At 31.8% G+C, this 144179-nt stretch overlaps 3 protein-coding genes across 4 annotated transcripts in view; all 3 read right to left on the minus strand.

Annotated features, from left to right (window-relative positions):
* Positions 1-14020: 14020 nt before the first annotated feature.
* LOC121123217 (TWiK family of potassium channels protein 7) lies at positions 14021-67588 on the minus strand. The gene is made up of 5 exons (XM_040718348.2): positions 67328-67588; positions 65668-65886; positions 49045-49178; positions 28224-28407; positions 14021-14159 (listed from the first exon to the last, which is right to left on the minus strand). Exons 1-4 carry the CDS (start codon positions 67494-67496, stop codon positions 28249-28251), a joined length of 681 nt encoding a protein of 226 aa, XP_040574282.1. The 5' UTR covers positions 67497-67588; the 3' UTR covers positions 14021-14159; positions 28224-28248.
* A 26385-nt stretch (positions 67589-93973) lies between these two features.
* On the minus strand, positions 93974-96601 carry LOC121123484 (uncharacterized). 2 transcript variants are annotated; one of them, XM_071890614.1, is made up of 5 exons: positions 95970-96601; positions 94839-95583; positions 94534-94776; positions 94311-94469; positions 93974-94251 (listed from the first exon to the last, which is right to left on the minus strand). In XM_071890614.1, exons 1-2 carry the CDS (start codon positions 96448-96450, stop codon positions 95336-95338), a joined length of 729 nt encoding a protein of 242 aa, XP_071746715.1. In that variant the 5' UTR covers positions 96451-96601; the 3' UTR covers positions 93974-94251; positions 94311-94469; positions 94534-94776; positions 94839-95335. Both variants share the same exon structure in this region, with proteins under 2 accessions (XP_071746715.1, XP_040574540.1).
* A 45694-nt stretch (positions 96602-142295) lies between these two features.
* The window catches only part of LOC121123599 (delta(14)-sterol reductase TM7SF2-like), a 7798-nt gene continuing 5914 nt past the window's right edge, over positions 142296-144179 (minus strand). Inside the window, exons 3-7 of the mRNA XM_071890323.1 lie at positions 143926-144179; positions 143325-143868; positions 143131-143261; positions 142952-143074; positions 142296-142893 (exon numbers count right to left, since the gene is read on the minus strand). The exon at positions 143926-144179 is cut by the window's right edge and continues 86 nt beyond it. Of these exons, the coding sequence (XP_071746424.1) occupies positions 142721-142893; positions 142952-143074; positions 143131-143261; positions 143325-143868; positions 143926-144179 (1225 nt within the window). The 3' untranslated portion in view covers positions 142296-142720. The remainder of the gene's footprint in view (positions 142894-142951; positions 143075-143130; positions 143262-143324; positions 143869-143925) is intronic.

The raw sequence follows: 144179 nt of genomic DNA on the forward strand, positions 1-144179 counted from the left end.
AAGAGACATGGAGGAAGAATCATCTTCTTCTCCGACGAGAAGAACTGGACTGTCGACAGAAGCTACAATGTCCAGAATGACAGGTGGCTTGCCAAGGAGAGAAAAGAGGTCCCTGCGGTCTTCACCACAAAGTTCCCAGCCTCCGTGATGACCCTGGATGTCATCTGCAGGACCGGTGAGGTGATGCCTCCTTTTTCTTCAATCCCAAGGAAAGGTTTAACGCGATAAGGTACTGCGAAGTCATGGAGGAGTTCGTCATCCCCTGGATGAAGGATACGACCGCTGGGAGGGAGTTCATATTCCAACAAGACTCAGCGCCCGTACACATCGCCATGAGCACCACTAACCTCTTCAACTCCCACGACATCACTTTCTGGGATCGCAACACCTGGCCCACCAACTCACTCGAACTCAATCCGTATGATTACTACTGGTAGGGGAAGTTGGAGAGGGAGGTGTGTAAGGTCGGCCACAAGAGCATCTTGGCCCAGAAGGGCTCCATCACGAGGGAGTGGAATGCTGTCGATTCCGTGGAAGTCATCAGGGCATGCAAATCCTTTAGGGGTAGGATGGAGAAAATGGTGGCTGCTGAGGGAGGACATGTTGAATAAATTTATTGTTTAATATCATGTCTAACTTTTTCATATTTACAAATACACTCCAAATTGCATTTTTATCAAGCAGGTTGAATTTTAAGATAGTTCCAATTTATCGTGGACACCCTATATTCCTTATTAAAATGATTTAGCTGCTTGTTTGAAAAAAATAATTATTTTATTATCATCAATTAGTTAATAAAGTATATAGATACAATTTTAACAGTAAATAATGGTCACGTTTGGTTTCGATGTCCATAATTAAATATTAGGGAAAGGAATGTAAGAAATAAGGATTGCTAGTTTATTTTTAGAGCTAAATTTATTTAGACTGAAATACACAATAAAATTATTTATTTAAATCTCAATATATTTAGATAATATTAACATTAAAACAAAATTATTTATAAATAAACAAAAATAATATATGGTTTGTTAACAACTATAATTAATTATACGACTATAACATAAATATAAACATATACTTTAGTAATGGAACCTTAACCATAACCAATTATTGTGAATATAAGAGGTAGATAACAAAAACTCCTCAATCAAGAATAATCTTCTTATATAGATTACGACTTATATTTTGTACAAATAATTTTCAAGCACGGTTTTATTTCATATTTTTTTATACAATGTGTGCAATTTCCATATTTTTTAATTTCCTCTTTCAAATGTTTACTTTGCAAATTACATTCAGCTACACTTTTATTTTATTTCTTGTGATTAAAAGACATCATTTTCTTATCCATTTGGAAGTTATTGATCCGGATCAAAAGATGTAAATATATTTGTGCTGTGAAAGTTACATGATGTGCCTTATAATAGAAAATAAGACGATTAAAATCTTAAAAATTAATCAACTTCTTATAAGTTCATAACGTTCAGTTTGGTCACGGAGAAAGTGCTCCTTAATACTTTCATTGATATTCAATGGCCAATCAACCAAAGGTTTAGTTTATAGAAATTCTGAACAACAAGCCCAATTCTCGAGAATGATCATAGAAAGTATGACATACATCGATGTGCATTCCCATTATACCCAACTCAGGACACACAGTAAGGCTCAGTAGGGCAGTTGTAACAAGTGTTGCAACTATCCCCATATTTGATATCCTTCCTTAGTAATTTATATATTTTCTTGCTTTGTATTTCAGTCTGGAAATCCTGAACGGGTCTCAGACAATTATAATTTTAACAAATCCTCTCCAACTTAGATCTGAATCGATCTCGTTGTAAGATTTGGCTTACTAAAAGTATGTCTTATCAAGTCCAACGACATTATTATTATTTAATAAAAGAGAAAAGAAAGTTGTAGGCCTCCTTTTTTATTTATAAAAGGTAATTTCGTTACATCGTTTGAATTGTCCCTCACGTTTGCTTTCTAAATGAAGGCTCACAAATAAATGTTTTATTCAAACTTTGTTGACAATTAACGTTATAATTACGTATTTATCCAAAAAAATTACAATTGTACCTCGAAAAGTTGTTGAGTACTATAAATTTAAACATTTATTACAGTATTTTGGATCCACTATGCACCTTGATCATTTTACTGGGGAGAATAGTCTTTTATTCGATGACGATTTTTTTTTTTCATTATGCAGTATGCGTGAGTTATTTTCTTTAACTTGATATGTGTATGTTCGCGCCCCAGTGATTCCTAGAGAAAGAAATATACTATATGTATTTCACCAAAAGATTTCGAGGTTAGATGGAGTAATTATAATACTATAATGTTTACTTATGCTTCATCAGTGCATCTCCATTTAAACCAATAGAAGAAACATTAAAAAATCAAAAAAAAAAAAAAAAAATCATTTTATGTTAGGTTTTATAAAATAGTGATCAAAATAATCCTTACTTAGTTATTTTTTTTACAAAATAAGAATGCTTCTTTAGTTATAATAATAGTAAAATAACATGAACACACTATCTTAAAGATAGGCAGTTAAACAGATTTTATTCATATTTAGCTTATTTATGTTAAAATTCAAAAGTAAAACAATCTATTATAAACTAAAATTATATGATAGGTGTATTGTAAAACCTTCTTGTATACAACATTTTTTGTTGTTTTCTGTCCTTTTGATGTTAATATTTGTCAAACCTGCACCCCCTTATGACACTCTTAAAAGTACCATATATTCTTTCTTTGGGTTTCGGTCTGGATATCCATGTGAAAATATACAAGTCAAAACACTGATTTTAGAAAATAAAAAGCACTTTTTTCAAATGTTTGACCTTGGGATTTATTTATTGTCATTGGCATTGCTAGCTTGCCATGTTCATTCTTCAAGCATAATAAAGATTGAAGATACATAGAAATATTAACATGCTAATCACCTCTTTCCTTATATGTACGTATTCAGATAATACCTTTAAAAAATTTGAAGACAAGGGGAATCAATCTTCTTTTATGAAAAAAATCAACTTATTAGCGGGAAAAAACTTGCATTCGAGAGCCCAAGAATTTAACTGATCAGAATGAAACATTTTTCTATTTACGTAACACAGAATTTTAAGAAACTTTTATTTTATGTTTAAAATCTGTATTTGTCTCCCTTTTTGAAATAAATGCGTTTTGACACTGTTTTTCTTAGCGACACGTACACACAAAAACAGACATATATTATTTTAATTATATATGATAAATCTTAATATATCTTATAAAATATAGCTATTTATTCCTCAAATAATTTAGTCTAGCCTATTTTTCTTAATTTTTAACTTGAACTATTACAACTGCCCAGGATATGAGTACAGCTGCATCATTTTACGGTTTACATTCAAATACATTTTGTGGAAAACTACTATCTGCTAAAATCTTTAAATATTAGGGAAAAGTAGAAGATATATTTCGATATGTATTGTTAAAATTCGGCGGGTTAAGTCATACAAAATCTGATAAAATGAGCGTGTATTGAAAGTTCCATGGAATTTTTTCCTCCCAGGAAAGTTCACCTAACTATTTTGGTCCAAGACGAGCTCATCCCACAGGAAATTCATGCCGAAGTAAGTTTATCGCTAGGAAAGTTCATGATAAGACAAGTTCAAACACAAGGAATATTCATTCCCAACAATATATATATTTGAAATATATCTTTATAAAAAAAATCAACTAGCATTTCATTTTACTTTTTAATACCAAAATTGAATAATCAAATTCTATACTCATTAGCCTAGGAAATAAGTTCCTAGTTTAAGTTAGAACTCATGTTTAAAAAAACACTTTATTTAACCCTTAACCACTGATTGCAACATATTTTCTATTTAGCAAGTTTGTATTAGTATTCATGGTAAGTGTATAATAAAATAATTCGTACTAAAATATATTATAGGGGTACATCCGAGTCTACTACAATACTATATTATAGTTGTATGTATATAAGTTTGTTTGTTTGTCCACTAATAAAAACGCATAACCAGGATATTTATTTCAAAAACGGAGAAAGATGCAGACTTTCAACGTAATATAAAAGTTGTTTAGAATTCAGAATTACGTACCTAAGGTTATGTATTGTTCTGATCAGAACCGATTCCTGTGCCCTGAAAGGCAAGTTTGTTTTGTCGCTTATAAGATGATTTTTTTTTCTAAAACAAGGTCGATTTCCCTTATCTCAAAGTTTCTTAAGATATAGGTTGTTGATTCGAAAATGCACCAAAAAAATTCAAAATTCAAAAACGAATTATTGTACAAGCTGAAAAGGGGAGAACGTATATTAAATAAGAATTTAAAAAGGGAATTAAGATGAGGATAAGAGAGTTTTTATCTTCATTATTTTCAAAGGAGGAACATAATTCCAATTATTAGGTTGTCTATTGACACGTTTAAAAAAATATGGAGTTATTAGAATCATGAATAAAATAATTCGAAATGAAAATATATGTTACGAGTACGTTCTAGTATTGTTTAAAAATTTAGTTTTTCCTCGGGATGAACTTGCTTCAGCATGAACTTTCCTCGAGATGAACTTGCTTCGGGATGAGTTTGTCTAGGGATGAACTTGCTTTAGTGTGAAAAAAGAGAGGTAAACTTTCTTGTAATCTAAAATTATTCACACTTATAAATTGATAGGTATACATTAAAAACACTCTCCAACAAAATCACACTTTTTTTTATGCACAAAAAGAGCATATGCTAAACTTAGTACAGTTTGATACTCTAATTCTAAATATGGTCTTATTTTTTCTCTCAGAGCCTAGTGGCCTTCAGAAAAAGCCCTTACATCTTTTGTTATTTTAGGCTATTTTTAAGGTTCAAAGCTGTTTTAAGCCCTAGGTGTTGAAGATAGGGATAAATTATGCTCTTTTTTTAAGATAAAGTTCATACTTTTAGCTATCCAATGTAATATTTTTAAACTTTTTGAATCTATTCGTCTTGAAGCTATGAGCCTCTGAATAAAAAGCTCTTTCCAAATTTCACCATGATAAAAATAATCCAGAAAATGCGTTTTTTATTTTTATTTTTTTGGAGGTGTATGAACACTTTTGAAAAAAAACAAAAATTGTTTTCGAGGCATAAAAATATTTTATATAGGAAGTTGATATTTTTATTCAATAGATAGTAATTATTATCAAAAACATTAATAAAAGAAAATTAAAAACAATTGCATAAGATTTCCAATATAGATGTGACAAATACTGAAAGGGTACGAATACTTTGAGGATCAACTATACATATAAATTATTATCTAGTTAGAAAGTGATGTTAGAAACGTGGCTTTGAATAGTTTTTAAAGCTGTTGGGGATTTATCTAAAAATTGAGGGAAAAAGTTATTTGTTTTTAGGGATATTAACAGTTCAACACCTTAATATTTAGTATCATATTCAACTTTCAACGGCCTAAAATATTTTGCTGATCTCAATTTTGGAAAAATTTTTATCATTAGATAGAAGGAGTGTGGCTAGCTCTCATCGTTGGGGGGGGGGATTTAGCCCCAAGAAATATGAACACTATTATATAATTACATATATATGTATCAATAGGCTTATTTTATATATATGTGTGTGTCTGTGTTATCAGAGGGTGCCTCCGTAACAGGGGCTTAATATAGGGGAATATAAACAAAGAATGAAGGTAGAAAAAGAAAAAGAAAGAATAGGAACGTCGTTAATTTTATTATATCACAAAACCTTACCTCAAAAAAAAAATTGTAAACAACCTAAAAATCAATTGGTAGTTAGCCAAAATAAGTCAATCATACCAAATGTTATTTATCTCTTATGTACTTCAAGACTATCACTGTCATATTATTTTTGTACCACTTTTAAAATGAATTATATATAAATATATTTTGTAATATTATAATCCTACATAGTATTTTATTCTATGTACAGTATTTTAATATTTCTTGGTATTATTTTATTAAAAGCGTAGCTATACCTTAGCATTTGTGTATAGCAGTCAAAATTTCTTCACAAAAGTAATAAAAAACCTAATATATATATGTATATATTCATATACAACGACTACGACAGATCAACAAGAAATTAAATTCCTGCCGTTTTGAAAATAGAGCATAAGTATAGAATAACTTATTAATTCGTTTATTTATCACAAACAATAATTTATGGTAAAACCATTAAGTATCAAGTCAATGTGACTATCTATAAAGGTGAGGCAGCAAGGAAATTCTACGCAGGTGTTTTTTTTTATTCTTCATTATCAAGGAAAAATTATTGACGTTACTGTTGATACACATAGCACTCTGTCCTATATAATTGTAAAGCAATCATTTCAAAATCCAGACTTAATTCATTGTAAGGCAACACAAATTAAGTAAATAAATATAATTAAAATTTATTTATAGTACACAATGGTAAACTTAACTCACTGCCAAAAAGTATATAAAGCAAAAATATTTAACTTATATTGATATTATTATCTATAAAAGTAAACTCTTTCCAATACTTATTTCGATTGTTATGAAACTTGACGATTTCCTTGCTTGATACTTTAAAGATTAATCAAATCAATTTCAGAACTAATTATTTAAAAAGACTAACATTAATTTGAATACAGTATATTTTAATAATAATGAACTATCTTTATGTAAGCTTATATTGATATATTTTGTATGTATATTATCGAATTTGCCATTTTATTACATAATACAAGAGTGGTGAATAAAAGAAAAGGCAATAAGTAAAGATTATAGCATTTTTCTACATACATACATGAATAATAAATTTTAATTTGTAAATTTACCTGTCTAAGGTTTCTCATATTTGCACTCGTGTTCTTCAGTTTGAAAATGTTATATTCGAGGGATTTTAGGAATAATGTTACTGAGATACGTGGAAATTTCATAAAAAGGTAGATTTCCTATAATCTTGGGACAAACAAATAGAGATATTTATTATATATTTATGACAGCCGAAAATTTACTGCACAGTATCAAATCTCGGCTGGGTTTATTTCTTATAATGCCCAATCTAATGACAGTGGAAAAACTTTTAACACCTCTATAAACGCTTTAGTAAATTGTTCCAGTATTTGAATTCTAAAAACTTTAGATTGTCTGAAACGTAAAGGGAATGGATGACCCAGAATCAAAATTCACAAAAGTATTGGTTTTGTTTGGGCTTCCAAAATGAAAGGGATCCGTGGAAAAGATGAAGGCGTTGGAATTAGCGTTATTGAGTTCCAAAGCTCTTATTGCAAGCAAAATTACAAATTATGAACCCTTAGGAGTAAAGGCAATAAAAGCTGTTATCATCTCAGCTATTGCAAGATATTCTGCCTTCTTCTTGATGGTTACAGAAACCTCTGGATCTGGATAAAAATATGGTGCGGAGCATTAGGTAATATCCCTCATGTGGGGGAAAAAATATTTGGACTCTTTCAAATTGGATTGTAAGGTCTTACACATCACTTAAAAAGAAATGGTCTTACTAGGGAGACAGATTGTGAATTACTTCTTATATTTTATTCTTGTTTCGGTTTTTGTTATTTGGTTGTATGTGTCTACTGAATTCTGTATGTTGACGGATTATATTTAGTTATTTTTACTTTATGATATGTGTAAAAATGATTAGGTAGATTTGTTAAGAAAAGTGATAATTATAGACTAAAATGTTTATTTATGTTATTTTTTTTACATGATTCTTCTTCCTTCATTTATTTCTTAAAACATTTGTGGACATAAAATAAAAACCCTTATAATAATAATTTAAAAAATTGTTAAATCTTTTTTTTTTAACTTTATTTATTCATTATTATTCTGATAACCATTATATCGATATGAATAAAAATATTGTAGGCTTGTATTACGATTTCTTTCTTTCAGGTAAACTAACAACCCCACCATTAATCATCCTGAAATTTGGAAAGGGAATATTTAAATGCGTTTTTAATAATTTAGTTGAATAAAATTTGTCATTTTTTTTAAATAAATCCTTTTACATTCCCTTTACATTGAAAATAATACTGTGAAGGTTTTTGTTTTTGTCAAACTATGAAATGGGGACTTTTATGTCCTCAAAAATGGACCACAGAGTTTAATAAATTAAATCAACTTTTAAAAAAACGAACAAGTTCTGGTATTTTTTTAATACATAACAAATTAATAAACATTTATCAATCTGTCTAAATTTTTAAGACATGATGTTAAGAAGCGTCACGTTACAATTTAATCAGAACACCTTCATCCATCGATCCAAGATTCATCTCTGAAACATGATTTATCATTTTACATTGACTCTAAAATTCACTAGTTTGAGTTATTCAGCTCATGCATTCTTATTTTAATCTCCATGGAAAACCTAATGACTCGTTGCAGGCCCGTAGTGAGTGAAGGATTCCAAAGATCCGACATTCAAGGAGTCCTCGGAGCAAATCCTCATAAAGTCAAATACTATTGGCCAGTGGCAGTTCTGTGGGGATTTCATTACAAGGGATTCCTTCCCACAAATGTATATCTCTCCATTGATTAATACCGATACCGAATTCGGCATACTACGCTCAAGAGGGATTGATATTTTTTTAGTTCGATTACGTTTTCTCTTTCTCCACTTTTCTTTTCTTCTTTAATTGCTAGCTATGACAAACAAATATAAACACCTTTTTTTTATAAGATTATTTCAAAAAGGAGTTTTACCTTTTGAAATACTGTCAAATCCCTATCTCAAATTGACAATGATAAAGGGAGTTTTTTTTGGGGGGGAAGGGGTTAATTTTTTTAAATTAAAGATCAGAATTTCAACTATCCCCATACAAATAACTTATTTCCAACTTTAAACAATGTTAACTCGAATTTTAAACTTGATACATACATTTTGAAAATGGTTTTAGAATTTTTTAACATTAGGCTTTGAAATAAATACTCATAGTTTAGATGGATCTTCAATACCAAGGGCTTTGAAACTTAAAAACAATCAAAAATAAAAAAGAAACTTTATAGCCTTTTTCTGAAGGCCATGAGACAAATAGAGAAAATATAAGGACATATTTGGAATTAAGGGATCAAATTCCAATAAGTAAAGTATATATATAGTGCTTCAAAAAAAGGTTTGATTTTAGTAGATAGTGTAATCAATTACCGAAATAACTAATTATCACCAATTATAAATAATAGGTTGTAGTTAATTCAATTTTCCATCTTCTTGGTAATAATTAATTAAAATTAATTAGAACAGAAAAAAAAATCCCTGGGAATTAAAACACCTAAGTTTGACTTATTCAACAATTGGGAATATCACCTATCGGTCAAAACTGTATAAAACAAAACTGAAGAGTGTATTTTCCTTATCAAAAAATAAAAATAAAATTTCGCACCTATAAAACTTGTTATATTTACTTTTGAAAAAAAAAAAAATACTGCCCAACCTCTTTCAATCTTGCTGGCCATTTGCATAGTCTTGAGGATATACCGAGCTTAAATCCAATAATTTCATAAACATTGGGAAATATTTAGCGTTGGTACATTCTTATTTTCCATTTGTGTTATTACGCAAAAATAATCATTTTTTCTTTATTTTCTCTACGTCATATTTACTGTCAATAACAAAGGGTTATTAGCAAATATACATATACACTAATAATCAGTTAATATAAAATAAAAACGCGAAATTCTCATCCATAAGAAATTTTAAAAATAAGTTATAACGTAAATAATATATATCTTAAGAGATCGAAATGATCAAAGTATAAAAGTTTTTTGTTTTATTTAGTAAATGTTATACGCCTTAAAGTGGCGAAAAAATGAAACATAAAGCAGCTTTCTATATTAGGAATCAAAGTCCACGTGTTTATCATAAAGCAAGAATACTGACGGTCACTAATTAAAAAACATTAAAAGAAAAGTTATATCCTTCCAACAAAATGAGTACAAAAGTTGTTTTAATATTTAAATTGATAGATAATCAGCTGTTAATAAGGTTTTACATATCCATGAAAATATAAGTAACTATGCAATTTTTTCCCACCAATGACACGGAAATTATGCCAACAGTCTTAAGGGAAAGACGGAAGAAGAAAATAATAATGTTAGCGATGATTTATTGTTGCTAGAAGATATGTATTATAAAACAAATTGTAATTTCCTGGAAATTCCAATCCATTATGCCAGTGTGCACAAGGCACAGGGATGGAAAACTCTTGAAAATCCTAATTGCTTCGAAGAAAGATTGACTGCGCGTGTTTTGGACATAAGAGGAGTAAAATTACTGGGGGTTCCTCCACCACAAAATAAACGACAATTGATTTCCATGGAAAGAGTGTTACAAACACTACTTTTGTTGTATTGAGTGATTGGAAATGTACAGGAAATTTTAGAGGAATTAATTTTGACACAACAATATTAAACACTTGGAAACTATCTACGACTTGCGTATTTATTCAACAGTTATATTAGAGAGAGAAAGTTATTGTGGGTTGCTAGTATACATAAAATTGGAAAAATATGGCTTACACATTCTTGGGATGTATTAAAAGTTACAGTATCAAAAAGTACTAAGCTTTATTTGTTTGGAAGATTTATGAAAAGTTTTTGAATTTTACCACGAAAAAACAGTTCATCTTACAATGCCTAGAATAAAAGGAGAAATGGATACATAAAAAAATATGATAGATTCACTCTGCATGTGAGCTTTAGAGCAAAACAATTGGAGAGAGGACAATACATAATTAGTGCAATTCACAGTATTTTCTCTTGGTGAGCCACTTCTTCAATTCAAATTCTTGTAGCTCTTCACAATGTCAAGTGGATAGCTAAAATACAATATACTGAATTTAAATATACTACTATCAGTTCAAATAAATACATACCTCTAAGGAACAAATTTTACCTATTGTTTCAATTGGAAAAATTAATTTTTTTAGACATTGTTTTCTTTATATCCATATTTCTTGGGGAATATCCGTGCCATCTCCAAATTTAGCTTCAATAAATTGTTTAATTTCCTTTCATACTGTCCTAAAATATAAAAATGAATAGGGTTACCTAGATAAATCCTGACAAAGTTCAATTGATAATAACACTGGTATCCTTGCACTGAGTTCACATCAGAGTGTCTCAATTAAGAGGTTGCAGTCTTGTGTATAATATATTTCAGATTTTTTTAATGAAAAGAAACAATTAGAGTCACAGAGCGAACCAAAAGAACCACTATCATCAAGCTCACGGAATACGCCAGTAACACTGTCTACGACATCTACACCAGGTTCAAAAATAAGGAAAAGGACGAACACTGGCCCGGAGGAAGGGTTGGCTCGTGGCACCATCCAAAAGGCATTGGGGAGCTTGGTATGACCTTGTTGACTGAGAAACAGAAGGTGGTTAGGTAGGCCCACTGCAAGACTCTGCTCTCTAGACTCAAGACGTCCAACCCAAGTCACACCATTATTTTCTCAGATGAGAAAATATTCACTATTGAACGCAAAAGGAACTCTCAAAATGAGAGAAAGCTCTCCAAGGACAATGTCCCCTGTGTGTACAAGTCCTATAGCTCCAGCTCCATCATGTTCTTTGGCGGCATTACCTGTACAGGGAAGGTCATGCCACCATTATTCTTCAAGAAGGGAGAAAAGGTCAATTCTACGGTGTATGTGGAATGCTTGAGGTCCACTGGGCGTCTGTGGATACAAGAAAACGTCCTTGAGCCCTAAGTGTGGCAACAGGACTGTTCTCCCTGCCACACGTCCAGTCAAGATCAGTCAAGAGTTCATCAGGACCAACTTTTACTATTTCTGGTCCCCCGAACCCTGGCACTCCAACTATCCCAATCGCAATCCGCTGGAATACTTTTTCTAGGGAAAGTTTGAGAGGGACGTTTGCTCAAAGCACCACAACAGCGTGTACAGCCTGAAGGCAATCATTAATAAGGAGTGGGCGAAGATCTTGGCTGCAGATGTGTAGAATGCCTGCAAGAGCTTTAGGCCCAGGATCGAGAAAGTGATTGCCGCAACAATTATTCCTCCAATTAATATTGATGCTTTATTGCTTACATCTCTATCTAGTCTACAATTTTAGACAGACACTCTTGAATTTTGTCCAGATTTATCTTGGCAACCCTGTACATCATATTTACCAGGAGCCGCGATCATAGTAATTGAGTTGCATATGTGGTGTTTGACAGAAGAATTGGTTCCATTAGCACCGTTAAAATTTTGATGAGGTGCCAAAAAATTGAAAATACTTTAATACACATGGAACTGTATATGAAAAATCAAAATTTCCACTTGTAAGTAAAGAAAATACAACTGATTTGTTAAAATTCATAAGACCATATACTGGGACGGGGATCAAATTGTCGCCAAAATATTTTTCAACAAAAAACAACACAAAATATACATTTTTTAACTTTTTTATTGAAAATCAAAATTATGACGAGCATATAGGTATAAAGTAGCCATTCATTCGATATAATCACCGTTGGCATCAATAACAGCCTCAATACGGCATCTGAACCGGCCGCAGGTTCTTCTGACCATCTCATTGTCCATGTTGCCGAATACCTCCTTGATGGAATCCATCAGGCTGGCCTTGGTGCTATGGGGATGTCTGTTGGTATGTCTCTCGACATAGCCCCAGACATAATAGTCCAAAGGATTAAGGTCAGGAGAGTTAGGAGGCCACAAATCCTTGGTTACGACGTCATAACAGTTCTCGGTTAACCACTGCATGGAGATTTTGGACACATGGCAGGGTGCTGAGTCCTGTTGCCACACCCAGGGCCTGTCATGCCCTTCATGGACCTGGTAGGATCATCCTCAACCATCTTCTTCACCTTGTCGACAAAGTCGGTGTCCCTGACCTTCCTGTCAGTGCCCTCCTCCTTGGGTGCCCTCTTTATGGTGGCATCAACATCCCAGGTGTCCTCTAGCTTCTTACGGATACGTTGAATAGTCCGTAAATTCACTCCTAAGGTTGAAGCAATCGTTGAATTGGAGATTTCACCTCCATTATTAACCAATGCCATGACTACGGCGGACCTCAAAAGCTCCTTGTTCCACTTATAGCTCTTTATCTCTTCATATGATGACGGTATGATGCTAACTGAACTACGTATCGTCAGCTGACAAGAATAGCTTTCCTATTTGGTAACCGGTTTTTTATTTGATAATGTCGTCTTCAAGTTATTAAGGTTTAAAGTAGGCGACAATTTGATCCCCGCTCCCTGTAGTTGGGGGTTATTTTGGATATTAAATATCCGTTCTCACTTTTTAAAGACATCTCTATCTAAATGGAAATCAAACAGTACCTGTGTTAATATAAAATCAGTCGTGAAAAACCTATCTGTTGTAGATGATGCCGCAGAGAAGGGAGTGAAGCTAAGCAAGACCTATGTAGACACATAAAACAACATCAAAAACTATCAAACATATTACAAGTAGTCGATATTTGTCGTGGTCCCTTACGAAACCAGCAAAAAAATCAATCGGATAATATAAGATGACATTTAAATCTATGTGATTAAAACTTGTAATGAAAGAAAATAGAAATTATTCAGAATTGTTAAACAATATATGTATTCTTTATATTACAACATAAAATGAAAAAAAAAAAAATATCCGATATATTTAATCCAAATGTGCCAACATAAGATTTTGTCCAATGCGCACCAAATTTTGAAGAGTTGTTCAGAAGGTTAAGTCTCAAGTCCAGAACATAAGCCAATCACATGGGGCAGAGCGATCATCTAAATGTGAAGATATCTACACGAAAAAAAGTTTCTACATAGCCCAATCAAACAGAGAAATTTTAATCAAAAGTCATATACAAAACTAATGAATTCTGTATTATAAAAAGTCATATTTTCAAATATTTATTAAATTATAACATTTAGTTCATCAAACAATTTAATATTAATAACTATAAAAACTGGAGGATCAAAAGTTTTATAATGATAAAAAATTTATGTTTCATGTTATTTTATTAAAAAAGAAACTCTACAAGATTTAGTATCTCATCCATAGCCCTTATATCAAAAAGAACCTTTGATAAAATTTAATGCTCCTTATTTCCGTTCTTGGCTTCAAGCTTTGTAGAACCATCTATTGAATATAAGTTGTACTTTTTGAATAGACCATCTAAGAATGCTTTTACATGAACCTAAAAAGTAGGAAATTATATATGGACATTTTTTTTAAATATATGCCCTACTTTCACAAAAAAAAAAAAAAAAAAAAGTACAGGGTGGTCCAGATAAATTAGGAAAATCTTTAAGGTCTTATAAAGAACGAACTACCTATGGTAGATACATACATTTTCTATTATTTGAAAGTTACATAATGACATTCAATTATTTTAAATGATATCTACATTTCTTGGTAACCTCGACCACACAGCCCCGGAAGCTTTGGTAGGCCCAGGCGGGTACAAAGGGTACTGGTTCTAAGTTGGAATTTTTAATTTACATTCTCTGGATGAATAGAGTATCCCAAAGAAGAAATAACACCGTCCCACAAGTCCAAAAAAGTGTAAAATATCTTAGACATAAAATATCCTCACTTTTGGAGCCCGGATTTATGACCTTCAAACAGCCCGGAACTGAACCTATAAATGATTAAATGTCTTTCAATGTAGCTTTCAAATGATATAAAAATATGGTTATATTCGTTATAAGCCCTTAAATAACTTCGGAATTAATCTGAACTACCTTGTACTTTCTTTTAGATAAATAGTTTGAAAGATAATGGCATTATAGCTAAGTAGCAATTGGATAAAAATGAGGAAAAAGTCAGCCATGATATTAATCTTGAATTATTGATATTCAGGTACTTTCTAATTAATAAAAAAGAAATAGGATGCCTTCAAAAATTACTTTTACCTTTAATTAATGGCTGTTATCCAATATCTCAACGAAAGGTCGACAAATAATTGTCTGCATTATAGGATAAAAGTGTGATGTAAATATTTCCAAACTACAGTATCTTTTTATCTGGTCAAGAAAATGATCTTGCAACAATTGTCCCTGATCTCTTCTACTCTTGTTTTATAACGGTCCTTACCATACTGTATATAGATATGTAAATAAAAACTCAATCCCGGTGCATTTAATATAATAATTATATCAGTTAGCTGCCTTCTTATTTTAGAGGAATATTATAACTATCCGAGTGTTAAGATATAATTTACTAATTAACAATAGAATTTCAACAAAAATAATACCAAAAATATAGATGTGTGTTTGAGCTCTCTTAATTATTAATTTACCCCCCCCCCCCAAGCCACAATTATAGGTTCCAGGTGGCAACAGACGGTCTGGCACAAGCACAGAGATGTAGTTATCTGTCACGGCGTCCCATTGCTCTCTGACAGGGGATTTGAGGGGATCTGTGTTTGGATAACGGTCACTGCAGGCCTTGTCTCGAAATGCACCCAAAAGTTGTAGTCGAGGGAGTTGACATGAGGGCTGGTGAGGGGCTCAGATTTGCTCTTTTGTATTAAAACTAATTGTTTATGCTTGTATATATCGGAATATTAATTAATTTATTTATTATTGAATTTGTAAGTATTTAGATTTCAATGAACCACCACGTACTTTCTTTTTATCTGTTATTTCTTTCATACAATTGTTCAACTTTCAGCCAATAAGAGAAGTAAAAGATATTTATATGTAGTCAAAGAAGTGAGCACTCTAAAGTAGTACCCATTGTACTTATGAGTATGGATTGAAACAGAGGGTATGAAAGCCAGGAGGCTCAAGAGGTGCAAGGAAATCCTCACTTGGATCAAGGCAAATGGGTCAATTGGGAAAATTCTCTCAGACAGAAGATTTTCACAATTGATCAATTTGACAAAAACCAGAACGACCGCTGTGTTGCAGAAACAAAAGAAGAGGTCGAAAGGGTATACCACACCAAATATCCGGACCAAATAATGGTCATCGGCATTGGGGCCTCTGATGGGAAGAAGATGCATCCGTTCTTTTTCAAGGCTGGACAGATAATAGACCAGAAGGCAAACTATAAAGTGTTTAGGTACACCTTTTTGCCATGGCTGAAGACCAACTATCTGGAGGTTAACTACGTGTGGAGTGGGGCCGGGGCCTCATCTCACACGTCCGCCAAGTACCAAAAGTGATGTGCATATAACATGGTTAGATTCTGGTTCAACTACATATTGCCCCTTCCTCACCAGATTTGAGCCAAATGATTTTTTCTGTATAGAGCACATTGGAGAGGGAAACCTACAGATCCTCACACCCAAATATGAACTCACTGAAGTCCTCCATAGTGGCTGTATGAGACAGCTTGTCAGAGGAGTTTTTCCTTAACTCCTTCATGGCCTTCAGGCAACGTGTAAAGGCTGTGATTGATAATGAAGGTGGCCATATTTTTTGGAAAAAGTTTTGCAAAAATTTGCTTCATACTTTGTTAACATTCTTTCTTTTTTTTTTTTTTCCTATTATTGAAAATATAAAATCATTGATGTATTTCTAAATCCATCTCTCGAGTCCACGTTTTGTAGCCCTACCCCGTATTAAAAAATATGCTCATCCGTTTTATAAGACGTTAAAGAAGGAAAATGACGTCATAAATACAAATTTATGATATTGAGTGAGGGAGTAATGCAGATTTACAATTAAAATTTCATTATTATTTTACACACAGCGGGAGAAAAGTTTTATTTACATCACTAATTCTATACATAGACTGCGTGCACTCACTTTTTTTTTTTTTTGAGAAAAACCAAATGCATTTTTATTGTTAAAGTAAAATAGAAAAATTACCATTAGTTGGTCAAGAAAAAAGGGGAAATAAATAATGCATGTTCAATATATTGAATAATGCGCATGAACATGATTTAGAATCATCCTTACCTGAGCTGAAATTAGAAATAAGTTAAAAATGGCTATTGACAGTATGATGAAACCACTTGTGAAAAAAATGACGTAGGCTTCCTGCAAATTAAATAAAGATTTAGAACAAATATAAGTAGATATTTAATATAAACATATATGTCACAATACATCTACATATAATCTTGAAATATTTATGTTAATAAAGCAAAGTTTGTTTGTATGTATGTGCCTTTGTACTACGTATAGCCGTTTTTGAGTGTCGATACTTGAACTTAGAAATAACAATACAATCGAGCGTGGGTGTCATACTTTCAAAGAGAGGAATATAATAGAAAAGCACCTAAATCTGTATAGAGTTGTGTAAAAAAGTATGTAGAAATGAACGAATTCTCACAGGTGTTTAGGTCATCTCATTTTTTATACCAGTCTATAGAGGGATACAGTGTGAGAGATAAAATCGTGGACTTGACTTTAAATCAATCTGGATGACTCAAGGGTTCATAATTTAAAATTAAAAGTAAGGACTATTCCGGTTAATAAAAAATAATAACAAAATCTTTCAAAAATCAACAGTTGTCAGCTTTGAGGAGAAAAGGCAGAAGTTGTCTGATTTTATCCGCACATCTGTGAGTATCAAACAAATCTAGAAGGTCCAAAGGGCTCCTGGAGTTTTATTGACAAGCTTAAAAGTATGATGGCTTCGAGTCAGGCCCTTAAGAGGTTCCCGGGCATCGTTAGACGACAGAAATCGGGATCATGGAGGACACCGACATCACAAGAAGCCCGACCAAGTCGATGAGGCAGCGTGCCAAGGCTCTCAATGTCAGGGATTGTACTGTGAGGATGTACGTGAAGGATTTGGTAAATATATTACGAAATTATATACGACGAAATCGGCAACTGCTTTTAACAGCAACCAAGGCTAACAGGGTCAAGATAGGAGATAAGTTATTGAATTGGTCAAAGTATAATAGGTTAAGGGTCATCGGTTGAGTCCCCCTCGTCCCCAGACGTTTCCTCCCTCGACAATGTTATTTGGGGCATAGTTGAAACAGACCCTACACTACCTCTCATCGAAATTTGGATGACTTCAAGGTCTCCGTCGAGCAGGAGTGGGTGGCCATGTGCGAGGCCTTCACCAAGAAGTGACATTTTGCCTTCCGGTTAGAAGGTTTTCGGTATGTAATTATATGAATTATGTCATGCCTATCGTCATTATAAAATAACTTCTCATTGGCCTTAATCAAGTGAAAGAAGCTACTAAACTTAACATTAGACACAATGGAATTCACGTGCAATATATTCAATTATTGGTAAATTACGCTGAATAATTTATTTAAGTGATAAATCACGAACTGAAAATCTTGTGTATTTTTGGGATGTTAAAAAAAGAAACCGAAAATCAACATGGACACCCAGACAAGTTGAATAATTTTTTTTTTTTGGGGGGAGCAGCTTAGCTGTCATGACGTTTCATTAAATCAACTATGAAAAGGGGGAAGGATATAAACAAGGACATTGGATAGAATTACTCCGATGTTGACCCTCAATTATACTTTGAGTCCAACAAGGACTTAAAATTATAACTCTGCGACAAATTTACTGGGTAACTCTCCATCGTTTATGAGCATACACGAATATTCAATCAGGTTTTGAATATAACTGAATGTAGTAGGAAAAAAAAGTTCACTTCTCCACAGATAAATAATAATGACAGCATCTAAGGAAAAGAAAATTCCAAAGAAACGAGCCTGCTAAAAGATTCACACGATTTAAATCACTTGTTATGTCCACTAAATAGAATTTATCCAATATTTTTGAAGTAGGAATTTATGTCACCTCACAATTTTAACCCAATTAGAAACGGGAAAAAAATATTCTCCTTTTCTGCTAAGTACCCACCTATTTCCTTTGAGACCTTCAATGATAATTTATCGATAGTCCAAGATTAGAGAGTTAACGGACTCTTCAGCCTTCTTTGCATTTTTTTTTGTTCTTCTTGTCTTTTTATACTTAGAGACATGGGATAAAAATAAAATTGGTTTATTTTTGTTTCAACTGTCTTTTGTTTGTGTATTAAAACCTTTTAATTAAAAATAAAGGTGATAAAATCGTAATTAAATTGCACTATAAGTTCCTGGTAGCCACTCAGCATACCCATAAATGAAAGCCTTTTGTGTCAAATCAATACTATTTTTTTCCCCCAATTTATTTTTTTAGTCAAAAAGCGAAGAAAAAATTTTATGAGCTATTAAATCATAACTGGACATATTTTTGTAGAACGTTTATAATAACGAAGAGGAGGACAGAGGAAATATGAGCTTACATAGATAGTATTTATTAGACGTGACATTTTCGTACATTAAGTACTTCATTTAAATAGAATAATGTGTGTACTTTTAAAGAATAGATTCTTATCATCATCTTCAATAATTGTCCTTCTTTATCAAAACGCAAATGGGGACGTTTCTGGATGAGGGCTGGTCAGTGGCATAACAAAGATTGAGGAGTTGGGAATATATTAACCATACTTTTACAACTTTCCATGTTGTTTGTTAAAAGCATTTTTTTAATTGGACAATAACGAACGTAAAATGATAATTTCAAACTATGACAAAAAAAAATTTAACAACATTTTTTTTTTGATTAAAAATTCCTGCCTTTTCGACAAATTTGACAACAAGATTCGTTACCAAAACATTCTGAACTGTCTCTCATCAAGCTGCCTCAATAATCTGCCATGATATGTTAGTACCAACGACCTTGACACCGTTCTTCTATTTATTTTATGTCATGATGAAAATGATCCCCTTGAGGCTGGCTCAAATCCTCATGGTTTCCAGGAAAATTTTCCAAATGTCTCTGTAAATAGTGAAACTGGATCCTCCTTCTCCATCTATGATCTTGCAGTGGCTTTTCCACAGTATCTGCTTTCTTATTCCCTACAAAATACTTCCCCAAATTAAAAAATGCATTTCAAACTCTATCTTTTGTCTCATTCATTGATGAGATAAAATTAGTAGTGTTCTTATTTGAAATCCATCAAACATTCCAACCTTTTTCTTAACTATACAAAGACTTGGAAAAGTTGATTGTCAAAAGCTTTGACAAACTGCTTCATCAATCCAAACTTTATGTGCAAGGTAGGAAAGACGATGTTATTCTTATTCAATAAAGGATCATTGATAACATTCGCCAAAACAATAACGGGATTTATAACTGTTTTTTTAAAAAAGGATATAGATATTACTTTGGTATCAAAATTTGGTATTAATTCATTTAAATGAGTTCGTATTAAGCTCGTCAATTCGTATTCGAAGCAAACAAAAAAAGACATCAAAAACGTGGCTCGTGTATCTAAAATCCGAGTACTTAGTCGTAACTCGTTAAAAACTTGGGTTCCCCACTCTTTTTCATCGGAAACATATCATGTAAATCTTCTTAGACTTACTTCTTTTCGCTATGAAATTCAGAATTGATGATTTGCAAAATGTTAAATTTTTAGAGGTATCCTTACTATTGTGCAATGTGAAGTGACGATTTTTCTTCCTTTTAATTAATTTTAATATAATTTAATTACAATAATAATAATAAAAAAGGATATTCTGTGAACCCACCATGCAAATAATTAAGTATCTCATGGGAATCTTATTAATATATAATATAGAAAAATTTCCTGTGATTATTTTAGCAGGCCCGTTTTTTTTTTTTTTTTTTTAATTGGTAATCTGATGAATGAATTTTCTTTTCCTTAGTAGTTGTCATTATTAGTTGATTCCGAAGTAGTGAACATCCTTTCTTAAATAGATTCAATTCCTTGAGTTCCCGGCCTAGTGGGGGTCGACAGAAAGACAAATTTTACTTTAATACTATAGAAGATAATTACCCAAAAAATCTTGAGTATTAATCTCAAGATTTCATGAGCACACTCAAACGTAGTTACTCAATACTCAGATGTTCTCTCTCCAGGAATGAAGGAACAATGATAACAGCTTGAGACAAAAAAAATTGATGAGCCAGAGGGTACTTAAGTCTCTAGAACACTACGTGAATGACCCTCATCTACATGTACTCGATGCTACATACAGAATGAAAGATTTAAAAAATACTTTTTTTTTATACACAAGGGTATCATTTTTGATACCATTTTGACTTTGCCGTAAAATATTGACTCATCTTCGAACTATAGCCTTTCAACATAATTGTGTTTACTTAGAATGTATACACTACGTATAGACGAAGTTTAAGAGCCATATACTTATTAATGCTCCTTAAAACAGTTTATTACCCCCTAAACGGACTGTGGAATCATTTTTGTATCCATCGATTTTGGCTTGCTCAAACAATACTTAGACGTATGGTTGTATTATTCCTCATTTAGGACTGAAGACTGTAGTTCTGTCGAGCTCGGTCCAGTCCAGCTCCTCAGTTCTGGATGGGAGTTCTAAAACTGATAAAGTTCGTTCCTTTGATGACGTCACTCAACTTTAGCCCGAAGAATGGATTGGATCGAATAAATACATACTGATTGTCTAATCAGGATCCTCCCTTCAGTCTTTTTTTTTTAATAATCTTAAGGACCGATAACTAGGTTCTTCATTCCAGCTGCCCTAGCTATTTTTCACTCATAATTAGGATTGAATAATTTAAAAATGAAAATAATAAATAACTGTTCAAACGTATAATAATATATTCTAGCCACATACCTCCTACTATAAACTTAAGATGTTTTGTCTCTTGAAAGAGGTTACGATGAACAACTGAAAGGATACACTTAGTCACTACGTCATTTCAGCTGTTTTGGGTTGTAATTGTATTAGTCAGAACACATCCATTATTACTTTGTTCAGCAGCATAGTTTTTGTAGATAAAAAGAATAAATAGATTTGCTTAAAAGCAGGGGAATTCCTTTTTGATATCAAGGGACCGAAAAGGGAGGTAACCATCGTTCTAATGCTATATGGATAGTTTTGAAATTGTATGAAGAAAGGTTAAATGGAATGTTTGATGAAAGATTTGGTTCCGGTAGGTTATTTCAAGTAAAATAACATAATGAATTATTTATTTCCTTTAGTATATCTTTATTTAGTTTATATTTGGTTAAATTTTCGTTAGGGCCCACATCTTTTGTAAAAGCACATATTAATGAAGCACAGTTTGTCTGTATGAATAAATAACATTCATTTTTGATCAAAAGAAATAAGAATTTAGTCATATTAATTAAATCAAACAGGCATTTGCATGTAGTATCGAACATATATACAGGGTGCATTCTTTATAGTTCTCCCTGATGTATATTATTTACACATTTTTGATCTAAAAAATAACTATTTAGTCATATTGATGAAATATTGCAGGCATTCTGGATGTAGCGTTGAGTGCTTGTAGATAAGGCTCAGACGGGTAGCGTTCTAGAGACTGACGCACTTCTTAGCTCATCAGTCATAAAGAATGTATATATATATTTATTTTTTTTCAAACTGTTATTATTGTCCCTTCATTCCTGAGGAGAGAAAAACGGCGAGTGATGCTGAAGATTTCTTTGGTAGTTATTTGCGATATTATGAAAGCAAAATTTGTCTTTTTATTAATGCCAGATACTATTACTAATATAATATAAATTGAGGATAAAATTAATCTATAAAAAAAAGAAGGAGGGAAAAAAAAACATATTTTAATGATAATTTTAAGAGACTATTTCCATTTGTTTATACTGTCAAAAAAATAGAATGAAAAAAATATTAGTAAAAAGATTTTTGGCATTCATTCCAAAAAAAAGTTAAAAGCTATTCCTTTGTTTATTCTCATCTATTCAACAAAAAAAAACCTTTTCATGGATTTGATATTTAGTCATTTGCATGTAGATGACGTTCTTCATAAATTTACAAAGAATTAAAAAAAAACATAATTAAAAACCTCTTCTTTAAAATAACCAACGAGGAATATGGAAATTACTTCAAAGAGAAATTCCTTTCTCAACGGACAAAAGAGGCTCATTTTTTTTTCTTTTATAGAGGAATGGATTTAAATTTGTTGACTCATTTGTCAAAGAACTTCATACTTGATCTATGGATGCAAGGTATTCACGGTATGATAGTGGTATACACGGTATGAGATTCACGAAGGTAGATCGCTCTTATATATTAAAATACCCTGTATGGCGGTATTGACATCATCATCATCATTTAAATCTTCGATGACATCATTGAAGAGCAGAAATTATTCGTAAGGAGTCTTTATGGATGTACTAAGGCAGGGATTCTCAAAACAGCCGGCCTGCGGGCCCAGTTCAGCCTGTGAGTGCATTTCATACGGCCCGTGAAAATGATTGAATAAAAATAATAAATGCAAATAAAAATATATTTTAAATAAGGTATAATTAACCCAAAATTATGTTATTATCACTAGACTGAGATGCGCTACCCAATATTTCCGGAGGAGGTGAATCATTGTCCATGAATTGTATCAACAGATTGTCCATTATTTTTAATGGATTTTCCTTGCAATTGGAGGAAAATCAACATTTTCGACAGTTGGGGTTCCACAGCTTGTGTATCTTACCATCATAATTAACAGAACAGAATCGACGAAACCAAAATTACCCAATTATATTTTCAGGCCGCCTGTTGAGCATTTTCGCCTTTATTGAAAAACATTGAAAATTATGGGGTATTTTCTCATAGCTGGAGTCCATCATTGACGTGCGCTCAAACAATCACAAAACTATTTAGTACAAAATCTTATCTTTCTAACGCCATCTAGCGTAAACTGATTGCACTTTCTCAACGCAAGATACACATTACTCAAGGCATCTATTAGAAAAATAATTGATTTATTTGTACTGCATATGCTATCTAAAAATATTTGCTCATGTTGACATCATTTACTGTCCCAATAAAATTAAAGCCAATGATTCATTAGTGTGTTCCCCAAGATGTTCTCTTTGCCTTAGTTCGGCTAACACCCAATAAACTTTTGAGAACCTTTGTACTAGGGTTCTCTTCTGAGATTTCTTGATGTATTTACACAGCCAATAAACTTCCAATAAAAAAATAATCTCATTTAGCTATTTCATAATACTAGTAACCATTATGTAATCCGTGCAATGAAAAGTTGACTACATGATATTGATGATTCACTTGAGATATCAACGATTTATATAAAAGCGCTAAATATATATATACATCGGCAAAACAAGGATATCCAACGAAGCACTTTTAACAAGACAACAAATGAATAAATAATTATAACTTTACCTTCAAACATGAATCTTTCAAGACTAGATTAAAATTTATTTTCTTTTCAAAAATTTAAATAAATTTCCCAGTACTTAATATTTAACTATTGGTTTCCCAAAGTCTTTCTGAAAGCCAATTTCCCAGAAAATAAGAAACCTAATATCTACTATCCAATAAATAATTACTGGTAAGTTTTAAAAAACAATGGAGAGTAAAAAGATTATACATATATTATATACCAAAGTAAAAAATATCCTGTTTTTTGGAATTTTGAATCAAGTTGAACATTTCTACTTCATTCTGATGTACTTTTACAAAAAAAAACACTTTGTTTTTGTATTTTAGTCCCCTTAAAATATTCAATAATATATATGTGTGGTGATAATATAAAAGCAAGTTGGGATTTTTTGATGAAACAGAGAAAACCGCATCTTAAGTTTTTTACTTCAATGAAGAACCGAAGAGTACAATATTCTCTTTTCGGACTCTCTGTAAAGGAAAAAAAGGTTCCCTCTTGAGAGAATCCTATTATTTTTATTTTTAGAAGGATCACTCCAAGTGAAATAAAGAAGATCAGGGATAGTTTGTAATCAAACAACTCAATCGTGGACATGTTATTTTTAGAAGACGTTCTCTAAATATGTCATTCTTATTGGTTCTTGAGAGATCCTTTTTAAAAGTTATACTATCGTTTTTTTTTTTTTTATTGATAATTAAATATATAAACAAGTGTCTACAGATATCTATAATATTAAACCACTGAAAAGCTATCCAACAAGTTATTAATATTATCGATATGACGTCTCAGTATCTTTTATGATAAGTGTTACCAAATAGCAGATTTTTATCAGGTTTACTCAACCTTTAAATCTGCAGCTTATAAGCACTTTATCACTTTTTTAAATTAATATAAATTATAGTTCTCATATCAACAGATATGTTTATCATACTCGGTCAATATTGAGAAAAAGTATCCCAGCTTGCTATTATGTTATCACCACACATATATATTTAGACTATTACTGCAGTAAAAAATATCCTGCTTTAGGAATTTGAGATCTAGTAGAACATCTTCAACTTCATTTTGTAGCTATTTGGCATAAAACCACTATGGTTTACAATTTTAGTCCCTTAAAAATATTCGATAATAAATACCACAATATATTAATACTGTTACCACTGTAAAAAAAAAAAAAAAAAACCGTGTAAGGAATTTTGGATCATTCAGCACTTATTTGACATAAAAACACTATGCCTTGCCATTTTAGTCTCTTTAAACTTATATTAGTTCCTTGGGGTGTTTATCAATTCCAAAAGACTGAAATCTTTTTATAAAATCTTAAGTGTGTCATTATTTTCCTTCACTATATCAATATATCATATATACTTCTGATACTACATTGAATCAAGAGTTATTTCTATATTCTGGAAATAATTATTGAGGTTTCAAAGAAAGGTCTTATTGTGCATTTACTGAACGTTGAATAATAAAAAGGAGAATGTTTTACTCTGTAAAGGACACGTTTTGATTTATTATAACTTATAAATCATCCACAGTCTACCAAACTACTATTTTGAATTACGTATTCAAAAAGTATTCCATTTGTTTACTGATGCTTACAGTATCATAAGTAACAACTAGAAAATTATTGTTTAATATTGTCAAAATATCCATTTTAATTTAGGGATGGCACAATAGCCAAGGAAAGAATTTATAATAGTGTAAAATATTCATAATATTATAAACAGTTTTCTATTTTGTTTGTAATTTCTTCATTTACAATATTAATCAAGTATTTACGAGGATGTGATAATGAATGATTATATTTAAGGTGCATGTTTTTTGATTCACTATTGTTTTAATTTGCATATCGTCTCTTTCTTTTGTTTCTCAATGGTCTTACATATATATTCTAAATCATTAGTATTCTTTTTTATCATTATTAGGGATGCGAATATTACTTAATTGAAGTGTGTGTTAACTTTTTTTAAAAGGTATATGTTAGTAAGAGCAAAATATGAACGCTTCTATTATTTATGCCTCTCAAATTCAGCTGCTCAAAATGTCATTGTGGTAAATGATGGTGCAAATTTCCCATACACAGAATCCAACTCATCTTTGATTGACATAAGCGTAATGCCTTTCAAAAACACAATAATTAATTGAAACACTTAAACGACAGTTACGTAAAAACTATCAGCCCAAAATGGCTGAAACCTTGGTGAGTAACTGTCAAACGATGCTAGATAGATGTGACTAGCTTTTATTTATGAGTTCTTCACGTTGAGGTAAAAAACTTTTCACACTGCCCTTGTATTTGTTAAATTTTAAGTGAATAGAATTTAATTATAACACCCTTGGAGTAGATGTGCCTTGCAAACACCCCCAAATGACTGCTAAAAAATTAAGTCATAACTAACTAAATTGATGCATATATTGTTTACATAAAATGTTCCATCTATAATATCATTCATTAAGAAAATGAAATATTTTCACTGAGCACTAATATTTAGTTATTCTTAAATCAATATTTGCACATTATTCTAGAAAGAGAGATGATTTATTTTGTTATTTTGTATACGCTTTATTCTTGTGCTAAAACAAACTTTATTATTTGTTTTTGAGTACTACCCTTCAGACAAACGTTTTATCATACAAATGAGTCAAATTTCTGTATTCATGCATATATAATTCATTTGTTGATAAAAAAGATTTAACAAACAAATTATCCCTGATCACAAATCAATTTTTTTGCCCTTCGATTGAAATGATGTGTCTGTGAATCCGATATTACTACTTTTGTGGTCCACAGATGTTTAATCGAATTTTTTATTCCAAATTCCAAATCTTGCTGAATTGTTGTTAAAATTATTTTAAAATTTGGATTTACTTCTTCAGTTATGTCTTACATTTATACAAGTATTTTTAGCATTTTAATTCATATTGACATTTCCCAAATATATGAAACAGTTAAAATTACTGATACAAACTTAAAATGATGAAATTATAATGAGTGTTGAACTGTTAATCATGATATTGAATAGATTTATTTTTGGGGTTACTGTATTACTCAGTTCACTAACTGCATTATGAAAATATGTTTACGATTGTAGGGGTAAGCAATCGAGCTTTGTTGATGAAATAGTGCACTCTGTAGGCCACAAAACTAGAAATTTCGGATAACAAAGGACATTTCTATACTTCTCGAAGTTAAAGTAATCAGTCTTAATTCAAGGTTAAATATTTTTTAATTCATCTAATGTAAGATTCTTTTTCAACAAATAAGAAATCAAAGGAATGAAACATGGAGTACATTTATCTACAATAAAAGCCATAATAAAAACGAAGAGTTTCATTTTCTACATATATTAAGAAAAAAAGTGTGTGTGTTAATTTTCATTTTTGAGTGTGCGCTTAATATCTTAGATCTGCGTAACTACTTGATTTAACCAATAACAATGAAGCAACGAGCGTGTGTAAATACATCTCAGTCCGTCATATTAGGTTCAGCAGAAATTTTTGATCGTTCTTCGCTAGATATCTTTAGTCAGCTTTATCTCACAATTAATACATTGCATTAAAAAAAAGACTTACAGTATGTTTAATGTCTACACTTTTAAAAAAGTGCATTAACAATTGCGTGTATGCGTTCCAAAATAGGAGTAAAAAAGGAAAAAAGTTGATACATTCTTCAGTATGACTACAACTAAGATGAAAAGGCAGACCATGCAGCCGAAAAAAAGTGTGCTATTTATGGACCCAATACAGTATCGAATCCAACAGCAATGCGGTGGTTCCAAAGATTTTGTTCTGGTAATATGGACGTCGAAAATGTGGATATAATAATGGAAGCCGTAGGGTTGGACGGGTATGTGAGTACTTATTCCGTGGCCAAGAACTGAAGATTAGTCAGAAAACCGGTTGGAAGTATCTAAATAGGATAATCCTAACTATGTTAATTTTATTATCAAAATATAGTGGGGAGAAAAATTATTAAAAAAAGGGGGAATATATATCTATACTATTAAAACAGAGTTTGTCTGATTGTTGACGCCTAATAACTTCGAGCAATCCCGAGTACTGTGCTAGAGATTTAATAATATAAAACATCTTTTTGTATATTTACTCACCTGTGGTAAAATATCCGTATATCCATTAGTAGAAATGATCCCTACCACCATATAAAAAGAATCCAGGGGGATTTATGAAGCAGAGGAACGTATATAAGACTCCTAATGAGACCATAGTATATCCAAGGAGACAGGTTAATGATTCAACTGGTTGAATCAAGGATGTTGTTTCTTTTTTTGTGACCTAGTAAATAAATGTAAGAATTTATATGTAAATGTTTATGGTTAGGTATATAGAGTAGAGAAAATAAATATTTGGCTAGGTTTATTTTAACAGTGAGAGACATTATATGAACAAAAACAAGTATTTGAAGGAAGAAGCATTTACGTATAAGGACATTTCGTATAAAAACAATTTCGTATAAATCTATGAGGAAAACAGGCATAAACTTTATGGATTGTCTTTTTATAACACCAATGTTGTGGAGTTTTTCGAGAACCACCGATATTTAAGTTCTTTGTATCCTGTTTTGGGACTTGGTGGTACCCAAAAACACCGTCAACATTCGGGGTACAAAGTTGTGGAGGGCTCTAACTAACGGCAGTAAGTTGTATTCCGTGTTGGGAACTGGCAATACCCTAAAATACCCCCAACATTTGGGGTACAATGGGAAGGGGGGTTGTGAGGGACTCTTAGTAGTTACTTCCAGTATCGGTGGTGAGTTGCATCCTATTTTGGAATCCGGTGGTACTCAAAAACACCCCCAAACATTCGGGGTATAATTGGAGGGGGTTTGAGGGCCTCTTAATAGTTTTTTCAAGTATCGGAGGTGGGTTGTATCCTGTATTGGGAGCCGGCAGTACCCCCAACATTAGGGGTTAATTGGAAGGTTCTGACGGGCTCTTAGTGGTTAATTAAGTATGGGTGATACCCGAAAGCATCCCCAACATTTGGTGTACAAAATGACAATTCATAAAGTCTACACCCGTTTTTTTTTTGTTGTTATAGATTATGGCCTTACAATTTTATACGAAGTTACCATACACTGGTAGAAACATTATATTTTTGGTGTGCTTCTCTGCTAAAGGGAAAGGGAGACTTTATATTCCAGGAAATCTTAAGTGACAACCTCTTTTATTCTCAGAGCGGTATACTGAAAATACGTCGTCTTATGGGTACCCAGTACGAAAATGACCCATAACATAAATGAATGGCAACAAAAATGTAGCTCAAGAAGAATCACATTAAGTTCATGGAGTTGCCTAGCACGTCTACGGCCCTCAACCCCATAAAAATACTTTAAAAGGGGGCAAAATTACAAAATCGGTGAGGGACCAAATACCTATTTCATCCACTGTATTTGCTCAAGTTAGGAATATGAGCCATTCTGAGCATAATTGTGATATAACAGATACAATATATTAACGTTATCATATTATTAATGCAGTAATCTTTGATTACTTCTGTTTTAACGTTTTAGCTAATAGAGTTGTAAATTCTAAGCATTTACCTGTGGGTTTGTAATTGGCAATATGAACATTACTTGTTATTTTTTAAAACAATATCATGATTCTTTAATTAAGTAGGAGAGAACATCTAGGTAAAAGAAACTTGGTTAGCAACCTTTCTTGTATCACACGGTCTTTCCTTCAAAGTTAAGCAAAAACAAAAAACAATGGCCTCAAATCATCTGGTAGTAAACCCAATAAGTCAATCATAAGAATTGTTAATTATGCCTTAAGTACTATTTATTTTATTGCTCCCACATTTTTAATGCATACGAGACATTGTAAATTGTCTCTTAAAAGTTCATGTTAACCTCTCAAAATTTGCATAGTAGGGATGAGTAAATATAAACAGTTGGTCCGGTCTGTATTTCAAAATATTATTATAATTTTTTTTTTCTATTTATTCGATCCTATATTATAATGTTACTCAGTAGTATTTCATTATAAGCGTAGTTTTACATTTGTAGAAGATAGCCAAAAAAATCATATAAATAATAAAAGGTCCAATACACGACAAAGGATCAACAAAAAATTGTATTCTTGTCCTCTTAAAAACAGATCATCAGTATAAATTATTACTTTGTTTATTTATCAAAAGAATAAATTATGAAATAGTCATGACGTATGAAGTGAGAGACAGGAATCGACAGCTGATAGCAAAATATATAGGGTATTTTTGTTTTAATGAGGTAGCGCCGTGAACTCTATGTCTGCTCATCAAGGATGAGAACTAACACTGATGATTTGTTAGGGATTTTTAAGTTTAAGATCCTTGCCCCCTCAACCTTTATATAATCACCGAAATTTCCCCCTCGGATCTTATCACTTTTATGTATTCGGAGAGATCTAGGACAGTTTGTGCAAGGAACGGTTACAACTTTCCCTTTTTATCGAAGAACAATATTTGACAAGTTGTATTCAAATGAAATTTGTGAAAAAAACTATTGACTAGCATAATTTTTAAATATATTTAAACAATAGTAGACATCTTTTGTTTATAACCTTAAAAAGTAAAAGTCAAATAAACTTGGAGTAATTGAGAGAAATATAAAAGACCTGTTAATAGCCCCGGTAATGTATTGTTCTGCCCAGATTAAGAATCCTAACTGCGCTCCTGATGTAAGGCCTTGTTACACTCAGAGCTGAATTGTGAATCGATGTCGGAAGGATTTATATCTAGCTGTTTAATACGGAGTTAGGCTTGTCTTAATTTCCTTCCTACCACGGTTGCTTCAGCTGATCAAGTAAAACGTCATGACAACGAATCAGCTGTCCTCTTAAAGATTCTTTAAATTATCAGGGCTATTATGTCAATTTCTTGAAGATTTATTAATCCATGTATACCAGTAGACTCTTAAAAAATGAGTCCAACTCATCAGTAGGCAACAGTTCGTTTCCTTGTAAAAAAAAAATATGAGCAATATCAATTTGTTCTATTCAAATGATTAATTCATTACAAATATAAATTATTAATGCTTAAATTGAATAAAAATATTGTAAAATCAATTTTTTATCAACATTTATGGCCTGAAAATTGTCTGAATTGAGCGTGAAGATGACCATACTTAATTATTATCAAGAAAAATTAAGAAAGCATTTACGGTTCTTTCAAAAAATATTCAGCAAAGTTTCAAGCATTTGAGAACTTTATAATTGTTTTTCGAAAATGAAAGAAATACTGTTGTGGTGTATATGTAATAAATATCACTTTTACTACCAATTCACTTTTGTATATGAAATTTGGATCCACTATAATGTCCAAGAAACATTAATTTGGATTGTGTCAATCTGTCATACATAACAATGGACATGGGACCTGAAGTCAATTTATTTCGTATTCATAAAAAAATATCTTCACTTAATCAAATAACACCAAATGGTAAATGGTTTTTGTGAGTACCTTTCAAAAGATGAATAAACACTTTCCTTAGTTTTCATTGACAAAGTGCTGTCAACTTTATGCTGTACTCAAAAGCTTAACAAACAATACTCATATATATATAAATTATATTCATTTTTGAAAAGGTTATTTAAAAAAATAATCATTTTTTGGGTCAAAATTACTTCATTTCAACGCATTCTTGAACTTTTTTAAAAGCAATAAACCAAATTTTTATTACCAGTATTTTCTATATTCTAAAAAAATTATAGCAAAATTGGTATGCTTATGATGTCTAATGTAAAGTTGAAGATTTAAAAGAGCCAAATATATTTTAAAAATAAGTGTTTTCTGGAGCGAAATATAAAAGCCAGAAAGAGTAAAACTGTAATTCTAACAGAATATAACAATGGGGAATACGCTTTGACTTCTTATATTAGTTTGTTTACTAAAAGATTCAGAGTGGCGCCGTCTAGCGGGAAAATAATGAAACTCCTTGCACGATGGTATTAATTGAAATATTTATTATGTGTGAATTCAAATTCAAAATTGTATTTCAAGTACAAGAAAAAAATGTTATTACTTTTTAATTTATTTTTCTTCCCCCCAACAACTAAATATTATCACCCAACCTCGCGAATATATATATTATTTTTTTTGTAGTTTGTTTAAGCCTTACTAGCTTCATCACTCCATAATTATGGGTATCCTTATTTTTACGAATGCTTAGATAAATAAATAATGGATACCACCGAAGAGAAAAAAATGTATATTTTTGAGTTTTTCTACGATAAAGGTCAAAAGGTAAGACTGGCGGCTGAAAATGCGAATAGTGTTTATTGTTTTGATGATGTAACATCTAATTTCGGTTCCGATAATTTTGATATCAAAAAGATGTACCACCTTCTGTAAGGCCAATTGAGGAAAATGGGGATAAAAGGATGAAAATCTTCGATTCCGACCATCATTAGGATATAGATAATTAAAATTAGTGGATAAAAATCAATTAATAGAGAAAACAAGTAATTGTTGACGGCAGTTTAGCATTGCAAAGTAGGCGTTTTTTTAATATAAAGTTAGAGTAGAAAAAATCAACTGTTATTAAAAGAAAATCCTGTAAGGATGTTCTTAGTAACATCCCTAGTTTTCTACTAAATCCCTCTTTGTTAACAGCTGAAATTTAGATCAAGATATTCCCAACTTGTCACTTATATATATATATACATTTTTCTATTAACAATACACAGTAGGACTGTGTTTAGAGCAATGAAAAAAAGTACTATATGAAAAAATGAACAGTCTAATGTACTATACAAATAATTGCAAGAGCCATTTTTTTTTAAATTGTTATTATGTTGCTTAATATAATTACAAAATTTTATTGTTCTACGATGTATTTAAGAGGCGCAATAATTCTGAAAAAATGCCTTATGTATAAAATTATTTGATAGACATTCTTCTAAAATATGAATAAGTTTTTTTTATATATATAAAGGCATCCTCTGTAGCAAAACGAGAGGATAACATAAAGAAATTTTGATGATCCGAATATAGAACTATACATTTTTACAATTTTGGGTAAGAAAAAATCAAAATATGTTCAAAATTTCCTAATGTTATTTTCTTCTTTTTTCCAGCAATGCTAGGAACAGCGAATTAAGACAAGTGAATATTAACATTCTTCTAGAAAAAACAAGCTACCAACTGATATTATTATTATTTTACTTGCACATGGAGACAGTTTTTATTTACAGCTTTATCTATATCAAAAAAATTATGTCAGTCTGTTTCTTGACACAGATTAAATCCGGTAATCTATATTAATAAAGCCAATTTTATCTTTATGCATATATGTTTGGATTAAAATATATATTTGATGGAGGAAATGAAAATATAATCATATTAATGAAATATCAATGGAGTTTTGTATATAGTGTCAAACATTTATTCAGGGTTCACTGTATAGTATAGTATAGTGTATAGGGATCGGATTGTATTAGCTCGGAATAGGGAATCCGAATCCGAGCCAGGAGCGACAACATAGCAATTGCTCGAACTCTAGGACTCGGTGAGTCGTTCGTGGGCAAAGTTATGAGGGAATTTGAGGCACCTAAATGTGATTTTGAGACTAAGCAACGTGGTCTTAGTCTCAAATGGCTCCAAGATAATTTTGACGAAGATATATCCCCGGATTTTTGTGCTCCAAACTTGTCAAGTCTTAATTAGATGGTTTTTTTTTATATGGGACGCAATCGAACGAAAAACCAACCAAACCCTGGCAATACCAAAGACGATCCTTTCAGTTGGGTCAAAAAGTAATTCTTGGATTTTCCAAGGGACCAAGTGGTGAATCCTTCAAGCTTTCAGAATTTGGTTTATTTTTTAATTTGACAACTGGTTGGAGATTCAATTACGTTTAAAAAAAATCATTTTCGGGCACAGACATCTTGTGCATTATGTTTAAACCATATCCATATATATATTTGATCTAATAAATAACAATGTAGTTATTATAATTAAAACATGCAGGTGTCTTGAATGTAGGATGAGTGTTTATACAGGGTGCACTGTATATAGTGCTCCCAGATGTATATCAAAGATTTTTTGATCTAAGAAATAACAATGTAGTCATATTTATGAAATCTGGCATTTGCTTTGCATATCACATCAAGCGTATGTTGTTAAGCATAATCCAGGTAGTCTTATAAATACTATAGTACTCACTGGCTCCTCAGTCATAACGTTATATTATTATTATTTTATCAAGCTGTTATTATTATCATTCTTGAGGACAGAACACACATGATTTTATAAAAGTATTGAGTAACTACGTGTCACTGTGTGTGCTCATGAAAAAAGGCGAGTACCATTGATGCATTCCAGGGTAGTTATCTTCTACACTTTTTAGGTGTAGAATGTATGTTCAACGACGGCTAATAACTCTTTCCAATGCCTGATACACCCGCTAGTATCTGATAAAGTAAAGCTAAAATTTAGTTATAATAATGACTTTCCAGCTCCCTTATCCCCACACAACTATACATTACTTTTTCACCAACAGTCATATTTTAAGTTAGGTATAAGTAAAAATGTAATATGTTTGATGTAATAAAAGAATAAATGTGTAATGAAACTTTTAATCAAATATCCATCTTAGTAAAACAAAAGTTGCAATAGCTCAAAGATAAAAGTTTTATTCTCAATTTTTTATAAATAAAATAATTGAGTTTTTTTAAATAATATAAACAGACATGAGTATGAATGTACATATGTAAATAAAATTCACTTTACTCTTTAAATTATATGCAAGAAGTTTTGTTTTTTTCGTGATTGCAATTTGATCAATAAATTCAATCTATTTCATAATAACAACAATACTTTATTAATTTTTACAGTTTTAACTGTATGGTTTTTCCCATAGGGAAATCAATCTATAAAAACAATAATATTACACATTTTCAGGGCAGCTGTCCTTTAGTACGAGGTTGTATTTTCTTCACAATTTTGAAGTAGTCAACTCATTTTGTTGGCCTTTGCAATGATCATTATGGCAGCAAGTACAGCCTGGCTTAAACTCAGCTAGCCAAAACTTTACTTCTGTAAACAAAGGAGCAGACTCACCCAGACTAAAAATTTAGTTCAGCGTTTATATTAGTTGGCCTGAGGCCTTTCAAATAAAAGTATTGTATCACATAAAGATAAACGATTTTTTCCAGCTTCACAAATTAAAAGCCAACTTTCAACATTGATATCTGCCAAAACGCGAAGCGTCTTCAAAATTAAAACATATCTTTAAAGACTGTGTACTTTCTAATACAGTTATTTCATAAACAACTAACGCCATCACTTAGGCAGACCGAAAACATCAGGAACAGCCTTCATATATATTGACATAAATTAGCTAGGACATGAAATCCAAATTGTGTACGAAGCCATCTGACCACGAACTCCTTTGTGGTTTTTGTGGAATCTAGCAATCTCAACGGAGTAGCCTCAAAGATCCAAATTTCAGGGGCTTTCCGCTCAAAGTAGATATAAATATATTTTTATGACATTGAATAGATGTGTCAATTAAGCCTAAGTATACACATTACTCAAAAATATTTATTATCGGCTCAACCTAATGGTAGGTAAAAATATTTATAGTTAAGCTTTGTCATTCTTTACGACTTGAATATTTTAAGTGTATGTTTGTCAATATATATATTCATAAAACATAAATACTTATTTTTAATCAAAATATCGACAACTTCCTCTAAAATTCAAATTTTGTAAATACCCAAGGAACATGCTATTTCTACTTTTTTTTGTTTTTTGAAAACTTTTTTCTTTCCATTTATCAAAAGTGTCACAAAAAGTATTATTCCCATTCTCCAGGTACTCGAATACCATTTTGTTTCACAAAACTTTCTCCTTAATCTACTTTTACATGTTACATTGATTCAGGGCCATTTTTAGGTATGATACTTGCCCCAAGCTCAACTTTCGACTTGGGATTCAACGTTACAAATTTTTTTAAGAATTTAAATAAATAAACAAAAAAGAAATTTTGATACTGTCATTTAAAAAAAAACAAAGATTAACCTCTTATTTTTTGTTAATATCAAAAGACTATGGTTTTAATATATGCTTATATCAACATCTACCATACTCATGAGTCTGCAGGGTTATATATATTTTGTTATTTTAATTTTTCTGAAAAGAAACCTGAAATTATATTTTATATTTTACAAAGTTATTCCCAAAAATTTAAAAAAATTAATTTTAAAAGTATAATTTCAAAACAATAAAATAAAAATCCATAGTTATTCACGAAAATTAAAGTTTTTGCAAAAAAATTTAAAAATCTACAGCTATTTGCAAAAAATTCCGAAAAATAAATTTTTCGGAAAAAAAACAAAGATCCATATCTATTTACAAAAAATTGAACTTTTGAAAATTTAATTTCAAATATTAAATTTTATGAAATTTTGTTATAAAAATATATAATTACACATAGTAAATTATTTTTTTTGGAAAAAAAATTCAAAATCCACAGCTGTTCACAAGAAATTATTAATTTTTTTTTTTTAAATAAAAATTTATAATTTTTTAGAAAAAAATTGTTTGAAATTCGAATTAAATTTTTTGCTGAGCTTCATAATTAGCCTGGATGACCTTTTTTATGCAAATAAATCTTTTAAAAAAATATTACCCTATTTAAATTTTTCTATCCTGACCCAAAAATTTCAACTAAAAAATAAAAATTCATTTAATTAGGAGGGTTACAGCCCCTTCAGCCTACCTGCTGTAGTCGCTCCTGATCTATTTACAGTGGACAAGCAAAACAAAACAAAACTTCTCTTTATATTGAGAAATAGATAAATTTGCCAATAAAAAAATAATAATTCATAGTTGATAAAAATTCAAACAATAATTAAAAATCCAAGGTGATGATTAAGGATCTCATGCTAGGAACATTTAAAGAATGTGAGTTTCCTTCAATCTCGTTTACTATCGAGATGCCGTGTTTTGTCGGCATAAAGCAGTATTTGTGATTGTTGGGGTCAGAATAAGATAGAGACATTAACCTCGGAAGTGAGTAATCAAAAAAGAAGTAATAGTGGGTTTTTTCTTCCAAGAGTAATAGAAAACATCATCCAAAGATCATAGTAAAGGTAAAGGATATAACAAAGACAAAAAAAAAAAAAAAAACGACGAAGGCCCTCGTCATCAAGGACCTTTTCTGAGAGTTCCTCCAAAAGTGCTGATAAAAAGAGCAAACGAAATAGTCAAAGCCCTTGTTCCTCACTACAAATCCAGGAAATTTATGTCGAAATAAGTTTTTAAACCAGAGACACATTTACTTGATGCTAAAGTAAAACCCTCCTCCTATGGAAATTGGGTAATCGAAATTCTTAAAGACTGCAATACAGAAATTGTGTTGTTTCAGGTTTGAAAGAATAAAAACTTGAAACGGTCCTGTGAAAGATAATGTGATTCAAGTCAAAAATGGAATTGGTGCAGCTATTGAGGGCATACAAGAGCCACTTTACGATTTGGTGATGGAAATTTTCATAAAAAGGGTATGGTCTTGTATGTGTTGGTGTGGCGTCCATTTGGCTGATATTATATGTTTAACTAGCACTTCTTACCTACTTTGCAGAGCTAGATAGAAGGGAATATAAACAAAGAATGAAGGTAGATGAAAAGAGAGGGTGATATACAAAGAGACAGAGGGAGAAACAGAAAGAAGGAGAAACATATAGAAAGCTAGAAAGGAAAGGAGGTTTTAATTCGGTCAAAAAACAGCTTTTTAATGAACTCAGAGGCCAAAAAATGCATATTTTATACGTCTACTTAATAAATTTCAGACTGATTTGTTCGACTGTTTTTAATTCCATGCATGATAACACCAGGAACAGACTTATAAATATATATAAGCATAACAATAATTTTAGTTGAAATTATCATTGGATCAAGGTCAGTTTAAAATTAAATCAATGTTTAAAAATCTCAAAAATCTTACGAATAATTTATTGAAAGTACTATATTTTATAAAAAGGTTTTTATGAAATAAACGTTTATATATTTGTTATATATAGGGATGAAGTTTTTGTATAACAAAAGAAGAGGGATAGTATGTGACTTATTGCACAACCTAATTTTAGGTATTTGGCTACATCAGCGGCCTAATTTATGATTTTAAAGAGATAAAATATATTACTACTTTAGGGTGATGAACTTACTAGACTAAAAATAGCCTTAGTGCAGGAAGAATTTAAATTAAGTATATTATAATTTTATAATGGATTTTTAACATAATTTACAAGAATTTTATATTAAAACTACTCAATTCTTCTCAGCAAGGAAGATGTTATCATCACGACGACAATCTAAGAAAGAATTAATATAATTTCAAAAAAAAAAAAAAATTGTACAAAAAAATCATTTTATAACCATACAACTCTAATTTTATTTTCTATATACGATTCTGTACAACAGTCGCATTGATTTTATAAATAATTATTTCTTAGAAAGTCAATATATTAATATATTATGCTTTCTCGTGATAAGCCGTGTGTCATTTTCAACTGGTTATATTAATCTATTTTATTAAATATGCTTCATTTTGTTAAAGCTATGGGGCTGAAAGTTGAGAAATGGTTAAGCCCAGCATATTAAAGTATACATTCAATTGTTTGGAGAATCATAATTTCTTTAAATAATTGGTTCATATTATTGAAATTAGTAATTAAGAGTCATAAATTTTGTAAAAAATGCCAATTTTCCAATAATAAATATTGAAAAACTTCATTCCAAATTTTAATTCATTCTATAATTTTGTATATGCGCTTTGAACTCCTTTTGGAGAGTTCATTGTTATCACGTCTTTTGATTACGATTCATTTAATATAATTTAATAGATTCAACGTTTCGGACAAGGTTATGTATTTTTCGTTAGATTTAACTATAAAAATAAACTATTAATTATAAATTATAAAAGTTATTATTAAAAAAAATACATAGAACTAAGCATCAACGAAGGGTATTTATAATATCTATTTTTTGATCGAGGTTACGTGAATCCTGAACATATTATTCATATAAATATTTATATATTTTTATTCAACTATCTTCTCTCTCTTTCCATTTTAGTCTCTTTAGTTTACACTAGTTGTTTAAAAAGAAATCCTGCATACTGCGAATAATTTTCACAGTGCTCTCTATGGGAGTAACATGCACCCATTTTTAATAAATAATATTATCCTTCAGGTAGTTACATTGTTGTCCCGCAAGGTGGTGTCACTCTCTGTCGCTTTGTCTACAAACTAATGTAAGTAAACAACGCTCATGACCTATTATTAGCATATAGTTGCTAATTTTTTTGTTCCAACTAGGTTTCAAAGGCTAGGCATAAGTTTACTTAGTTATGTGCTAGTGTTCATCATTGAATTATTTGTAGGGCTTTCGCATATTATTTTACCAGTGGGAATACCCGACATTACGCAGAGTTATTACGTGTCGATACTTGACAGACATTTAAACTTTGCTTTATGAATGCCGATATGTACAGTCCTTTTTTCTTTTTAATATAACGGGCATAGATTTAGCTATAACCAAGGTCAATACAAATACAAGGTTATACCATCATGTAATGGAACTTGCTAGAATTTTCAACTTGATGTACCGTACTGAGTGCTCGGCAAAACAAGCAGATATGAACAGAGTATAACAGCGGTACTCCAATAGTAACAGTCAAGGAAGACGGTATCCATATAACAACTCATGGTAACAGTTATACTCTTTACTATTAAAAAGAGTGGTGGAAGTCAGACATTTGTAATAAAAGTGTTATAGTATAACCTTATATTTTTATTAACCTTGGCTACATCCACTGTTTGTCTAAAATGAGTCATCCACAGACATATTTTGTTCTATAAATATAAGATAAACTAACTGATGAGGAAAGTTATTTATTGATATATAAGTGTGCGAATAAAGAATAGTCAGGATACTAATATTTTAGTACCAATTTCAGAAGAAAAAGATTTTGGAGAAGAACTACTTAACTGGCATGGCATTTCATTAGATTAGTTGTAACCAGCCACAATAATAAAGTCTTAAACATAAATCCTACTCCATATTAAGCAATAACATAGGTAGGAATTACTTCGATATGGATCTTCAATTCTAGTCTGAGTTCTATTATGATTTATAATTATCAACCCCTAAAAATCCTTAATATTAATATCTTTAATTTATGAGGATACGAGCATTTTATATTTTGATGCTCTCTCCTGAAGAACAATGATAACAGCTCAATACAAATAAAAATAAAAAACACCCTTCTGGCTAACAATAAAATCAAAACTTGCATACTAAAATTTTTTAGGATTGACAGTGATGACCAAGAGGCTATAAACAAGGTGCAACTTCTATTTAAGAACCCATCTGGCTTTTTGTAGAATGGATTTGCTCATAAAATAATCATCGGGCGTTACAATGTCAAATCAACGAAAATAAATAAAAAATGTCACTTGACCCCTCAGATTTGAATGATTTTCGGTACAAAAGCTTAAATTAATGAGTAAATTAAGTGTGTCCAATTTCAGTACATAATTTTGAGTCTTTTCTTGGATACAGATTCGTCTCAGATCAAAATTTTCAACTTCACTTTAATGTATTTTTACCTGACGTTTCTTGTGTATTTTTTTATGTAAAAGAGAACCTCTTGAAATTTGGTACTTAACTATTTTGAAGTGTGAGGATTCCTAAAATTAAGTCAAAACTAGAATATTTAAATTCATCATGACCACAGTTTTTTTATTTATTTATTGAATCTGAAATACACTAGCAAGTACTTGATCAAAAATAAAAAAAATACGAGATTCCTCTGGGATCCTGGATATCTGCTAGGATTTGGACTTTTCTTTTAGAAGTTAAGATCTTCGCATCTCCTATAACTTTTATTGCAAATTATCTGCCACACACTTCCTGATCAACCTTTTTAGAACAGTTGAGATCCCTGTCAATGGCTCTCATCCATCTGGATGGCTCATACTGTACTATTTCTTGCAAATTTACTGTGAAATGTGAATATGACATCATCTTGTTATCATCACGATTTACTATTGATTTATAATTACCTCCAGACTCTTCCAGTTCCTTCCTGAATCTACAGACAAAGGATATTTCCAGATTTTGGAAGTTTACAATCTCAACTTTGTTTTTTTCGGCACGGATTGCCATAAGGACACTCAGCCTTTTTCATAATTGTGGAATAAATACTTTGTTGATCGATGCCATTTTTTTAAAAACTAAGACCAAGCACTTCTGACTAGCCGCCAAAAAATGAAGTCCTACTTGTGCATCCACAACTGTCCCAGGTGCTCAAAGTTCGTTGTTAAGCAACAGCTGTACACTCTATATATAAATGAGTGTATCAGTGTTGCATATAGGTATTTAATTAAGTACTTAATACAGCCCATTAAAATACATAGTAGGTACATAAATCAACGTCTACACTTTTATTATTAATAAAATAAACTTTTGCAAAGATTTTCATAAGCGTTCTATTGAATTTTCATAAATCAACAAAGAAAGCAACATATAAATGGAGATACGTACCTGCATATAAAATAATGAGTTATAGGTAAAGTTGACTTTGTATATATTACATATTAAGGGAAAGGCGAGAAATTCATGTATATCTTCCTGTTTACTAATAAATATCCGTTATAATCCGATAAAATGTCTCATAACTAAAATTAATAGAAACTAAAATTGGCACTGTATAGAATGCAAAACCTCCGAGATAAAATTAAATTGGATATGTGTCACAATTTGTTGCAAATTTATGGTGAATTATGTATTTTATACTGTTTGTTTTTACCTTGACCTCTCAAAATTAAATGGCCTTTTACTCTGAACAAATAAAATCTTCGTACCAAGTTTGATTAAAATCGATCAGTAACTTTTGATGTAATCCTGGTGACTAACAAACTAACTAACTAAACCAAAAAATTATCTCTGTTCGACTGAATGAATTTATGACTCCTCTTCAGTCATTGATGGAAGGAGAGATAGGGGACAGTTGGAATAGCCTTTTTTTAAACATGAAAAAGATACAACCACAAAATTTACGTGAGTAATTTTTGAGGAGCATTTCTTAATTTTTAGAAAGGTTTCAATATTGCTGCAGGGGATCAAACTTCCATGAAAATACCGTACCAAGTATTTTTTATATTCATTATGTATATTTTTAGATTGATGAAGTTATGTATAAATTCATTATTAGATAGCATCTAGATTAATTACACTGTTCAACAGCAAAAATGATAGAAACACAATATATGCTCCATTTTATAAAATTTGATCCCCTGATTTCAAATATGTCCTTATTTTTTCTCTTTGAGCCTTGGGACCTCCAGAAAGAGACCATACATTTTTTTTTTTTTTTTTTAAGGTTCAAAGCTGTTAATGGACTCTATTCCTTTTACATTGCAATCTCTTTTAGAAAAAAAAAATAGCTTATCAATTATGGCAGTTGACTTTGCTAAGGCTTTCGATACACTGTCACAAGAATTCATAGTTAGGAAACTGTATCGAAAGTGATTTGGAGACACCATCATTCGAATGGTTGGAGAGTAACCTTATCAAGATCAAAAACAATGATACACTACAGACAACACAGTACATTTTTTGGAATAAAAAAGATGCCCGCCAAGGGCATCCGTTGTCAGCCACACTATTTATTATATGCTTGGACAAATTAATTCAAAATATACATGAGGAAAATATGATAAAGGATGTTCAATTACAGAGTAGGACTTTAAAATATATCAGCTACGCTGATGACATGACAATAATAGTAGTCTTAGGGCTTTTATGACAAATCACATGGATCAAATTTTAGAACCTTTTATAATAATATCAGTTATTTTAGGATCTTGGAGTCTGGACTTTTCATCAATGAGGAAACAACAGAAATGTTGTCTCCATATAGTAGCCTTGGGATAAAATATGTGCATGGAATAGGTATTGCAAGTAACTCCATTCTGCGGGAAAATGTCTTCTGAAATAAGCACCGTTCAGGAGTCTTTTTACAATATTCATATCTTCAAAGGATCTTGGTTTGAATATATCTTTTTTATTACTAAGTTTTTTTTTATTGATAATTTTAATTGTTTTCCAAGTCTATTGTGTCTTTGAATTGTTTAATGTTAAATAAAATCGCATCCCTTATGGCCAAGAAAAAATAAAGGTTCAAAACTGTTTTAAGACCTTGGTGTTGAAGATAAGAATAAAATATGTCAATATATTGAACTTAAAAAAATGCCAAAAATATTAAAAAGTATGGCCTTTTCTGAAGACCACAAGGCTCTGAGAGAAAAAATAAGGTTATATTACGAATCAAGATATCAAACTCTACTTAGTTTTGCATATTCTGTACTAGATTTAAAATTAAGAACTAGTGTTTAAAAAAGTATAATTTTGTTAAATAGTGTTATTAGTGAAGGTGTACTATGTACATAGGCAGTCAGAACCCCCTTCTATAGTATTAAACAATTAATTTCTCATTCTATAGTAACAATCTTATAAAACTAAGGGAAAAATTCTGATTATTTATTGCTTCCAGCTGATTTATATTCAACTCTCCATGTCCAGGAGAAAGATAGTATTAAACAAAAGTTGGAATTTCATAATGGTTTCGACTTTGTATTATATCGCCATCAACTCCATCAGGGGGAAAAAAAAACAAAAAAACTGATTTTGAAGTGTAAAAGTGTTGGTTAGAGGAACAATACTTTTTGAGACAGTTCAAACAGTTTTGCAAATGAATTATTGATTCTTTTGCAATCAGTTCATTTAATTATGTCAAAATTTAATTGCCAGTCACTGAAGAGAAATTTGTGATATTATAATGTTCAGTAGAAAGAGGTCAATTGCAACAAGATTTGCAATTTTCATCATGGTATTTATTCGTCGATATTATTTCATATATTTATTCTGTTAAATGTTATATATATATATATATTTAAGTTGTAACTTGTATAAACAAATTGTACAAGTTGCAATCATAAAATGGGATGACTAATTTTAAATGAAGGACTTACTTTAAAAGGAAAGTACTTGGGATAAGGATAATTGAATATTTATAGGATGATCGATATATATATAAGTTTGTGCTTGTGTCCTTTATAAATTGAACCTAAAAAGCTGAAATTTTGCATGGGTGCCTCTTTTGAGCCTGGTCAGGCTAAGGCGGGGGTGGCAATTTTCGGAAAAGGAGCTTCTGATGTACCAAAAACACAAATACCATTTTTTTTAGCTGAATGAGACTAGATAAGGGATTGAGTTATAAATAAAAAAGTTTGAGATTGGCGTCTCCAAAAACAAAACGAAAACTATGTTTATCTAATTTTATTCAAAATCAAAAAAGTTATTTGGAGAAAAAGAAATAGGGGAAAATTGCAATTTCTTTTTTTTTTTTCAGGTGTAAAAAAATAAAATTTCAATGAAATACGGGGTTCGTAATTGAAGTAAAGTTTGTAAAAATTTGTCTGGAGATTCGTTTGTATATAAATTTGACACATAAAAACAGAAATATCTGTCATTTTCTGAATTATTTTACATTTTTTGTTGGTTTTATTTCACCAAACGTCAATTTTCAATTTGTAAGAAGCAATGCCAAAAACAATACTTTTTGTACAAAAAAAATTAACATTACAAAAAAGTATTTTGAATTTCCGTAATAATTTTTGGAGTAATTGTAAAAATGAACCAGTTATTGCCGGGTTTTTTTCTCGAGTAAGAAAAAAATATAATTGGTTCTGTGTTTTTCGTTATAATGGCAATAAATACTATTAACTATTTTTTTGCAAAATTTGTACTAAAAATTTTTTTCGACTTCTTTGCGATTAAGTAATTTTTTTACAAAATAAAAAATAGACTTAAATATTTAAACAATTTTTTTATGCATATATGTTGATATGTTATTTGAAGTTTATATCAAAATATACTTTTTTTCTAAATTCATAATAATAGTACTAAGGTTATAAGAGCCAATAACAGCATTGGGGAGGGTGCTCTGATGAGACTTAGTGGATTACCTTACTTCAATTTGGTGAATACCAAATGCAATTAGTTATGTAGTATACAAAAAAGTATTTTTTTGTGAATAATTTAAAAATCCCATTGCCGGGTTTTTTTTTTCAATTATTATTTTGGCCATTGTTATAATGCCAATTACTATTAACTATTTTTTTGCAAAATTTTACTAAAATATTTGTCGACATATATATTGGATATAATAATTTTTTTACAAAATATTAATTGACTGTAAATATTTAACACTTTCAAATGTATTTTTATTTATTCATAATCATCATTTATTTAGTCTTCTTTTATTAATTGATTAATAAATTTTAGCTCTTGCATTTGACTCGGTAGTCGTTTAAGGATCGTAAGCAAATGTAATTTGTGCTATAACTAAAGACTGGTAGGTGTATCTCTAAATATATTCAATTAATAAGGAAAATATGTTGGTATGTTGTACTAGATTTCGGCGTGTCTGGTGAGTCTCTGAGTATTAGAGGTAAAAATCAAAAAGTGGAGCAACTGTCCCCAGTACATATGAGCAAGATTGAAGACAGAAAAATAATACTTATACCCCTACACTTTTTGATTGACAGAGAAAACGTTGGTTATTAATATTTTATTTAACTGGAAAATTACTAATTTAGAAATATATCAAGAATTTGGCAAAGGAAATATATTTTTAGGTAGATATATGAATATGTAATATTTGCAAACCTATACTGTACAATCATTTTCATAGTACATAGAATTAAAAAAATATTTTTTTATAACTTTCTAGCTGATTATTCTACTAATTAACATACTATTATAAAATAATATTTTTCTAACAAAGTAAATTAAATTAAGTATCAAATTATCTTAACTATTTTCTTAACAACTGTGTCGATAAAGGAAAAATGAATATCGATTTAATCAACTACTATTTAAGAATGTTCTTATATATAGATAGATTCTATTAAAATAACTTATCTAGATGAAAGCTTTCAATATTTTAAAAGAAAAACACACACACAGCAAAAATGATAGTTAAGGGCTATGCATAAATATATACGCAAGTTTTTACCATTTTTCCCCCCCTCCCTCCTTCTTCAAAAATGTTTGCATTTGGTACACATAATATATAAATTTAGAGTGAAGCTTACTTTTTTACATAATCGAAATAAGAGGTCCTTCAAATCTAAAAATGTTTATTTTAATCTAGATAACATTGGCTACTTTTTAGCAATTTTAAAAAATATTTAGAGGTAGCTCAAATTCCTTAAAGTTTTGAAATTGTACACCTTTTAGAAAAAAAAAGGACCTTGACCGGGGTTATTTTTTTATTACTTAATAACACAATTCACCAGATATATATACAAAACATTTAATGTAATTCTAAATACACATTTCCTTGAATATTATACCACTGTTATTTCTCCAAGGGGGACGTTACTTAGAAATTGTGTATGTATTGTTGATGTTCGTCGGAGCTCTGCTCGTTTGTGACAAACATAGCATTTCAATCTCCAAGCCATCCACCTCCCGAACCCTTTACCTCCCATCCTCTTTAGCATTATTATTGAGAAGTACAGCTAGTAAAAAATAGAGGCCCAAAGTAATAAATGAATGTTATGGTTGTTAGGAACGGTTGTTGGGTAATTTTACTTTTGAATTTGAATTAGAAAGTAAAAGGATTATAAAATATTTTCATGTCAAGGGGAAATTATATAAAGGAGATGCTCGACGCGCTCCGGAGAAATTATTCTCTTGAACATTGAGTTCTTGCCCCGATCGTTCCTGAAGAAGGAAATATACTTTATGTATATGGACTTCAAAGACAATTCCTAAGTCAAATGGAGTAAATGTGATATTAAAATGTTTACTAATATTTAATAGATGCAACTCCATCTGACCAATTAAAGGAACATTAAAAAAATGGGTTTGAATCCTTGAGCCTTGGGTAATCTAATTTCTATTAAGACCTATGTAAAAATACTAAGTGGGCATTTCTACTTAATTAAGTCATCAACAGCCGAGGCTTAGGGGAAAAATTAAATCTAACTGACTATTTACGGCTTATTTATACAAAATGAGAGACTATATTAACTTTACCTAAATCTCTGGGTAACTCTGAGCCTTCACCGAAAACGAAATAGATTAAAATATACTTAACTCTTCAATGTTTTTGATATTTTTTGGCATCAAAATAGTTCTATCAAGTAAACATGTTTCATAGAGTAAAAGTAGCCGTGGAAAAAGTAATTTCCCACTTTATTTCAATGCTATATAAAAAGTGTTACAATCATCCAATATAATCCAAGTATACACCGTTCTATTTGATAACTTGTTGCCAAGAAGACCTTCTCGTAAAAGCCTTTGTCCCTATTCGCAAAATACTCGGACAAACAATTTTCTCAGGCCTCTATTGAACTACATAAGAACTTCCTATCCGAGATCCCGGAGCTTCTTGTGCGTCATCAAAGATGTATGCGGCCTAGTGTCGTCTTGATACCTTGTTGTCTCCTATTCACCAATGCTGTCCTCTTCTGTTCAATCGACATATTCAAACGGTCGAGTTGTTCACAGTAGAGGGCAGATTGAGTGGGAAAGAAATCTCTCGAACCACTGTTGTGCAACAACAACCGAATGAGTATCGGCCCTTTATACACTGAAAATTTGCTTATTCGCTTTCGATGCGTTTTTCTCTTTCAAATAGTAAAACTGTAAAATTTCTTTCTATGAGACCTTCATAATCGACTTACGATAATTCACCGCTGAACCGCACAAGGGAAATACCATTCCAAAGGGTTTGTAGTACACACTCATCACCTTTACAACGTATTATCGTATGATCCAATATGTCCAATACTGAACAGGATATACTTAGCTTTAAAAAAAAGGGTTGGAAATACGAAATTACTTTTCCCCAGCCTAATAAGGAAGATAAACTGATTTTTGAAAAGAAAAAAATAATAATTACTCGTAGCAGGAATTGGATTGGAGTTTTCCAGATCCCAGATGAAGTAATAATAAAGTTTAAATAAATTGCTGTGACAAGTGATGAAGTCTAGAGTAGTCCGATACATCACTATTACCTACGTCATGACTCGGCATTAAGTTAAATTAATAGTTAAGTTACACGACATTAGACATAAGTAGAGTTGAGTAGTTTGTAAGGAAAAAGAGCACAAGGAGAAGCCCCTTATTAATATCAGCTGCCTGTTATATTCTTTTCCGTGGGAGAAAGTGAAGTACTGTTATAAAGAGGATAACTTTCTTCATTTAAAATAGCATTAGCACAGGTAAAATGATATTTAAATTCATATATATTTATTTTACTATGAATTTTAAACAAGTTACACCAAAGATCGGCGAGAATACTCACTTCAGAGGAAGACCTTAACACCACAACAACCGATTAAATCATGAACAAAAATGAAGAAAGATCATACGCAACTACCGTTTTTCCTTTTCTTATTTTTAAAGGCAGTTGTTTCATAACAAACTACTCAACTTTAGTTAGGATTCATTATTGTAAAAAAAAAATAAACAAGAGGAGAAGGCAGGAGCGAGTGTATATATGTCATATAATTGGCAGCTGAAGTTAAAATACCCCTTAATCCCACTTCTCCTTGCACTCTCAGAAATCCCACCCCTAGTCATAAGACACTGATTCATAAAAAAATCATTTGACGTCATAAATGTGAAAGCTATTTTTTTTAGGTCAATATTTCACCAATTCTGGCAAATCCTTTAAACAACATTACTACTATACATATTAATTATATAAATACGTTATTTACTTTAGCAACGACTAATTTTTATAGTAATCATACGAATATATTCATGCATTTAAGGTACATATAAATGTTTATACGTACATGGGTTATTAAAGTACATGGTTTACTCATATTTATTAATATTACTTACGTATAGGTTATACAACAAAATACTCAACGTTGCCAGCTCTGTGATGAATAAATAGAAGAGAGGTGTTCCAATGATTACAAACACGTAGGTGAAAATCCTACAAAGCCTTGTTGAGCAGGAAAGAGGACCAAATCCTTGGAAAATTCAAAAATATTTCATCAAACATTATATTCATAAATCAATGTACATCTATTAATAAAGCCTTTTCACTGATGTGATATATTGTATTTTAATTGAAGGCAACGGCATCTTGGAGGTTCATAGTTAATATATTTATTTAAAAAAATAAATTTATGAACCATGAATACCACTTGATGTCAATTTTAAACAATGATCTTTGAAATAAATCAAAGTAAAAGTTACTGAAAATCTTTATGATTGGCTAAAGGTATGATAACTTTTTTTTAAATCTTATCGTTATAAATGTAATGATTAATTTATTGCTTACACTAAGCAAATAAGAATTTGAATGTTGCTCTTAAGTTGTTCCAAGCATCTATTTAATTGGACAAATTGTGTCTGTACCGGGAGTATTTCAACACTGGAGCCGAATTTTCAAAAAATCTTAAGGAAACTTCATTACAAGATTTAAGAATAAAAAAGACTTAACACCTGCATTGAATACTACTTGATATCATTGTTGAACGATGATATTTGAATTAAATCAAAGTAAAAGTTACTGAAAATCTCGATGATTGACTAAAGTATGATAAGTAGAAAAAAAAATATTACATATACATATTTAATAACTAATTTATGCCTTCAATATGATTTTTTTAAATTTGAAGATTGATTTACAATTCGAGTGCTCCTCTAAATTTGGTACAAACATATTTGAACAAAAGGAGATAGAACATCAAATATAATCATAGTGTAGTCGTAACAAGTGACCCGTTCTCCCTCCACGTGTTTCAATATTGCAGACTAATTTTCAAAAAAAATATTAAAGAAACTTCTTCATTTGCTTTAAAAATGACAAAGGACGAAGCAAAGATATTGAATACTATTTAATGTCAAAGAAAAAAACATGGATTTTTGAAAAAATAAATTTAATATTAGATATCCCTATAGAACAACTGGAATTTTAGATTTAATTTTGTTTGGGATAGATTAGCAACTATAAATGTAGAATAATGGTGCATTCATGATTGTTTGTCAATCCATGACTACTTTTCCCTTTTTAATAACTCGTCATGTCTAATGATAATTAATTCATAAGGTAGAAATGATTAGCACTTTTTCCATTCTTCTTCTTATTATAGAAAAAATTAATTTCTCTAGTTTACCTCTGTTTAGAATTCATTACATCGTAAAATTTTGATTTTGGTATGAATACATTAAAATTTTGAGGCATAATTCCATCATTTTTCTAATAGAAACAACCATTAAAAGGTTTCTTAAAGTAATAAACATTGTATATTTTTGTAAAAATTCAAAGAGAACATCAATTTCAAACAAAAGTACACACCGATGTCTAAGCATCATTTATTTATTTCTTGAAGGCAACATATCCTTGAGGCAAAATACTTTAAGAGGAAAGTACTTTGAACCATTTTTCTTACTCCCTCAATACAATTTTGAATTTCAATTTAGAAGTAATATATATAAATAAAATTATCATTCCAAGAGTTGTATTATATTACCAAATTACGGCGCCACTCTCGATCTTTTTGTAAACAAACTAACATAAGTAAACAAGCTCTTTCCCAATATAAAAAAATACTTGATCCCATTGGATGCAATAGTTTTTTTATTCTACACTATGTATGGACTAGAGATAGAAAAATATATTTTTGTAATCAATGCAGGCTTAAATCCTTCTTTTATTGTCAATCCCATTTTTGCATATATATTTGAATACACAACACCATTTTAACATTTTCTTTCATCTTAATGGATAAGAGGTTTTTACTCTTATAACACTTGCTTGTTTTGTTATTCAAGATGGCCGATATCAATAATATTTATAATATTCGAGTGTAAGAATAATATATGAAAGATATTTAATTTATTGCTACAAAATATCTACATAGATATTTCTTTTTTAAATAATAAACCTCTTGACCATGAAATGTTCTTATAAAAAAAAAGAAAATTGATTTATGTCATTCTTTTTCTACTTGATTTAATTAAACAAAGATGTACGATGATGAAAAGGACACATGGAATGGCCTTTAAGACAATCTAAGTTCCATTCCTTGATTAATTTTGTACATTTTTTTTTTGTTTCATATGAATAAATAAAGAAATACTGTCAAATAATTCCATATTTTAACACGTTCATTACATGTTAGGATTCTTTTTGAAATATCCTTTTATTTTAAGTAATGTAAAAATTACATGTTAAAATAATACATTTCTCATCTTATATTAGAGTTACATTGCATATATATCAGGACTGAAACTGTCTCGAAATACAAGATTGTCTCCTTATCGTTCTACAAGTACCGGTTCTTGAAATGCTAGAACCGAAACCAATATAGTGGAACCTAGACTGCAATATATTGCTTATCAGTTCATGTGCTTTTGCTTTGTATGCACACTCTGTGTATAAGGTAACTGCAGTCATGTTTGTATCTAACATCGTTTCCTCAGACCGAATTTTCTAGCAACACCCCTTGTTATAAGTGTCTGTTACCAAACTATACCTGTATAAAAAAAGAACTGAGACAAGACTGGAACCGAGGCCTGGCACCCATACCGATAAAGCGGAACCAAAACCGTTGAAATGAAAGAATGTGGACCGATAGAAAAGCTGAACCTGAGTAGGGTACAACCTTATTGAACAGTGATTTGGTACTAATATTGATTCTCGGTCCTATACCAATTTTTTTTGGTTTGGTCTTAAACAATGTTTCCCTAAACGATCTGAACCACGTGGAACCAGATCACGTACATATTTTGTTGACTGCATTTTACTGCAAGAGCATTCGGATAAAGTTGGAAGGAATTAGTTAAAATTATACTTGTCTCAGACCAACCTAAGATTTTCATTTCGAAAACCAACACTATTTCGTATATTAAGGTAGTCTCAAAATAAGAAAGGGATATATAGGAAGACAATTGAGCATACGTTCAGGTTAGGTTCATTTCTCTAGGTTCAATAACAGCAATACTAGATTAAAGGAACCTAGGGGGTGTCGGCATATTTTTAATGTTCTTCTCAAGGAATCAAGAAAAATAAACATATATCCAATTGTATTCCGTACTGTCTATTAATGCTGCATTAAAAATCCCATAAACTATCTAAGGAAGGGAGTTGAAGCTCTTTGAAATGACAAAAGGACGCCATTACAAATTCAGAGAAGCCTAAGTAGCTGAATAAACTTTACTACCATGGAATATAAACTGTGGAAACTTCAAAAGACTATTAGTTGTGATGAGAATCTAAGAAGTGACGTACAAAGTAAGCAAGGACCCGGAAGAACATCGAAAAAGTCCAAGATAAAATTTATTGGAAGCAAAAACAATCAAAGCCCAAAATGGTGAAGGAAAGGGGAATTTTGAAGCTATCAATGCTTGGGCAGGTCCGGAATTATTAGAGGATAAAGCCTATAAATTATGTTACGGTCAGAACCTCAAAGAGAACGTATGAACCAACATATGGTAAAATCCAAACAATTATCTGAAGTTTCGACTATGTGATAGCTTTATAGAATAAAAAAAGATTTGTATCAAAAAATTAGATGCCTTAATGACCGAATCTTTACTAAAACTTTCCAATAAGTCCCCTTTTATAAAAAAGTGATATCATGTCTAATCAAGAGCCTATCCTTGATGGCCTGGACGGGAGCTTTTATTTCAATTACCTAGGGGCGTTTGTACCTTTTTAGCCTTCGTAAGAAGAAGGACTAATTCATTTCAAAAAATCTGGAACTTTTGATCATTTCTTAAACTACTTTACAATGAGATAAACCGTCTCCTTTAAGTACTTTGAGAGATTAACAGTCTCATTTGTTGGGGGTCCTGCGTAACATAATTCAGATATAGTGTTCCTCCAAACGCCCACCATCTTCAACTGAATATTGATAAACAAAACAAACAAAAAAATGTATATATTTTTTATCAATCTTTAATTTTAGCTCTCTAGCTTTTCAAATAAGCGAGATACATACCCCTGAAGTTAGTCTCAATTTATCTTCAAAACCTGATGTATATACATTATAAGCATTTTCCAAAAGTATGATTAATGGGGTATTCCTACTTCATAATTATAGTCCATCAGGTGTATATACTGCTTATGAAAATATGTTATTATTCACATGATAATGGGATAGGTACATATTTATTGATATTATGAGAAAAATTGGTATTGATGTATATTTAATAAGCAAATAGTATCATCCAAACTGGTGTGTTGATATCAACAGAAATACAAATGTCAATTGATTTATTTCATGTTCCTAAGGCGTGAAAATAGAGGAAATCAAGGGGATTGCTTAATGGTTTATTATGAGTGTGTTTTAAGTATTTAGAGTTAATAATATATTTTTTTATGTTCCTGTTAATGGCGGATGGAGTTGGAGTTCCTCATCATGAGCAAGCAACAAGCAAAAAGGCAATGCAACTTAGATCTTCTAGATTCTAGAGTTGATGTGATGAAGATTACGTACATTCTTAAGTGTTCTAGGAGCCTGGTTTTTATGTTGGCCAAGATGAAAAAAATGGAGAATAACTTTCCCGGATATTGAGAAGTGTAGGGTATAATTTAAAGAGGGATACAAAGTTTTTGTTAAGTTTAGAGAAGAATATAAAGGAGGATCCCACTAAGTAAATGACTCGCCTCGCCACCGATTTCTCTGTGGCTCCTAGGACCACCAGGAGGGCTAAACAATTTGATATTTTTTTTCCCCAATGACCTCACGCCACCTTCAGAAAAGCCAAAAAGTTCGAGAGGTCCAAGAAAATCATCAAATAAATCAAGGCAAATGGGTCAATTGTGAAGTTTTTCTTAAACAAGAAGATTTTCATAGTTGATCATCTCCACAACCTCTGGAACGACCACTGACTTGTGGAAACAAAAGAAGAGGTCAAATAAATTTATCACACTAAATATCTGGCCTAAAGAATGGTCCTCGGCGTTCTGGCCTCTGATGGAGAAAAAAATACCTCCTCTTTTTTTAGGCTGGACAGGAAATTGGACATGTGTCCCACTATAAGGTTCTTAGTTACACTATCGTGCCATGGCTGAAGAATAACTATCCAAGTGTAACTACGTGTGAACTTAGGACGGCCCCCCACTCATACGTCCGCCAAGCGCCAAAAGTTCTGCGCAGATAACATGGCTCGATTCTGGTCCAAGGAGATATGTCCCCTTCCTCACCAGATTTGAACCCACAGGACTTTTCTATATTGGGCACTTTGGAGATGAAAACCAACTGGACCTCACATCCGGATATAGACTCACTGAAGTCCTCCATAGGGGCTGCATGGTACAACTTATCAGAGGATACACTAAGACTTACATGCACGAAAGATGATTACAACAATTTTTTCTTGACTATGGGTATAATTATGATTATCTTTGAGGATGCTAAAATAATATTAATATCTATTGAATAATTTGATTTTGTGGGTACAATTATCAATCACTGAGTAATTGTAATTGCATTAATTTAATTGAATGTGGAGAGTAATAAAAAATAATAAAAACATTTCAGCATTCGAAAGATAAATAATTTATTCTACTGTCTAGAATAAAGTTCCTACAAAATGTGTCTAATCATACCAAAAAACAAGTAAAATATTAGCATCATATTTGGATACTAATATTGTTCGCATATTTTCATGCAAATCTATATTATATTATTGTTTTTTTTAATTCGAAATATGACTTTGAATCAAAATTGTACACAAAAACGCAATATATTTAAAATTGCTTTAAGGGACAACCCTACTGTACTTAAAGGCTTCAATTGTCATTTTTTGTGTTTTATGGCTTAAGTAATAATAATACATGGGGTTATTAGCTGGCAACTAAACTTGATGTTACATCAATAATACACGGTAATTGATAATTGTACACACAAAATAAGATCCAAAAAATTTCAATATATATTCATTTTCAAGAAAATGAACGACGTCCTTTACAATGGAACTTTTTATTATTTCATCATTTATTCGTTTAAAAAAAACAGGAAATGTAAACTCCTTTCCATTTTTCAGTTCTCTCTACAAGTCAGATGAATCTTAGGTCAGACGAGAGAACGTACAAGAATCAGGAAATTACTCGTGTGTACTATAAATGACTACGAATAACAACGAGGAGCTGCTGGGGAATTATACGTGTATGTCCATTTGGAACTCAGAGTAGAGGTGAGGATTGACATCAGAGTAATTCATGCCTATGCATTTAGTAGATAAGGATAAATTATATCTAAGTTTCCATACCTTCATAGCTGCTCGAAGCTAATCTAATAAAACGCTATGACAACTGAGGTACTCTCCCTCAAAAAATTCTTAAAATTGTCAGAGCTACCACGTTAATTTCACTTTGTTCCAAAATTAAGGTATTGGAACACACGCCGACTAAAATTCACATGTGTTACTGTTACTTAACCCATAGAACAAGAAAATGACAATTTGTCAATTTTCAATCCCAGTAGGTTTGGTCTTTAAAGCTGTTTTTTAATCGCTTTTTTTTTGTTTGTTTAAATCTTTCTTTAGACAGGAAATAATTTACATAAATATAATTAAACATAATACTATAAAATTTCTTCACCAGATTAAGACTTACATATACAAAATACTGATATATCAAACCTAATAATATTAGCATCTAAAATCAAGAAAATACAAACAATTAACATTTAGAGCTAATTTGCTTTTAAACTAAAAAACAAACTCGGTTTTTTTTTTTGTTTTTTTTTGCTGTTTCCTAAAAGTTTCAGTATCTTCGACAAAGTCCAAAAATGCCTTGATGCGTTTGATAAAGGATATTTAATAAATACACGGCCCAGTTCCAAGTACCCTTCATCGTCCTAGGGATCTATTATTCAAACACTACCTATCCAACCACCACTGAAATTAAAATAGCACGAATATCCTACGCAACCACAAGTAATACTACAGTTATATTCCTTGCTAGGTAGCTCTTGACATTTAATAATGCATTCACTATGCATTTTAGCTTTAGGAGTACTTTCTTTATTTTTTGATGACACGCCGAATAGAATTATCCCCGTAATTATATTAATTTTTAAATGTTATTGTCCTCCAGGCCCCTCAGGCTTAAACTAATAAATGATCTGAGAATATGTAATAGTGGGTATTCCGCATAAGCATGTCTAATAGTTTTGAATAATTTACCAGAATCTTTAGATGGAGTGCTGAAAAACAAAATTCCTGTGGCTATTTGAAATTGAGCCTTGAATTTTCTTCCATCTGCTATTCGGGAAGTCGAAGACATAATCCTATGCATGCAATTACTTGATAGACTTAATTCTTTAATCCATCCATCACACCTTCACAACGCGAAGTCCTCTTTTGAATTAGAAAAAATCATTTTAAAATGCCAAGGAACGGGCACATTGTGTAGCTTGGCATGTCTAATCAGAAGAAAAGTTAACTTCCCGTTAAAGAACCGTGAACACCAATATCATGTATTGTTAGCTGATTTTTTGTGAGCGCTTCCCCTTCAAAAAAAAAGGTTCTGTAAATTATTGAAAAAAGATTTCTTCCCATGAGTCTTATCAATAATATCGACGATCGTTCCACAATCGTACGCGTTTTAGAGTATAATTTCGATTTAGAGCCATATTTCAAAATGAAATAATTATCAATAAAATGTTAAAAAACATTCCAACATTTGAAAATTAAAATATTTATGAAGTTAACGTCAATACATTTACTACAAAGGGGGTATTATTATATTAAAAATCAAGTAAAATGAAGGCTCTTATTTGGAAACTAATATTTTTTTCAATTGCATAATATTACTATTATAGTAAACACTAAATAATATACCTTGTATTACAGGTTAAAAAGTTTTCCCGTCATAAAAAAAAGTTTGATTTTGAATGATTTTTTCAGTTGCACTATAAATTTTCTTATGGAGTATTTAATAAATATGCAAGGTAAAGTTGTGTCAAATTGTTTCAAAATTAAATATAATTAAGTCAATTATTTAACTATTTGTAAGAAGTAATTCTCGTAAATATTAAATACAACAAGTCCATTAGATTAATTAATAATCAAATACATTGGATATGAAAAAAAAATTAAATTATTTTACCCTTGCTATGTCTAAAATGTTAATTTATTATTACAAGTTGTCAAATAATCTATTTAATTTCAAATTATATAGGTAACCTCACATTGCTTATTTATTAAACATTCTATAAGAAAATTAAATGTTAAACTGAAAAAATCCATCAAAATTGAACTTTTTTTGACAGCAAATATTTTTAATTTGTAATAGAAGTGTTATTCTTTCATTTTAGCTATAATATAATATAATTCAGAAAAATATCAGCTTCTCCATATGAGACTTCATTTACTGGATTTTTGTATGATTGACCACATTTCGTAGGAATGGAATTCAAGATAGCTTAATAAATAATATATATTTTGAATGCTGGACTGTTTTTTGTTTTGTTTTTTTCAATTGTAATTCCCTTAAATTTTCATCTACAGTATGTACAAAAATTGATGGTGGTTTTGAAAAAAAATCATGAAATAACCTAAACAAGTTGTGTTTTTTTTTTGGCAAAAACTTCATTTACTTCCCAATATCGTCATATATCTTAATGCTTAATACATTTTTTATGCGTTTTGACATATAGATTATTCAAAGTATTTGGAGAATTTATTTTAATTCATCCTCTGAAGTTGCTGTCGCATTTTCATTGAGTTCCCTCTGGACCAAGGCTCACAAATTTTCAATGAGAGACAAATCAGGAATGTTGGCAAGCCATGTACATTTGCCCCAGAAAGAATTCAAGTTGTCTGAACAACACTTTTGTGACTTTTTGGAGGGGTGAGCACGGGCAGTATCCTGCTGTAAAATGGTTTTTGATGTGTCAAATAACATTTTCCTCTTCAAAGGAGGTCAAGTTTCTTCAGTACGAGACAAAGCTGACATCAGAGACTTGCTGAGGATCTCCGTTACGTGGTACTCGGCCGTCACAGTTTGGTTTCGTGGAATCAGGTGAAGTTCTGACACTGCCTGGTGGCTGATAACGATCCAAACCTGAATTTTCAGAGGAAATTTCACAGTTGGAGTGGGTTCCACATCTCCCTTATCTCTTGCCCAACCCCGATCTGTTTGGAATTTGGGACATGAAAAAGCTCAAATGGACTTTCATCACTGAAGAGGATACATTTCCAGTCATCTACAGTCCAGTGTTTCCGCTCACGACAGAATTGAAGCCGGGCCTTCCTTTGGTTTTCTCAAAGTTTGGGGTACAGACGAGGTTTGTATGGCAACCATTCAAAGAGTGCCTCAGGTAGTTTGGAAAGATGAATTGAATATTGAATAGCCCTTTGAAGTCAATCTTGCTGCAAGTTTACTTGTGGATTGCCTCTTTTTGGTCAAAGATATTGAAATCACCAGTTTGGGAACTTTGCTAATTTCTTTCTTCCTTCCTCGACCCTTCTGATTTGCAAGGGTTTGTCCATCCTTCCTTTTCTCTATGGTCCTGAGAGGAATCTGTAACCTTTGTGCAACGTCTCTCTAGCTTGACCCACCCTCTATTATACCAACAGCCTTGGCCCTGGTCTCCAAAATGTGCTCTCTCACTATTTCGGATATTGGATTTCAACTAAGATCTTGTTGTATTTTCTGAGCCCTTTTATACTGATGTATGATGCAATCATCGAAAAATTTTGCATCAGAAAAATTTAATATTGCCTAATGATTGTATCATCCAAATTTCATTTTATAAAAATAATTTTTTCTGTACTATAAAACAGACGGCATAGTGTTTTAGGATTGTGTTTTTTAGCATAGTGGAAGTTCATATTTTTTACAATAATACTAATATCGGGATATTCTACAAAAGTGTTGAAGCACAACAGGTATAAACTTCCTAAAAAATTAATGTTTGACAACTCAATATTATATAAATATATAGCACATTTTCCTATCCAGCTGTTTTTAAAGTATTTTATATCTTTTTATAATTAATACTTTCGACATAGAAAGTTAATCATCAAAAAACAAGAAAGATGGACTAAAAATAACCTTATTTTTTCTTTTAATTTTGCTTGATTATTTGAAAAGGGCAACTCTTAATCCAGTTTTCGATTGTAATAGCAATGTCAATTTTACCGATAACTCGATATTGTAGGAAATATACATTTAGCCTATAATAAGTATAGATAAACTTTTTTGTTATTTATTGAAGAGAACTTTTTTTGGCTATCTTTTAAAAAGAAACGATTATTTATGTTTGTTTATTTATTTGATAGCTATTATATAATATATGATATTGTACATAATTTGTTTTTTTACGTGAAAAAAGTTTACTATTTTTATCAAAGCACATTACATTAATTATTCATAATCCCAAAAAAAAAAAAACTCAAAACAAACCAGAGAATACATGAAAGGTTATTTCTCATAAATAAATACTATATAAAGTAGGATAACATATTTATATCAGGAGTGAAAATTTGGATATGATTGCTTCCCTTGCATATATGAGGCTGTCAATACAAAAGCAAGCTGTAATATTTTTTAGTCAAAATTGAGTGTAGACTATATTTGTGTTTTTCGACTAATTGTCATCAATTTCTAAGTACTTATTACTCTTATTCCCCCTTAGAATGTGTTGCGAATTGTGCTTTAAGTAGCCAAAATTGATTCTCATGGTAAAAGAATGAGATATCAACAATTATTTAATCTTTAAGGGTCATATGAAGATCAATACTGGGTCAAACGTTATTATTTTTTCATCTCTAATAAGCAAATTTTGAGACGTTAACAGTCATTTTTTGACAATTTTCCTATAATTAATGTTATAGAACACATAATTATCTATCAATTGCTAAGAAAAACATTGTCCTAGTCGCCACCATAAGCATACAGTGCGATAAGAGATAGAAGCGCCCCTCAGAAGGCCATCGAGGAAGACGATTAACAATTTATTCCATTCAAGGAGACATTATAAATAGTCCCACAAATTTGAATGCAAAGCCTATAATTGGTTCAAATATATCAATAAATTATTTGCCTGTACTTTACTGTAGTGACAAAGGTTGGGAACTTGGTATCGACGGATATTTTTTATTTTGCATTTTATTCCTTCAAAAGAAAATAACCATCAAACGTTCAAATAATTTTTTTTAAATGAAAATTGTCATTGTTTCACATACAATATGTCTTGTAATGGCAAGTAGTTTCGTACGACTCTGCATCTCAAAGCATGGTTTGGTTGGAGAAAAAATACAAAAGTTGTGTGTTATTGTCGAGTTCATTATAAATTTGTATTGAAAGGTGCGTGGCATGTTCACTTTGAACAGGTTCTACTATCTTTACTATCAACCTCTAAACAAGAAGATAGACAGTTTAGAATATCAAAAATATGAAAAATAAGAGATTGAAGGATTTGGCATATTTCAATGAACAGTCATAATACTCACCCAAACTAATTGGGATACTACTTCAATGATTAATATCCAGGATTAGAACAACCCTACTAAGCCTTTTATCATCATTTCAAAAAGTCAACTGATTTGTTTTTTCGAAAAAAAAAGAAATTTAAATGTTTTTTTTTAATGTTCCTTCAATTGGTTAGATGGAGTTGCACTGATTAGTTATAAGTAAACATTATAGTATTAAAATTACTCCATCTAACCTAGGAATCTTTTAGTGAAATCCATATACATAAAATATATTTTTTTCTCTAGGAATCACCGGGGCACGAACATACACACTTCAAGTTCAAGAGAATAAGTCCCGAGCGTGCTGTCCAAAAAATAGAAATATCCTTACATAAAAACAAATCAGTCCTAGGAATTAGAGAATACTAAATAGAAGGTCGTATTTTCAAAAATTTAATAGACAGTTTTTCGTTGTCCAAAATTATAAATTAGTAAAATGTCTTATTTGAAAAAAATGAACAACGAAAATATATTTTATAATACTATATTATGCACTTGGTATCAAAAATTAGATTTGAGTAATAAAAATGAAGAGATAATCAAAAAAATGAGCATAAGAGAATATTTATTTATTGAATATTTGGAATTAAAATATTATTGCAATAATTATCTGTTTTGTCTATCATACTTAATAAAATAAAAGTCCTGGCTATTAACAAAAATTAAATTTTTATGAAAAATTTTTTTAGAATACAATATTAAAAAATTTCAAAAAAAAACTTTCACAAATCCAGAAAAAATTTATAAAGTTAAATTTCTAATATAAATTTTTTACAAAAAATTTATAGAACTAAATAACAAATATAACATTTTTTGGAATAAAATTTCTAAAATTAAATGACAAATATAAAATCTTTCTGAAAAAAATTTCAAAAATTAAATTTGGGTCATTAAATTTTTTGAAAAAAAAACTCTGAAATTAAATTTGGAGTATAAAATTTCTAAAAAAATTTCAAAAATTCTGAAAAAAGATTAAAATTGAATTTTCTGAGAAAAATTTTGTGTATTTACAGACAAGAAATTTTTTTTTTTTTTAATTTGAAAAATTAAAATAAATTTCAAATTTTTAGTAAAAAAAGATCAAATATTAAATTTTCTTGTAAGAATAAAAAAATCATTTTTGGGTTGTGGGTCTACAGCCCCTCCAGTAGTCTCCCTCCCTGCGGACCCCACTGTTTATACGTATAATCTATAAATGCATACCCATTTAATATTTTGATGCCATCCCTCAATTTTTCTCTGACTTCAACACGTACATAGACTTATAATCCCCTGACAGCACATCAGTGTTACTCTTAGTAAGTCATAAGCACGGGCTACTTATTGATTTCTATATACATAGATGTTCTCCCTTTCAGAATGAAATAATGAAGAAAACATCTTTAGAAAATAAAAACCTGTTCTGGGAGAAACTATTAACAAAAAGTCTAGTAGGCGTTCTTAGTAATACTTTTATTCAACTTTTCCTATAAGTGTTGCTTAAGCCACGGCTCTTTGAGAGTGGCAAAAACATAAGCTGTGACATATTATCTAAATTTACACTCACGCTGAAATTTTTTTAACAAAACTTTGAGACACGACCTTTGTGAACATGTTCACTCAATATGGCCGCCCTCAGCAGCAATTACAGCCTCCATACAGTGGCGGAAAACCTTGCAGGAGTTGATTATGAACTTCTTGGACAAGTTGTTCCACTCCTTCACAATGCCGGCCTTCAGGAAATCCACGTTTGGGGAGATGTCTGGTTAGTCTTCCTCTCCAAAGTGCACCACACAGCCAAATACAACGGGTAAAAATTCAGCGAAAATGTCCTTTGGCCAAAAATCTGCCATGTTGTCGGCGCAGAACTTCTGGCATTTGGCCGATGTGTATGAGGGTGCACCATCTTGAGTCCACACATAGTTGTCCTCTCACTTGGGTCTTGAGCCATGACAGTATGGTGAACCTCTACACCTTGTAGTAGGCCTCCTGGCCGATTTTCTCCCCAGCCTTAAAAAAGAAGGGAGGCATCTTTTTGCTGTCGGACGCCACGACACACAGAATCATTGTTTGGGACGGATGTTTTGTACAGAACACCCCCTTGACCTCCTCTGGTGATCCCCCAAGCCAACCGTCGTTCCGACAGTTGTAGACCTGGTCCACAGTAAAAATCTTATCGTCAGAGAAAACTTTTACTGTGGATACATTTGCCTTGATCCACACACGAACTTTCTTGCACCTCTGCAGTCTCCTTTCATTCAGAGTGTCCGTCAACACGTGGCGTGGGGTCCTTGTGTAAGAGGAAACCCCCAAGTCCTCTTTCACAGCCCTCCCGATTGTCCCTCGTCCACGACAAACTCGTTAAACAGGCGATTTTGTGGGATCCTCCTTGATATTTTTCATCTTGGCCACTTTGAAAATGAGGCTCCTGGAGCACTTCACAATCTCCATAATCTCTGCCACCCTTTGGCATCCAGAAAGTCTGAGATCTTCTGCCTTTTTGCTGCTTGCTCACTCATGATGGAAGATTTGTTTATTTTTGTTTACTTATGCAGAATGGATAGAAGATTCGGAATATGCAGGGGAAATCCACACAACCTCTCTATTCTAATTACATAATTAGCATTTATTAACAGTCCACATTTGGCTTCATAACCCTGTATATAGTGATCCCTAATATATATATAAATATATGCACCTTATAATTCTGTGCATTTTCAGTATATGTGAAGATTTCATAAACTATTAACGTTGGTATGTAAAAATGAATTAACTCTCATTACATTTTGTATTTAGCGTACAGAGAACCCTGTTTTTTCGGGGGTTTTAGTGAGCACTCAAGGGACTAAAGTACTCGTCTGTCACACCATCATATTATTATTTTTTTGTCAAAATCTAATTATTATTCTTTTATTCTTGAGGAAAGCACAGATATGAATTGATATGAGTATTGAATAATTTCATGTGAGTTTGTTCGTTAAAAATAAAAAGTAACAAACAGGATTTTTCAGAGAGTTATCTTCTGTACACAAAATTACTCTGGGTAATGCCGGGTACTATCGTTAGTATTAATAAGAGAGAGGAAAAGGAAGAATATATTCATTTTTTAATGTGTTGTGAGTAACTAGAGAAGACCAGAGCCTTAAATATTGAAATAGTTAGAAATTATAAATGGATCAGGAATTAAATCATGTCTATATTTTTGGTGAAATTGAATTTTGTTTTAACTAATGTCGAATATAGCTTCAGTACTTAACTTTTAAGTTTATTTGACTTGCATTAAATATATATTTATTATTTAAGGCTTTTATATTGAGTTTGAGTCTCAAAGAACTACTCAACAGAAAATATATTCTAAATTTTTTCCCATATTAATGAATCAAAGTATGTTTGTTTATTTGAATGTTGCGTAATGACTCATTTTTAAAAACGAGGTCAAAGATTTAAAAATAGAAAAGAAAAAGCAAGTACACGTACGAAATAATGAAAATGACTTTAGAGATGGGGTTTAGCAACGAGCGTGCGCTAAAGTAAAGTGCATTCAGAGAGCGCTTTAGAGACATTTTCATATTTTAAAGAATATATCCAGCTGTTATTATTATCCCTTCATTATTAAGGAGAGAACATCTACGTTTTGAGTAGCTACGTATGAGTGTAATGAAGAAAAATGGGGAGCTACAATGAAGATTTGTTAGAGAGTTATCTTTTGCATATATTATAAGAGCATAGTTTGTCTGTTAGTCGACACATTATTGCTCCGGACAATGCCGATTAGTACAAGTACAAGTGTTTTTGTACTCAAAGTAGAATGGAGGATCAACAGTGAGTTAATTCCTGGTAGCAGATGTCCTTGATAGATACAAAGTTAGAATTAAGTTTATTTTCTTCCTGGCGTAGCTGATAGTAGCTTATATCACAGCTTATGAAGAGCAACATTCCAGAGTTTCGTCATTTTTTGGTTTCTTTTGATATATACTGACAGTACTTAGAATTTACAGCTCTAAATAAGGTTTGAATTAGAGTCTTTGCTATTTTGTAAAGATTACCAAATCAAAATTATTATGGATCACGAGATGTGTTTAGGTGTTGATAATCACCTCCCTTTTTTTTTTTCTATGCCATCAAAAACTGTTAACCTCAATCCGGTCAACGTTCCGGTATACCGGAGGTATCTCAAAATAAAGTCAAATTAAAAAAGAAAAAAATCTTATTAAAATTAAGGCATAAGAGAAGAAAAAAATTATTCTATAATTTTTTTTTAATTTGTTATTAATTTTTTTGAATTTATTATGTAGTTGGTTTTGTAAGTTGAAACTTATGAAGTAACTATTGACGGCATAAAAATATAGCTAAATAATTATGGATTTTCTATTTATTCCACAATTTATATTATTAAACTGTTTCATGAACAAGATACAAATGTCAATAAATAGAAAATCGACTATATAATCATAAAAAAATAACAATTTCAAAAAATTATAAAATAATTTTTTCTATTCTTATGCCTTAATTATAATAAGATATTTTTCTTTTTTTAATTTGACTTCATTTTGAAGTACCTCCGGTATACTGAAACTTTGACAAGATATAGAGTAACGGTTTTTGATGGCACAGAAAAAAAAAGAGGAGGTCCTCACGCGCACCTAAACACTTCTCGTGATCCATAATAATTTTGATTTGGTCAACAATGCAATATAGTAAACACTTTTATATGTATTAAAGAGACTATAAGGTAAAGAGGCTTCATGTGTATCAATCAATAGTTGATAGTATTTGAATTATAATTATGCTCTAAAAAATTATAAAAGTTATTGTAAAGGAAAATACATAACTTGAATCATCTACGAAGAGTATTTATATTTCATATTTTTTGATTGAGATTAAGTGAATCCTAAACATAATTCAAATACATAGTTTTGTTTACTTCTTATTTCAACCATCTTGTATCCTCTTTTTTTTGTCTCGTTATTATGTATGTAATGAGTAAGTAAAGTGGATGCAACACTACAAACGAAAAAAAATAATAATTGTATTCCTTACCCATGGTACTTATCACAGAAAATGTATATAAAATAGAATTGGCTAGAGTCCATGATTTTTGTCCCGAATATGAATAAACACCGGCTTCAACAGCTTCATGCAACTCATTTTCAAAGTTCATCAACTTATTGCGAGCAGAGCTCTTCCAATCTATTTCATCTAATGAGGTTGTTTCGTTCCAGAGATTATCTATGAAATCTCTATGAACACGTTTGACACCTAAAAAAAATAAAAAAATTGATGTAATAACTGAGATTTTGTACTAATTTGTAAAGGGTACAACAGGTTATTAGTATTATGTGCTTAGAGGGCAACTGTCCCAATTAGTTATTATAATCTCAGATTCAAATACTATGATAATTGTTTGCATATGTATTTGACAAATAATGTAGAGGAATATTTTCAATATCTTATGTGAAATCTGAGGCACAAACATGAAAGGTATTTAGGGTTTTTCAATATTATTTTGATTTAAAAAAAATTTAATCGCCGAGATCTCAAAACAATTATGTTAGAATATGATGTAGTGTTGTTCGATAAACCGGTACCATAGTTAAAACAGGCTCCTTAGCTTTACAAAATTTATCATATAGAATGTGGACACAAAACTTGCAGTAGCATGACTTAAGTAGGAAAAATATGATTCTTAGGGAATCAAGAAAAGCAACTCAAAATCAATTTGTGATATATTTAAATATTATATTTAGCAATATTTTTATTCAATATGTTCTCCTCCTAACCTACATATACCAGCCTCAACACTCCAGTGAACAAACTGACAGTCCTTGACTATGAAGGAAGTGTCCTAGGCGTGCATTGCGGTCATGATGACAGCTCGGAGCGAATCCAAATTTGGATGAGAAATGCAGCAGACATTCTTATCCAAGACACTCAAACTGCAAAGTCCAGGGAATTGAGATCAGGTCTGTAGTGGTGTCATATAGAAGCAGTTCAAAAGTCAGCCATATTGTTCCTGTATAATTTTTGGTTCTTCTTGGCTGTATAGCTAGGGGGAGCTATCTTACCCCAGACATAATTTTCCTCAGGATAGGTGTTCTTTAGCCACGGCAAGATTGTGTACCTCAAAACTTCAGCCTTGAAAAAATACAGCTGTATCTTCTTCCAGTTACTGTCGATGACGTACTGAACCATCTCTTATGCCGGGATGCAAACGCATTGCAATTTTTTATTGATGATACAAAAAAAAAATCATTTGATGAAAACAAAACTCGGATGTCATTTTGTCTGCATTATGCATTATTGACCTTGTAGTCAAAATAACTGGTATAAAATCGTAATCAAATGCTACCTCAAGTTGTCTGTCCTCACTCTGTTCAAAATTAATATTGAAAAACGAATTTGCAGCGTTATAATCAAATAACAATGATGAACTTATGATTAGGTAACTTCAAATTTTAAGTAAGAAAATAAACATACAAACGTTGATATCGAAACCGGTACGAAAATATTGTTAACACTTTGACCTATGTTATACTCAATTAATGTATCATTATAAAAAAGGCTAAAAAATGCATAATTTCTAATAATATATGTGAGTAACTGGTTAATTATAATTTGCAATTGCAAAAAGTAATAACATGGCAACTAAATACTTCAATTATTGACTGTGACGTTAGAATCAGCAGAATAAATTCCTTACCACACTTATAAGCCAACTCGTAGGATCCCTCAATGCATTGAAATAAAAGTCCACCAAAAAGCACCAAAGTAATATTTATGAAGCAAAGGACTAAGCATCGTACTAGAATTACTTTGGCATTGGATGTGCTACAGTTGATCGTAGTTGAAAGCCCCATAAATGGATTCATATTTACTCCCCCACTCAAGATTTTTTCATCGGATTTTATCAACTTTTATTGGAAAGAAACGGCATAGTTATTATATGAACTAAAAAAATAATGAAATCCATAGGAATGTTCATATAACTTTATTATTATTTCTTGGAAAGCTTCCAAAATTATCCTTAGCCCATCCTATATACTCTAGCTTTCAGTTAATGACTTTCTCATATTATAGATACACATTTTCAGTATCTTAATATCATTCAGCGTCCAAAATAAATAATTAGGATTCAATATGGTTTAGGTTATAGGTTATTAATGTGCTTACATTAATTCAACATATAATAAGGAGAGGCCGGGGAGAATTGCAACACTTTATCTGTTTGGTTCAATTCCTCTTGGGATGTTTGACATAGAGATGCCAATAATGCGGGGGGAAAACGTAACAACATCTGTTTACTATTGTTTTAATCTAGGGATGTCCAACTTTTTAATATAATCAGCCGCATTGCCACTTGAAATATATTGTAATGGGCCTTAGAAACTATTAAATTAAATTTCATGAAAAATGGGTTAATATAACAAAACTATTAAATATACATTTATTTTAAATTTAGGTCAAATCTAGTTTTATCAAAGGCAATATGGCAACCCTGCTCAAGAGGTTCCACAGGATTAAATTTAAAAAAAATTGTATTCTCTGTTTTCTTATTATATTTTTCTTTTATAGAGCGATATTTTATTTTAAAATACTACTTGAAGTGTGAATGAGATGTGTGCCGCATTTAAACATTTAGCAGGCCACTATGCGGCCGAGGCCCATGTGTTGGACATCCTTGTTTTAATCTATGTAGAGTTTAAAGCAATTGCATTAAAATGCGGTCAGTCAAGTGTTGTTACTCTCCTAATAGCTACGGACAGTTCAAATAGTTAAAAAATCGAATTTGAGCTAGAAATTAATATAATTAAACTTCAAGATATATTTTGAAGAATAAATAAACTGACCTTGTCAGGTATTGAATTATTAATTTTTGATTTATTCCATTGATTATAACTGTATTGGGGTTAGTTAACTCATTCTTCACTTTTAGCATGTAACTCAGCTTATTTTGTGTGTCCCAGAGCATTTTGAATGAAACTTTCAGAAGGTTTCATTCACTCACTAAAACAATTGCGAAATTGTTGTCAGCGTTTCTGGGGGGGGGGAGTTAACAACAAGACCTTAGAACAACAAGACCTTAGAGAGGAAGTCTGGAAGCCACAAGGACAAAAATAATCAAGAATAGAGTGAAGACAAATTGGTGAATTGCTTGCTTTGGTCATGTGACTTCCGTCCTTACAAGACTACAACATTCTTGACTATGGTATCTGGTGCGTCATCCAGAGGAATGTGGATGCCCATAAATACTGCCGCTGAGAAGGAATGGACTGACATGTCGAGGAATAAATGAAGAAGACCTGCAAGGCCTTTCAGGCCTAGGATCAAGGCCATAGTAGAGTCCCAGGGAAGCCACTTTGAGATTTAATTATCCATACCAAATAAAATAATATATCATTGTGTTACTACGTGTACTTTTTGAGAGTCTTGATAAAATTGAGCTCGGGATAATTCTTTTACTATTCCCAGAGACACACTTGTAGAAGAGATAAGATTTATTTCTGCGTAGATACAATTTCAAAACAATATAATATGCAACTTTTGGCGCCAATTTCATAACATAATTAATAGTAGAGGAAGACTGGGGACAGTTGCAACACTTTTTCGTATTTGGTTCAATTTCTCTGAGAGTGTTTGACAGATGTTCAATAGAACTTCCAATATAAAAGAGATCATCAATAACAATCATATATTTATTTTCTTTTTCGGTGGTGCTCTTAATTAGGTAAACTAGATATATTTGTGTGAAGTATGTCAATTTATTTCATCAAACCTAGTAGGATTTATCATTTTCAAGAAATTATCTTTGAGCAGGATCCCAGGAAGCAAATTTTAAATTGCGGGATCTCTTTAATACATAAATGCGAAAATGTAAGTATTTCATTTTATACGTTTAGAAGAAAGGATACATATATTTTCAATTATCTTATTTTTCAATTTATTATTACCACTAATAGTGCAAAGGTTGTTTTTAGAGCCTGCGGGTTACACTTTTTGGAATTATGTAAGCCGATCCGACCCATAAAAAAGTGAGTAAATAGTTAGGGATAAACAAGTTAATTTTATGTGGATTATATATAATTCAATGCAGGATATACCATGAATTTTTCGAAGGTGTAAACCCCACGAACCCCCTAGATCCCGAAAGAAAAACCCTAGTACCTTTGTCATACATAACATCAGTGATACCAATTTGAGGATTACATAATGATATTTACTTTAGAGTGGTTTGATACTCAACTTTTTTCAAATCTTGATTGCAGCTAGTACGGAAAAGTTGTCATATACTTTGAAAATGACCAATGTAAAATTTAATTGTCCAACAAGTTCATATTTAATTGGCACATGAAAAAGGCACTAACTCGTTACTTAGGCGATATAGATACTAAACATAGATTATTTGTTAATTTCTTTAAAATAATTTTGATATTCATGGATCATGTTTTTTTAAATGCTCCTTTGGAACAAAAAAAAGAGAAAAAGTTAGGAAAATTGGATCATCCGCGTATAGTACGTATCATAGTTAATAAATGCAAAATAATGATTAATGCTGTATTTTAATCTTAATTTATTGATCAAATAAATAACTTTTGGGTCCTTTTAAACTTTGAACTAGATATCTGGCCTAAAGATGATACTGTAGGTCAATGAAAAGAAAATTAGATAATTTGTTTTATTAGATGAAAACTTTCTGAACTAGTTGTAATCGAAATCCAAAAAATTTTAAAAACAAAACTCCCTAATTTAAATGTCTAGAGTGCTTCTAGGATATGCTTCAGGTTCCCAATTATTATGTTACTCCTTGTAAATGAATCTACATAATACCCAATGTAAATGCTACTATTTTTATTCAAAATGTGGAAGTTCTTTCTTTTTTTTAAATTCCTTTGATTAAAATGACTACTGTCCTTGAAAATATAGAGCAACTTCCAACAAAATGATTCATTTTGGAGTCAGTGCTTTGATTCGACCTCTTCATAATTGTATGTATGTATAAGAATTTTTCATTTACCAGGAAATAAATTTCAGGTTTAGTAAATATCCAAAACTGTCACATTAAGTATTTATTTAAATTATATTTAACAACGAATAACCCCATTTTATTTGGACGGTAAACGCAGGTTTGCTGTCCAAATGAAATATTGCCAAAAATGGGTTCATTGAATATTTAATTAAATTCCACTAAATGCAATTTAGCTGCTGATTTTATATTGGTGCCATTTAGGAAAATCTGTTAATTGATTCAATTTCTATTACTGGTGGGGCGAAAAATCTTTACATCTTCAATCTAGAACTTTATCAAGACGTATTTCATGTATTTCTTGGCTACCCTAATCATCGATGTAGCCCCTTGGCAGGAATGATGGATTCCAGGCAGCCACAAAAGGTCTTGCATCCATTGCAGATATGGTCCTCAGACATGGCATCCCAGTGTTGGTTGACGGTGTCCTTTGTCTTCCAACCCCTTCTGGGCCTTTTGGGACGTGTTTGTAGGCGCACCATCCTGCTGGAACACCACGTCCATGTCCAGGGAGCTGGTTTGAACCCATACTAACACCTTCTCCTACGTTGGTTTCTTGCCAGCTTCCAAAAGTGTGCAGAACGAAATTCGTTGGCCAAGTTCAGATGGTATTTTCTTGGCCTATAGGATACTTTCATTTTATGTTTATTTTTAGTATTTGACTGAAACAATTTTACGGGTACAAGTGACACTGAACGTTATGGACGCCATGCTGAGGTTACTACTTCAGGAATCATTGATAAAATCTATGATATGGTGAGTGGTGATGGATGATAGAAGAATGAAGGTGCTTGAGACTGCTAGTACTAGGGGTATCTTGAATTTGAACCCTATTTCCTTAATTTCGCGACCACAACTGCTTATTTATTAGCTAGTGCATTGTCGTGATGAAGAAGGACTTTTTGTGGGTCAATCGTGAACGTTTTTCTTGCATCTCGGTTTCCAAACTGTCCAATAATGATGAATAATATGCACTTGTAATAGTTTTACCCTTTTCCAAATAGTCGACGAGGATTATTCCTTGCTAATTCAAAAAACAATCCCATTACCTTTCCGGCCGATTTCTAGATTCAACCGACTGCCAAAAAAAAAAAAATAGACCGATCTGGCAGAAAGTTGGTGTGTGTTCCTACAAAAGATGCTACTAACACAACCTCGATACGCACCAGTAGTTACTATCTGTCGGACTTTGCACTAACTTTTCAAACAATCCTCATATGTATAAATATTGTTATTAATTATTTAAAGAAAAAAAAATATAAGTATATATATTATATGAAATATAATTTATGTTTATATCATAGAAAGAGGGGTATCAATTTTTGGACAACGCCAGACAGGGTGAGAAGGGTTTTGTACTTTTTCGGACGTCTTACATGTATGACAGCTAGTTTGTAATGCAAAAGCTGTACATTTTTATATCTACTACCAAATGGTCCCATAACAATTTATTTTTGATTGGATAAAAGTATGTTTAATGTTTATACTGTATTGAAGAAATAAGAAGCCATTTACTTCACTGTAATACTTCTAGCACTTCTGTAGTTACCAATCTTTCAATACCAATAGCGTAAAAAAATGATATTGAACGAAATGTTTTTTTTTGCTAAAGTTAAATCCCTTACTTCTACAGCGAGATAAACGTTGCACGCCCCCGGATTTAGTGCGAAAATAGACGAAAAAGATAAAAATTACTTTTGAAAAGGAGAAAAGTCTGTCAATATATTTTTTTTTTTTTTATTCTACATAAGTTAGTATATAATAATGTGGATAGTATAAATGCTCAATGTTTGTAAAGTACTTTGTACATTTGGAACAAAGAAATTAAAATTTAACATTCTTTATTATTACCTCTTTCTATTATCAAAAATAGACTTATTAACATATTTCTTTTATAAAACAACTTCAAATTGAACCATTGTTCAAGAATACTTAATTATAAATACGATGACAGTGATTTTTCACAAAGTAGTATTCAAACAGAAACAACAATGGCTACAAGAAGTTTAACTTTGCATTTCCTTTTAGGTCAGCCCAGTGATCTAAATCCAGCAATTCTCCCATCTATAAATCCCTTTTAATTGTAAAGCAAGACTTAAACCAACCTCGTCCATGTAAATGGGTTAAAAGAGAGGCTTATTTAATAACTGCTGATTTAGTTTTGTCAATATGGGAGCAATTCAGCATTCCTGCAAGGATCAAATACTTTGTTGCTGGTAAAATTAAAAAAATAGACAAAAAAGTTGACAGGATTTCTAAAAATGGGATGAAAACTGATAAGCCTTTGGTCAAAAAGGGAAAGTAATGAATGTGAGTAAATGTTTGATATGGCTTCATGTCAATGCTATGATAATAAAATTCCAAGAGATAAATGCAAATGTCAAAGAAAGATCCCCTTCAAGAGTGACATGCATATATTGATAAAAAAAATAGGGTGGGGAGGTTAGTACCTATTGATTGTATTACTATCAGAAATAATTTGGATACTGCCAGCAGAAGAGAATGTCAAATTGAGCGTGAAAATAACGAAGAGAAACGGCTAATGGACCAAAATTCTTATAATCAGTCCTTAGCGAATGTTTCAGATGTGGAAGGTTTCCATGTGCCTGAAAATGCTGATGAGAACTTGGACTTTGAAGAAGAATCTGTGAGGGAATTCAAAAAATCGGACCATAATAAGGGGAGTTACCCTAATCTTGCAATAATGGCGGACAGATTTCGGTCGTCATATACAGCAGTATATAATTCTCTTTTAGAATATATGGCCTTCAAATATACTAGATAAGCAAAAAGTTAAAAGGGAAAGGCAGAAGTACAGGAAAATTCATGCAAAATCTTCAAAAGAAGAATCAATGAAAATCAAATGCATTGGTTTTGATGGCAAGATTGACCGTACCAAAATGGTTAAAATTGTTGAACATCAAGAGAGAAGCAATGGCAGCTTCCTATCAAAAACATATTTCTTACAGAAAAAGAGGAGCATATAGTCATTATTAAAGGTACTCTAACATGAAATTGTTTTAATTTTTCTTTGTACAAAATATATAGGGATGGGGAATTGTAACTTTCATGGTTTGAAACTAAAAATTTAAATTAACAGGAATAAACTTTCTCATTCTTTTTTGAAATTTAAAATTATACAAACAAATTAATGTTGGTCTTGCCTCCATTTTAGAACCCCAATATGAATACATTGACCATGTTTTACCAAGAAGTGGGAAAGCGGAGGATCAAGCTTGAGAAATACTATCGGTTCTAGAAGATCATGAAAGCTTAGAATCCATAGTCGCTATCATATGTGATGGTTCCAACACAAATGTAGGAATTTGGTCTGGCATTGTAAGAAGGCTTGAACTTTCCCTCCAAAGACCCCATCAATGGCTGGTGTGTCCACTTCACATGAATGTATTGACATTGAGGAGGCATTCAAAAAATTGATAGTGGTCTGTAAGACCCAAGTATTTATAGGGGATTAATCGAAAAATCAAGAAATGAAGATTTACAAAAACTGTCAGTCGTAAATTTCAGGCCTGTTGTAGGAAAAAATAAAATAATTAATGAGGATATTTTGGCCAGCTTTAGTAATGACTAACGCTACATTTACAACATTGTTTTCGTAATTCCTCCTGGTTCCCAATTACCTTTTAAGTCTCCAAGAACCTTGCACGGGTCTAGATGGCTTACCAAAGCTAATCCTATTTTGCGATATTATATAACGAATAAAAAGCCTAACAAAAACTTCTTAAAATTGGTAGCATTTATCTTACACTATTACGCTCCAATGTGGTTTGCGATTAAATGTCAACCGAATTTTCAGTTTGCAATTTCACTATGAAGAGGTATTGATCAAGATCTGCCCCTATTGTACAAAAAATTATATCCGAAATTCTTTCTTCGCTCATTATGAAAATATATATAGATTCAGAAGTTTGTAAATTTGCATTAAACAAAGTCTTGAATGCAAAAATTTCATATGACCCCCATAGGCAATCCATAATTCCAAATAAAATAAACTATGAATCAAATTATTTCATGAATATGATTGGTTGGTCTAAGATAGTAATTTTAGTTCCTCTAATCTTACAATATTGGTCAGTTAAAGAACTTATGAAAGCAAAGAAGGAGCCTTTGAAAGTAGAGAAATATCCAAGTCATTCCCAATCTGTAGAAAGGGAAGTGAAACTAGTTTCAGAGGCTTCCTGTAAGGTTTACGGATATAACCAAAGACACGGACACATTTTGTCAACTTTTAAATCAAGAGATATACTAAGGAAATTTAAAACTAAGTGTCAGTACCCAGTTTGATATATTAACATATAATATGTTCAAAAATAGCATTCAGCAAAGATTAAGGAGAATTCTCCCCATTATTATATACTAACTTATATAGAATTAAAAAAATAAGATATTGGCAGAATTTTCTCTTTTTCATAATAATTTTAACTTTTTCGTCTATTATCGCACTAAATCCGGGGGTGCCCCACGTTTATTTCGCTGTAGAAGTAAGGGGTTTGACTTTATCAAAATCATTTTTTAAAGCACATAAAGCTTTTTGATAAATAAGATAAAAAAAGTTTATTTCATAAATTTTATTTTACTTCATACAGAAACCTTTCCGGACAAAAGGGGGGGGGTTAATTTTTTTCTCCGGGATGTTTTTTAGTAAAACGGATTTTTATTTACCATTTGCAACTTTTGAGGGTCAGAATACATGATAGCTAAATTTTGGGCTCCCGTGATACCCCCTAGTGTCCATGATTATGTTCCATATCATAGGTGAAAGCACACCTCCTTGGGGACTACACCGTGTTAGGTTCATGCTAACTTTTTTTCCCTTAAGTTCAGCTGTCACTGTTTGCCTTTTAAGGAGTTCTCTGTGCCAAGAATTTTTAGGATTTTGTGGTGAACCAAATATAACTTCACCCACCATTTCAAAGAACGTGTCTATTTCTATCTGATTTTTGGAAGTTATCTTCGATTTAGCGTCTTTTTCAGCCAGGCTTGATGTCCCAGATGCAAGATTTGGTGTTTTATTTTCGTTTCTCTTTTCCGTATCTTTTGGATAGGATTCTTTTGTTATTGAGGTTCTATTATGATCTTGTTTGTCCTCTTTGTCTCTACTGATTCCACAATATTCTTGTCGACCTCATCAGTATTTTCAGAAGTAGTATTTTCATCATTGATGACATCATCCTCCCCAGGAACAATCGTTGTTGTTTCAAGTTATCCGTTGTTGTTCATTACTTTTTGTCTCTTGCTCGATATCTTTTTCTGCTTCTTCTTCCTCTTCCTCGATAATAGGTGCACTTCGAGGATCTTGGAACTGCGCCCTGCCAGCTGAGGCCATTCAAAAAGTGAAACTGTGTGGTTGCAGATTTTTAAACGCCAAAGGATCAGCACTGATGTGTAGTACTTTGCCTAATTTGTTTAACTTGGACCTTACTATATCTCAACTTTCCCTCTATACTAAGGTGCCTTATTGATGTTTTATTATTTTATCAAGTATTTCGTCCCCGATGTCACCTATGCCTCCGCGGATAAATCCAGTGCCTTTTCTTTCTTCTCTTTTTCTCTCTGCCTCTGCCCATAAGGTTGGCCAGAGAGGTGGGCATGATGAAATGATTTTTCGAACATAGTTACCCGAAAAATCATCGTTGAGATAGATCACTGCTCTCTTGTTAGTATATCTACGTCCTTCGTAGTTAGGGGCGCTGTCCCCTCCTGGAATAGATAAACGACCAACGTAATCCGTGTCAAAAAAATTATTACCTTATTCACTTTCTACGAGGGAAATGTGGTTGCCGTTCCTTCGAACGATTATGACTTTATTCGAGTCTTTCGGAATATCTACATATAAAAAATTTCTTTTCTGTTTGTCCTTTATACCTTTTTCAGGTTCTTGGGGATTTTGAGATCTCTTCGACGAAGGAGCCTCTTTGGAGTGACCCTCTCTCTCTCGTTTTGCGCCTCGAGGCGTTTCATGTTGCTCATCGACTACCTTAGCTTGCATTGAGAGTGTTTTTCTTTTTTCATTTTTGGAGGGTTTTTCACCTTCCATTTTGGGGTTCTTTTTAAGTTAATTAGTGTTTAGTTTAGGAGAGTCTTAATTTAGCTCTAACTCTTTTACCCCATTTGTTATATGTTACAGTTTCCCATTTCATAACTGTAGGGGGGTTCCTCTTTATAGAGTTTGGGATCCTAGTTTGATCGGTCTCCCATATTCATCGAAAGCAATTTTCTCAGATCTCAACACAATCAAAAAAGCGTGAGGTTAAGCGACTTTAATAAAAAAAAGTTCCGCTAAATTATCTTGATGATGAAATACTCTTTACAAGGTGAAGAGGAGGGACAAAATAAAAATACAAAGGACCTATCTTTAGTGAGTATTCAGTTTTCAATCCCTGAAAAGTCGACCCCACGACGACTGAAGAAAGATCCTTGTACTGAAGAAGATGCTGAAACACTCTTACAACACTCTTTAATTGAATAAACAGGTCAAAAAGCGCTATAACCTCTTAAAAGAATTAAATTCCTAGCACATTTACGTATGTTCACTGTACAAAAGTAAAAAGGTGATTCCTTATCTGTTGATATAATGTATAAAATAATTATGGAAAGTCTTCAATTCAATATTCCGGTTGATATATGAGGTAGGGAAATTGATCTGTAATTTTTACTATCATACTTTGACTTGTTCTTCTTTAGGACTAAAGTTAAGGATCCAGTGCTCATGAAGTCAGGAACTTATGTATATTCTTGAATATTTGCTTAAAAACTTTGATAATTGGAGAAAGTAATTTTTAAACGGTCCAGGTCTCTTAAATTTTTTGTCATAACCTCGGATCAACTTCATAATTTATTTTTCAGCGATGAACAAGTCTATATATAAGAATATATCACAATTTAGATCATTTTTATCAGTTTTTCCAGGATTCCAAGTTTTAAAACAACAAAGATTTCCATTTTCTTTAATCTTTCAAAATCCTCCAATTCAAATAGGAGTCACATAGTCTGTTAAACTTGCAGACCTTAAAACAATATATTTTGGAAGAAAATCTTAATGTTTCTGCGACTACTTTCCCCCAATTCTCCGATCTTTCGCATGAGGAAAGTTTTATGGAATTTTCCACCGGGAAGGAACTTCTCCAGATGTTTGAAGGAAGATTTTCTTTTTAATTCAACTCCACTATTTTATCCATTTTTCTTATCAGTGTTTCCATATTTTCATATTATATAGGCCTCTTGGTTTTTCTTTTCTTTTTAAGACAACCTCTTTTCTTTCATGCCTGAATATTTTCCATGGCGAATTTTCCATATTTCTTAGGCAATCCTATAAAGAGATTATTCATCATCTACTAATAAATGTTCCTTTTAATTATTGCAGATATCTCGTTACAAATTCCTTCTGCTTCTAGAAGAGACACATTCAGATCTAGAAAGATATTCAAGGCTGGAGAATTGTCAGAAATGAACATAGGGACCACCATAAACTCTCCCAAAAGATTCGTTAATCTAAATGAAGACAAAACATAATCATGTCGACCTAATATTTTGTTACCAGATCTTGTAATCCCTGTTGAGGTCACCTATTATTAGACACTCATTCTTCGAATTAGGGTGAAACTTTTTCATTATGTTAGAGAAATAATGCTTGGATTCCAAGTCTGGTCCATACAACGCATACAATAATGATTTTCTTCCTAGAAAGTCCATTTCGATTACTAAATAATTTCCTTCAGTGTCTGAATCTCTCATCTGAGGACTAAGCGACTTTTTTATATGAACAATTATTCCTACAGAAAGGATGGCAGTCTAGCTGTTAAGATGTCTCATTAAATCATCTACAATCAGTCGTGACTAGAAAGGCGTGGGAGAAGGAAATAAACAAGGTCATTAGTAAGAACTATCGGTTGATCCTCAAAAAAATCGGTTGTCGATCCTCAATTATATTCTAAGTCCAACAAGGATTTACAATTATAACTCCGCAATAAATCAACCCAGTCTGAAGTTAAGCAAGTAGGCTGATAAAATAACTAAGCATGTTCCTATGATACTTTTTGGGCTTCGGAGTTGATTAAGAAGCTTCTTTTGACCGAAATACAACCTCATTTCCCTTCTCTCTTTCTATATCTTTGTCTCTCCCCTCTTCTCTTCTTCCTTTTTTTTCTTTTCTTCTGTCTTCATTCTTGTAGAAACCTATTTCCCTCAATGTGACGTGGACTCCCTCTGCTTGTATACATTATAAATAAAAGGCGAGAAATGTGAGCCCCAATATGAAAACACTTCCTGCACGCCTGATTTTTATAATTCGATGGAAAAACTTAAGGTATTATTAAAAAGGTTGTTTGATTTTAAAAGCAAATTGTATATCCAGTTGATAAGTAATCCATGGCTTACTTAAGAAAAGGAAATAGAGAGTGATGCATGTAGGCCCCTACTTTTTAAAGCATAAGTTTACCCTGAAAGAATTAATATTATTGCATGTAATATTGTACATATACTTATTCTGATTATATAATCAATGCAAAAATAAGGAAAAGCAAGCAATTATTTTAACTCGAATGTGAATTTCGTTACAGTTTGTTGATTAGGACATGCATATTATGTACCTATGCCTTACCTTTTTTTTAACATGTAGTACGCTCTTATATACACTCCTCTTTGATAGTTTCTTTTGAGTTAAAATCCATTGAATTCCTGTTAGTACGCTAGCTTTCTTTGTTATTAATTCAAAAAACATACTTTATCTACAGGGCTCTGCACCACACTTTGGCACAAAATTTGACTTCCTCTAGATCCTGAAGAAATGCATTGTTTTGATCTTATTTAATAGCATGTTAATTTTCAATATGACCTCCATGGGCCTCAATCCTCCACGGAGCAACAATTTTACTACATAAAGAAAAATATTAATCTTGCATAAATGGTCTCAGAGTTGGGGAAATATAAGGAATAGACTCTTACTGAAAAAAATTCAAATCTGTATTAATCCGTATGTTATTGGTATTACTGATGAGTTATCCTATTTTAACTCTTACATATCAATATTTACATCTTTATGAATTTATGAAGTAAACACGATCGTAATCATTTTACTTCAAAAATAAAAAATTAATATTCCATCAATGGTCCTAGAGTGCTTCTAATTACCTGATCTGAACTAATTGCACCAATTTGGAATTCCTAAATGATGGAAGATCAAATTTCATCCATTCTTGTTCTTTAGCAAAATTTACTCAGAAGTTATTTGGGCTCAAATAATTTTTAAAGTTTCAAAATTAGAAAAACACTAACTGATGAGTGATCCTGTTTCTCCATCTTGACAAATGACTAAGAAGGAAAACAAACGAAAATTATTTTATGAGTTACATTACTCTATATACGAGAAAAGGAGAAACTTGACCGTCATGCAGTCAAAGTCGATTCCAATTGTAGCGTACGACCCTGTAGTATATTTATATATGTTTTCTATTTTAATATAAGAGGGTATTTGGGATAAATCATTATTTATTTAATATTTTACTATATAAATGCAACTATGGATTTTACAAATCACACAATTACTTTTAATTCCATTATTTTACAACTCTACACTTATTTATTTAAAGATTTATAAGTATTCCATTTTTAAAGCTATTAAATTACAGTTTAATCAAACTTTAAAATATTTAAGATCAAAAACTAAGGTACTTTTTTATAAGGCTATCTCTTCCACAAAACACGACTCTCCACTCACAATACCATCTACGTACCAAAAACGAAAGATTGGCATCTTTAAACATAGTTTTTATTACAGATCGACAAGTCTTTGGAATACAATACCTTGTCACTTTTGCCAGGGAAGTGAGGCTGACCTCAAGGAATTTTTGGTTAATTCTTTTTTTGTGTGACACGTATATATATATTCTTTACATATGTGTCTTACTGAATTATTTTTTTCTTCTTCTTTGCGCTGTCACGTTATTTTAAAAGATTTTCGTTATTTGTACTTCAAATGATTCACCTTTATTAAGAATCATATTTTTTATTTTATATAAGCATTAAATATTAGTCGACCTTTAAATGTTTTGTTTATCGTCGCTGGTCAAAATGAATTTTAAAAAAGTTAAAGAATGTTTTGTACATTAAATCATAAGTTTTTCTGCTATTGAGTAGCTTGTCAACAATGCATTAAACTTGCCTATCATTCGCGTGGGCTTATGATAAATCACTAGAGAAAAAATCATCAAAAATCTAAATTCTTCATATTGAAGACCTCAAAACTCAAAATTGGATTGAGTTAGAGATCCAATATTTCATTTCTGAGTAATACTACTTTCAAAAATACAACCTTCTATCTTTGATACAACTCCGTTTACTCTTAAAAATTTTCGTGTTATGACATATATATTTATATATACTCGTATTTCTCTCAACTTTTTGCTTAAAAAAGGCAACGTTAAAGTCAAAATTTTATGTTTGAGATCAGATTCATCTGTTTTTAGTTATTTGTTATGGGAAAAACGGATTCAGATCCTGAATACATCGCCTTAACGCTCTTTCCGAATCGTCAACTAAATGTGTAAAAAATCAATGCATTTTATGATTGAGTATTGCTTCATTTAACCTAAAAGATATTTTATTGAAGGGTAATTTGAAACAGTAAAGTACACCAGTCACTTTTTGTAATAAACAAAGATTCAATGAATTTTCCGTTCAGGTGTTTTTTTCAGTAGACACTTGTGTGGTTTAAACTTTGACTTGTATATTAATTTATATAGAATAAGGACAACGCGCCAGTTTTTAATTGTAATATCTTGTATTTCGAAATATTTTATTAATACTCAAGAATTTAGTAAAATTTATCCATAGACGGCATTTGAAGTTCTTCCATTCCAATAGCATTACAATTAGAATAATTATAAATATGTTCCTCCTTCAACCATAATGGAAATACTTTCAAAGACTAACCTGCTTATCTTATTCTTCCTTCATATACCTCATTCCCTTTTTTAATTCGTATTCAATATACGTTCTCCCTTTTTCCGTATGTGCAATAATTCAATTTTTAGACTACCAATTCCAAAAAAAACGGGCCAACTAAAAGATACACAGGATTTTCGTTAGGTATAAATAAAGGTTGGAGGATACTTATGCACTATATACACTATTGTATGCCTCTGTATTCTGTACATAAATAATACCACACCCTATCTATCTTAATTAAATTATTGATGTCCAAATTTTGAGCATCATTTATTTTCTTGCTCTTTACGAAAAATACTTTTTAGTTTTGTTCCAAATGAGCTAGGAAAAATATTCTCTTACATAAAATAGATTTTTCATTTGGTCATCACAAACTCAAAGTATTGAGAGTTGAAACAATGAAAGTTAGTGATTAGCGTTTGTACAATTTTGGTATTCATCTAATCACTAATCTGCTTCTTTTTTTTGTTTCATTAATATTACATTATATTGTATAGTTTACAAGTATTTGAAGGGATGGGTTAATCCATTTAAGATAATGGGCTGAAGTATCCAAACATTATCTTTAAGAAAGTTTAAATAATAGTAGATGGAGTTTTAAGACAAAATTTATAACTTATAAAATTTAAATTGAACAATAAGCTCTTTTATCATTTAATATGATCACCCTCGGCATTGATCACCTACTTTAAACGAGACATAAAGGCTCATCAGGCCCTTATTACATTTTTGTTTGTGGAAGTTTGACATGTTACTCCTCACAAAGGGATTAGGGGATCTCAAAGAGCTATGGAGATGTTCGTTTTCCTTCCTTCTCAGCACAGATCACAACTACAAATCACACGGGTTAAGGTCAGGACTGTTGTAAGATCATCTTTGATGGAACTGACATGACAGTTTTGGTAACATGACATGGCACTGGGTCTTGAATCTACATGATCATTGTATCTGGAGGATATGTGGCTTCCAACCGTGGCATCACAATATTCTTAATAAGGTCTAAGTATGCTGAGCAGGACAACTTGATACTGATTCCAAAAATGTGAGCCGGGATGACATTTTCATCACTGGTGATCAAGCCAAACACCATTATTTCTGACGGGAACTTGGTGTTCATCACAGGAAGAACATTATTATTGTCCCCTGCCAGCCAGTGGTCATTCTTTGGATTGTAGGTTGCATCCAATGAGAAGTTTGGCTCATCACTGAATATTTGTACAATGTCTAGATTTGATTTACATATTTGGCGAAGTTTCTTATCTATTTGCAACCTGATGTCCTTCATCTCTGTGGTAAGAAAGTGACGCCTTCAAGTCAATGTAGTCATTAATAGCAATGGGCTCCTCCAGGATTTGCTTTGATGGATCTCTAAATCCCAGCCAGGAAGTGACCAGTCCGCTTTTGGCCTTTTTGTGAACGACACGAGGAATGGAAAATCCCCTTATATCCCTCCATTTATTTACAAACGTCATAGATAGTACTCCTGACATATTTTGTTACTTTTATGATTGCCTTAGCGTCGTTGCCGGCCTCAAACAATTCTGCAATGACTTTAGGTTTGTCCTTTTGCACATTCATGGTGAAACTGAACAGATTAAGTATAAAAACAAAAGTTATTGTCTACAGAAAGTACTTTAAGGTAAAGTTATGACTTATCAAGATAAACACAATAAATTGGCCACCCTGTATCTCACTTATGGGTCCTTTTATTCAAATTAATATTGATTTGAGTACCTTTTATTATTCTTTTTCATTGGTTCTTAAACATATATAATGAGATTATATCCTTTTATTTTTTATTATTATATCTCGGACACATTAGTTTTTGACCATTAGATTTTTGTAGAATATGTGAAAGGCATGAAAAAATTAAATTGTCAAACGAGGTGGATACAAACGTCAAGATTTCGAGCATATCTAAAAATGTGTTATATATTTGTAAATTGAAAACATATAAAACATATATGCAATAAATTCAAAAGTTAACAGGGCCCTTTTATTAAGTTTATATATTTAATAATAAAGCCAAGTTCATCTGTTTGCATTTATTTATGAATTTATGTCTAGTATACAATCATTTTTTTAAGCGTCAAGCGTGTTGCTTAATTCTGTATGACATTATTTTTAGATGATTATGTAATAATTACAGCTATTAATTTTTAATGTTTATTGAATAGTTAAAAAAAAAAAGTCGAAAGAAGTTTTGTAGTTTGTAATCTCCTTTGAGTGAGTAAATTACCCTTATTTTACTTTTTTGGGGTATTTTTATAAGGATCATCGATAATAACTTCTAAAATATTCAAGGAAAACTTCATATATAAAAATGAAGATAAATCGGGAATTTCCATTTCAAAAAGGAGCAAAAAAATTTGTCTGTTAAGAAAATGAACATTTTTTCTAAATATAAATAATGACACATCAAAAGAAATTTTCAGCAAGATCTTGTTCCAAAACATCACTTTCAGACTGTTCTTAAGCTTTACACAATTCAAACGAGTAAAAAAAATGTTCGGAGGTGCTGTAAAAAGTCATGAGGATCTTAAAAAAACTCATGGAAAATTTTGTTGATTAGTATTTTGCAGATTTTTCACTTTAGGTATAATCAAATACTTTGAAGGAAAATGATATAGTTAAAGAAGAGAGAAGGAAAAAATATTGCTACTCTAAATAGTCTGAGATATAAGAAACTGAAGCAAATTATAGAAATTGATCTTTGAAGATACTTAAATTATAATTCACAATGATAAAACTTTTACAGTACCCGAAGACAATTTAATATGTTTCCAGAAAGATATTCAATCTACGATCAAAGGACAGAGGCCTAATTGTTCTAAGAAATATTATGATTCTATTGTTTCACTCATATAGTTCAAAGATGTCAAATGGAATCGCTGTAGCTCATGGACAATGCGCTCGGGAAAAGTTATTCCTTTGAATTCAATGTGTTTACGTTTGCGCCCCGGTGATTCCTAGAGAAAGAAATATACTTTATCTACCATATGCGTCATAAGTCCTTGTACACTTTTTACAGATAAAAACGCGTAAATTTTACGCCATGCACGTATTCGTGATTTTATTGAGTAGAAACCGGTTTATACTTCGATGCAAGGGTCTTGACTAGTTATAAACAAAACTCCAGCAAAATCTAAATAGCAACAGTGAAACAACAGCCGATAATATGGAGAGACGTCGAATTGCAATTTTGGAACTTTCCACGCAAGGAAAAACTCCCACTGAAATTGCTAAGGTTCTGAAATGCAACCGCACCACCGTTTACAGCGTGGTAGCTAAAGGGACTCCTGAGGCGACCACAAGATCTAAGTCAAGGCCTCAAAGGTTGGACGAAATGGTTGCTGCCATGAAAAAGTCTGTCGAGGACAAGAGAGGTAAGGTCACCGTCAGCGGCCTCTCCAGGGAGTTCAAAGTCAGCAGAAGGACCATGGACCTGCTAGATAAGAAAGATCTTGGCCTTAAGGTCTACAAGGTATCCCTGGACAAGCCCTCCAGCCATAAAATTTAAAGGAGGTTTCAGTTTTAGACGCACACACCTGTAAAACGGAATAATCTTACAAATTAATACACCCTTCATAACGTCATGAGGATCGATTTTATCTTCTTTAAGGACCAAAAAGTGGAACGGAACTGGACTATGGTACTCGGTCCTAAATAAGGATCGACGCAATACTAGTTTTAATTGTACGTTCTCGTAATTAAGGCATACAAGAAGGAATCAGAACTGGAGTTAATATCCAGAAAACAAAAGTTCTCACAAACCTGCCGTGTACCAAGAAGGTGGAAAAGATTGAAGTGGTTCCAGAAATAAAAATACTGAGGACCCGTATATCTATCAAAGTGGACATTATGTCTAATAGCATGAAAGAAATTGAGGAAACAATTTGAAAAAAACACATCCAGATATACGTACTTTATAGAGACGACCCTAGCGAGCCGCATACATGTATGTAATTCTTCCCAAGACAGTTCACTTGTTGAAAATCTAACCATTCAATGAGGGACTCGCAAACAGAATAGACGAAATATGTATCAAATTTCTGAGAACAGGAGAGAAAGATAGAAAGATAATCTGGAAGAGAACTACTTGTCCGACGAGGAATTACAGAGGATCGGGACTGCTTCTGATCCAATACTTTAGGAAATCATTGCTTTTTTCATGGTAGAGAACACTGTTTGACAGATGCTTCTTTCGGAAAATGATAATGAAATATAACCTAGTGGAAAAAATGGGAAGTTAAATTGATTTAATGAGAGGAGAAGGTCCCAATGAAATTATTGAAACGCTGAAGACGATTAATCCGTTCTGGGCTAACGTTGTTACCATAAGCAAAGGCATATCTTCGAAAGTCCTCCCACTTATGAATTGACAAGAACCTGTGCAGAAAAATCGAAGGTTTATTTAATTGGCTGGTACGTCCATCAAAGGGAATCTAGAGCTCGTTGGAGAGATCTTAAATAGTGGGATTAATCTAACTGAATGTCAAAAAATGGAAAGGCGAAGAATTATAAAAAATATTAAGTTTCACAGGTGTCAAATAGGTCTCAGAGACACCTCAACAGATTAATCGTAAGATAAACTTTTTCTCTAACATGACGGGATTCATAGTGAAGTCAATTACTCAAAGAAACCACCTCCGGCTTCAACTGTGGGGACTTACTTCTGTATATGTATGTTATATATTACTTGTTATTTTATTTTTACTAGTTCAGTCTTTGAACAATAGGGAAAGATAATACAGACAATACGTTACACGTTTACTAAAAATTTGCCTTCCTCCTTACAATAATTAATACATCTATTTATTCATCAATTATTGAACCTGAATACGCCTTCGTAGTTTATCAGCATAATTAAGTAATCCTTTATTGGTGGTAGCCTCATTTTTCAATTGTGTCGGGATTGCATCAATATCGGTGGATATACATCTCTTTTCTTAATAATGGCAACTGTACCCTTTCATAGTGAACAGAGACAAAAAATATGCAGGCCTTACTTTTCTTTGGAAGAAATGCAAAATATCGCAAACTGTGCTGTCACTTTCCATATAACTCTGGCATCGACATTCAAATATCATCACGTTCCTTGTCACGTCTTCGCTCTTCTTTAACTACTAATATCAGTAACCTTAAACCTAACAGTCATTCGGGAAACTAGATAGGCAGGTTAATTGGACGGCGTCTAGCTCACTCTCTTATCGTTCCTTCACCTCTAAAGCTAACATCAGCAAATGACAGCCCATCAAAATCCACCTTGGCGGTACCTATTCATTTTGTTGAAAAAAAGAAGTCTACAGAGTGGAGAATGGTAGGTGATTTTCGGCCACTGAATTCTAAAACTATCCCTCATAAATATCAACTTCAATTAATACAAGTAACTTCTTACAAACTACATAACATGAAAAGTATTTACGAAAATTGATTTGTGCCGAGTGTATTATAATAATCTCGTCAGAAATGATCACAAACATAAGACGGCTGTTACAACTCCTTTCGGACTCTTTGAATTCCGTGCCATGCCTTTGTGCCTGCAAAATATCGGTACAACTTTTCAACGATTCATTATTTCGTGACTGTCCATTAGTATTCGTTATTTGGACATTTTTAGTCCATCTGAATCTGAGCACAACCATCACGTTGATCAAGTTATAGAACATTTAGCCAAGTATAACCTCAGATTTGTAACTGAGAAATATGAATTTAATTGGGTCGAAATTGAATTTCTAGGCATTAAAATTTCCCATGAAAGAATCAAACCTCCTCATTCAAAAATATCTACAATCGGAAATTAAACCAGAGGACCCCAAAACTCTTCCTAGATTCCTTGAAATGGTTGGTTATTATCGAAATCTTTTCCCCAACTTTGCTCAAATCATTTTTCCTTTTGCCAAAATGATGAGGTTAACATGAAGACAAAATTAACTTGGTCCGAAGACCAAGATAAATCCTTTTATAGAATCAAACTTTCCTTAAAAAATAGTCGGGCACTTTTTTTTCTTAAATCTATCATCTATTATTTGCATTTAATGACAGACGCTTTGCAGGATGGTGCCAGAGCAGCTCCTCATCAAATGGTGGATGGATCACCTATTGCGTTTGCATTCGTCTCAAAGAAATTCAATGGATCGCAACAACGATATTCTACGTTTGATCATGAGCTATTGGTGGCTTATTTGTCTTTCATATACTTTAAGCACTTACTTGAGGGTCAATCTGTCACGAATTTTACCGATCACAAGCCTTTGGAGTCTGCATTTCACAGTGGTAAGATATCAAAGTCTGATCCTGATCAGTGCCATATTGGACTTATAACTGAATTTGTCTAAGATGATCAGTACATACGAGGCAAGATAAGATTGTAGCTGACTGTTCATCTTGCTCTGTATCTTCAGTAAACTCAATACTGTTAGACCTCCCAGCTATTACAGAAACACAAAAGTGTGATTAGGATGAGGATAGCAGTTTCAAAGATTATTTCAACGATCATAACAACAATTTCAGGTATGTTAAGTTATTATAAGATCTTCAACTTCTTTGTGAGATGTCCCATCCCCCCTTCATCTCAACCTTATGTAGCAAAATCTTCACGCAATGATTTTTTCTTTATGTTTTACTCATTATCTTATCCTGGTATTATCTTTGATTAACATAATTTAGTCTTGTTATTTTTGCCCAGACTTGGAAAAATACCTCAAAAACTAATTCAACGTTGTGTTGGTTGTCAAAGAGCGAAGGTAAATCGACATACAAAGACGGAAATCGAAACTTTTTACTCAGGTGGCCGTTTTCAAACTGTTCATATAGACATTGTAGGATCTTTGCCTCCTGTAGATATACTCGGTCAAGCCTCATCAGAACCATGTTGATACATTTTAACATGCATCAATAGAGCTATCTATTGGAGCGAAGCAGCCCCAATTACAAATATTTCCTCCGTGACTTGCTCATACGTTTGTGAGTATATGGATTTGGCGTTTTGGTGTACCCCTATATAGTATTATGGGTCGAGGCTCTCAATTTGAATCAGAGTTATTTTATAATTTATCTCCGTTTGTTGGTTTTCGCTGACTTCGTCAACATCCTCCCATCCTGACAAAGTGACTGGTTGAAAGATCTCACCGTGTGATAATACCTGCTCTACGTGTCCGTGGACAAGAGTGTTATTCTTCTCTTCCCTTGTTCTTCTATGAATTACATTATCACCTAACGATAATAAAATCTCTCCTTTCACTACTTTAACAGGGACTGAAATGACGGTACCCCATGTAGTGGTTACATAAGATAAATTTGATTATCTCAGTACCCAATCCGAGTATATTACCCACCTAGCGGAGCATTTTAAAAATATTTAATTTCTTTCACTCTCTGGGGAGTTCTCTAAAACTCTAAAATGATAAATTCTTTATTAAATTCGGACTTTGTGTGGGCTTAGATCGACAGAGGAAGAATAATGAATGCTATTTTCTACCCAATATTAAGAATAAAAATACTTGAACTATGTCAATTATACGGAATTTGAATATGTAATGATACATTCATCCCTTTTTAAGTATTCTCGTTGACGGTCTTGATTTTTTCAACTGATTTACATGTGCTATATTTTCACAGTAATAGGATACATAGTGGAAGGGCCGATGTTTTTCAAAATTATTTATTTTTCATGTATGTATATATAAAAAAATATTCATCAGCAGTACCGGTCTTATAAGTAGTGTTTTATCTTATAAGCACATTTTTGTTATAAGAAATAGGGGCCCTTCAAAATGCCTTTCTTAAAAGAAAGTCATTGGAGAAAAACTTTATTTATATAGGTTATTGATAAAGTCACTCAAAATATAAATGTAATCTTGACATTAAAAAATATAACATTAAAAATAGAAAAAATTTGAAATTATTTTTTTTCAAACACATACAAGTTCTTAAATTTATGTATTAAAAGACAGTTTTTTTTTCTTTATTTCCTTGTTTTTAATGAGGGTCATAAATTTTTCTAAATCTGAACAGTAACTATCTTAATACACAAAATGTATTCAATATTTACGTCTAAATATCCTAACTGACCCGGATCTGAGAAAATGTTGATCCATCTTATCATTTAATCTTATGTTCCTAACTACATAAGTGTATTTTAGTCTAAATATTATTGATTAGAAATGGAGTACATGGAGTGAAGTCATTTCCCCCACTGCAAGTAGGTAGATAATTTCATTACAAACAATACGTATGTACGAGGATTTATCTCTCGGGATCCCCATACTTTTTTGGTTTTATACCGACGGTAAATAAAGAACATAAGAATTGAGCATATTTTATGGTTATTTAGTGTTGTCCTAATCTCTATTTAGGACTGAAGACTGGTGTCCCGTCCAGTTCAGACCGACACATAAGTCCTAAAACTTATAAAGTTATTTCCTTTTTGACGTCATTCAGCTAAATATCTTCTTTTTTTAATCAGTTTTACTACGGACAGTCTGAATACCAGACCTTAAGGACTTATGGGACCAATCCTAATAATGTACTGGACCAAATAATAAAAGATTGACAAAACAATAGCTAAGGACACGCTTAAAATTTGTTTTTCCTTCTGTAAATATAATCAGAAATATTATAAGTTACTTTCGTTTATTATGACCATAACTTTTGAAACGTTACCGAACTTACCGTAAACATAGTCACATCTATTTAGCACCATTCTGTTGATAGTTACTCACTCAAGTTTCAGTCATTTTGGACTTTCAGTTTTTATGTAAACAGCGGATTGAGTGATTTGATGTGAGTGTTTTTGTGAAAATTGACAAAATTGAGAATTCAGCTCTCATTAAATATATATATTTATTTGAGTGTAACCTTTAAATAGATTCAACCAATAGCTGACATATAGCATCTTGTTTTTTATTTTATATGCACAAATTACATAAGAAATAAATGAAGGAAGAAGGATCACGTAAAAAGATTAGATAAATAAACATTTTAGTTTAAAAGTATCCCTTTCAAAAAAAAAAAAAAACCTACCTAAACACTACCTATATACATATTACCAATCAAAAACACCTAAATAAAACCCCTCAACATACAGAATTTAGAAATCACATACAAGCATATAACTAATACCAAAAAAGGAGCAAATAAGAATTATATAAGAATCAATCTACCATTAAAAATACAAACAGACTCCATAGTTAGACTATTTCTCTTTAAAAGCTTTGTAAGATCTTACAATCATCTTTAAAGAGTCTCAATATTTTGCGGTCATCGAGGGGTAATGCCTAATATCATCGCCTCCATATTTCCATCCAGATCCAGAGGTATCCAGGAACCATCAATAAGAATGGAGCATACCTTGCAATAGCTGAGATGATTACAGGTCATATCTCTCCAGCAGCTAAGGCTTCATAATTTGTAATTTTGCAGGCAATAGGAACTTTGGAATTCAATACTGCTAATTCCAACGCCTTTGTCTTTCCCGCGGATCCCTTTCGTTTTGGAAGCCCAAACAAAACCACTGCTTGTGTGAATTTTGATTCTTAGTCATCTAGTGCCTTTATATTTAAGGAAATAAATACTTTTAGAATTCGAACACTGGGACAATCTACGAAAGCGTGTATGGAGGAGTTAAAAGTTGTTCCACAGTCTTTACATGGAGCATTATAAAAAATAAGGCTAGCCGGGATTAGATACTGTGTAGTAAATGTTTTGTCGTCATAAATATGTAGTATCTCTATTTTTTGTATCCCAAGATTTCGTGAGATCTAAAGCTTTTTATAAAAATTCACATATCATAGTAACATTACTCTTAAAACATCTCCAAAATAACATTTTCAAATACCGTGGTGTTGGAGGAATGTGGTTCTTAGTTGTTTTAAAAATCGGAAAACAAAATTATTCTTCACAAATACCGAATCAAGTTGTTTTGGAAGATCATGAACAGTCAAAATAGATGTATGTATAGCCATACTTCTTAGGCAGCTTGGATTCTCTGTATTGTTGAAAAAAGAAAGTTTTTTTGCTAGGTCTTGATGAACTATATCCATGGTAGTGTTCGACTCATATGTTGGAATTCCATACCATAAAAAACGCTGAGCAGTACCCCATGAAAATGAGATTTTCTCCACTAATTTGTTTGATAAAATAGTACCCATCATCAGAAGAATGTATAGAGGAGTAACTGCTACAGTATCTCTCCATTCCAAGAGGGGATTTTTCGTTATGTCAATCAAAATCTTCTGGTATATCTTGGGGATAATAGAAGATAGTAGAGTTAGTCCACAAATAATGTGACATCATCTGCATAAGTACCAAGTAAATGTTTAGAATTGCCTGATGAAATTCCACAAGCCGTATATTTCCTTAGCACAGATATACAAAATTCGTTAATTGTGGCAATAAATAAAAAAGGTGGTGCAATACTCCTTTTGAGAAGAAAAGGTTCACTTACACAACCATCGATATCGATCGTAGATGATCCATTATACGGCAAGGCTCTTATAGGATTGAAAAAAAAACCGCTTAGGCAATAGCTTTTTAACACCCCAAAGTATATGGCTGTATTTAATAGAATCAAATGCCTTGTGGAAATCCACCACAATGATTGCCTCAATTTTTTTATTCTCCTTCTAAGAGTGAACAAATGCTTTAATATTTCTAAATATATCCGTTATTTTCCTATTTCTTAGAAATCCTTTTCGATGGTTCCCTATCTTTTGGTTCAGGATAGGCTCAATTTGTTTTGAAATTACTCCTTCTAGGATTCTATATGTTTCGTTCAAAAATGGTATTGGCCTCCAATGACCAAACTAAGTACTATATCCTTTCTTAGTCTTACAAGGAGGTAATTTTCATACTTCTCCATCGAAACTCCAAACTTTAAAAGAAACGGAACAAAAACATCGGCGAGAATGGTAAATATTTTAGGCTCTAAAATTTTGTGTTAAAATTTGACACGTCTAAGTCAATCCAACTCGAAGTAATTGAGCCAAAAACAAATATTTTCTTGAGAAAAAAGACGAGTACTAATTGGCTGGCTTGTATCCGTCCACCCTTTTACCTTTCAATCGTTCATTTTGTAAAAACATTCTGTTCGCCGTTCATTCCTTCATTTTTTTCTCGTTCATTTTTGAATTATTTATTTATTCATTTAATATTTATTAAATATAAAAGTTCAACCTACGAAATTATCATTAATATAAAGGCCTTTTTGTTTCTCAATACATAAAAATGAGCCTCAAGGGCGTAGCTTACTAAAAACAAAAAAAGAAAACCCAAGGATCCTCAAATGTACAGGGCTCCAATAAAGGGAAACGAAAAGTGTATAGAGGCATTGTTTTCATTCAATGCAGTTTATATCAATATTAAGTGTATCTTGGCAGATCTTATTTTATAAGTAGATTTGAGTAGATTGTAATGGAAAAAAAACTACCTTTAAAAATTAGATTAGGAAAAAAGGTTGAAAGAAGAAATCTCGTATTACCCTTAAATGTAATAATAGGGCCACGTACCCTCAAGATTTAGAATATTATAATAGTAAATTTCATAAATAAACAGGCATCGCTTATTTAAAAAGCAGGATCTGATTGCTATTGGTTGGATATAATGTGATTATGTTTAAATTATTTTTAAATTAGCTCTGAAAATATTCCTATTTCTAATATTTTTTCACGAATTTAAAATATAATTATAACTTAAGATTTTTCTTATATAGATTATAAGTATAATGTGCATATGTGGTGAGTCAAAATAAAAACAATCTTGAACATAAATCAAGAAATTGAGAAATTATCAATTTATAATTTACTACATTTGTGCATTTTACGATGCTAGGTAATTTCATTCCCTATAAAATTCATCACGGGATATTTCATTCCAACTTTGAAGAGGGATATTTAGTGGCATCGTACAGTTAATGTTTCTACACATGTTAAAACTTATTGTAGAGTGTGACCTGGGCTATGGGCAGTCGGCCAGGGAGATGATTGATGACGGATATTTATGGACTTGTTTGATTATTATAAGTAGTTTTAATTTACCAAACTTAATTAATAAATATAACAAATATATTTCAAAAATATTAATTTCTCCAATCCACAAAAAATATATATATATAATTTATAAATTAATAAAGAGGAGTTATATAATTTATCAATGAGGGGAAAAATATAAGTTGGTTGAACAGTTGAAAACGAAAGGGGAATAATTTAGGTAAATACTCGTACTTGTTATTAATAAAGATGGGAAAATGGGCATTTTTTAAGTGTGCGAGGATACTACTTAGATATAATAATTTGTATATGCAAATTGAACCATTGGACAAGAGAGTGGCGCCATCTTGCAGCAAAATAATACAACTCTCTGAATGATTGTATTATTTAATATGAAATAACATTGTATGTTTCTCATATAGAGAACTCTGTTAAAATGTATGTTTACAGTATGTTTAAGCTTAAAAATGCGCACATTTTCACATCTCTGATTGTGTACCACTTACAGCTACTTGATCCAATTTAATTTTTATCTAATTTTTTGAGAAGCTCCTGTATACTCATCAATATTGACTCTTCTTTCAAGTAGTTGAATTGAAATCCGTGTATTCGAAAAAGGATATATGCGATAATGATCGATACCGAAAAAATCTGTGTTAAGCAAAAATGGGTCAAATGGCTTTATTTGTGTGATTTATATGAGTACTTACCACTAACAAAGATCTTTGTCCAAGTGGGAAATAATCCCCGCATGAAAGAGTGGGTTGATTGTAGTACATTTGTGAGGTCATTTTGACGAGAAGTCGTTCTAATTTTGGACTTCCATCAACAGATGTTATTTGGCAAACTCCAGCTAATGGCTTTCGCGACTAAAAGGAAAGAAATGGGTAGCAAAATCGATTTGAATGAAAAAGAAGGTGTACGACTTTTTACCTCATGTTTGAGATTTTGTGCATGACAGCAAACTAAGAAAATTCTTATAAAAGCTAAAACACAAAGGCCAATAAATGTATAAACTATTTCAAAATGTTTGATGGCGAAGAGGTTTAAGTAGGCCCATACGATGAAGGAGATAGAAAGAGCAATTAAATGTGAGAACAGAGCTGTTGAAAACATGTTATTCATCTCTTGAATGATATCTCCCAAGTCAACATATGCGCATCTCAATGATTCAAGCTGAAATACAACATTGGTTGCTTATATATACCTATATTAAATATGAAAGAGGAAAGTTATACTTGAGCAATTAGGCTCTGTTCTTCTTCTTTGGTTGGCTTTGACTCTACCCCATCCATCATTTTATAATTAGGCCCTGGCTCATCTTTTAACCAAAGGTCCATGGGTACATTTTGTTTGTCTATATCTGTTTTCATTAAGTCTTCCTGTTTTGGCTCGAATATTTGGTCGAACCGATACTGGAGTATGTTCTGTAGAACATTAATATTCCCGCTGGGTTTTACAGGAAGTCTCCAAATCTTTGTTTTTGTACAGAGTTGTTTGTTCAGGGTTCTGTATCGTTTTCTTAGAGACAGACACAAAAAAATATACTGCAAATCATATGCAATGGGTATGCCGTAGGACGCCACATCAGAGAAGAAATAGAGCAAATGCCAAAATTTAGACTGTTCCAGCAAATAATAAACAGTTACTCCATGGCCAGCCCAGAGGAAAATATAAAAAATACACCACCATATAATCTTTCGATTAAGTTTGGAGTATTGCTTTTCTTTTAAATCTAAGAGGAATCCACGCCGGATAAGGAGTAGAATACATCAGCCAATGAACGGGAGTTTAATATTCCACAACTAACAATCAGTATAGCAGAGATCCATTGTCCACCCAAGTTAGCTTGGAACGTTGCACTGGACAGAACTACGCATCCATTGTTTGTTTTGTTCATATAGTGTTGAAATGCTGTATCACTTGGCCATTCAGTGCTGACATTTAATTTGATAAATGTTAGGACAAATAGTGCCACCCAACCTAGGAAAAGAAAAAAAAAGAAGACATTAAGCACAAATTTTTATTCCTGACACTCAAAATCATAAGCTTGTAAGAAAAATACCATTTCTACATTACCATCGCACAGTGTTTATAACCAAAAATCCAGACTCTCACAAATTATTTCTGAAAATTACTTATTATAAAATGAATTACGATAAAACTTGAAAGGATATCACAAATTTTTACTATAGTTATCCAAAACTATATGTAATATTAAAGATTCAAATTATTCACTATCTAGGATCACACATGCCTCAAGATGAGAAAAGTTTTTTTTTTTTTTAAATGCTGAATATCAACATATTTGACCTCCCTAGGCACTTGACTTTTTACCTATTTGAATATGGACTGGAGAAAGCACTTACAAATATAAAGTATAAATGTGTAAAAGTTCAAGTAGGTTTTGCATTCCCCTTCCAAATCCTCTTCCGTCCATATTACGGGGAGTAGCCCAAGTGTTTTCGACATGAAAATCATGGAACTTCCACTCTTATGAATCCGATCTTCAAAATAATCCTCAAATTCCTTATCAAATATGATTTTAGTATCCGGAACACTTTCATCATCATCGTCATCATCATAGAACTCATTGCCCTCAACTGGATCTTTCTCATCTTCAATCGTGCTTCTATCATCATCCATTACAGTCGATGTTGTGAGTCTAGAGGGATTCTTGGTTCCATTTGATACTGTCCAAATAGACCCAGATAGGGAATTTTTATCGATTTCATTCGAAGCTAGGTTGGATGGCACTTCATCAAACAATAACACACTATTTGATGCAGGGTTAGGGGGTTGAGACTTTGGTATTTTTACACCATCAGCTAGTTCAGATGGATTTAACATGATTTTTTTCCTTCACACTATATCCGAATTTCTTTGATACTTTTTTTGAAGATGTTGAACAAAATATAACCAATAAATCTAGGGATATTTCACTCAATCATGAATACAAACACCTAGTGAGTCTTTGGCCTCAAAAAACTCAATAAACAATGATTACTTAGAACTTTTTTTAAATGTTATTTTGTTCCTACAATTAAGAGCGCTTACGAAGTGGATTAAATATTAATAGAATGGTTGCATAGGAACCAAAAATGGTTATACTCAAAAAAGAAAAAAAAAGAAATAATACTTGACTATATATGTGGTACATCAAAACAAAAACAATCTTGAAAAAAAAATCAAGAAAAGGAGAAAATGTCCAAGTTATATACATACTAGGGTTTCCATGATCACATTATTCCAAGATTTCCCCATAGTTTTACACCTACGGAAAATACATAGGAAAATACTAAATTAATTATTCTAGTGATGGGCATGTTGAATTTTAACCCATGGTATGGGCTGTGTATTGAAAATAAAACAACCCCTAGCTCCACTTAAATTTAGCTCGTTCATCACTTAATCAAAATCTCAAGAATCAATAATTTTAACTTGAGCCAAATATATTTCCGTATCTACTAGACATGTACAAAAATGTTTAGAGACCATCTGAGGCTCTAATTTGTGTCCTCTAATCATTGGTATAACACCTCTAGTGTTCATGATGCCCCAAGACGCCTTCTGAAGGATTTGTACTTCTTTCTTATGTATTCTATGGATATATCTGCACAGTGTTCGTTTATGGTCGCTTTCAAGTGCATGATGTTTTTGCGTCTAAGGGTACAGTCACTGGACTCTCTATGCAACCAGAAGGCGTGGTTCAAAGGTGTGGTGTAATACGGGTGGCATATTTCTTTTGGTCAGAAAATGATTTTACTGCTCAACCCTCTTTGAGCAGCATTGGCAGTGTAGGTAGGAGCCCTGTCTTGCTGCAGGACCAAATTATCATCTAGGATGTTAGCCAAAACCCCACAAAAACAAGTCAGCCTCCATATTTTATTTCCTGGGCACGAGTGTTTTGTTCAGATGCAATTTTCTTGATAACTTAAATATGATAAATAAATATTTCTACACAGTGTTATAAAATGTTCAACGTTCCTGACTTTATGTATGTCCGTCTCTGAAAAACTCACCAGAACCACTCAATTCAACCATAGCGTAGAGGTCAAATTTCAGTGTCGCCCCGGTATATTTCAGTTTTTTGTAGCAAATTGAATCAGGTTACGGAATTTTAAAAAAACTGGATCCACGAGCTCTTAAAATAAGAGAACCCTTGCATTATTAGTGAAAATGATAAAAATGAAGAACTTGAGAATAATAGGACACGCTAGAAATGAATTATTTCTACTTAAAATATACAAATAAATACTTCAATTTCATGGTAATTCTTATTTACATAGAGTATATATACAGCTCAATATATTTCTAAAACATATTTTGTTCAATTATAGGCTTTGTATTCAAGCATTGGGATGAGTTAAGAGAGAGTTGGGATGTTTACTATAATTTAAAACCTTCAATTGATTTATGAAACTAAATGTATTTAGTATATTCAATAAAATGACCCCTTTCAAAAAGAATCTATCAATTACTAATTCTTCCATTGTGACCATGAATTTTAGATACTTCATGTACCATTTGAATGTGTCTTCAAAGGATTACTATTAGTCGAGAAAGTATAAAAATTATCGTGGAAATATGTTTGATACCTGTGTGGTTACGATACCAATATTTTGGACTGGTTTCATTATCAAAAATGAGTATCAGTATTTCAATATTTTCGATTGAAAGTACAAAAGAAAAATGTCATAAAGTGTATTTGACATGAGCTGAAAGGGGTTTCAGTACATTGTAGCAGAATACAGAGTGGGACCTGCATGTTTTTCTAGAATGTGTGGGAAGGGTCTTTTGTAGGCAGTCCACATGGAGATGCCAACATTTGTACCAGCCTTGTCTGCACTAACAATGATGCAGATGAGATTGCACCCACAACACATTGTAGCTCTTACATTTGTATAGTTAGAAACATGAGATAAAGATAATACTTGTGTATTTGGTGTTTCAGCTGTCGTTCGGTTGTGTAACGAAACCTCATGATTAAAATTAGTTAGAATAAAATTTCCAGGGATTACGTCATCAGTTTTTCTATGAGATTGTGGGGCTGCATGTACCGATTATAATATCAACCTTTTCAACAAGGTTGTTCAGGTAAATCCTGAACAATAATGAGAGCACTATTTTTTTAAATCTTCATTTATTGCAAACCAAGTACCCAAGGTTACTAAAAATACAAGGTTATACCCTAACGCGTGTACAACTGATGTTTGACATCCACCACGCTTTTAATATTGACGTCATAGTAGATAAGTGGCTGTGTGATTGGTCAATATCTGTTTTTCTTTCCCAACAGTCGGTACGATACATTAAATTGAAAATATTAGCTATAGTGACGTCATAGATTGTGAGGGATTGGGCGTTTTGTCAAAATTTGCCTGTCTTGCCCAGCAGTCGGTATAATACATCAGATTGTAGCAAGCCCGATTACATGATGGTCTAACCTTGTATTTCTATTAACCTTGCCAGTACCCAAAGGACTCGAGGAAAAGAGTGGACAAACAAAAAAATCTACAATAACAAAAATATCAGGGGAAGAAATAAGGTCTTCATCTACAACTATTGCACCAAAATATTTATTTTTTTATAAAGTAGTTGTTAATATTTTGTTTTATTATCTTTATGAAAGAATGCAATTAAAAATTTAATTTTTATATTTTAAAATATAAAGTTAAAATAGAACTGAATTTACTTTTTAAATATTAAAAACTTTAGAAAATTTTATCCTAAAAACATGAATAATATTAAAAAATAATACATTTAAATAATTAATTATAATTAAATATGGCAAATAATCAAGACATGTGTTGCACAATTTCATTTTTACTAGCCCGAACATTGTTCTTCATTCCTCCTTTCTCGGATGGTCTCTTTCGAGAAAATTTTGCGCGCATCTTAACACGAACATAGTAATATTTTGTAATAACATTTGCCTTAATATTATGACAATCAGTTAAGGATATATTTGTTGTATCTTTTTAATCTAGATATTACAGAATTTTGCTTACTTTTTTAAAATTTTTGAATTTCCATAAGGTTGCAAAATCGCTTCTCGGCTTTAATTAATATATTTTCGAAGACTTCCTTGATACCATAAAAATTGACTGGTATAAACTTTTAAATGAAGGAGTTTTGTATATGGGCCAATATCACTTGTGTCTAAAATAGCAAACTAAGACAGTCCCAACAAACAGACCGATAGGTCTTCATTTGGTTTAAAATATACCCAGAATATAATATAAAGTATCAGGTTGTTGTTCAAACGACAGAGTATATTTATATAGCCGAGGAGATAGATCTTCATCCTATAGCCTCTAATGATGTTGGAGTTGGGCTATTGTACTGAATAATTTTCCTGCGGCATCTTAAGTAAATCTTCGAGTTAAAATGAATGAAAATCTTTTATATATTTGGTGGATGTCTTTTGGAGAATTAAACATTTTCATAGGTGATAAGACTGGATAATTTTTACACGAAATTGATATATTATTAAGTACATTGCAATAAATAAGTGTTGGCTAATTATGATAAATGATTAAATTAAGCCCACAATGTAGTACATAAATTGCTTTCTATACCTTTCAAATAGACATTATGGCAGTGGACAATTTTAAGCCAATCAGTAAAGAGGAGGAAAACCCATACTTTTTATTTACTGAGCGTTTAGGGTTGTTGGAATCGTTGAAAAAGAACGAATTTGATTGGTTGAAAGAGATTATATAAAAAAAAGGAATAAAACACGTTGGTATCCTTGCATCTTCTAAACAACTTTTCCTCAGTATGGGGCTAATCATCAGCATGGCAACTTTTCCTCACATTATGATGGGAAAATAAAATTATATTTTGCCGTTTTTGCGTTTTCTCGTGCCCATCTCGTTCTTTATGGCAAGTAATCCACCACTCCAAAACCCCTCATCACATCATCAACTTAAAAGTCTTCAAGAAACACGAAATTCAAGGAGACGAAGAAGAATTAAACGGTTCATCATTCAATTTGGACGTAGCCGAGTTCTTTGTGACGTGTAACATCCTCTTAAATGTTCTGGATCATCCCAATTTCTCCTTTAATTTATCATTTAATTGTCAACACGTAAATATTAACAATATTTTTTAAATAATTTGTTACTTTATTGCCTCATTTGTATTCTTTAGATTTCATACCAAAGTTATCTATTCATCCTTTATGTTCAGTGGTCACTAAGAAGTTATGACTACACTTCCTGTAATGATGGGTTTGATGTTATCAAACTAACAAAATATTTTGTCTTCCATAAATTTACAGAATATAATATACATTTATAAAGTTATTTATAGGGAAGTTATATATTAATAATATACAACAATCCCTCTTCCTTCATGTCTAAATAAATAAATAATTTAAGTTAATGATATAATCTAAACGATACTCTTTTAATTGGGTTGGAATCGATATTTACTTTGAACTCTTGATCCAGCGACAGATACAATTGCGCAACTATTACATTTTTGAAGTAATATCCATGGGCATCCAATGCATCGATGGTTAATTTATTCAGTTCAAATTTTAGAATAGAATTGATGATCGAAATAGAGTTTTCTTTTAGACACCTGCATACTCTTGCATTGTGGCCTCTCTTACCACGAAGTAACTTCCTCGCGAAGTATTAGTATTTCGACCAAATTTAAGACTATTTCTCCCTTAGACTTAGATTCTCGAGACAGATTTTTCTTTATCTCTATGGTTTTACGTCAACATGTAAGAAATGAACAACTACAGGGTCATACAAAAATTAATATAGTTGACATTTAATTTACACACATGCAATTTACGATTTGGTATATCCCCCTTGTATATTGATATTCGTAACCAAAGTTTTGTATTTTGACAATTAATATTTAATATTAATTGTATCATACAATAAATTATAACTAACATTAACACATTTTCTTGATAATATTATTTTGATTATATAGTACCAAGTAAAGCTATATTTTGGTGAAGGAAAGCTTCTATGTGTAGTGAATTTTCAGATAAGTTGTATTGTTAAAAAAATCATAATTGAGATATCTTATAAGTATGTTCGAAATTATCCATCGGCCATAAAGTATGATTTATGAATAAAGGTTTGTTTATTTCCGAAAGAAAACAGAGGAACCAGATAGTTGAAGTTGTATTTGCGGGCGCACTTGCGCAAAGTCCTGATTCTCACAACCCTATGAGTGTCCACTCTTTCCCTTGAGCCCTTCAGTAGTACCATGTGCATTATGCAGTATACGGCAATACATATATGGCGATAACATTAAAGCAAGCCGGTATTTTTTGATGAAACGGAGAAAAACGCATTATAAGTTTTTTACTTCAATGAAAAGCCAAAGAGGATTTTTTAAAGAGTCAAATACAGTATTAAGCCACAGGAAAGCTCTCCAACAAGTTATTCATATGATGGATATTTGTTTCAATTTTTACATGAACATATTATATACAAGTTCAGTCAATTTGATCGTCCGGTATTTGAACTTTAAATCGAATTTTGATATCATTAATATAATCAATTTGAGGTGATGAGGGATGTTCTTAACCAACAGCTAATCCCTGTCTTCTTTTTATTATTATCACAACGTGAATACTAATAAACTTTTCTTTAAATATAATTTTCACGTCATGACGTCTCAGTATCATTTATGATCTATGTTACCAAATAATCAATTTTTATCCGGTTCATCTACATTAAAAACTGCGGCTCCTAAGGACTTTATTCCTTTTTAAATCAATATAAGTTATAGTACTCAAATCAACAGATATGTTTATCATATTGTTGCAAAAAAAAAAAAGTATATCAGCTTGCTTTTATGTTATCGCCAGACACATTTAATAGATTTGAGGTTTCATTGATTTATAAAATTGTTCCGAAGGATTAATTTTTATATTAATTGTAAATTGTTTATGGTGTCATTGTTATAAAAAGAAAAAAGGAGGCAAAAAAAAAACATTAGCAAAGCATTTTCCTTGACTTTCTATTGTCCAAAAGCTAATAAGGATCTACCTCTCATATTAAAATGTAAATAAGCAAGTTATAACCATTCCTTATAGATCAGAATGTAGTTAAAGGTGGTATTAAATGTACATACGTACTAGCTATGAAATGTTACATTTCGTATTTTGAGAGATACACAAAGCGTGTAGATATTGTAATATTCTGCAAAATTAAGGGATCATTAATCAGGGATTTTAATTTCCATCTGTCATAGAATGTACATATACTCGTATACAGTATCGTATGCTTTTAATTATTACAGTATGGCTGGGTACAAGACGTTATAATATAATATTATATGTATGGAGAGTGGAATGTTGGATCTTTGTAGTTCTAAATATATTACATATATTCGCGGAGAAAATTAATTAATTTTATGTTTTGTGGATAAACGTCATGGAAACAAAGACAAATATTATTTAATTAGAACAAATTTTTCGTGACAAGGCATATTACGCATGTATAATTCTACTAGTGGTTTAAATAAAGAGTTTTATTATCCTTTATTTCATTATTAAATAGGTACAAAAGTATTACTAATTTATTCAACAGGTAGGCGGCAGAGACTTGGTGAGCCACAATAATATAATTATTAAGATATTACTATTATTATTTAATTTAATTTATTTAGGGAGTTGATCTACCAATCGGTATTTAGTCTCCCAAATGAAGATGGTCAATAGCATGTTTTTTTCACTTTGATAAATAAAAAATTGTGTCATCGATATAATTAATAATTTCATATCAATATGAAAACGATTGATATATTGCTAGTTCCAAAGCTAAAATCATGGCTCAACAAAAATAATAATAATCAGCTCATGTCATGGTGCTCCAAGTTATATACGAAATTGGGATTTTTGATGCCTCATCACCTCTTCAACCACAAAGAAAATGTGAATACCCAGGTCTATGGTCAAGTTTCGCAATCCAAAGTTATTCCCGAGATGAAGTATAAGCCTCAGGGGAAGCCTTTCGTCATTCAACAGGATTCAGCACATTGTCATACCAAGTGGTCCATTAAAAACTGAAAATTTTGAATTTTAAATTTCAACAAGATAGAAGTTATTTTTGAACGATAGAATTTCTACGAAATTAATACTATAAATAGATTTGTGAGCTGTCTAAATTATTAATATAGCCACCCTTAGCGGCAATGATGATTTCCAGGTGGCGGAGGAAGGCCTGGCACCCCTTCTGATGTAGTCCTCTGGTTTGGCGTCCCAGTTCTAACTGATAGTGACTTTGAGGCCTTTGGTGTTTGGATGACAGACACTGCAGGCCTCATGCACCACACAAAAGGTATGGTCGAAGGGGTTGTCATCAGGGCTGTAGGGGGCCAAAAGGGTCGAAAAAGAGTTCAAAGGAGATGGGTTTCTTTCATTGCTCGTGTCAAAAGTGGACTCCCCAACTCACAATGCTCTTTCCAACCCCTTTTTTTATAGCTCTCTAGATAGTATTGTATGAAACCCCGAGATCTTTTGCATGGTCCCTCATGCGCTTGAGGGGCTTGGACTAAGCTGTTTTCTTTAAATTTTCCTGGGTCCAGTTTGGCCTTTATGAAAGATCCATTCTTCCTCTTCAACGTTTCCAACTTGCTGACAGCGTAGACGGTGGTCCTGTACACAGCCAACCGCTTGGAGTGTACAAAAGGAAATTCATTTATCACGATTAAGTGTCATTTTCTTTACATGTATGCAAGCTAGAGAACTCAGGTTTGTTTGTATTTTTGTAACTAATTGTTTATTCATTAATATAGAGAAATATAAATTAATTTCAAATTTCAATTAATTTGCAAAGATAGGAAAGATCTATTGAATATTGCCAAATAAAATGACTAACGTTGTAATTAAATATAGCTTAATTAAACATAGAAATTGTAACTTGTACAGTCAGCTTATACAAGTTACAACTTGCACAGAAATTACAACTAAACACAGGTCATACCTATGTCTTCAGGGTAGGGCAGCAAAACGTGGGCTGTTAATTAATGTTTATTTTCTCATTACAATGAAAAGGTTTAGTGATTATTTTTTGATATTCTGTTTCAGCCATCTTTTTTGCATAAACCAACTATACTAATTATTTAGTTATTTCATCATAATGGGCGAGCAATAAGAAAAAAAGCAGCGGATCTCAGAACCCCTGCGTGCTGGAGTTGATGTTATGAAGATTACGAACATTGGTAAGTGTTCTAGGAGCCTGGTTTTTAAGTTGGCCAAGATGAATAAGAAAAAAGATGTAGAAGACCTCTCCAGGATGTCAGGAAGTGGAGGGTATAATATAAAGAGAGATACTAAGTTTTTCATAACTTTGGAGAAGATGATCAAGGATCATCCCCGCCAAATCGATGAATTGCCTCGCCAACGACTTCTCTGTGGCTCCTAGGACCATCAGAAGGGGGATAAATGCATAATTTGGGATTAATTTCTTTCACAAGGACTCCACACAACCTTCTGACAGAGGCTATGAAATCCAGGAGGCTCGAGAGGTGCAAATAAATCCTCATATGGATCGAGGCAAATACGTAAATTGAGAAAATTTTCTTGAACAGAAGATTTTCAGTGTTGCTCAATTTCACAAACGCCAGAACGACCGCTGGCATGCAGCAACAAAAAAAGAGATCCAAGGGGTTTACCACACCAAATACCCGCCCCAAACAATGGTCCTGGTTGTTGTGGCCTCTGATGGAAAGAAATGCCTCCATTCATTTTTAAGGCTGGACAGAAAATCACCCAGGAGGCCTACTATAAGGTGCTAAGGTACAATATCTTGCCATGGCTAAAGAAATTTCTAGTAAATAAATATACTCTTTTGGGATCGCCTATTACGCACACATATTTTGATCTTTCTCTTCATTTTTACTACTGAAATCTCGATGCTGATTATATAATATATTATGAAATATACTTCTGAAGTTCATTTATGCGAAATAAGAAATCCTAATATTACTATTTACCATTTAATAGCCTTTTAAATTCTTAAAATAGGACATTTTATTTATCCTTCATTTCTAGGGTTGATTAGTTTAACAAAACATATATTTTTATTTTATAATCTTTCGAAAAAGAATTATGGATTTATAACACGAATCAACCAAAAAAATTATTTGCAACTCGATATTTAATTATAGCCATACTACCTCACGAGCGGATCACAAATCTGTAATTAATTATTTTGTATAAAATCTGGGATTCGAGAGTTTTCGCTTTCGTATATCATTTTTGTATATTTGAGCCTACTTTTGAACATGAAAAAAAATCAATAATCCACGTAAAAGTCAAAATAAATAAAATTCCATAGTTTACCTATTAATATTAGTATAAATTATATCAAACTAATTCTCAAATATGAGTCAATTGGATCCAAATGCCCATAAAGAACTAAAAGGTTTAGGCTCAACATATAAATATAATCAAATAGAAAAATTAATCAATAAGAATTAATTGAAAGAATGAAGAGTTTTTGAATTAATTATTCATTTACTTCTTAAAGTGTAGTTACTGGTTTTTAATTATGACAGTTGTGATTTTTTTATTACGTTAAAAAATTAATTAAGCAAGAATTAATTAAACAAATTGACAAAGACGGAATGGTATATGTGCAAGGTACATTTTCCTTATTTATAATAAATTTGTAGTGTAACCTGTATTAAACGGTCAGACAAGGGAGACTGAAAAAATGACTGCTTAGTACAGGTGACATTCATTTTAAAAGCAAGTATCTTAATTTGGAAAAAGTTAAAGTTAAAAATAGTAGATAAAAGAATTGAATATGGGATAAAATTTACGTCTAGGTAGTAATGGCCAATGGGATGGCCTTCATTCTCAAATAGAGAGGGAGAGAAAGATAGAAATGTCGGGAAAAACGTTCACTTATGTGCCTGCATGCATGTATTATTTATTCACTGGTCAAAAGAGTGTCTCTAATCTTTCTTGTCTTGCGATCAACAGCCTATGTATGTTTTAAAAAGTCATAGTTAAAATCAGATTAATTTATCAACCTATGTAGTAGCTAGAGTTGACTAAAAATAAAAAAAAACCTTTAAAAAAAAAGAGACGGTTGGCCCGTGTGCTCTTTCTTAATTTTGTTTTTTTGTTCTTTATTTAATCGATCGTCGTGGTGTTAACTTTTCCCTCTGAGGTATGCATTATTGCTAATATTTGGTGTTAATTATTTTAAAAATACATTTAATATAATAAATATGAATTGAAATATAATTAAAGTATTTGTCCTGCGCAAATACTATTTTAAATGTAGAAGGTTCTCCTCTTTATAAAAGAAATTCATTTTCTCCCTTTAAATCATATTACAGGCCGCTTATATTGAGGAAGGTCTTAATTTAGGTGTACCATATGTCTAAGGTTAATAATTTTGGTAAGGATACAAAAGCGTGCGAGGAGAAGAGAAGAAATACTTATGGCATTATTGATTAAATAATAAACATCTTTTATCAAGAACGTTATCAATTCCCGCCTTTATTATTCAATATTAATATAATATTAGATGCTGATAGTCGATAGAGAACTGAATAAAATGCCTAAAATAACGTCGCCTTCTGTCTGGATTTCTGAAAATGGAGGCCCAGGAATTTGAAAAATACTTACCAGATGAAAAACAGATGGATTGGCGGATTTATTGATCAATTGTCCCTTTGGTCCCCTGTCTAGAATTACACGCCCCTCATTATCCTCATCTCATAACAAGAGCATGGATATTCATCTATAAAATCAAGTTAACGATGAATACATCAAGTCAGACTTTAACTTTGATCTCACAAAGATGCTTATTGCATGTAATATACCCTTATTCATTGCTAATCACCCTACGTTCAAAAAATTTATGGAGAAATACAAGGGTAAATTCTTCCCTTCCCGAGGAACCATCATTAAATTAATGGAGGATGTTGGTAATGATGTCATTTATAGAAATACCCCATTGTAAATTGTGAAGTTAAGATGATTTTCAGCATGTTTAAAGTCATCCACACCAAATTACGAAATAGAACTCTGAACTTTGTACCATCTAAAAGTAAGTATTCATTTTTTTTTAAATCTAATCATAAAATATGATTCTATTTTAGTTAAAATTATCAAGAATTATTATACACAACTCATTCAATGCCAAAAAAAAGTGCTTAAATGGTCACAACAACAGGGGTAGTAGCTATGGATGGTTCGCAACTAGTTTGTCTGACATTAGTTCCTTCACTTAAAGAGTTGGGTATGATCATTAGGTTTTCCAGTATTACATAGTCAATAAATATTACTTTTTATCACTTAAGGATTAGCTATTGTTGATAAGCTCCAAGAAAAGGGGTTCAGAAAACTCATAAAAGGAAAAACAACAGCTTAAATGGTCACAACAACGGGGGTAGTTACATTGGGTGTAGTGTTATAATTAGCAATTGTGTGAATCCTTCATGATAATAGTATGCCGTTATACAAGCATAAATAACCTAAATCTTTTTTGATGCCCTTAATAAGGAGTAATATCGCCAGGCATTACTACATAATTAGCTTGAGTACTAAATCTTTACAATGGATTTAGTTCTAAAAAAATTTTATTAGTTTATTTATTGTCTAATTTTATGATTTTGACATTTACTTTCTTATTAATAATCATTTAGATTGTATCGGTAGAGATATATATATCCTGTGCGCAATTGTATATAGCAACTTCCACATGAAGAAAAAGGATTGATGATCTTTTTGGTTAAACTCCATGTCTGGCTTGTATTTTGCAACCTAAAGTTATGACATATTTAACCGGATTTCGATGTCAGAACAAGAAAATATTATATGGATCAATCTATTATTTCAATATTCTGTATTTATAATTTATTGTAATTACTAGTTATCTGATTCTAATTCTTAAATTTTGTATATTTAACATATACATATACATCCGGTGATTTTTATAGCAGGTTTGAAAGTTTTGTTTGTTTTTTTCTATCTAACAAATTCAAATTTTTAAATATTCTGTTTTTATAAATTATGTTTTTGGTGAATGCTTACTAATTATGGAAAAAATTAACAAGAGCATTATTCCACATTATTTTGATGTACATTTTTCCAATTGCAATTGATACTCATAAGAAAAAATGCATAACTTTTGGTTTTTACGTGTAAAAGGAAAAAACCGATATATACATATCTATATATATATATTTTTTTTTTTTTAATTATGCAATTTACTATTTTATTAAGACTATGTCAATTATAAAAATATATTACTAGTGGGAGTAGTCCGTGTTGCTCTGAGTTATTAGGTCATTACAGATAGAAAAAAAGACAGTCATATTTTGCATTAATTATAATATACATATATATTCCCTTTTTCTTTTCTAATATTACACACGCTCGTTGCTACATTTTATTCTCTTAATAAAGTAGTCACGTAGTTCTAAGATATTAAGAGCACACTCAAAAATAAAGCGTCCATAAAAAGACATACAAACTTTAATGTATTTATAAATATTATAGTTAAAATTATTATTCCTTAACTTCTGTCAATTGTAAGGATTTTTTTAAAATATTAGATTGATGATTAGATTCGTAAATAATATCTAGTGAATGGCAGATAAATTAGTTATACTATTATTTAATCGTATGGTGATCTCAGACAGAGATCTCCCCCCCTTATTCCCCCTCTCAAAAAAAACCTGTGGATACCCTTGGTGTTTGTTAATCATTGTAAGATCCTGCAGTTCGTTTCAAAACCGTTGTTCTGTCTAGTCTGTCTTCTCTCAGATTAGAAGAATCACATTAGAAATTACGATTGAGAGTATAGACCAATGGCGCCTAATGTATTTTCAAGTGGGGAGTGGTTATACAGTGGTGACGTCATTAGGGGTGTATGCACGTTTGGGGGGGAGGGGCATGGCAATTAGATTTTTTTGTAGATATTTTTTTTAATACATAAATCCCAAATAATATTTTTAGAAGAGACTAAATACATATTTCTTATTTTAAAATAATTTTTTCAAAATTTTAAACTAATGGCATTTTTAAATTATTCCTCAAAATTATGATAATTTTTTTATTATTGAGTTTTCCTCCTAATTGGAGAGATAGAGTTTAACAGATTAGTTATAAGAAAACATTATGGAATTAAATTCACACAACCCGACTGACAAATTATCTTTAATTAGTCCCATTGATTATATTTTTTTTTTCTCTAGGAACGAACGAGTATCGAACGTCAGGAAATTGAAAAATTTCGAGTATATTTTTTTATCGTGATAACTATAAAAAATTTTAAACAGTAGGGGGGCAATGGACTTAGACTCTCAAAGACAATGTGAACCTCTATTCTTGATATCTTCAAATTAAATTTATTCTCTTATTATTTTCACATATAATTTAAACAAATTCAAATGATTTAAGACATAAATTCATTTCACTAAGTAATTTTGTGCCAAATTAAATATATTTATGTGACCCTGATCTGGATGGTCTATCGTGGAAATATGAAGGGGGATCTTATTCACTACTACCCTTCAAGTTTGAATAACAGTAGGAAGTGTTTCTTCGTCGCCTAATACGCATCCATAGACTGTTTAAGAAGTTCTGCGCCTCAAAAGTTTATATTTATATTGGCATTAAAGTTTAGCCTTTGTTTCTCTTTTTTTGTATTGTTAATATCTAAATATGAATTCTTAGGATTATTTTAATGTTGTCTTTATACCTATGGACATATTTTAGACAAAATACATATAATAATGAACATTATCTGTTTATCATGTTTATTTATAGTAATCACGTCTTTTTAGTTTACGGATTTAATTATAAACTATAATGTGTATTTATATATTTTTTGCGTATGTAACTTCCCTAGACCAATAAAGAGAGAAAAAACTATCTGATGCATATAGATAGAAATATTTTTATTGCCTTACTCCCTTCCAATATGACCTCTTGGCTCAATTTTTGACAACCTAATATGCATGTATATGTAGGTAACTTTCCTTATTATTGATATAAAATATTCATGGTGTTAGTTACAATTACTTAAGTATACTTACGATAATGATCATATATACAATTACTTAATTAGCGCAATAACCTTTAATTAATTATTTAAATCGATCAATGCTAATTGCCGAATGGTAGTTTATACAGGGTCGTTCAGGTAAATCAGGACCACCATCTTTTAATGCATCCAGAACAATAAGGAAAGCATTTAACTTGGTTATTTCAATTGTAAAGTGAGCGGTAGAGACTTAGCATTAAGATAGTTTCAAATTTTTAATTCAAAACTAGTATGTAGGATATAGAAGACCTGGAGGAATACCATCATTGAATTGGCTTGTGTAGTACACAGTACATCAAGAAGATACTTCGATATCCAAAGAGGATACTTTACGACATCTACAACCAATGGAAGGAGGAGGGCGTATAAAAGGAAAGCCCAAATGTCCTGTAGTGATAAAAAAAAAGAGCTCCCATATTCCTCCTAGGCCAAAAACGTTCCTTGAAGTCCTCTCCTGGGACTCCTACTAACACTCCTACCAAAAAGCCCTTAGTAAGCCGTGCAACAGTCTCCAACGCCATAAACACAGACATTAGGATAAAGTCATACCCCCTCTACAAAAGAAATATTCTTAAAGACAAACAAAAGGTACCCACGGAAGTAAATTGCTGAAAGATTTGAAGTACCTTAGTAACCAAATCATCTTTTATTCGAATAAAAAACAAAGGACTGTCGACGGATCCCACGACATCTAGAACAACAGATGGCTAGCCACAGAGACAGCTTATGTCATTTACGTCTTTACAGCCAAGTTTCCGCCTAGCATCCTGACTGTGGGGCTCATTTTGAGCAACAGAAGTGTCATTCCCTTACCCCATCTTCTTAGAGCCAAAGGAGGGGGTGGGTGCCTGCAGGTACTTTGAAGTCCTGACAGACCAAGTGATACCTTGGATGAAAGCTGAGGCAACCGGTGTCGATTTCCTGTTTCAACAAGGCTTGACCCCCTCTCCCAAGGCCTACAAGACTTAAAACTTATTTAAAGAAGAGAATGTGTAATTTCGGGACTCCGCACCTTGCCTTCGAATTCCCCCGATATGAATCCCACGAATAACTTCTTTTAGGTATAGTTAGAGAGGAAGGTCTCTGCTAATTCAACCAGCAGCAACAACTCTTTAAACCCTCAATCATCAAGTACTGGAACAAAGTGGCCGCCCGTGGACGTGGTCAAGAACTGCAAATCCTTTAGGCCTCGATTCGAGCAAATGATGAGCGAAAATATCAAATACATTCAATTATTTTTTTCTTTTGAATTATTAAAACTTCTCAATAAAATTTCAAAGCTTTACTTGCTTCCCATATTGATGAGGATGCAGTTAAAGGTAGTCTGGATTTACCTGAACGACACTATATTTTACATATATTGAACTTTGCTTTCCAAATGTTAAAATTGCTCTTAACAAAAGTTATGATATGTTACGTTTAAAATAGTTTTAAAAGTATATATTATCCGAGACAGTTACAATGGCCCTATTTTCTGATGGAGCCAAAAAATTTAAATTAGAAACAGTATAATGTGTTGCAAAATCAATCTTTTTTTGTCAACTTGTCCTCGAAGTATAGGATAAAGATTGATTTTGAGTGGTAAAAGTAATTTTTTAAAGGAGCATAATTTTTGTAATAATTTTTGCAGTCAGTTTTACATTGTTTTTGTCGTAAAATGTATCTTTTGAATTATTGGTTCGATTTACATGAGTCAATATAATGTGTAGTGATGGGACAATTAATAGGAATCCGAGCATTGGGTGCTTTTTCTTGAATTGGCATAGGAAAAATAAGGTGTAATTTATCATTCTTCAATTCCGATTATAATGTATTATTATTTACTACTATTCTAAGTTATGAAAAAAATATGCAATATTTCTGTCAAGGTATAACAAAAGCTCATATAAATTTATGACTTTAGTCTTATAATTTTATAAATTATTGTAATATAATCATTTATAATCAAAAAATGATCGAACACTGAGAAGAAACAAATTGAAAACAAACGTGTTCTAAACACATATGGTCGGTGAAGTAATTCTTATATTATTTTAGATCATTGTATTTTACCGGCTTTCTTGTTAAACTCACGAGTAGGTCTGTAATATTGGTTGACCTACAAGTGCGCATGTGTACTTATTACGCTCTAACCAGATGAATCGGATGCCAAATCGATATTGGAATCAGGAAATTTTGCAAGAATTAAAAACGGAATTTGTATTACAATTTTTTTTTTAATAGTCGGATCCAAATAATTTTATATTATTCGGAAATCCCTCATTGAGGATAAATTTGAGATATTGTAATGTTCATTGCAATGGGGTCAGTTGCAGAAACTGGTGCAGTTTTCTTTGTATTAATCTATCATATTTTGTTTATAAACGCTTCACAGCAATTATATTTGTTAGTGCAAAGAGGTTTGTGAGAGGGAATTTCTCCGATTTATGATACAACGGGCACCTAAATAATTTCTTTTTTTATAATGCGTGGAAATCAGGCTGTAAAAGTAGTAGCAAAGTGGGAAATTTTTTGAACACAAATAACTCCTCGAATAAGAATTTTAGAGAGCTTAAGTTGAAACTGTAAGATCCAGTGCTATCCAAGAATTTTAAATTTTGGTAATTTGTATAAATCAGGTAATTGATACTAGATTTATTTTGGAAAACTCGACATTTCGAATACCTTTACAAAATCCCCAATAACTAATTATTTAATCAATTAATCATCCACATTTATAAAATAAAATATGTTGAAATAGAAATTGCTTTTTTTTTTTTTTTGTATAATATCCATATAAAATATATTTATGAAAATTTATTTAAAAAGACACACAAAATAAATATAATTGGCTGTTGAAATACTGATAATTCATTTTAATCAGAATATGGACAATGGAAAACGTCATGTGATTTTTAACATTGTGTATGTAAAACAAAACTTTAAATGTGCTCAATCATTATGAAACGAAAATAAAATTTTCTTGACTTATAAAACTTGTTTTATTTCCTTTCGAAAAAGGAGGTTATGTTGTCGGGCACCTGTATATTTGTGAGCAAGGAAAGAGATCGGAAATGTTTAACACTGCTCAGTATATATAATATAAATATTGTCATATCTTAATCTCTCATAGTATATTTGAAAGTTAATAGTTCAACACCTTCAAAAATATAGTTAATTATTCCTTAAAAAATATTTTTTAGTCTAATTTTCTAACTCTAATTGTTAAATACGGCTACGGAAACGGACACAATATTTCGTACTCAAATGCAATTTTTGGAAAAACTACTGACTAATATAAGTTCTAAATAGACTCAAACAATATCAGTATATTGTTGTAACTTTTGCCATATATTTACATATAAAGGATGAAGAACAAATTATAATTATTTTTTATAAGTTCGATCCTGTAGATGGCTTTGTAGATTGGAGCGCTTATTTCCTTTAAATCGGATTTTTTAAGTGTTTTCTCAGAGATAATTTTGTCAAAAAAATTAGAATGCAATTAATGTATCAAATACAAGTAAACAATTGTTACAAAAAAAAATGAAATTTTAACAAGTGTAAATATATTTTTTTGTACCTTAACCTCAAATGATATGCAACAAAAAACTAAATAATTGTCGAACATAATCAGTAAAAGACAAAAAAATCTGTTTAATTGCAGTAATCTACATAAGTGTCAAAATATAGTCGAAAATATTAAATACAATGTTTAAAAAAAATGTTTGTAGGCTCTCTTCACGGGATATGACTGAATCATTAATATTCAATCTTTTAAGGTTTCTCCTCCGTTTGGATTTTTCCGGATATTGAAATATTCAAAGGATAATGATCTACAATTATTTTTACCCTTTTGAAGGGTTAACTGACAAAAATAACTGAAGAGAAAATACATTGTATATTTATTTATTCTATAAAGTAAGCTGTGTAAACCATTTTGATTAATATGAAGTATGATTAAAGGTTAAGCGTACACTTGAAAAAGTTCATTTGCAGTTCTGTTTTTGATGAAGGTAGTTTTGTATTACAGAGTTCCAATATAGAAGTAAAAAACGAGAAAATTCGATACATTCTTCAGTATCTCTACGACCAAGGTGAAACGGCTGCACAGGCGGCCAAAAATAAAATTTCGTGAATGGAACTAATACATTATCGAATGTAACAGCAAAGCAGTGGCACCAACGATTCTGATCGGAGATGAGGTACGCTATAGTACGCCAATCATCAAAAATGTCGATAAAATAATAGAAGTCATTGTGTTGGACCGGCATGAAAGCGTTTATTCCATTGTCCAGGACCTGAAGGTAAGCCAGAAAATCATTTGGAACCATTTACATAAGGATGGTATTGAGAAGAAGCTCGCTGTATGGATGCCACACAAATTGACGCAAAAGAAAACTTTTGATCGAATTGATGTTTGCGACTCTTTGCTGAAACGTAACGAAATAAATCCATTTTTGGAGCCTATGGTGACTGTTGATAAAAAAAATAGGTCACATACAAGAATCTTACAAGACATTGATTGTGTTCAAAGTACGATGAAGTAGCTCAAATGATCACCCAGCACGAATTAACGGCCAAGACGGTTATACTTTGTGTTTGGTGCGATTGGGAGGGACTCATTTACTATGAACCGCTCCCATCGGGCAAAACACTCAATTCGGACCAACAACTACCAGATTGAAGCAGGCGATTGGCCAGAATTGGTCGATAAAAGGGGGTTGTTTTCCATCAAAACAAGGCCAGGCAACACCGTGCCATTCTACTGTGTCCGCCGTATAGTCCATACCTGGTAACAAGTGATTATTATCTTTTCAAGCATTTGCAAAAAAAATTTGATGGTACAAAACTGATCTCAAGAGAGTCTTGTGAAAATGAGCTGGTCAAGTTTTTTTACCAATAGAGACAAAGACTGTTTCAATCGCGGAATTATGAAATTGCCGTCAAAATGGACAAAAATTAATCAAAAAAAGCGTGCCTATTTGATCTAAATCGGATAATCCTAACTATGTTAATATTATTGTCAAAATCAATCGAAAAACGCTCAAAACTTTTTACTTTACCTATTATATTTTAAAACAACAATCTAAATGTTGCTCTTTGATTAGTTAAGTGCTAAAATTATATAGGTGTGCCTTATTATAAGAGACAATTTCCAATGTCTAATAATTTGAAACTGATACTAAAGTTAACTTTAAATGGTTTTTATCCAACATTTGCTCTTTCAATTTATGTCAACACAAATATACACAAGTAAAAAGCATTTAAAAAGCATGGATTCTTTGTAATAAAGGTATGAAATCCATTACAAATGTTGCTCCTTGATTATTGCTAGTGGATTATCTCTCTTATTTGTCCTATATGTCAAGGACGCGTCCGAATCGAACGTAAAAGTCGTACCCTTAAACTAATCTTTTGCTAAATGCCAGTGACTTAATTATAAATAAATCTGGACCTTGAAGGATCCAAGTTATATGCATAATAAATACTTTCATATGTTCAAAATTGTCAAGGACAATGTCAACGTGAGGAGAAGCTGGCTTTCATTATTTGAAGTTAATTATAAGGATATCAAGGCTAAAGAGTAAATTTTTCACTGAGTTATGGTAAATATCAAAAATCATTCGGGTCATCCCAAGGGGGTGCGTCGCTTAGATTCTGCATTCTGATTTACTGAACTAAGTGATGTCACAAATGTACTAGTCACTCAGAAATGAAAAAAAATATTATAAGAATGTAAGTTGATAGTTTATAAACCCTTTTCATTCAACAAAATCAAAACACAGTTAGGCCTATAACATGGGAAAGTCATCCGTGTATTAATCAGTACCCTAATATGCAGTGTCTTCTCTATCCACTTTTATGACCTCCTTTGCTGCTTCTACAGTTTTGTCTGCATCGATGTCCTCATCCGTGCCGTCATCTACTCTTACAATTTACTTCTTGTCTGAAACTCCATTTTCGGCAAACAATGGGCTAATTCCGTAGGTTAACTAATGCCACAAAAATGGCTTTTCACCAACAAGGTGTTTAGATTTATTCATAAGACTTAATATATTAAGTTTTTATATATTCCACAGTAAGTTATTTCTATTATTTTTGTCAGGAAATTGAATTTTTTGGTCAAAGAAACGACATCTTAGTAGTCCTTCATGGCTCACCATATAATAAATTATATCACAATTTTTCAAAGGATCCTTCATGGCTCAAAATTGGGTGAAGCCCTGCAAAAGAAAAGACAAGTTCAAGCCAAAACCATCTTACATCTACAGCAACCATTTCAGCCAAGACTGTTATGAAAGAGATCTCCGTAATGAGTTATTTGGACTAATATTACGAAAGATATAAAAAAATTTATATACCTCCAGCATTTTAAGCTTAACTATACATTCTGAGCGAACAAAGAGGTCTTGGAAAAGGGAGATCTACCAAACTATTCAATCTTTATTGGCAGTGGAGCATCTATTTTTTCTAGTGAAATAATCCCTCAAGTTGTATAAATTCTTCAAGTTTAAGTCCTAAATGTCAGTGTGTGTGTTGAATGTGACATGTTCTACGAGAAAAAAGAAGCACTAGCCCTGAAAGAAAAAATTAGCACATTACAGGAAGAACTAAAATTTTCAAAGGTGGAGACTTCAAATCTGAAGAAAGAGGTAAAACGTTTGCAGTTGAAAAAATATTGCCTTTGATATTTCCTGCAGCTCAAACTCCAGGTCAAGACAAAAAACTTCTCAGTTTTCATTATGATAAAGAGGATGTTATAAAAGCTTTAGTTTTGAAGACTATAAACAGTAAAACTTTTGAGTACTTGAGAAGAACTCAAATTGTTCTTGTACATTTTTGATGTATGGACCACAGGTGTAAATGTACTCCATAAAATTCAAAAAGGCTGCTTGCAAATTATTCAAAGAATGTGTCTTAATTTTGAAATGAAGATGACGGCATTGGAGCTATCTCTTTTGATGAGGTTACTATCAAGAATTTTTTTAAATTACAACTAAAACTTTAACCATTTATTGTGACTACAAGACAATTCTAACTGAAAGGGTTCAAGGTATTTTCAAGTCTTGGAAACAGCTTGTATATTTCAATTTTCAAGCACCAATGACAAAAGAGAGACTATTCAAGATAATCCATGAAATTGAAGTATGTGGCATCTAGATCATTGTCATCATTTTTTATCTCGGAAATAAGACTATTACTCAGTCAGCTGAGGCACCTCAAATATGGTCCGTTTGCTTTTCCAAGCACACATGACCCAAGTCGGACAAATTTTGTATTTCCAGATGTCCTACACTTGTTAAACTAGCCCAAATCCAAACTTTTAACAAGGAATATCCCATTCCAAATTGTAACGGGAAATCAATGAGATTTGGATAAGAACATTTTGAAGAACTCATGCATATTGATTGTAGTGAATTTAAAGTTGCTTCGAGATCGACTGAACATCATATTGAGTGCAAAGGGATTGCTAGCCAAAGGGTTAGGCTAGCTGGACAGATACTCTCCGAGACAAACTTCAATAGCTTTCACCTTCATTTTCGGGGAAGAAAATGAACAACCCAAAATGGTTGAAAAGACTTTGCTTTTGTTTAACCGGGTTTTGACGTCATAAATTTATGAATCCCTATTGTTTCTAAAAAAAAAATCCCTTCATCCTTTATATCTCCCCTATAAATTCTCACATGCTATACAAAAAGCATACAGGAATTAGAATCCCTACTCTGAACATAAAATTGATGAGCAAGAAAGGAATTGGGAGTTTGGATAATTATCAAATTTATCAAAAACTCTGATAAAATACATAAATAAAAGCATACATGTATGATTCGTCTGGGATTGCTGCAATTAAAATAAATACTTATGAGAGTCCAATATGTCCATTAATTTTTCAAGTAGGAACATGAAAGGGAGATTACATTATCCAGTTAATTTGTCTTGGATTGCAGCAATTCAAATGAACACTTATAAGAATTTAATCTGTTCAAATAAAGCCAAATAAGTGACATTATATAACTAATTTGACATATTACTTTGGTCATATTTTGAAGTACCTATAGCCCATAAGTATTATATTGAAGCATTGGATATTATGCAGGATAAAATTTTAAGCGATCTTCACTTTAGCCAAGTTAGGAGTTGGTCAGTTTATTGACATGGGGGTGAAAAGGGTTAATTTACAAAGGGTATTATAATAAAAAATTTATTTGTGATAAAAAAAAACATATACAAAAAATATAAAAAAATTATGAATCATAAATTTGTTTTAGCTACATACTGCGAGTATCGTTACGTAGAGATCTGTTAATAGTTTACTGTTTGTGATTTGCCGAACTTTAGCAATTGGTATCTTTAAAATTTGTTTGTTTTTTCTTCAAAGCAGGCCTAACTGTGGGAGTATCACTCCCCGCAATACTCCTTGAGGAGTAATTCTGACAAACTTCAACTTTTTTATATCAAACCCAGGAGGCTACCTCCAAAAAATTTTAACTTGGATTTGCTTATTTTATTGATAAATATATTTGGGTTTTTTAATCATTTTTCTAGAATAAATTAGGTACTTTTACATTCGATTTAAATGGATAAATATAAGTTATACATAACATTATTTATTTGAATTTTTAAATTATTTAATAGAGAAGAATATACGCTACCAGGATTTTGTGTCCAAATGCGACCCCCCATTTGTCCGTGGAACGGTCAGGCAGATACTAGTATTTATGTACATAAGTAAGTAAAAATTTGATTAAGGAGTATGCATTGCTGCATCATCTCAAAAGCAATCTTGAACAATAATCAAGAAAGATATGTATAAACTTCATAAATTTAAAGGACCCCATATTAAGCTTAGTTTTTTTTTTTTTTTAATATACCGGTGGATAGTATATTTGTCCTCTATGGTCATTACAGCTAAGCGGCTCTCCTTCCAAACAAATTTTAGAACGTCAGGATTACCACGTTACTTTTCGGTTTATTTTTGACATACAAACTGAACATATATATTCACTTCTAGCTTTAGTTGTAGGAGTATATGTTGGTAGGCATAATTTAAATTCTACATAAATAGGCATTATTTCCAGGTATATATAATGCGCTTATGTCCATTTTGATCTATTTTTATTAGTTTAAACAACAAGTTAAATTATTTTTTATCGTTAATCCATTTTCATAAGTCGTCTTAATAGATATATACATGAACAGTCATCAATATTTCAAATATATTATGGATATATCGATAATATTTATGGAAACATTTGATTCTGGCAGAACAACAGGGCCGTCCACAGGATTATATATTATTATTATTTATTTATTTTTGAAGAGGAGGGGGGAAGGGAGTTTTTGGAATTAAAAAAAGAAAAAAATTTGGAAACAAAATTAGAAAAATTAAATTTCAAATATTACATTTTTGGAAAAAAAAAATTCAAAAATTCACAGCTACTAATAAAAATAAATTGTTTGCTAAAGAATTTCAAATATTACATTTTTGGAAAAAAAAATTCAAAAATTCACAGCTACTAATAAAAATAAATTGTTTGCTAAAGAATTTCAAATATTACATTTTAGAAAAAGAAAATTCAAAAATTCACAGCTACTAATAAAAATAAATTGTTTGCTAAAGAATTTAAAAAATTCATAGCTAGGGTGAAAAAGTTAAATTTTTTGGGAAAAAATTTCAAAAATCCACAGCTGTTCACAATAAAATTAATTTTTTGTTAAGCAGGCTAAAATGATACATTTCAAAACTTAAGCTTTTAAAAAAAAATTCACAGCTGTTCTAAAAAATTAAAATTAATATTCCAATATAACATTTTTAGGAAAAAAATAATTAAATTTATAATTCAAAAATCCATAACCATTCACAGAATATTTGATTTTTTTCCAAAAAATTTGAAAAATTTAAAAATCAAATATTAAAGTACCTATTCAAAAGAAAAAATTCATAAATTTTGGGGGAGGGGCTGCAGCCCCTCCAGCCCACACCGTGGGGACTCCACTGAAGACTTTTTTTTTATTTTAAATAGTGGAACGAAGTTGCTCAATGGATAACACGATAGGAATATGATTTTCTCTATTTGCGCTCGGTCGTTCCTAGAGAAGTAAAATACTCTTTGTGATTGGACTTCATAGACATTTCATTTGTCAGATGGTGTAAATGTAATACTATACTGTTTACTTTTACTTAATCAGGAGTTTTAATTGCAAATCCTTGCTGTACTCTGGGTAGACTTGGTAATCGACATCGTAGTAATTATTGCCATTGTCCTTGCGTATTTCCTTCTCTCCTCCTCACGTTGTTACCCTTATTGCACCACGCAACGTTCCATCAACAAAGAAACAGGAAAAAAAGCAAGAAATTATCAGGTAGTTAGCCAAATAAGTCAATCATACCAACTGCTATTTATTTCTTAAGTACTCCCAGACTATAACTGTTGTATTAAATGAATTACATACACGGATATATATTCCCTAACATTAAAATCTTACATAGTATTTTATTTGAAAATATATTATAAATAATATTGTTTGCTAATATTTGATTAAAAATGCAGCTATACCTTAGCATTTGTGTATGATAGCAAAAATTTCTTCATAGAATAACTAGGTTCGGGCAGCAAAACAGGTACTGTTAATTAATGTTTATATTCTCATTACTATGAAAAGATTTAGTGATTATTTTTTGATATTCTGTTTTAGACGTCATAAACAAACTATACTAATCATTTAGTCATCATGAGCAAGCAAGTTCTCAGTTCTCCTAGATGCTGGAGTTGATATTATGAAGATTAAGGACATTGTTAAGTGTTCTGGGAGCCTGCATTTTAAGTAGGCCAAGAGGGAAAAAAAATGGAGAAGACATCTCCAGGATACACAATGACAATTGACTGTGATTGATAATTAAGGGTGCCATATTGAGTGAAAAAAGTTTTGCCAAAACTTTGTTTACATCTTTTGTTAACAGTATTATTTTTGCTTATAATTGAAAATATAAAACTATTGATGTATTTTTAAATCCATTTCTTGAGTCCACGCTTTGCTACCCTACCCAAAATATTACATAAACGACGAGGGATCAAGAAAAAATGTAATTCCTGTCCTTTTTGAAATGGAGCATATGTATGGAATAACATATTACTTTGTTTATTTATAAAAAAGAATAAATTATGAAATAGCCATGACGTATCAAGCGAGACGAGGGAATAGACAGCTGACAAAAAAATTATTTATGTGTTAGTGAATTAAGGCTGTGTCTTCCCCTATTAATGCTAATTATAGCTTATTTCTTCCAGACATTCCTCAAATTGTCAGGGTTACCATGTTGATTTTCGGTTTCTTTTTTTAACATGCACATTATACACAAGCTCACTGGTGTCATCAATGTATGTGCAAGACCATCTCTAGAATTTGAGGGGAAGGGGGGAAGGTTTGTTGTTGATAATTATAACAGAATGTTAGCAACCAAATTTTGACAAAAATATTCCTTTTTTGCCGAAAACGAGGTCTTTTAGACAATTTGAAAACGACATTTTAGTCAATTTGGGCTTAGTCTTAGGACTGGTTTGATCAGATCTCGGGACCAGTCCTTTGAACGGTCAGTACATGAACTGATGAAAAGAAGAAGAAATAAAGTTCAGTGACGTCATGAAGGAACACACTTTATAAGTTTTAGGACTAATATGATATGCAAGACTGAACTTTACTGAACCCAGACTGAACTGGACGGGACTGTAGTCTTCAGTCCTAAATAAGGACCGACACAACACTGGTTGAGAATACATTTGTACAGGATATTACCAAATATTTTTAACTCCCTACATCCTAACAAATACAAATCCCCTTAATTCAAATCATCCGCATTTCAAAACCATTCAATATTTGTATTCAAAAGTAAACAAATACATTTAAAAATAAATTGTTAATAGAAAAAGGATTCGATCAAAGTAGAAACTTCATTGAAAGAAAAACTAACTAATTATTTTAACTATGAAACTATATTGCATGATAGATACTGTATGTAATAATTTGTATTTGCATTGAGCACAAATAAATAATTTAAAGGCATAAACGGAGTTTAAGGTAGAGCAAACTCTTGTGCCTCTCAAGGTTTATGATATAGAGTGGTCCAAAATGAGAGTGCCATCCAAAAAAAAAAAATTACTCAAAAATTAAGGTTTTTAATAAAAATAGGTACAGTAAAAAAAATCCATTATTTTTTATTGATTTTTTTTATTGTATTCATTTTAATCTCCTTGACAATCAAAATAATGCTTACGTGACGTTTTGACTATAAGGACAAATGATTACTTCTTTCTATAGACAGGAGATCAGCTGAATGAAAGAACTCATATTGGTCCTGTAGAACTCACAAAAACAATAAAGACTTTAGACTCCTTGTAGGCCGAAAGGGTGCTCTCTTGGAATTCCACTTTCCCGTCGGTCCTTCCTTTATTAGGCTCATACGAGCCCGTTAAATAATAATATAAGGTTACGTAGTAATGAAGAACCTTAAAAATCTGATCACTTCACCTCATTCGGACAACTAGAGGTTAGGAAACCCTCCTTAATTATCCACAACTTCTTGGTAAGAGGTCGTGCAATCAAGCAACGGCAAAAATCACATCCCAGGGCTACATTGAACATGATCTTGGAAGAATCCAGGAGCCATACATCCCAGATGTGTAATTTGGTAATATCCTGTACAAATTCTCTTCTAAATAATGCAGGAAGCATTCTGCAAGACCCCTACACAAACTCGAAACAAAAGTAGTTTCGCTTTAAATTAGCATCAGGGTCCTTATTTATAAATAATAAGACCTCAAACCCACTTGAGAAATAAAATCCAAGTAGAGTCATCTCGCCGTCTATTCTGTGATATACTTGCCCTAGGGTAGGCCCTCTCTGTTAGGCAGCAGAATGCTTAGTGTTCAGCACTTTTGGAGTGCGACTGGCTCATAATGATGGTGTATCATATTTGACTTCCTACTATTAATTTCTGAACATAAACAGAGAAGTAACTGTTCCACGCTACTCTTAGTAAAAATATTAGAAAATTATATTAACATGATGATCCTTCTTTGATACACAGCGTCTGTTTTATTATCTGATTAATTTTATATTATTTATTTTACATACACACGATAGCTTGGTCGTGCTTTCCCTCTTGTTTCTTTGATATACATATATATATTCTTAATATTTCACATAGGAGTTTTTGAAGTTTGAAAAAAAGTTGTACCTTTATAAATTGTAGTAAAAAAAACCCAAAAAAACCTGTTAAATGTGGGGTATTTTCTTATTGTTGGTGTCCATCTTTGACGACCGCCAAAATTAATAATGATTCCAAATTTTTTAATCGAAAATCTTATCTTTTTAACACCATCTAGCTTAGACTGACTGTACTTATACAACGCGGGATACACATTACAAAAGTCATCCATTGGAAAAATAATGTATTCCTTTTTACTATACCTATTATGTATCAATACTTTTTTTACAGGTTAAATATTGTCCAACAATTGGCCAATATCCCATTCAATGTGAATGTCCTTGTTCTAAACAACATGGTGGAGATGTTTTGTCTCTGACTTACAGCTAGTACGCACAACTTCTACCGGAATTTTTGTCCCACGAAATAAGTTGTTTTCTATAGACTTGCACAACCTTTCATACGAAAATTAGTCACAAAACAAGTTGTTTGGTAGCCCATTCTTCCTAACTATGGAGTGACAAAAGTCAAGAAAACTAAGATTAGGTGTTGAAACGTCCTCGAAATTGTCTTTACACTATTCTCATACCTTTATTTGGTTAACAAAATCTCTGAACAAAGTACTTTCAGTTTAATTGCGTTAATGTTAATGGGCCACTAATTCTGGTCCACGCAGTATAATATAATATATACCCAGTAAATAAATAATAACAAATAGGCTCGGACTCTTGTACAAATTTCAAACTCTTTCCTCCTCTACAGCACACATTTTAAATTCGACCTGTACATTACCTAACAAGTTTCCTTAGTCAATATTTTTTGCTCTCCTGTATTTGAATATGTATCTATAAGCTGATAACATTCAGTCATGGAATTATAGATAAATGAAAGTATATTAGAGTCATTTCTGGTTTCCTTTTGTTCCTAATTGAGTTATAGATCCTTCTTCTTTAAAACAAAACAACAAAAAAGTGCTTAGTACATCATTTGTATTTAAATAAATTTTTATTTGCAATCCTAAGGAAATAAACATATTTAACGATATTCGAGGTAAATAATTAGTTATTTTTTAGCCTATGTAGTGATACGAATAGATGGACCCAATTCTGTAGGACTTGCGTCCATTTGACGCCTTTGTTTACATGATTAAATAAAAGCCACATTAATATTGTATTTGTTACGGGCAATCTGCAAAAAGCTTTCATTCTAGGGTGTATTATAATATATTAAAAGGGGTCCTTGATGCACAGGATAGTGGTAATGATAAGTTTTGATCCCCCTTAGGGACCAGTTGTCTACCTGCACAACCTGATGGCTGAGGTATATTTTGCAAATAAAATAGAGTATCTCGTGACAATTTTTTATCATTCAATAGTTTGATTTTCTGAATACAATATAAATTGGAGTGAAAATGCACAAGATTATCAAATTGCTTGCAAGGAAATTGTATCATATTCAAATCCTTAATGATCAAATTGCTAGCATTGAATTGTTGAATAATCGAATAAGCCATAATTATGTTACCTGACATTGTAAATGAACGTAAAATGACCACTCTATTGGAAATTGAGTGTAAATTGACTGGACATGTAGCACATTGCCGGAGTCTTTTTCAAAATGCCCGATTTTCCACATTGCCGTAACATTTATACAGTCAAATCCAAATAGGTATAATAAATTCGGATACAAGCAAATTAGGCTTATTAGTTTCAATAAGATTCAAATTGCATAAATTACTTTGCATAGAAGAAATATGAAGTTGAAAGTCTGCATAATGTCAACTTTTCCCCCCTTTTTTGGTATTAATGCACATAGGACTTCATGCGGATGACGAAATCCCATGTGGATTTATCCTTTTTATAGGTACAAATCGTAAGCTGGGGTCGACATTTTTGCTATGTATATTTATTTTTAAATACATTTGGCATTGCCTTTTAATCAATACGGATACATACGATGAGTGCCCCCAAAAAACTCAATCACTGAAAGATAAGCTAAAAGTTATCGATACTCTCTTAATAATAGGATCTAATCAAACAAGGATTGTCTCGAAATAAGAACTTTCAAAATTACTTATTTACATAATTATCCGAAGTATTTTTGATTTTTTATATGTATTTCGAATAAATGAAAAATCTGGATATAGTCAACTTTTCATCTGGAAAATAACAGTTTCCAGCAATAAGTCCTAAGATGCTTCAAGAACAAATTAAAAAGTTAAGGTGATAAAATGTAGTTTTAACAGAATTAGGAAAGAGTTTCACATAATTTTGGGTTCAGTAAATCCCACTTCACTTAGGAACAAAAAAGAAAAATTGACTCATTTGGGAAAAAGAAAAATGCCGTACTTTTTCCAAATATCTAGATTCCATGACTCAGTTATTGCTTAGAAAATCGGGCCTTTTTAAATTAAAATTGGATAAATAGTGAAGTATTTTTTCCCCTTCACTATATTCATGCCGGTGACAAAATATATATATAAATTTGAACCTAGGTTAAGGCCACCAAGATCCATAATGAATGGTTCTGGAGAATACTTTATTTTACAAAAACTTAGCATAAGACAATTTTGAATATTTTTTATTTGATATGCCTTCCTCCTGCTTTAAGGAAAGCCTCCACTCGGGACCTGAAACCTTTAATGGACTTTGAGACGTTACAAAGGGCCTTGGCTAGATAATACTTTATTTTTATATCTTTTAGAAATGAAGTACTTTTAATAAAAATATTTGTAGCTGTATTCATAAAAGCAAGTTCAAAAATGGTGCACCTCACATTTTCAACGAAGTATAGCGACATTTTTATTTTATTTTGTTACAATATGTTAGAAAAATAAGAGTGGGATGTATGTGCGAATTTAGAGACTTCTAAGTCCTTTTTTTGTGAAAATATCATATGACGTAGGCATTATTGAACAACAATTAAAGAGTTTCTTTCGTAAAAAAAAAAATCTGCCATACCTTTTTTGCGTGTTAATACTTAATAGTTAAGTAATGGTGAGTGAATATATGAGGGAATTTTGAGACTTATAGATTCATTATTTATTTGAAAAATGTCATTTCAATAGGAAGAGTTGCTCAAATTCGGAAAAAGGTTAAACCTTTGGCATTAATGGGTTAAGATGGCGATAAGTGTCGAAACTATCAGGCGGATTAAAACGTTCACCAAGAATGGGAGACATCATTTTGTTTTACTAACGTTGGCAACAAATATGTGCATCTGATCTGTGGGGCAGCGTGTCGGTCGGTAAAAGGTGTAATTTCACCTAAGTCTACGGCAAATTTTCACGGGCCTTTCCTGCGGGAGGCAGTCTACGAAAAGACTAGATAGCGGAGCTGAAGGCATCGCTTCAACGGTAACAATCTCTGTTTACCAAGCCGGCGAAGAAGGCCCATTTAGCAACAAAGGCTTCATTTAAAGGGGGAAAAGCCATCAACTGATGGTGGAATCGTATATGAGGCCGCAATGGCTGAAACGCTGTTCAGGGATCTCAAAAATAAAAACGAAATTTTGTCTGATATTGCCAATGTACAGCTTAGTGCCAATACCATAGTAAGGATAGTATCTGAGCTGTTTGTGGATGCGGTAAAAAACATAAACGGACATAAATAGGTGTAAATGGTTATATATTCGGTATGATGAGTCTGTGGACCGCAGTGATACAGCCCAGACATACACAAAAAGCATAGTTTTTACGAAATTATTTAATTCCAATATCAAACCAATCATAGGCCTCTTTTTTGTGATTGATCCTTTTTCTTAAACTATTTTGCATCATGACATTTTTTCCTAAACCATTCCGTAATGACATAGTTATAACCATTCATACTGTTGTTTCTATCTAATGACCTGTGAAGAATTAATGTAACTAAGGATACATAAACAACTCTGAACGTCATCTAATTTTTATGATCCCATTTGTATTGTATTGCTCTAGGTATATACCTATTACCTGTCCATGTTATAATGTATATCGATTCATTCTTTGCATTTATGTGTTTAAACTATTATTTAATTACTCTCTCCTTCTATCTCTCTTGTTAGTATCTTACAAAGTAGATAATAATTATAATTAATATATTTTTGTATTGAATTGATATATTTTATATTACACACTACGATACGTATATTTCATAAGTTATGCATGCGTAGAAGAAATTTCAAATCCATCATTTCATAAATTAAATCTCTATTTCACATCATGAGTTTCAACCTCTCATTTTAATTTTATAAGAAAATAATTAGAGTTGTAAATTGGGAGGATTTTTCGTTTATAAAAACATCCAAAAATAAACGGACAATTTCAAGAATGATTGACTTTGATGGATTATGAGCTCGTGCGGCACTCACTTTGCATACAGCTTTCACATGTCCAACACGTTCCTTTGATAGCGGTAGAGTCATCTTCAATCGACAATCATTCAAAATTCAATTTAGAAAACCATTTTTCGACGGTTGATTTCCCTGGTGCAGAGTCCGAATAATGTTTATCAAACCATGGCTTCTAAAGCATTTATTTTTTTTAACAAAAAGGATTGCTTTATTAATACAAGAAATTATATTAGCTACAAGCATCAATGAGGTGAAGGAAATGACCCTTCGTCCCTCTCCGTATCATGTAAGGATATAGGCAGGAATTACTTCATTTTAGTACTACAAGGACTTACACTTATGACCTAAGATATTCAAAATGCTATCCGCCGGTTTGCTAAAATAAAAAGAAACCCAACAATCAACGTTATAGGGAAATTTGTAGACTCAACTTTAATGTATACTGATGAATGAGGCCACTACACATTTTCGTCGAGGTTTTTATCAATAAAACCGACAGAGTACAATCAATATAACAAAACAAATATTAAGATACAATACTATAATCATATCTACCTAAAGGGAGCGGGGATCAAATTGTCGCCAAAATATTTTTATACAAAAAACAACACAAAATATACATTTTTTAACTTTTTTATTGAAAATCAAAACTATGACAAACATATAGATATAGAGTAGCCATTCATTCCATATAATCACCGTTGGCATCAATAACAGCCTCAATACGGCCTCTGAATCAACCACAGGCTCTTCTGACCATCTCATTGTCCATGTTGCCGACTACTTCCTTGATGGAGTCCATCAGGCTGGCCTTGGTGCTATGGGGATGTCTGTTGGTATGTCTCTCGACATAGCCCCAGACAAAATAGTCCAAAGGATTAAGGTCGGGAGAGTTAGAGGCCACAAATCCTTGGTTACGACGTCATAATAGTTCTCGGTTAACCACTGCATGGAGATTTTGGACACATGGCAGGGTGCTGAGTCATGTTGCCACACCCAGGGCCTGTCTCCGGCCTTCATGGACCTGGTAGGTTCATCCTCAACCATCTTCTTCACCTTGTCGACAAAGTCAGTGTCCCTGACCTTCCTGTCGGCGCTCTCCTCCTTGGGTGCCCTCTTTATCGTGGCATCAACATCCCAGGTGTCCTCTAGCTTCTTACAGATACGCTGAACAGTCCGTAAATTCACTCCTAAGGTTGAAACAATCGTTGAATTGGAGATTTCACCTCCATTATTAACCAATGCCATGACTACGGCGGACCTCGAAAGCTCCTCGTTCCACTTATAGCTCTTTATCTCCTCATATGATGAAGGCATGATGCTAACTGAACTACGTATCGTCAGCTGACGAGAATAGCTTTCCTATTTGGTAACCGGTTTTTTATTTGATTATGTCGTCCTCAAGTTATCAAGGTTTAAAGTAGGCGAAAATTTGATCCCCGCTTCCTGTATATTCATAATAGTTATTTTGAATCCTCACTATAGATCCTCTTCATATTCCATAAATAATTATAAATTACTCATTCTAAATAGAAGATACTAAATATAATTAAAGAAAAGAGTAAAGATCCACAAGATCCAATATTCAGAGCTGTATTTGAGTCCACTTTTCAGTGTTCAAGTAAAGGCTGAGTTCTCATACTCTGCGTCTTTCTGGTTCTGAGTCCAAGTTATCATGCTCCGGGTACATGAGAAAATAAATAATGTCTGGATCTACCTGTAGTATCGTCTAAGGCATGAAAAGTTCCAATTTTTGTCGAGGTTATCATCAATCAAACCTACATAGTACAACCAATATAAGAATATATGCGCGCATTTTTACATCTCTGCCTATTATAGTAATGTGACTTTGTGTGTCAGTCCTTAGGTATTCGACTAGTCCACTCCAGTCTTAGGACCACTCCTATCAGTCCTAAGGAACAGATCGTTAAGACCAATTGGCCCAAGTACATGAACTATATTTAAAAAAGAAAATAAATATAGTTGAGTGACGTCATCAAGGATCGAACTAATAAGTACTATTTGCAGAACTGAGCTGAACCGGACCGAGACTGAACTGGACGGGACTGTAGACTTCAGTCTTAATAAAGGACCAATACAACACTACTGATGACCCATATGGGAGTTAAAGCAGCTCATATTGCACTTTTATTTCAAACATTTGATGATTTTATCTTACAACAAACTAAATTTTATAAACAAAAAAAAATGATAAATGAAAAATGCTAATATATAAATCTTAACTAAAATTAATTTTAGTTTTTTACTCTTTAGTCATGGATTTTGTTCGTCTTGTATTTGAACATAGAGGGGGGTAATTTGTTAGTATATGTTTGTATACCTACTCATAATTAATTATTTTGTACCTGTTACAATGAATAGTGTGGTCTTTACTATTTATTATTATAAATCGATTAATAAAACAATGTTATGTTAGTTTTATGTGCTAAAAATATACTTCCATTATACCTTTCAAAAACACTTTAAAAGCAAAGCGAATCTTCAATCAAATAGATATTTAAGTATTATAGTTTCTCACTTAATGGGAAATTGTCATTGAGCCTGAATCCTAAGAAACGAATGTTCAAATTTGGGGATCCCGTTATTAAATAATAAATACTATGGAATTGATCTATTTTTGTATATGTATATTTTAATTATAAATAATTCATTTTAAGCTAGTCCTACACAAGGTTAATAAAAATATAATGCTATGCCATTATGTTATCAGACTTGTCAGAATCTTCATTTTCATGTAGCGTACCGATATGACGTCTTAGAGTATAACAGCGGTACAGTCAAGGAAGGCGATATATAGCTACTTTTGGTAATAGTTATACTCTTTGATGTCACTATTAAAAAGTTTAATGGAAGACAAACCTCAGTCGGAAAAACATTATAACCTTGTATTTCTATTAACTTTGCTACTCATAATATATTATTAATGATCCTATTATCTCTATCTAGCCTTATGTTTAATAGTTCCACAGTTTTTGTTGTTGTTTTTTGAGCTCACGGGTACAATTATTTTGTTCCACATATTTTACCCGATCCCACCCGCAAAAAAAAAATAGAAAGTTATAAATAAACTAATTTTTGGTGGAACAGTTTGGCGCATAATTATGAAATACACACCTTGAGTCGCGGTCTAAACTTTACTAGCGCACCACTAGAATCCATGTAATTCTTCTTATAAAAAATATGAGCCATCTGGTTTGTCACAATTCATATCTAAAATACGGAACTTTTGTGCGGCTATGAATCAGTTTTATAGTGAACTAGCCGTAGTATCCAGTATTGCTTTAATAGTATATGAGATCACTCACAAGAAATCATCAGTGTTTCTCTCCCTTTTTCATAAGCACACTCAAACGTAGTTACTCAATACTCAGATGTTCTCCCCTCAAGAATAAAAAATAATAATGGGGGGGGGGAAAGAAAAGGATGTGATGAGCCAAGGAGTGCTTACGTCTCTAGAACGCTCACAGTCTTTGCTTTACCTACACACGCTCGTTATTAAAACTCATATAAAGTCACATTCATTGTGTTATCGTTTTATAATTTTTTGTAGTATATGAGTCTTCATCCGTCATACAAATATTAATATATATACTCATAGAATTGACAAACTTGGCTTTATTGATAGAGATTCTTCAATATGAACGATTATTTAACGTTTAATCTAATCAATGAAACTTATATTACGAAATAATGATATGGGGGATTTCCTGGGATCCGAGATACATAAAAAGAGTATAGACAATAGTGATTATAATATAATTTCCATTGTGTTCAAAATATGTCAGCTGATTTGTTAGAAGAGTCCTTTTTCTTTTTTTGTGGTCTTACAAAAGTACCACATATATATCTTGACCATTATTACCAAATGGGTTTAAGGAAAATCAGCTATATCTACCTCTAAAAACGGCTTAAAATTAGCTAGTTTCATCAACAAACGCCAAAAATAAGTTAAATATATTTTTTATATATAAATCAAAGATTTTGATCTATTATTGAAAACACGAACAATGTAAAGTTTGAAAATGAGGTGCTCATGTACAAAATACACAAGCAGGTAGGATGGGTTTTCAATTGTGGCATGAACCTTGTTTAATCATATAATTAGTCATGCAAATCCTGAATTTTTTAGATGCTCGGTTTTTTGAGAATTGGTAATCTGAAGAATGGATTTTCTTTTCCTTAGCAGTTGTTATTATTATTGAATTCCTGATTAGTGAATATCCTTTCCTAAATAGATTCAATTATATTCAACCTCTGGTTGAACATGTGTGTCCTCATAAAGGACAGAGCATTAACCCTGAGATTTGTTACGGAGTTATAATTGTAAGTCTTTGTTGGACTCAACTCAGAGTAGAGTTGGGGGTCGAATTCGGAGTCATTCTTCCCAATATCGTTGTTTATTTCCTTCTCCCCTTCCCCCCTATCACAGCTGATTGCAGCTAATCTCCTCTAAAAGATTCCTCATATTTTTGTTTTCTTTTTTTTAACATGCCATTTATATACACTGAATTTTCATCACTGTATATAGAACTACAAACTTGTCACAACAAATGGGATAGAATAACTGAGAAATTACTACAATGACATAACATAAGGCCCTAAGGTCATTCGTCATATTTTTATTTAAAAAAATATTTTTAGATTTAAATAGGGAAACATATATAAAAATATCCAGCCCGTTAAATTCCTAATAACTCCAATATCAAGCCTATCATAGTCCTCTGTCTAAAGTATAGCTGTACATTCGACTATTTGCCTCCAATAAATGTATGGGGTTTTTTTCATAAAAATATGGTAAATGGTTGACTAATGAACTTATGGTATATCATTGTAATAACTTCTCAGTTCTTTTACTCCCTTGGAAGCGGGCGTGCTTGAGCCTTCGATTGCAGGTTTATAGTATTATATGGTTTAATTACATTACTGTGTAAACAAAGCAAAAGATAGTGGCGCCGTATTGTGGCAAAATAATACAACTTTCTGAAGGATAACGTACTTTAATATGAAATATAATTAGGAATGTTAGTCACATAGAGACCAATGCGAAAACTTATATTGTACCTCTAAGCTACAGACTGTGACATCACCTTGCGGATAATATGTTTTTTTAACATGCCACTTTGTAAATTCCAGCTATAATAAAGTTTGCACATTATGTGTACAGAAAACCGAACCCGGCAAAAACTTCCATCTATGCATACTTTGGACAATACTCAAAGAGCAAAATAATATCTTAAAATCACATCAAAGTCCAGCTGTAATCGTGTGTCACTTCGCCATCATTACTATTTAATATTTATGCAAATATATTTTTTACATATACGACAGTTACAACTGAACTTTAATGTTAATATATATATATATTTTTTTTTTTTGCTTCTTTTTTGGTCATGTATGTATGGATAATTTTGATATTACTGTTAAAAATTATTACGATATAAAACTAGGGTTGGTTAAAAAGTTTAAGGAAAAAAAAAGAAAAATAACAGTTGGTACTTGTACGATAATTAGTTCCAAGGGTTCCAGTAATTCAGCCCTATTATTCATTATCGATAACAAGATAACTCATAAAATGAAACCAAATAGCAATTGTAGGCTCATTCACCCTGTGGGGATTTAGGCATCTCTCAATAACCAAGAATGATAAAACTAATGGACTATATTACTTACTCTGTAATAAAATACTGGACAATAACAACACACATATATTTGGTATGAAGTTATATCAATGAATTCTATATTTCGAATGAATTATATAATAAAAAGAACAGAAAAAACCGCCTCCCTTTATGGAGGAAAAAACAGTTGAATATAATCAGGGTTGCCAATTGGTAATTATATGGCCTGATAAGATAAAACTCAGATTCCAACACACCCCTACAAAAATTGCAATTCTGTATAAAACAGTGCGGTTCTCTTTTTAAAAGAGACAATTTTTATAATTAATGAACACATTATTTTCACACCCAAAATCAAACCCATAACTTGTTATTTATTTTTCCAAAATCACTACAAATCGGCTACATCATCAGCCAAATTTTCCTGCTGTTAATTATATCTTGTTGAAGTTTAAAATTCAGTGTTTAGATTTTAATGGACCACTCGATATACATTCTGTCAAAAAGTACTGGGAATTGTTAATTTATATAGCCTGCGCTGAAGGGATTTAAAAAACATTTTTTTTTTCTTGGTCGGCAGTACTGTCTTTCATCGTGATGCCAAGTTTGAGGATGAACTGTAGACCGGTTTGCAATAGCTAGATTTGGCAGTCTACCTTACTAGTACACCACGATTTTTACAATGAACGACATTATTGGAAAAAGAGTTTGCTTTAAATTTTGTGTTGCGAACACAATTTCATATGCTAATGCGTTGAAAATATTAGAAAAAGATTTTGGTGAATCAGTTTTATCAAAAACCCTTGCATATGAGTGGTACAAAGCGCTCACGGTGGGTCGAAGACACGCCGCGTGATGCTCAATATCTGCTGTCTGGTGCATCATGAATTCATCCCAAGGGACAAACGGTCAATAAGGAGTACTATTTGGGCGTATTTTGCGTGATAAAATCCGTCAAAACGGTCAGTATTATGGAAGAAAAATTCGTGCGTTTTACACAACGATAACACACCATCTCACAGAGTCACGATTGTGTTTAATTTTTTTGTTCCCCAAACTTAAATTTCCACTCCTGTAAAATCCTTTCTAAGTATATTGAATCCATGAAACAAAATTTGTGGAAGTAGCTAAAGACCACGCAAAAAAATGTATATAAAAATGTTTCACGGACTGGAAAAACGTTGGTATATGTGTACTACATCCAATGGAAATTACTTTGAAGGCGAAAAATAAACTTTAATGATTTGTGTTTTACGTAATAATTCCCGGTACTTCTTTATTTTCACAGAATGAACATAATATGAAGGTATTTGTGACGTATGTTTATGTATAGCGTCCAGAATACATCAAGTCAGACTTTCTTTTCATGTAATATCTTATCCATTCTAATCATCATTCCTCCTTCATCTTAAGAGTTGTATGATGTCATATATAGAAATACATATAAAAAGTATTCATCGAGTAAAAGGTATTTATTGAAACGGAACATTTGTACTATCTGTGGTATTCAATTTTTCAAATCTAACCATAAAATATGATTCTATTTTGCCAAACATATCAAGAATTATGATACACAACTCCAAAAAAAAAGTCACAACAACGGATGGGATTCAGGCAAAGTCACTTCAAAACTTGGGTATGAAATTAGGCCTTCCAAATAGCTATGGTATTTAGCTATGGTTGATGGCCCAAGAAATGGTGTTCAGAAAAACTAAAAAAGGCAAAAACAACTGTTTAAATGGTCACAAATAACGAGGGTAGTTACATTGGGTGTTGCATTATAATTAACAATTGTATATCCATCATGATAATAGTGTTGTTATATGAACCTTTTTGATGCTCTTAATAGGAAACATCGCCGGACATTACTACATAATTAGCTTTTGCTCTAAACATGAATTTATTTATAAAAATTTTTTATTAGTATATTTATTGTCTATTGTACATTTACTTTATTATTAATAATTAGTTAGATCTAGCAGATATATCTATCCTGTCACAATTGGAAGTTGGATTATCAAAGTGTAAAACCTAAAGTTATGACATATTTAATTGAATCGATGTTAAAACAAGAAAAATTATCTGGATCAATCTATTATTTCAATATTTGTATTTATAATTTTATTATTATTAATAGTTATATGATTTTAATTGATTTGTCTTAAAGTTTAATGGTTTATTTTTTAAGGATCCTTTTTAAATGATCATAAAAAATTCTAATATTAAATGTAAAGAAGGTCAAATCTATGGTAAAAACGTCGAATCTTATACAGTATATCTTCTTCAAACATTTTGCTTATAAATACATTCGTTATACCCTCAAAATCAGCAGGCAGTGGATAAATAGGAAACATATGGCAATAACATTGATCAATACTTAAAAGAGGGTCAATGAGGAAAAAACGGTTAAGTGGATGAAGCAATTTGGGGAAGTCGTTGATCATTACCCAAAGAAGAACCCTTCTGATGCTAAGGCTGAAGGAAAACATGGAAGTTATAAGGAACTATGGCGTGACAGCGACTATGTTGTGGAGGTAATTGCTAATCCCTCAACCATACTACAGATTTTACCCATTCAAAGATACCTAATAAAAACCAAGATTTTTCTGGAGTCAAACTTCAGTATGAAGAATGCTTCAACTTTGGATATATGAAACAATATTATACGTCAACGTCAGGGGAGGAAGGGACTCGTGAGAAAGACATGCATTAATCAAACACATTTTATCATTTGACGCCGATATAACTGCTTATAGGATATAAAATATTCATCTCAATGAATGTTCTTTTCCTAGCAAGTTGCACAGCATTCGTATTTGCAAAGGTGATGTGGTATTGTATTTAATTAATGCGTATGGGCCCAATGAAAGATGTATTCCCTTCCATCAAGAAAAATTATCGATGACCACGTGGATGGTTCTATACCACTTATATTGATCGGTGATATCAAAGTTGTCGTTGCCAAAGATCCGAATACCAGAAGGACTATAGGGAAAGAGCGGTCAAGGGAAAAATAAACAATTCAATCCAAAAGACAGGGAAGAATATGTTCCTAACGTAGTCCCCTATTCTTCTTTTTCACTAGGGGGAGACTCCCCCTCTCCCCCCTCCCTAATCAGAATTGAGAACTACTAAACCCCACCTTCCTTGTTTTGAGTGTCAACTTTGCAGTCCTCGTTAATAATACTAACCGTAACAGTTGTATCTTTAAAGGAGACGATTCACAAACCTGGAAAAAGATTAAAAACTTACGAGTATGAACAGGCTCCCTGATCGTCTTACCCTGAACCCCGTATGGGTTCTCTCACAGGCAGGAAAAACTGCATGTGAAAGAAAAGAAATCAACCAGACTCCGAATATTCGCGGGACAAAGATAAAACTCCATCAAAGCAGCCCAAACCATAAAGTCATTCATCATTAAAAATGAACTTATCCATAAATCGGGGAGGAAGGGACTCGTGAGAAAGACATGCATTAATCAAACACATTTTATCATTTGACGCCGATATAACTGCTTACAGGATATAAAATATTCATCTCAATGAATGTTCTTTTCTTAGCAAGTTGCACAGCATTCGTATTTGCAAAGGTGATGTGGTATTGTATTTAATTAATGCGTATGGGCCCAATGAAAGATGTATTCCCTTCCATCAAGAAAAATTATCGATGACCACGTGGATGGTTCTATACCACTTATATTGATCGGTGATATCAAAGTTGTCGTTGCCAAAGATCCGAATACCAAAGGACTATAGGGAAAGAGCGGTCAAGGGAAAAATAAACAATTCAATCCAAAAGACAGGGAAGAATATGTTCCTAACGTAGTCACCCTTATTCTTCTCTTTTCACTAGGGGGGGGGGCTCACTCCCCCCCCTAATCAGAATTGAGAACTACTAAACCCTACCTTCCTTGTTTTGAGTGTCAACTCTTTGCAGTCGGTTAATAATACCAACCGTAACAGTTGTATCTTAAAGGAGACGATTCACAAACTGAATTTGGAAGATATAATGAAATTTTTTTGTCCCAGGAGCTACTCTTGGTGAAGAGGAGAACAAAGATCGATGATTTATTTGGCTTTTATCTCTCCGGAACTTCTGTACCTAGCTAAGAACGCACTTATTCGATCAGAAACCTCTTCAGATCATAGAATGATATAAATTAAATTTCGGTGTCAGCCTCGAAGCCTTTGTTTTAGGAGTCCGAAATGTATTATAGAGGATGTAGAATTCAGGAAGAGAATGAAAAGCAATTTGAGAAAGGGATATTCTTCCACCTACTCTTCAGAAGCGTCAGTCGATGTTTTGACAAAAATAATCCGGACAGTAACATCACAAGTCTTATACGAAAAACGAAGGAACTCCAAGATTAACCAAGTTCAAATCTAAAACATTCTTGATAGCAATTCAATTTTGTTAGTTTGATTATGGCCAACTCAATTAATTTTTTTTCGAGTGGCAGTGTTTGTGGAAGCTGAATTTGAGGCCAAAGTCATTGTAGAAAACAACTCGTCGAGAAGATTAAAATTATCTCTCTAAAATAAAAAAGCTCAGCACCTAATATCAAGAAAATAGTTTCTTATGGAAAAATCCTAACTAAAACTGAAGACATTATAAGCTACTTCTATTCTAGACTCCAGGCAATTGTTGTGTCTGGAAGACTTATTTTTCCAAAAAGGCGAAAAATGGCGCTGAATCATGAACAAAATGTGTTTACTATGGAGAATATCACTCGATATATTACTCAAAAATATACAGATAGTAAAGCTCCAGGTCCAGATGAGTTTACTCAATGTTTCCATGTGATATTGTTCCTTTTCTTTTAAAAATCGGTAAAACGATGGAAAATAAAGGCAAGAAGCCCAGTTCACTGACAATGGGAAGAATAGCTCTAATTCCGAAGAAGGAGACGGTTCCGATTTTAGCCACAGGAGCCCCATTACGGTACTCAACGATTCATCCAGAATTCTGTCCGGGGTCATGGCTGAACAAGTGGAGGAAATGCTCAATAAAAGGGTTGAGGTTAAACAGAATGTTTCTTTTAAAGAAGAGGAAAGTATACGTCTCTCGAAATATTCGTGCTTGTATTGACTCGGTTGGAGAAAGGCAAAAATTTTGAGCTATAATTGGAATCGACTTCTACTAAAGGGTTCGATTCTATTACACTCAAATAAATATTAAGAGCTATTAAAAGCTCCTACCCAGGATCAATTAATGGAGTGGAAAGTGAACCAATTACACTAAGGAAAAATTGCAACCAGGGCTGTCCTTCAGCCACACTGCTTTTCGTTGGACCTCGTCAAGACCAAATTTTAGTAAATTTGGTGGATTTGGTATAAAGCTAGAAGGATCGAGTCACATGATATATCTCTACGCTGACGATGTAACTTTAACAATAGAGAGTAATTCTGAGCCATAACTTGTGGAAAGTATTTAAATTTTATTTTTGAAAGGATGACAAGGTTTCGAGCCTTTCTGTCAACAGAAAAATAACTATTATCTTACCAATGGACTGTGGAACCCTTCTCAAGGTCGAAGAGTTGCCTCCAGTGAAATAAAAAGGAAGATAGGGTTCTTGGGCATCGTTTGTAATAGAGACGGTGAGGATAAAAAAAACTGGAAGGATATTTGCTCAGTTGTTCCTCCAAGATTATGTAAATTGAGATCCTTCAATCTTCAGGAACGAGTAGATCTGTACAACACATTCGTGTTACATAGGGTTCTATACAAAGCCACATATTGCCCTCTTATATGTGAAAGAGCCATTATTGGAGAAGAAAGATGGTTCAGCACTCTATTTCATAAAAGTCACATTCCTGTGATTAAAAGACCGAAAAGTCAACTTGAAAGAGGCATTCCTAGACTTTCCATTGGCATTCCTAAAAATTGGAATTTTGATAGATATAACAAGAAACCCTAACACTGAATGGCACCCAACTGTGACTCATAGTGAGATCTATTGGTGGATCATGTTTGGGTCGCACTTGACGAACGATACCACTTCCAGGATATCCCAAGTTTGGGGGGCAGGGCAAAGAATCCTTTGGAATTGCGTTCCAGTATATGAGAGCGAAAGTTTTTCTTCGAAAATCTAACAAACCCAGAAGATCTAGAAGTTAGTGCCATCAGGAAAAAGTTTTTACCTTAAATGATTTTGAACAACCTGTACCTTTTCTTGATGGTAGATTCAGATACCCTCTATGAAGATCTCTGAAAGAGCATAAGTTGTCGAAGCCCTTCAACAGTTCCGAAGTTGATAGGATATGAAAATAAGACTTAGTCTCCCTCAAAATTGGAAGAAAAGGATTGTTGGGCCCTTAGCAAAAATCAATCATGGAAGGAAGTTTACAGCTCAACTCCAGATCTCTACAGACTATATCAGATTCACAAGACCGTGTAAAGACTGTGGCAAAATCTTCCATTCGACAGTACATGCGTTTGTGGAATGCCAAGCAGTCAGCATTTTAAAATGTTTAATAATATATAATCTGAAAGACTTTTCAAAATGTACGTCGAATGCTTGGAAGGGTATTACCCATTTTGAACTCGGAGGTCGAGGGACTACCTCAGATGCTAAGGCAACAGAGTTAGCATTTATCAATGCAAATCTTCTTATTGCACAGAAGATGACAACTACGAACCACTACAGCCCCACGAATAGAGGAGTATTTTACTGGAAGCTGCAGCGATGGCTGGGAGAGAGATAAGTTACTTCCAACTCTCCCTCTGCAATACCATAACAATATAAAGAAATTTTAAAAAAATTTAACAAACCCATTTATGTTTTGTTCTTTTTAATGTGTGGCTGAAATTTTAATTTTAAATTGGGATATGAAGTTTGTTCAATTTTCACAAACAAATTGATTTTTTATCTTTATTCAGATTTTACTTTCAAATGTATTTAAATGAACAAAACCTAGAATTTTGATTTAAATTCAACCCGAAGCTAAAAATTTAAACTATAATGTGTATTAATGTATCTGTATATACGCTTTAGCTACGATTTTATGTATAAGTTATGAATCGTAGAGGTTGAGTTGGAGCATAATGCACTATTGTTGCGTAAATTTTTATCAGTGTATTTCTTTTTAAATATTTATTATGTAGATGAAGCATATTCATTTGACGTCAGGATTATTGATATCCGCCATCTCGTGGACCTAAGCAATCAAATATCAAGAAATAAGAAAAATATCTTATTCTAACCATTGTAATAGTTTACAATATAGAAATAAGATTGTATAACTATATAATAACATATTTTTAATACATATGAGGGTCTTATAATTAATAGCACTATACAATAGTGGGATGGATTTTTGATAGACAGCAAGGTTAATAGAAATGCATTAATAGACAGTAAGTTTTAAGTCTTTTTATTTGCTGGTCCCATTTTGACATTAAGTAGTTCAGTAATTTTTTTCAATATTCATGGGAAAAGTGTTATTGTTATAATACTCCTTGCATGTTTCGGCTCCCAAAATGGCCGAATCAACAACGGCAACATCCATGAAACGTGTAGATTATTGATGCAAGAAAAACAAAGAAATGTAATTCTGGACTAACAAGACTTTTATTAGTCCCAGTGTGATTCACATATGATACCCCTTTTGTCAGCAGATAATTTTGCTTAAAAAGGGAGTACCAGAGAGGCGGAGAACAAACTATTTTTTACATAAAATTTTGGTAAAAATCTAGTACCTCGTAGACTTTCTAGTATTTTTGGAAACTTAATTCAAATTTGCATCGCATACAATTAAGTTTTAATTTATTCTGATAAGAAATAATTATACTAACAATGTTCAACGAGACTGAAATATAAGTTACGTATAAAGTATATAATTTTGTGCTCCCTGGCTCAACCAACTATTCACACATCTATGTATTTCTTCCGCTATGGTCTTAACATTTATTGTATCCCCCAACCTTTCTTTTAAAAAGAAAACCTACTTATATCGGTTGGGAAATTACTCCCAAGTATGGAATGGTTATTGGGAATTGTTCGCAGCTTAACAAAAGCTAATTCGAATACAACCAATCAACGTTCAGAATACTGATTAGAGAGAAAAAGGACAACCAACAAAAAATAGTGTCACGTGCCACATCCACCCCATAGCTTTATAAATTGTCAAAAACGAAATTATGTAATCAAATTTATAATTTTTTGACAAAAATAAAAAATTTAGCATATATGAAAAAGTCAGCCTAAAAAGCAGTGTCAACTATGACTGTCAAATTTTAAATTATATTGTACTTAAAAAAAGTTGTATCAATAACTTCTAAAATTAACCAAATTAAATACTCTGGTCGAACCCACAAAAAAAAATCATAATACCGTCAGTGAGATCGCCCCAATCCGAATAGGTCCTATAAGTCACTTTGTAAAGTCATCTCTTTTCATCAAAACCCAATTCCATTTAACCATATTTAATTAATCAAGGCAATTTATAGTCAATCTTTAATATTTGAAATAAAGTAGATGGCTCCAACATGTAAGTAATATATATTTATAAATATATATTCATATAATTGCATTATAATAAATTAACATATCATTTGATAAACTAATTGTACAGGGTACTGAGGGGTTTATTCATATTTTTCCCACACTTCACTACCGAAGCACTACTTCATAAAATCGATTTAGTTCAATACAGATATTTTGTCATATTTAAGATAATTGAATAATATGAAAAAAAAACAGTCTCACATACATTTGCACTAAGTTGATTACTGAAAGTCTTTAGATTATATTGTACTTTTGAGGTAATATAACTATTTATGATTTATTTATACAACGCCTTGGCGAAAAAGAAAGCAAGAGAAAAATTAATATCAAAATCTACCCATAAAAAAAATTTTCACGATAGAATTCAGGTACGATTTTGTAAAAAAAATATGTCGTTAAGTATCTAATAGATTTTGGGAAATATATTAGATCTAACTTTTTGGCAATATTTATCCCAAGCATTTCCATACATTTGACGATTCCGTGCGTTTTGTTCTGAGCAACGAACCAACAAAACTAACGTGATGAACATAGGTAAGTAATATATTAATAGATCAGTCTTTCCAGCCGTTGCAACTAATTAAAAAAGAAAATATATGATTAAACAAGGCAATACAATTACGAATACACTTACCAGCTGGCAATACCCAAGACCACTGAATTAAAACTTCTCCAAGATAATTAGGGTATCGAACAAGAGACCACCAACTTCCCGACAAAATTTTCTTGTTAGCTCCTGATGTTATTCTTTCCAAATCTAAAATTAATCAAGTTATCACTGACATGCAACTCTAATTTTGACAGTGAACTTACGCTTAATTCCTTCATCATCTGGATTCCTTTTAAATAGACAACGTTGATTTTCAGATGCACGAAAGATAATATATCCGACCATGTTGACAATTACAATTCCAGCTACGACATACCAAGGAGCTTCAATTGGACTGCAAAAGATATATCGATAAAGCATACATATTGATTCACCATTTTAAAAATAAAGAACTTACGCTTTGGCAAGCAAATATCGCACGATCAATGTGGGTAAAAATGGAAGGGTGTAATAAGATACTATCATCGAGTAGCCGTAACCGTTATTCATTGCGTCATGAGAAAAGAAATAGAAATCCTCAAAAAACAATGCGTCAAATGCATAAATAATCTGAAACACTGCCGCACATATAACTAAAGGACTTGCATTTTCATTATTCTTCATAACATAGTTGCCAATAAGAACGGCGTTTATTAAGGCAAGAGAGATCATAGAAAAACGAAAGGTTTGAAGTTTAAGATCAAATTTCCAAATAGTTGGGTTTAGTTCTCTTCCATGAAATAAATCAACGATTATATTTCCTGTATTGCCCCTCGAGTTTTTGTTAGTTTTCGGTCCAGGGAAAAAATACGAAATAGCATATGAGAAAATCGAGGCAATAATTCCCAAGGAAAAGGATGAGATCATAAGACGAAAATATCTTCTATTTACTAATTCCAGATCCACTTCCTTCATAACCAAGATCGGAAGAAGAGCAAAGCAAGCCAATATAGTTAAAAAACCTAAAAATGAGTTATAAATAAAGATTGGTTCGATATAATATGATTTAAAAATCTCACCGTTTTTTCGAATTTCTTGGCCATTAACATTGGTCATAAGAGGGCCAATCGGTATCAAGGATAAAAGTGAAATAACCAAAATCTCAGCAACGATAAGACCAACACTATATGGGTCCCAATACGATTTTAACTTTTGAGGTACCTTGGGTATTGCTGGTTTACAGGAACCCGATTTGCAAAGCAAATGAAGGGAAAACAATATGAAAGCCCCCAGAATCATAAAGAATAAACAAGTTAACCATTCGAAGCTTATT

This window comes from Lepeophtheirus salmonis, chromosome 8 (genome assembly GCF_016086655.4).
Source record: "Lepeophtheirus salmonis chromosome 8, UVic_Lsal_1.4, whole genome shotgun sequence".
Lineage (NCBI taxonomy): Eukaryota > Metazoa > Arthropoda > Copepoda > Siphonostomatoida > Caligidae > Lepeophtheirus > Lepeophtheirus salmonis.

What these genes read in the sequence shown, in the direction of transcription:
- LOC121123217 (XM_040718348.2), bottom strand. Translation starts at nt 67,496, where the DNA reads ATGAATCCATTTATGGGGCTTTCAACTACGATCAACTGTAGCACATCC. An exon ending in CGAGTTGGCTTATAAGTGTG is followed by an intron (nt 65,887 to 67,327) that starts GTAAGGAATTTA and finishes TATTTTTTTTAG; the next exon opens with GTGTCAAACGTGTTCATAGA. An exon ending in TTTTGTTGTATAACCTATAC is followed by an intron (nt 28,408 to 49,044) that starts GTAAGTAATATT and finishes TTTATTTACTAG; the next exon opens with GTCACAAAAAAAGAAACAAC.
- LOC121123484 (XM_071890614.1), bottom strand. Translation starts at nt 96,450, where the DNA reads ATGTTAAATCCATCTGAACTAGCTGATGGTGTAAAAATACCAAAGTCT. An exon ending in CACATTTATACTTTATATTT is followed by an intron (nt 95,584 to 95,969) that starts GTAAGTGCTTTC and finishes TTCTTTTCCTAG; the next exon opens with GTTGGGTGGCACTATTTGTC.